At 32.0% G+C, this 144179-nt stretch overlaps 5 protein-coding genes and 1 long non-coding RNA gene across 16 annotated transcripts; 3 read left to right on the top strand and 3 right to left on the bottom strand.

The window, feature by feature from the left end:
* Positions 1-19300: 19300 nt before the first annotated feature.
* On the bottom strand, positions 19301-20381 carry LOC143062525 (beta,beta-carotene 15,15'-dioxygenase-like). The gene has a single exon (XM_076234191.1). The coding sequence runs from the start codon at positions 20379-20381 to the stop codon at positions 19521-19523; it is 861 nt and encodes a 286-aa protein (XP_076090306.1). The 3' UTR covers positions 19301-19520.
* Positions 20382-35750: 15369 nt separating this feature from the next.
* Positions 35751-45640, bottom strand: LOC143062362 (beta,beta-carotene 15,15'-dioxygenase-like). Its single transcript, XM_076234075.1, has 3 exons — positions 45556-45640; positions 39977-40098; positions 35751-37130 (listed from the first exon to the last, which is right to left on the bottom strand). Exon 3 carries the CDS (start codon positions 37101-37103, stop codon positions 35751-35753), a length of 1353 nt encoding a protein of 450 aa, XP_076090190.1. The 5' UTR covers positions 37104-37130; positions 39977-40098; positions 45556-45640.
* A 4195-nt stretch (positions 45641-49835) lies between these two features.
* LOC143064134 (arylsulfatase J-like) lies at positions 49836-73669 on the bottom strand. Of its 4 annotated transcripts, none has more exons than XM_076236755.1 (9): positions 73512-73669; positions 64636-64782; positions 64223-64382; positions 63268-63380; positions 59161-59277; positions 58240-58362; positions 56005-56137; positions 53932-54085; positions 49836-52923 (listed from the first exon to the last, which is right to left on the bottom strand). In XM_076236755.1, the coding sequence occupies exons 2-9, from the start codon at positions 64738-64740 to the stop codon at positions 52206-52208; spliced, it is 1623 nt and encodes a 540-aa protein (XP_076092870.1). In that variant the 5' UTR covers positions 64741-64782; positions 73512-73669; the 3' UTR covers positions 49836-52205. The 4 variants fall into 4 exon arrangements, with proteins under 4 accessions (XP_076092870.1, XP_076092867.1, XP_076092868.1 ...); XM_076236752.1 differs by lacking the exon at positions 63268-63380 and adding an exon at positions 62193-62305 and having other exon boundaries at positions 73512-73668; XM_076236753.1 differs by lacking the exon at positions 63268-63380 and adding an exon at positions 62193-62305 and having other exon boundaries at positions 73516-73668.
* On the top strand, positions 60796-61844 carry LOC143064135 (uncharacterized). The gene is made up of 3 exons (XR_012975188.1): positions 60796-60930; positions 61278-61390; positions 61764-61844. It is a non-coding gene; the product is annotated as an uncharacterized LOC143064135 (long non-coding RNA).
* Positions 73670-75487: 1818 nt separating the features above from the next.
* On the top strand, positions 75488-86981 carry LOC143064129 (uncharacterized). 5 transcript variants are annotated; one of them, XM_076236724.1, is made up of 7 exons: positions 75488-75561; positions 82056-82400; positions 83466-83756; positions 84382-84702; positions 85501-85632; positions 85897-85954; positions 86580-86981. In XM_076236724.1, the coding sequence occupies exons 2-7, from the start codon at positions 82211-82213 to the stop codon at positions 86764-86766; spliced, it is 1179 nt and encodes a 392-aa protein (XP_076092839.1). In that variant the 5' UTR covers positions 75488-75561; positions 82056-82210; the 3' UTR covers positions 86767-86981. The 5 variants fall into 5 exon arrangements, with proteins under 5 accessions (XP_076092839.1, XP_076092838.1, XP_076092837.1 ...); XM_076236723.1 differs by lacking the exon at positions 75488-75561 and adding an exon at positions 81765-81870 and having other exon boundaries at positions 84382-84600; XM_076236722.1 differs by lacking the exon at positions 75488-75561 and adding an exon at positions 81765-81870.
* A 3005-nt stretch (positions 86982-89986) lies between these two features.
* Positions 89987-107859, top strand: LOC143064128 (uncharacterized). 4 transcript variants are annotated; one of them, XM_076236720.1, is made up of 5 exons: positions 89987-90082; positions 98570-98917; positions 99262-99313; positions 102931-102984; positions 106640-107859. In XM_076236720.1, exons 2-5 carry the CDS (start codon positions 98843-98845, stop codon positions 107812-107814), a joined length of 1356 nt encoding a protein of 451 aa, XP_076092835.1. In that variant the 5' UTR covers positions 89987-90082; positions 98570-98842; the 3' UTR covers positions 107815-107859. The 4 variants fall into 4 exon arrangements, with proteins under 4 accessions (XP_076092835.1, XP_076092834.1, XP_076092833.1 ...); XM_076236719.1 differs by lacking the exon at positions 89987-90082 and adding an exon at positions 90107-90192; XM_076236718.1 differs by lacking the exon at positions 89987-90082 and adding an exon at positions 90107-90192 and having other exon boundaries at positions 99179-99313.
* Positions 107860-144179: the final 36320 nt, after the last annotated feature.

The following is a 144179-nucleotide window of genomic DNA, read 5'->3' as shown; positions in this document are numbered from 1 at the left end:
GACCCTACCATCTCCCTTCTTTAATTCAAAGAAAAGTCCCTACGGCAAAGCTTTAATTCGTGAAAAAAAATCTGTATGCCGAAATGCTTTGAACCTCACCAGATACATATACAATTGAATAGCACAAAGTTTACCTGATTAGATGATGCATGTGAGTCAATCCTGTCGAAGATGTAACAATAAATCAATATCTTCGATATAGGCAATGTTGACATGATATCGTATCGATATCGATTTTGCTTCAAACATCCATGACACAAACAAACATACCCGGATGTAAATATCAACAATTTTCATAAGACAAACTCAGATATGCCAGATGTCGACGATATCGACAAAGTCGAATCGATTTCGATTTGATATCGAAGCTTGGTTTGTACATCCATCACATAACCATATTTCGATATTGCATGAATGCTTGATATTTGAAGATCCATCAAAGTAGAATGAAATGTGTGCCAACGCACAGATATATCTGGTCAGACCATTCAGAAAGCAAACCACAGTGAGCATAACCTTCATGCAAATTGGGGTTGGGATCGCACACAAATCAGCTTACAGAGATATAACACCTCACGGAAGGAGAATAGATAAATCTGATAAAACCAACAGTTAGAAGAGAAATGTTAAGGCAGGAAAATATTAAGTAGCCAACTAATGCAAACAAAGTGATATGGAAAGCTTTCGATGATGATGTCATGGAAAACATCTTAGAAGCAAAATTAGCAGGAAAAGTTGAGAGCAGTGACGTCCATTATTTACTTCGTAGGAAAGGAGAGATTTTTGGTTGATTACATCTGGGAAAAGAGAAAGAACACGAAGTCAGAGTAACCGCAGACAGTATAAGAACATTGATCTGAGAGTGGACTTCAGAATGTTAAGGAATAGTTAAAGAGATGCTATGGAGTAGAAAAGGTTACCTCTACAACAGTAGGAAAGAAATCTGGGGAAAATTTAAAACACTAACAAGAGCAATAACACATATACTGGTAACATGAAATAATGGGGCAAATGAACGAGTTCAATTCACAGCACAACAATTTCTGTATATGAAGAGATTTTTTGGCGCCAGAGGATCTGGTTAATTGGAAAACTCAAAGGATGAAGTCGAAGAAAATAAAAAAAAAACACAAAATGATGAAAGGCGAGAGGAAGATCTGGAAGAATGTAAGAACCTGGCAACGCGAGAGGAACCAATATACTGTGAAAGTACTTTTATTCGTGGGGAACCAATTTTCGTGGTTTTCGTGGATGGCTTTATCCACGAATTTAAGTGTCAAACGAAATAAAACAGTCATTGTCTAAATCAAGACATGGAAAGATCCTCATATTAAGGTTTGACTACCCGGCGATTTGATCTAGAGAATATATCGAATATGCAAAATCTGAGACAACTGTAATAGTAGCCACAGGGCAAACGCACTATGAACTTCAACTGCAGGCAGGATTATATATACCCATTCAATCTTTAAAAACCTAAACTGTACAACTTTTGATCTTTTAATTTTCATAATAAAATAATTTTGATCCATGAAAGTTTGATTTCGGTAATGATACACTATGATAAAGTGTTCATCTATATCCTAATAATTCTCGTACGTATGGGAAATAATCATTTCATGCTGGGCTTGCTTTTTATAAGAATTAATTTTACAATTCAAAGTAATTTTATAGCATTTGTTTATGTAACTGTTCTCTTTAGGCGACATGTTTATGGCCTTATTCACACTTTTGATGGTCTTTAATCTGTTGATCACTCGATCTAGAGTTAATTAGGGTGATCACTACAATTTACACTGGTCAACAATTTAAAGGTTTACTTTGCAGTTTCATTTCATCCAGACAATTTATATCTTCGTTTCTAATGGCTTCCATTTTTCAATATCTTTATTTTATAAAACTAAAATCCACGAATTTAAGAACCCACGAGCATTTTAATTTTGCTCAAACCACGAAAATTGATACCCAAGAATTAAAGTACTTTCACAGTAACTACATGTGTATTTGCAATTGATGAGTCAGAACTGAAGTTTAACAAAGTGCAGGATGTTTTGAAGAAAACAAGAGCAGTACCAGGGCCATACAGTATATGTTCAAAGCTAACCAGACGATTCTAGAAGTTTTTGAGAGTAGTTTGGAGAAAAAGAAAGATGATAGATGCATGGTATAAAACAAATAGATGTTTTGTTCTGAAGGGAAAGAACTCCATGAAAGTTTAGCTGTTTTGAACCATATCTATACTGAACATCGAGGGTAAAATCCTACCAGTTTTAGCAAGGAACAACAAGGTTCCTGCTAAGTAATTAATAATGCATAGACCTATCGGTTCAGAAATAAAGCATGACAGAGGTATCCGGATGTATTGACCATACTAGTGTTTTGACTCAGATCTTAAGAGAATCATATGAGAAGAAAAGCGACTTTGGCTAGACCTTGATTATGCTTACGGATTCATACCTCACAAACTGGTAGATTTGACATTACAGAGGTACGTTGTGCCAACCACGTGCACAACAGGACAATGCTGCAGGAATACTTTGATCACATAGAGATGGTATTTACAGTGGGAGATTTCAACACAGCTTGGCCGAGACTATGAGAAGGAATATTAATGGGATGTGCATTGTCCTAGTATTGTTTGCAGCAGCTGTGAATCCTCATTATGAAGTCAGTTGAAAAACCAGGAAGAGGACCATTAATGTCATCAGATAGAAGACAACAACCAATAAGAGCATTTATAGAGGACATGACTATTAACTATTATAAATTAAGAAATGCATCTCCCTCTTGCAAAGCTCTGATTCCTTTCAAGGATATGGCTATACTTTTTGGACCTTTTGGAATATAGCTCTTCATCTTTTATATAAGCTTTGGAATTCAAATATTTTGGCCACGAGCATATCACTGAAGAGACATGTATTGTCGAAATGCGCATCTGGTGCAGGAGAATTGGTACCTTTCATGTTATTACTACCACTGGGTCGATGCCTCTGCTGGTGGACTGTAAGTCCCTGAGGGTATCACCAGCCCAATAGCTAGTACATAATACTGGCATGAAAATACGGATTTTTGTGTTATTAAAATTTGCTGTTACAAAATGTTAGAAATTATTATAAATTAAGGAATGTATGTCCCTCATGCATAGCTCTGATTCCTTTCACGGATTTGGCTATTCTTTTTGGACCTTTTTGATTATAGCTCTTCATCTTTTATATAAGCTTTGGATTTCAAATATTTTGGCCACAAACATGACTGAAAAGACATATATTGTCGAAATGCGCATCTGGTGCAGGAAAATTTGTACCGTTAATGCTATTACAGCAAACACAGAACTAGAGGGAAGATGGACCTTAGAGATGTTGGAAGGAATGATAAATTGGGCAACAATGAAATTCAAACCCAGTTAATTCAAGAAGTTTACTTGTGAAAAAAGGCAAAGTGAGAGATGAAACTTTCGAATTAGCAGGGGAATTTTACCAACAGTCGGAGATAAAATGCTTTTGGGAAAAGTTTGCCTCTACACCAGTAGACAGTAAAACATAAAAGAAATACTAATGCAGCTGGTATAGATAGATTGGCTGTCGAAGATAGACCAAAGTGGTCTGCCAGGAAGATACAACGCTTGGATGTATCAACATGGTGTCTTGCCAAGAACATTATGGCCGTTTTTTTATATGAGTTTTCCGTGTCCAAAGTTTAGGTTAAGAAAAACAAATATGACTTTGGTTCGGCGTCACAAGAAGTTTCAGCAGCATTGACAATATAGTGACTAAACAGCAATTACCACTCACTTAATTCGTGAACTGAAGAGTTTAAAGTTACAAAAACACGACAGGTCATGATGGTAAGTAACAGCAAAAATGGCAAAGTTAGAGGAGCCAAAGTGAAGATCAAGACAAGAAGAAAGTGAAAAGCAGAGAAAGCAGGAAGTTCGGCAAATAAAAGAATAGAACAGTAATAGCAATGCGGTAGTTATGAAGCAGCAAGGTGGCTGGTCTATTTGGGAGGAACTAGAAGCGAGGTTTTTGCCAGGAGCGATATTTGGAGTATGGAGGGATATCGTTTCAGCATCAATCTGAGATCAGTGTATGATGTAATGCCAAGTCTATCAAATATCTATGCATAGGGGTTGATAGCAGATCCAATGTGCACCTTATGAAAAGACAAACCAGCTTCTCTACAACATGTGTTGTTGTCATCTTGTCAAGTGGCAATGAAAAATTGTAGGAACACATGGAGACATGATAGTGCACTGAACACATTAACAGCGAGGTTGTACTTCGTCAGGAGGAGAAAGAAAAAGGTAAGAAAAAAACTTTTGAGAGCATGGCCAGCACACCTGAAGGCCATAGGATCCATGCAAGAGTAACAGACTGGAGGTTTACTATAGTCTTGCCGGAACTGACAGTCCCTTTAGAAGAAAGGATGTATGAGGTACACGAAAGGAAGATGGTAAAATATCAACAGCTTGTATCAGATTGCCAACAATAGGGATTGGCGACTTAGTGCTTTGCTATTGAAGTAGGGTGCAGGGTTTTTGAGGAACAGACAATATGGCAAGCTCACAGAACCTAATTAGTGGTAGGAGCAATAGGGGTTAGCTTATTTCAGAATTGTATAGACAAGCGGAAGTATCATCATAGTGAAGATAGGGTGAGAGAAACGAGATCTCGAAAAGTGGCAATTAAATTTATTAAGTGATTTGAAGACATTTAGTGGAAATAATGGACTTATGATAGAAGAGATTTTAAAATATGCTCTGGTGAAAGCATCAATCAGTGACAGTGCAAAAGTTACATCAGCTGACACATCAAGTGCAATGTAGGCCATCCAGTTTCAGAGTCAGACTGAGCCGGCGCACCTCTGGAGATTGCATGGTGTTGAATAGCACAGAAACAGCTGCGGATGGAGGCTGTACATGATAAAGGAAATGGATCAGCATTGTTACGATGTTTACAAGGTTAATCAATATATGATTCTTGAAGTGCATTTTGTTGATAGACATTATTATACTAGCTGAAAACTTACAGGAGATCGTGCTTTGCAAGATGCTTTCAATTCTAATCTAAGTATCATGAATCCAAAATAGTAAAAATGTTGCCCAAATATGTCAGACAGACATACACCTGTGATAAGGATCAACATCCAAACAACAAGTTGATTCCTTCTACACCTCTGCAATTATAAACAGCGCGACAAACTTCCGCAGATGTATGCTTGTGTTCTGCTTGTTTTTTTTGTTTTTTTTACATAACTTTTTAGCATCACCTTTGTGTTTATTTTTACTTTTTGAAACATTTTATATGTTTAATAAATGTCAAGATGTTTCCCGTTGTAGTAGATTTTGCTAATTAGGAATTTTCGAATGCTGATGTTGCGATATGAACAAGACAGAATCTACATTTGCATAAAATGTTTCTGACGTGAACATATTAAGGAAGTTCCCTTGTCATGTTTTTGAATTTTTTTCAGAATTTCGGAATCCTCTGGTTTTATCCATTTGAATGCCTTAACATATTTTGCCCATTGACCCCCATTTTTCTTTTTATAAATCTCTAACATGTATCATTGTAAGCCATCAGTAAAAGTAATATAAAATCGTTGTTATTTTTAACAGTTTATGAGAACTTAAACTTGTCAATGATAAAACTATGAAAGTCAAGGGAGAACATTTTTCCGCCAAAATTTTAATGGCTTATATCTCGAAACAAGCACATTGACCTATATTTGTTTTTGCTCTTTTGGTTCCTTTATCAGTCTCATATTAATATATACTAGTGTTATGAAAAGCTTGTTTTTTTAAAAGGAAAAAATACAATTCAACGTGGCCTGGTACTTGTACATCCTAAAAACAAAAACAAAAGACACTGAGTACAGATCTTATAATACTCTCAGTACTGACCGCTAGTTCAAAGCCACTAACAGCTAATAAAAAATCATGCATCTAAGACTTAATTATCAATCAGTACACACCCGACATCCAATTTATTTAGTATAAAGACGTCATAAACAGTCAGAGAAAAACATGCCCTTGTGCAATGCCAAGATAAGGGTATCGATAGATTGTCGATTCATGAAAGTGTATATGTATATATATTACATAATAGTAATATTTAGTTTTCTTTTAATTTACTGATAACAAAATGGATATAGATACCAATAAAAACAATATACAATGATATAATTACAGTGTTGATTTGGTAAACTTTCAGAACAAGTTTATTTGACGGATCGATAAGTTTACCAGGATCTCTTCTTAATTTCCGGACACGGTAAACAATATTTCCGTAAAAAAGGATGTGTTTTCCCGATAGAAATAAGTTTCTACAGGTACAGCAAAACTTCAAAACAAAATCCTTATATCTATGGAAGAAGTACGTATAGGTATTTTGTGGTAAAGAAATCCCTGGCTTAATTATTTTACCAGTAGAACATAAATGGAAAGTTTTAAAACATGTTTTGTTGTTGCCCCCTTCTACTTTATTTTTTTTCAAAAAAATAACAATTTATGTCACATGAATCTACAGTTCCATACTAGAAAAGAAAAACAAATTGTTATTATCAGCTTCATTAACAACATGTTTTTTTTCAGTAACAAGAATGCTTATAAAAATATACGGGTTTATTAGGCTTGCTTAGTGGAAAATAATAGTTAAAAGTAATATTGTGTATTAGTAAATACACATTCACAGAGGCGGATTTAGGGGGGCCAGGGGGACCGGGCCCCCCTTTTTGGGAAAAAAATTGGTTGCTTATATAGGGAATCACTGAAGCGTGACTGGAGCGCCCCCCCCCCCCCCCTTTAGGTCAGTCAGTGGGCCCCCACTTATGAAAATTTCTGGATCCGCCACTGATTCACTATCATATATAATCTGCCCTACAGGGTCAGTGTGAGCTTTTCACAAACATTGATGTTTGTCGTTTGTAATCCGTAGTCGTCCGCCGTCGACATTTGTTTACTTTTACAAAAGACTAAGTAGCTATATATATAGTTTCCTCAAAAATGAATCGCTCATTAAGATCAACTTAGTATTTATTGTCGTCAGTTGACTGTTTATATTGTGTTGATACATTTCTGTGTTATGTTAAATCATTTAAAGTGTTAACAGTGTTCCTATTATTTTATAAACTTTTCAACTAGAAATAATGTGTTGTGTGAAATTGCTTTCCTTACTTTCGGCATCCTGTCAAATAGTTCCTAAAATGACATTTTCTGTAGATTAAACTTATAGACAATGTATAGACTATTTAGACAATAGCCTTTCAAAACAAAAACGATTGAGAAAACTTACTTGTGTCGAAAAAGCAGATTTAATCCTCCTTTTTGTTAAATGACTAAGAACTATATTATGTATCAATGTAGGGTGCGCAACTTTGCTTTTCACCTTACTCCAATTTTGGTGCTCAAAAAAAAAGTTCCGTAACTTTACCCACCTGGGTATTTGGGTCCAGGCGACCTTAGGCAAGTGCCTATCGAGTGTACCTAGTGTGGACAAAAGCTTTGCCGTAGGGACTTTGCTATGAATTGAATAAGGGGGATGGTAGGGTCACCCGACCCCAACTTTGGACCTCCAAAAAAAAAGTTCCGTAACTTTACCCACCTGGGTATTTGGGTCCAGGCGACCTTAGGCAAGTGCCTATCGAGTGTACCTAGTGTGGACAAAAGCTTTGCCGTAGGGACTTTGCTATGAATTGAATAAGGGGGATGGTAGGGTCACCCGACCCCAACTTTGGACCTCAAAAAAAAAAGTTCCGTGTTTTTACCCACCTGGGTATTTGGGTCCAGGCGACCTTTTTTTTATGAATTAAAGAAGGGGGATGGTAGGGTCACCCTACCCCATCCGGATCTTTCCCGTACGGAAATGTTTACGGATTAAAGTTATTTTACATAGGTTTGATTCTAAATAAATTGTTGTGTAGATGAACCAAAATATTTATGTCAAATCGTTTTTATTCTATTTGTCGTAATTCGTGTATTCGTGTGTAACTCTTACACGTATCGCTCTTCTTATCGAAATGTAATAAATAAATTATAAGAGTGACTATTTACTTTTGAATAATTACGTGAACTAGCTATTTCTTTGGCGAAAAGTGAATATAATGGTTATCAGTTTTTCTTTTTAATCGTATAACTATATAAGCTTGAAGATCTTATTGTTTCGCTACAGTAGTATAGTGTAACCTGTTGTTATCAATTGTTATTATTATTATACAGAAAATAACCAATCCCTTATCAAAGAGAAAGGAGAAAGTTTTTTTTTAATTCCCGGCCTTAAAAAAAGTTATTAAATACACAAATAAATTATTAAACTTTTCTGTGTTTGAATGGAATTGCATTTCATCTTCCTATTGGAAATTATTTGTCATCAATTTTATTTATTTGTCATCATATATATAAGTACGTGTCGTGTTATTGCAAATCTTTGGTTTTTAGGCATGATCATGTGGGTGCGTTTTCTTATTGTTCGCTGGCTTATTGTTCGCTAGCTTGATTCATCTTATTGTTCGCTGGCTTATTGTTCGCTAGCTTGAGTCTGGTTATTTTCGGTATAGGTAAAAATAAGGCCGAGCATAGCGGGTCGATTGTTTTATGCTATTTCATGCCAAGTAATGGTATTTTCTTCAAAGTATGGGCGTATATATATCATATTCGTCTGAACCTGCGTAGCTATTATGAATATCTTTTTTATTTGTACTAGTTATTATAGTGTTCATTACTACGAAAACTTCTTGTTTTGGTTTATTCTGTAGCGATGTCATCTGTGCATTATATTAAGTATTGTTTGTTAAAGTGTAATGTTTCCTTCTCTGAACCTCGGTCAATTGGGTTTATAAAAAAAAAGGTAATTATTTATCATATTTTTTTAATTGTATATAGATAACAACAACAACACTTCTGAGATATTTACACATATACAACTTACAATATACAATAGAATGAATTCACGTGAATGAATCTCAGTTGTTTATACAGTAAAATGAAGAAGAAAAAATTAACAGCAAATTCGATTGTACGAGAAGCATTCCATGTGTATGTAAGTAAAGTTATTACATTTATATATACTGACAGCAATATTTAGATCAATAAAATAAATAATAGAACATTTGTTTCTGAAATACAATATGTGTTCCTCTTGAAAGAAGTTGCCATTAAACTGAAAGGCATGGTGGTAGGTAAAATGCCTACCATACAATATAATTTTTTTTGCCCCATAACACCCATTTATCTTTTCATATAAATAAAGGCAACAGTAGTATACCGCTGTTCAAACTCATAAATCCATGGACAAAAAACAAAATCGGGGTAACAAACTAAAACTGACGGAAACGCATAAATATAAGAGGAGAACAACGACACAACACTACAATGTAACTAACACACACAGAAACGGACCAAGCATCAGACAAAATCCCACGATAATAACAAATAAAACATCAAAACCAAATACATGAATTTGGGAAAGACAAGTACCGTGACACGTCTTATCGCAATGTCAATTTACACTCAAAAATAAGAGAAAACAAACGACGCAACGTTAAGTTGTAACACACACAGAAACGAACTATAATATAACAATGGCCATATTCCTGACTTGGTACAGGACATTTTTAAAGGAAAAAATGGTGGGTTGAACCTGGTTTTGTGGCATGCCAAACCTCGCACTTTAATGGCAATGTTAAATATAACATAGAAATGACAACATAATATTACAGGACTACAATACAAATAAATAGGAAAACGTATTAGACAAAGAAACACATGATTAATGAATAACAAAAAGCATCAGGTTTAAAATTTAATACGCCAAAAACGCGCCTCGTCCAAACAAGACTCACCAGTGACACCCAGATATAAAAGATCGAAAGCGAAAAAAGAGTACAAAGTTGTACAGCACCGAAGATCAAAAGTTGAAAAAGGTTGTGTCAAATACGGCTATAGTCGCCGTCACGTAAAATTGGCACCATGTTTTTTGTCATAATTTTCTTAAATATCGACCGCGTTTACTAAAGATCATGTTTTTCAATTAGCGGAATCAAATATCATTCCAAAAATCAACTACTGTCCTACCTTTTATTGTGTTTGCACTGTATAATCCTGACCTTCACATAATCCAAGATTATTTTGTATGGTGGAATCCGACATTGTTATTACCGGAAGTGTTGCCGTGGAGTTCCACGTGCTCTCCATTTTCTTGTGTCTCTCGGAGCTTTTCGTCATCTTTACTTAAAAAGCGCGGGAAAATGTATCATCAATGACAATGATATTACCAGAGAGTAACGAATGTTGTGGAATAAGGGACCCTCATAGAAACCAAGATGGCGGTTATACACTGTAAATAATCTTGAAAAATGTGATGGTCAGGATTATACAGTGCAAACACAATAAAAGGTAGGACAGTAGTGGATATTTGGACAGGATTTTACTTCCGCTAAACGAAAAACATCATCTTGAGTAAACGCGGCTGATATTTAATTTTTTTTTGACAAAAAACATGGTGCCAATTTTTCGTGACGGCGACTATAAGTTTGTATGCTTGGGATAAGAACATCCTAATTATTTAGAACAATTAATGCTATTGCAAACAGTAAATTTTATCAAATGAATATAACAGATATACATAATGAAACTGAAGTATTAACTCATTACATAAAACAAACACGAATACATAATGAATGACCAACACATAATAGACACACCCGACTCAGTCCAGGCCTCAACGCAGTAAATTATGAAAATGACATCACATACGACGGTGAAAAGGCATTAAAAATTACGTCACATACGATGGTGTAAAGGCATTAATAAGACTTAATAGCTCATACAATAAAACTGAGAATGGAAATGGGGAATGTGTCAAAGAGACAACAACCCGACCATAGAGAAGACAATAGCAGAAGGTGAACAAGAGGTCTTCAATGCAGCGACAAATTCCCGCAACCGGAGGCGTCCTTCAGCTGGCCCCTAAATAAATATATATACTAGATCATTTACCATACTTTAAGCAGATTCATGATTTTCTTTCTTTTGATTTGAGACACAAATAATACCAATGCAAATATAAGGTAAACGTTATTACATCTATATATATATTAACAGCAATATTTAGATCAATAGAATAAATAATAAAACATTAGTGTCTTAAACAATGGCTTGCTATATGGAATCGTTTTGAAAGAATCTGCCATGAAAACTGAAAGGCATGGTGGTAGGTAAAATGCCTTTACTGATAGTTTGCATACTTGTAGCATTAATGAGTACAAGATAACTTTCTTTCTTGATGCCATCAAATACATGTGTCATTAAAACACCGTCATCTTCTCTGGTACTATTAGGTGTAGGTTCAAACCATGCTTCAGAAGGATAATGGTTATCAATTACCCATGATAAATCGTTGTCTACTCTACATACATCTTTTTTTACTAATGCCCATTTATTAAAATGTTTGTTATCTGCTTTTATGACTAGTCCATAAGCGTAACAGTATTTAACGTGTCGAAAATTCTCATTGATGGCTGGCATATCTAAATTGTTCGCAAATGAATTATTTTGTGATGGTTTGAAAAATTCTGCAGAAACTGACGGTGTAATTATATCTATTGTAAAGCGTTTTATACCACTATAGATAGTGATGTTATTGCGCAATGTTACAGAACGAATATAGTTCAAATCCATGGAAAACATATTGGATGAATTTTGTGTACAAATGTCAACAATGATCTTGTTATTGTCTTTGTAAGCATTAATTTGATGGAAATAGGACACGAATTTATCATATTTCACAGTGGTCACCTTATTTGTTCTTAAATCAACAACGTAAATAAAGGTAGGATCGTTGTAACGATATTCCATTGCTTCTGCTATGTCACCATATTCAGCTACTTTCATTATATTTATTGAAACTGGCTGACCAATGAAAATAACATAGTTCTTTGTGACAGAAAATGAGTGCATGTATGTTTGTGCTTCAATATCCCACGTGACAATTTCCTCTCGATCTCCAACTGACGTTATTCGATACAAAGTCATGATACTTTTCATATAAGGAACTATGCTAACACTCATCTGATATGTAAAATATGTTTCTTTACCGAATTCTTTGATTGGGTGAGCTGATGAAAATCCGGGGATATAGACATGGGAACTTGATTTCATTGGTGGGGCAATAAGGTTCACTGTTTGTAATGTATCTTTCTCAATTTGATAAACGTTCCAAACATCATTCACGGACATGTATTCGTATTGTCCGGTCTTTGAATTACGTATCCTATATACATTTACGTTCAAGTTTTCCATGTTGTTTTTAAGCGATTCCATTTTTTCTATTTCATTATAAGGGGGAACTAGTTTACCAAACTGAAAATAAGGTGCAATTGTATTAGTTGCTAAGGATTGTTTATAGTATTCAGTCTGTAAAAATCTTGCAGACATTGAAACCGTCCCGTTGCCATGAAACGTAAAACTGTGAAGTTTCCCAAAACCATCAAATACGTTTGTGAATGACCTTTGTCCCATTTCATACCTAGCTCCGCCATTTCGAATCTGAAAAAGAATAATAAAATTCATAAGATACAAATTTAAAGGGGGTAAAATGTTAGATAACATATCAGTAGGTTGTGATGATAATCAGCACCATTTGTTTAAATGATTCCAATTTTTATAAAGATAATAAAGGGGAAGTAACCTCGAAGTATCACCGACCGTGCAAGGGCTTTATAGCCAGTCAAGGTCGTTAAAAACTTCCATTTGTTTGAAGTGTTATTAAAATTGAAAACGGTAACTATATTTATCAAATGTCTATGTGACCATCTTTTTACTTCTTGTAGGTTGCACTTTGTAAAACAGCTTTTCTCAAACCACGCCTCTTTTGGGGAGGTATGTACAATTCATAGATAATTAATTCTGTTTACGTATTGTTCCCATATGTGATCTGTACGTTTTATCTCGTAGAGACATTACTTGGTTATTTTACCAGTAAATGTGCGTTTTTGGTCAAATTGAAATCTGTGGGAATCCTACAGTCAATGAAGAGGTAGTAAAGAATTTAAGTGTTGGTCTATACTCTTCAAAGTTTGGGGAATAGAAACGTTGAAAATATGCCGCACAGCCCTATATTTTAACCTTTTAAAAAAATAGTAGTGCATATGAACTCTCTATTCTAGGATATATTTTTTTACAAATTTCATGGTAAAAGTGGTACAGTTTTAGCCGTAAAAGGAGTTCCTATGGGAAATTGTATTCAAGATATGTACAGAAATGCAACCAGTCATAGACTTCGCTGAAGACATTTCAAAAATAGATAAACTATTGAAATCCAAATAAACGGAAAAAGGGATAAAGAGCTGGTATTCCCTGGTTATAATGAATGCATATATCATATACATATGTAAATATAATGGGACAGCAACTCAAAAAAACAATAAACCGAAAAAAAATCCACAAATGGTCTCCAAAATTATCAAAATAGACAGGTGTCTCAGCCATTTCACAAAATCTAATCTAACAATTGCTATCCATTCAATTGAGGTGTTTAGGCTTTTAATTTTCCATTTATTTGCGGACTTTCTGTCGTGAATTTTCCTTGGAGTTGTTTTGGTTTTGTTTTCTTCATTTTAATAAATTGTACCACCCTCCAAAAGATATGAATAATTTAACAGAGACTATTAAAAGAATTTTACAACAACAATTCCCCAAATAACATTAAAAGACTTTAAACCATTGTTGTGAAATTTTTCTATTCAATAAGCGTGGATTCTTTTTAAGAATCCACTGTGCTTGAACAATGAGAGAGCCTTTGGCAAAACTCATTAAGGCTACAATAGCTCATTATCGAGTATTGTTGCCTGACGAGTATTTATCACTGAACCTTCGGGCCGATAAATCTGAAATAAGTTTAATTACAAAAATGAAAAGACACTGCATTTAACTTTTATTCACGTTAACATTAACATTTATATTAATGTCTAATTCCTGGTTTCCAATACAGATTTTTTTCGACACTTCCTGGTTTTTAGGCACACCACCGCGAATAATTCCACATGCGTCTCGTCGCATTGTCTCGCTAGTTCTTTTGTACTCCCTCACAGCATCACTCCGGTGTCCAGTTACCTCTGATATAATTTGTTCATCAACACCACATTCATACAAACGGATTGCAGCTGTTGCACGTAATGAATGGTTTGACCTTAATCCACCGATTCCTGCTTCTGTGCACATTTTCCCGACGGTTGCAGCTAGGGTGTTTATGCCAATTGGTTGTGCTGTGTACCAAATGTTTTCCTTTGGTTTAGATAAAGGCCTCAGATAAAAAAAAAACATTAGTTTTTGTCTGTTCTGGGCTGAAATGAAAAAGTTGAAGCTTTAATAAAAAAAAATCTAATTAGGCATTTATAACAATATCTATTTGTAATTTTGATTCTAAGGGAGTTAGGGAAACTGACAATCCTGCTCAATTAAGATTAAAAATCGAAAACACATGATACTTGCATAATTTTTAACGCCTCGAATAGGAAAAAAAATTCTATACCAAATCAATACAGAATTACTATAATCAATGTGAGCAATGGATTCCGTAAATACTATTTAATATATATAAATAGTTGTCCTTCAACAAGAACATTCATGAAATATTTGCCACTGGACGTTAAGCAACCAACAATCAATCAATCAACATTTAATTCTAAACTGAGTAAAACAAAATTAGCAACATATATTTTAACTTAAGAATAAATATATTAAAAATGTCCAAAATTGGAAAATAATTTGTAAACTTTGAACTAATGTAAGAGCACAACAGATCGTATATGTTCTCTTTAACGCCAATGTATTTATGTCTATACTTAGAAGTGTTTTATTGTAAATATAAACTCTACAAATTTGCTGCTAACCTTTTTTAATTACTGTGTATACTATATATAATTGAATAAAACAATTGTTCAAGTACATCTTTAGAGTACGCCCAGCTTAAGTGACTCAGCATGAAGTTATGGTGATTATAAACAATAATACATGTACGATAACATAACATGGACGAACATGTGAGTATTTTTTATTCTTAAAAGGTTATTAACAAAATTCTTAAAAACAGTCTAGGGTTTTGAAAAAAATATAAAAATTCCTGCAAGCTCACAATTGTACTTAGACACGGACCATTCATTTTTTCACGGGTACGAGTTTTTATAAATATAAATTATTTGATTTTGACTTTTAAGCAAACTCATAATTGTTTTGGATGAGCTTGTTTCCATTGTGATTGGTGAATTAATAGATAAAATTGAGTTGTAAAAGAATACGCCATTAAAAAAAGAACGTTTGCTCTCATTGTCGAAGAACATGGTATGTCCCTATAATTTTTATTTTTGTCCGAATGGTCATATGCATGCCCCTCACACGGAGTATCAAAGGAGTAGGTCCAGTAAGACCCCTTTTTGGCCCCAAAATATAGTAGTTTTACAAAATTGTTAAAATGTAAACTTTAAGTTATTTATTGAACAGTAAAATGCGTCTGCTTCACAAATATGTGCTGTTTTGACAATACAATGCACATATATCTGGTACTAGCACCATTAAGTCATGCTAAATTACTGAAATCTTCACAATTCTAGCATTTTAGTTAAATTTTAGACGGTTTCCGTGTAAAACGAAAGTGGCCGCATTCGTTTTCATCCTTAATATTGACATGTAAGTTGTATTTGATGATAATACATAACATATAATGGTTGAGGATGAACACGGATACTTTCATTTTAGACAAAAACCATCTGTAAAGTGACATTTTTCGGCATATTTGATAGATTTTTCATATTTGAGCTTGAATCGGATCGTTTTTAATGACTAAATTAGTTAAAATCTTTCACATAAAATGAAATAAACACTTAAGTGTTTAAAAAGTGTTCAAAATCTTTCGTCAGATGAACCTGAAATTTAAGGCCAAAATCGGTCCTTACCTGACCTACTCCTTTGACAAATTTATTGTACATATACATTTTTGTAATATTGTATAGCTTATTTTTCAACTAATTAAACCTTAAAAACATAAATTGATCATCACTTTCTTTTGCATTTATATCTTAATATTCTGTTTTGAACAAAACGATTTGTAACATATACTTCACATGTATTTCTATCAAATCTGACATTATTACAAAGCCAATCAAATTAAATTCAGTCGAACTTGAAAATAAATGTGCAATCAAATATATATATATACATGCAAGTCGTCAACTGGTCAAGTGGCTAGATGCACAAATCATTGACCAATTGAACAACATATCCTAGTTGGGTGGTTTTAAAACTTTTAGAAATATTAATGGAAATAAGGGATGATTAAAGGAAAATAAATGAAAACAGAACGACTAAATTAAATAAAAGGATGTTCGATATACTGTATATTTCGGTTGATTCTTAAAAACCTATAAGATGCTTTATGTTTATCTAGTTTCCTAATCAAAACAATTAAAATGAGAAAATAAATACCTCGCAGTTTCCTTTACCGTCAATGCTGAAACGTTTAATGTGATAAAAGAATTTAAGCGTCTTTGACCTACTTTATCTTTTTATTCGGATACTTGCGATTATCTTCTCCAAGTTCAATGGGAGCATTTGAATGATCTAGAATAGAACCCAGATGAAACCAAGAAGTTGGGTTGCTATAACCAAACAACCCTGATGTTGAACCAGTTACCATGGTTTCGAACCAAAGAACCCGGATAGAACCAAGGTCCAGAACCAAAAAACCCAGATGTAACCAAGGTTTAGAACCAGAGTGCCCGGATAGAACCTAACTCCATTCGGAATTCTCATGACTTTTTATACCTTCAACGTATTTTCCAAATCATTTATTTATTTAGTATATTTATATATGATTTATATATAATAATTCATTGTTTGGTTTATCCGGATAAAAGAGGGACGAAAGATACCAGTGGGACAGTCAAACTAACAAATCGAAAATAAGCTGACAACGCCATGGCTAAAAATGAAAAAAAAACAGACAAGCAATAGTACACATGACACAACATAGAAAACTAAGGAATAAACAACAAACCCACCAAAAACTAGGGGTGATCTCAGGTGCTCCGGAAGGGTAAGCAGATCCTGCTCCAAATGTGGCACCCGTCGTGTTGCTCATGTTATAACAAATCCGGTAAATAGTCTTATTCGGAAGATCACATTCATGACAGGGAAGGGGATTGTAGTTACGATGTAAGGAACATATCCGATATCATTTGTGAAACGGTTATTCCATAACGGTCAACCAACTTGTGATGGCGTCCGTAAAATGTACGAAAGGATGACTTCAACTTCACCATTTGAAACTCTTGGTTTAATAGCTTCCTTGTGAGCAGTAACCCTCTATCAAGAAAATCATGATAGGAAATGCAAACAAGAGAATATCGTATCAATTGGGAGATATATACCCCGTATGTAGGTGCTATAAAATGTACACTGAATATGTATTATTTTAAGCATTGTTTGTTAAACGAGTAATGTTTCCTTCTCTGAACCTCTGTCAATTGGCTTTAACTATATAAAAAAGGGTATCTATATATCATAATTATTTTATTGTTATAGATAACAACAATAACAACAACAACAATGCTACTGGGATATTTACACATATACAACTTACAATATACAATAGGATGAATTCACGTGAATGAATCTCAGTTGTTTGTACAGTAAAAAGGGGAAAAACGACAGTATATTCGATTCAACGAGAAGCATTAAATGTGTATGTAAGTAAAGTTATAACATCTATATATATTAACTGCAATATTGAGATCAACAAAATGAAAAAATAAAACATAAGTTTCTTAAACAACGGCTTGCTATAATATGTTATCGTCTTGAAAGAATCTGCCATGAAAACTAAAAGGCATGGTGGTAGGTAAAATGCCTTTACTCTTAGTTTGCATAGTTGTAGCATTAATGAGCACAAGATAACTTTCTTTTTTGATGCCATCAAATACATGTGCCATTAAAACTCCGTCATCTTCTCTGGTACTATTGGGTGTAGGTTCAAACCAAGCTTCAGAGGGATAATGATTATCGATTGCCCATGATAAATCGCCGTCTACTTTACATACATCTTTTTTTACTTATGCCCATTTATTAAAATGTTTGTTGTCTGCTTTTATCACTAGTCCATAAGCGTAACAGTATTTCACGTGTCGGAAATTCTCATTGATGGCTGGCATATCTAAATTGTTCGCAAATGAATTATTTTGTGATGGTTTCGAACCAAAGAACCCGGATAGAACCAAGGTCCAGAACCAAAAAAAACAGATGGAACCAAGGTTTAGAACCAGAGTGCCCGGATAGAACCTAATTCCATTCGGAATTCTCATGACTTTTTATACCTTCAACGTATTTTTCAAATCATTTATTTATTTAGTATATTTATATATGATTTATATATAATAATTCATTGTTTGGTTTATCTGTATAAAAGAGGGACGAAAGATACCAGAGGGACAGTCAAACTAACAAATCGAAAATAAGCTGACAACGCATACCTGTCAACTGATCCGTATTCTGCGGGTGTGACCCGAGATTTTCACAATTCTGAGGGATCACCCGGAACACCCGCCGGGTCATTGAAATAACCCGGGAATTCCGAAAATGACCCGATTTCACCCGTATTTCTTAGCCTTGAGATTGATTTCATAAGTAATATTCCTTTGAAATACCAGCAAATTCGTAATTCTTCCATGAACAGGAAGTTCATCTAGCTATGTAAACTGTCAAATTAAGTGACCCATTAAGTGCATGGCTTCACTTGACAGCTTTGGTGTCAAACACACTGTTAATAAACACCAATTACCTTAGCTTTAGGTCGTAAATAAATTGCACCATTGGTTTACAAACTGAACTAGAGTTACTTCCCCTTATTTGTCACCATTCAAAATTATTCCTTTTATTAACGTTTTATGGGTGAAAAAGATTCCAACTCGTGATGGCGTCCGTAAAATGTACGAAAGGATAATTTCAACTTCACCATTTGAAACTCTTGGTTTAATAGCTTCCTTGTGAGCAGTAACCCTCTATCAAGAAAATCATGATAGGAAATGCAAACACGGGAATGTCGTATCAATCGGGAGATATATACCCCGTATGTAGGTGCTATAAAATGTACACTGAATATGTATTATTTTAAGCATTGTTTGTTAAACGAGTAATGTTTCCTTCTCTGAACCTCTGTCAATTGGCTTTAACTATATAAAAAAGGGTATCTATATATCATAATTATTTTATTGTTATAGATAACAACAATAACAACAACAACAACGCTACTGGGATATTTACACATATACAACTTACAATATACAATAGGATGAATTCACGTGAATGAATCTCAGTTGTTTGTACAGTAAAAAGGGGAAAAACGACAGTATATTCGATTCAACGAGAAGCATTAAATGTGTATGTAAGTAAAGTTATAACATCTATATATATTAACTGCAATATTGAGATCAACAAAATGAAAAAATAAAACATAAGTTTCTTAAACAACGGCTTGCTATAATATGTTATCGTCTTGAAAGAATCTGCCATGAAAACTAAAAGGCATGGTGGTAGGTAAAATGCCTTTACTCATAGTTTGCATAGTTGTAGCATTAATGAGCACAAGATAACTTTCTTTCTTGATGCCATCAAATACATGTGTCATTAAAACTCCGTCGTCTTCTCTGGTACTATTGGGTGTAGGTTCAAACCAAGCTTCAGAGGGATAATGATTATCGATTGCCCATGATAAATCACCGTCTACTTTACATACATCTTTTTTTACTAATGCCCATTTATTAAAATGTTTGTTGTCTGCTTTTAACACTAGTCCATAAGCGTAACAGTATTTAACGTGTCGGAAATTCTCATTGATGGCTGGCATATCTAAATTGTTCGCAAATGAATTATTTTGTGATGGTTTGAAAAATTCTTCAGAAACTGACGGTGTAATTATATCTATTGTAAAGCGTTTTATACCACTATAGAGAGTGATATTATTGCGCAATGTTACAGAACGAATATAGTTCAAATCCATGGAAAACATATTTGATGAATTTTGTGTACAAATGTCAACAATGATCTTGTTATTGTCTTCGTAAGCATTAATTTGATGGAAATAGGACACAAATTTATCATATTTCACAGTGGTCACCTTATTTGTTCTTAAATCAACAACGTAAATAAAGGTAGGATCGTTGTAACGATATTCCATTGCTTCTGCTATGTCACCATATTCTGCTACTTTCATTATATTTATTGACACTGGCTGACCAATGAAAATAACATAGTTCTTTGTGACAGAAAATGAGTGCATGTATGTCTGTGCTTCAATATCCCACGTGACAATTTCCTCTCGATCTCCAACTGACGTCATTCGATACAAAGTCATGATACTTTTCATATAAGGAACTATGCTAACACTCATCTGATATGTAAAATATGTTTCTTTACCGAATTCTTTGATTGGGTGAGCTGATGAAAATCCGGGGATATAGACATGGGAACTTGATTTCATTGGTGGTGCAATAAGTTTCACTGTTTGTAATGTATCTTTCTCAATTTGGTAAACGTTCCAAACATCATTCACGGACATGTATTCGTATTGTCCGGTCTTTGAATTACGTATCCTATATACATTTACGTTCAAGTTTTCCATGTTGTTTTTAAGCGATTCCATTTTTTCTATTTCATTATAAGGGGGAACTAGTTTACCAAACTGAAAATAAGGTGCAATTGTATTAGTTGCTAAGGATTGTTTATAGTATTCAGTCTGTAAAAATCTTGCAGACATTGAAACCGTCCCGTTGCCATGAAACGTAAAACTGTGAAGTTTCCCAAAACCATCAAATACGTTTGTGAACGACCTTTGTCCCATTTCATACCTAGCTCCGCCATTTCGAATCTGAAAAAGAATAATAAAATTCATAACATACAAATTTAAAGGGAGCAAAATGTTAGATAACATATCAGTAGGTTGTGATGATAATCAGCACCATTTGTTTAAATGATTCCAATTTTTATTAAGATAATAAAGGGGAAGTAACCTCGAAGTATCACCGACCGTGCAAGGGCTTTATAGCCAGTCAAGGTCGTTAAAAACTTCCATTTGTTTGAAGTGTTATTAAAATTGAAAACGGTAACTATATTTATCAAATGTCTATGTGACCATCTTTTTACTTTTTGGAGGTTGCACTTTGTAAAACAGCTTTTCTCAAACCACGCCTCTTTTGGGGAGGTATGTACAATTCATAGATAATTAATTCTGTTTACGTATTGTTCCCATATGTGATCTGTACGTTTTATCTCGTAGAGACATTACTTGGTTATTTTACCAGTAAATGTGCGTTTTTGGTCAAATTGAAATCTGTGGGAATCCTACAGTCAATGAAGAGGTAGTAAAGAATTTAAGTGTTGGTCTATACTCCTCAAAGTTTGGGGAATAGAAACGTTGAAAATATGCCGCACAGCCCTATATTTTAACCTTTTAACAAAATAGTAGTGCATATGAACTCTCTATTCTAGGATATATTTTTTTACAAATTTCATGGTAAAAGTGGTACAGTTTTAGCCGTAAAAGGAGTTCCTATGGGAAATTGTATTCAAGATATGTACAGAAATGCAACCAGTCATAGACTTCGCTGAAGACATTTCAAAAATAGATAAACTATTGAAATCCAAATAAACGGAAAAAGGGATAAAGAGCAGGTATTCCCTGGTTATAATGAATGCATATATCATATACATATGTAAATATAATGGGACAGCAACTCAAAAAAACAATAAACCGAAAAAAATTCCACAAATGGTCTCCAAAATTATCAAAATAGACAGGTGTCTCAGCCATTTCACAAAATCTAATCTAACAATTGCTATCCATTCAATTGAGGTGTTTAGGCTTCTAATTTTCCATTTATTAACGGACTTTCTGTCGTGAATTTTCCTTGGAGTTGTTTTGTTTTTGTTTTCTTCATTTTAATAAATTGTACCACCCTCCAAAAGATATGAATAATTTAACAGAGACTATTAAAAAAATTTTACAACAACAAGTCCCCAAATAACATTAAGAGACTATAACAGAAGACACGACTGACGAGGCTTTGTGTGTTTTGTCTTTTTGCTAGTTGTGTCTTTGATTTGTGCCTATCTGACCAGTCAAGCCAACTTATATTATTATGTTGGTTTTTTTTTTTGGGGTCGTGTGGTTTTTTACATCTGTCTCAGATTAAGATTAGGGATAAACGTTAACACATATGTCATCTTCGCCATATTATATATATATAAACTGTAATTATGTGGTCGTCGTAAATTTTGTATATTTTTTTATTGTTCAATCAGGACGTTGGGTTTTCCTATTAATTGTTTCACATTTTGTCATGTTGGAGCCTTTCATACCGGACTATATGGTATAGACTTTGCGCATTGTTGAAGACAGTGAGGTGACCTATTATAGTTGATTCATTTAATCAACATCCTATAGGATTCGTTTTGATAGTAAGCAGGCTCATTAGAAATAATTATAAATCAACTTTCTTTTAATCAATACCGGGAGAAAACGTATCTAATGAAAACACTTTCGCATTACAAATTTGTTGACAGAACATCACGTTGTGTAAAGTTCAAATGTTACTCATATTAAACTCAAAAGTTGACAACTCACTAAAATTGAACGTTTCAAGAAAATGAGATAAATTTTAAGTGAAATTCCTTAATTCTTTAAACAGGACCATTTAAATACAAGCATTTATTTTAAGTAATAACTATGTTTGTCAGCTTATCGGCTACAAAAAGTAATTAGATATGCTCTAATAAAAATATTCAAGGCCTAATCAAGAATAAAATTGAAGACATGTTACCTAAAATTACTGCAATATTCGCCATAATAATAAAACATTGACTCCTTATGTAGAATATTACCATGGAAATTATGCCAATATCAGATATGTTCCACCAGACATACAAGTGCACCTTACAATTAATGTATAAACCCTAATAGATTTTGTCAGGTAAACGGATATGATTTAAAATTATCAAATGCTGTTACATAATGATGTTTTTTAAAATACTTTTCGTCCTTATAATACCTTGCATAAAGAAAGAAAACACATTGAGTTTAACGTTTCTTTATTTTCCATTAAACGAAAATGTATAGTCAATCATGATATAAACATCCGAATTGCTTAAGATAATGTAAAAAGTTCGTGTCCACTTAATAGTAAGTATTAAAAGGTCTATCACTTGGATGTATTAGGGGTAATATGATAAGATTCCTAAAAAAATTGTCTTGTTAAACAAACAATCAGTAGATTATGTGATTGTCTTAACTAAAATAAAAATGTGTTTCTATTTTCACCATTTTTCGATCTATAACAGGCCATATTTTCACAAACGAATGGCAGTTTCAAACAGAACATATTCTAATTGATCAATAACAGCATAAAGAAAACGTGCAAAACAAAGTCAGGTTCAACTTTGGAGAAAGCAATATAAGCGGATTTTTTTCTCAACAAATTTTTAAATGTTTGCCAAAGTTTTTTACAACCAAAAGTAAGACAAAAACATGTTCTTAATGACAAATACTACCCCACCCCCGGCCCCCTTTCCCCCATAGCAGTTCCATATGTTTATTTGCTCAAAAAACAAGCATAGACCCAAAAAAAATTTCACAAGTAAGTTTAGTCTTCTAAATGAACATATAGCATTAAGCATTTAGCATAAAAACATATTACCCTCTTATAGTATATTTACTTACCAATGTTCCTTTGAGCCATCTTGGAACAGGGTATGAAAATGTTATTGGTTTGTCGTTAAATTCGTGTACATTTGTATGGAAAAAGTCGACAAAGCCAGAAGGATCATCTTCTACCAATGTTGCCGCAGCACAGAAAGACAAAGACAAAATAAAAACAATTAAACATGCAGGAAACACCATTGTGTTGTATATTTGGTTGAATTATCTTAGGAGAACGGAGTTTATATACCATCGAAAGTGTTAAAGAGTTAACCACCGGATAAACCAAGGTCACTCAATATGGAGGTGATCACCCTTTTCAACTTAGTGACGTATATTTCATTATGTGATATATTCGGCTGAGTTAACGGAATTTCGTACCTAGTTTTAAACAGTTTTAAAGAAATGACCATTGGATGAACCAAGGTCGGTCAATACGGAGGTCATCACGATTTAACTGAGTGACATCATTATCATTGTTATGATAAATAGTCTATATCAGTATTTAGATATATCATGCCTACCTGCAGCAATGATTCTTACAAGATAAGAATATTCAAAAGTGTAGTTTTGTTTGAAACATGATGGCATCGTACCTATTTTCATTCCGTGTTTGTCTATAAGTATTTTTCAAACTATCTACTTTTGTATCCGGAGTGAAGAATAATTCGACATTTTACCTAACTAATTTGAATATGGTCCAATATTTTTCTTAATTATTTCTTTTAATAATATTATTTCAAATACAAGGTTGGTGTGCTCTGCTCTTCTCAGAAAATCGATGCTAATTACAAAAGAACCAGTTTTAAGTTTTTAAGTCTACACGATTATGTGTTTTGCCAGTCATTCTCTCTACATTTTTCAATTTGATTTTCTTATATTGTCTATTCCTTAAATTTATTTTGTGACATTTTGATGTTCAGATCTTCTCTGCCAATACCGACATGTTACGTTTGGGCGGATTTGTCCTACGTTTACGCGAGAGAAAAGAATCATGTTTGTACGACATTTACCTGTTAAAAATTCATTACATTTGCGCGGATTGATTAATCAAATGTTTACAATGAATAAATTCATGACCTTTTATAGACAAAAATGTAATTTCCGCAGTTAAACACATTTATTTGATTGATTGTTGGTTGTTTAACGTCAAGTGGCAAATTACCCTGCACATTTAAAGTATGACTGAAATTTTTTTAAATCTGTATATGAAGAAATATCATCAAAAATGTGGTCCACACTGAATAAGTGTGCAACACATTTTTTTTATATTATTTCGAATAGACAAACAAATATTACAGTCTTTCCTTATAGTTTAATTCTGAATTTGCTTTTAAGCCGGAGAAAATCATGAAAAAAACGTTGATGACGTTGGGCCAGGAGTCGGTTTCACAAAAAAATTACGACTAACATTTATTGTTTGTCATGAACAATTCAGTATATTTACGGTCAGTCTTAGTAGTAAGTTTTTTTTTGTGAAACCCAGTCCTCAATCTTTTCATCGCCGTTACCATGTTATCACTATCACTGGGGATTACATTTCGTTTTATCAAATTATCAAATATAAATCAATGAAATCAAATCTACGGCTGCCATGAATTATTTCTTATGATGTAACAAAATTTGGTATGATTGCATTATGTTCAAAACAATAAGTGAAAAACAAAAATGATAGACAACAACCAATGAGATAACTCATTTTCCAAAAATTACAACGTAAAATTCAAGTTATTCTCATGATTTAATCAAAGGTTGAAAACTCAGGTAAATTACAAGTGAATTCGAGCAAACGTAATATCATTTCTTTGCCTAAACGTAATGATTAAGAAACAATTCAAGGCAGTCGTAGATTTGTTTTCATTTAACAATTGGTTGGGCATTTATATTCGATTATTTTACCCTGAGCGTTAGCCAATCAAATTTCGAGAAATAACTCTAAATCAGGAAAATAATAATTGTGAGCATACTTAGATACAATACCATTTTTTTTTATTTATTGAATTGTATTATTTTTGCTGTTGTCTTTTATAAATACCCTCATCATAGATACCAGAATTGAAATTTTGTATTTGCGCCAGACGATCGTTTCGCCAAAGACCTATCAGTGACGCTCGAATAAAAAAAAGGTCTAAAAGGCCAAACAAGATACGAAGTGTAAGAGCATTGAGGACCATAATTCCCAAAAGAGTGCTAATTACTGAGCTGGTGATACCCTCGGGGAATAAAAACTCAACCAGTAGTAGCATCGACCATAAAGAGTAACGTGGGTTATATCTAACGATCTTTTTCATGGTTTTAATATACACATGTATGTGGTATGACCTTATTACAATTGGTGTTAATGTTATCTATGAGGTGATTATCATATGTATTAGCATTGGTCTGTTGTTGCGGGTCATACATTTGTAGTATGTCGACGTTTAAACATATTTTGATATTTGGTCCATCTATTTTTGTAATCATTATTTAACTTTTTATATACGTAGAAAATTGAATCTCTGTTGACCGAATTTTATTTACCAGTCCAAATCATCTTTTGACAAAGCAAGTATCCATGTACCTGTCTGACTATAACTATATTAGGATAAGGCCATGTGGTGTATTATAGTTGTTTTCATCCTCATATTTTAGTCTCCAAATTTGACATTGTTTTATTTGATAGTAAACTAAATGTAAAGCAACTTTGTGTTATTATATATATATCTGCAATTTACTGGGAAACTAAATCTCTGCTGACCCTATAATCTTTAAACAGTTCTTAGCCAAATCTCTTATTGTTAAAGAAGTATCACTGTCCATGAACTATCTACACGATTTGTTGAAGGCCGTACAATACACTACTCTTGTTTCTGTACATCCTAGTTCATTGCTCTCTGGTTGATAGTTATCTAATTGGCAACCATACCATTCCAATCAGTAAACGATCATATTAAACCTAATATAAAACAAGTGTTCGTCTACTCAATATTGTTAAATTATTAAGTCTTTAAAATGATAATTAATATAGTATCTGCATCATGTATTCAAGGTCTTATTCAGAGTTACTCTAACTACTGATGATATAAAGTTTTGCAGGTTACATATATGTAGCTGTAGCACAAGTGTAAAACTTACTTTCAAAAATTAATGAGACTCAAGTCATTATCTCCCTTTATCTGTTAAAACATATATAGGTAGCTGGTAGAGAGGAGGATGACAAAATGTTATAGTTATTATATATGTAAATTCAAGCGAATACTGCCTCACAACTAATTTTTGTGTCTTGCCTCCTACTAAAGTAAAAGGTTTTTAATGTAGATGCTAAGTTTTAGTTTGCTTGTTTATAAAGCATTTTAACGAGCATTTTTTGTAATCTTTTTGTGCTCTTTTGCTATTTACATCGCTGCATAATGGCTTTGTTTGTCGATATATGCTCATACGATTTTTATTGTGATTTTTCATATATGGTATTATATGCACTCTTGTATACATGCCTTTAATTATGTTATTGAATTTATGTTTTTTGTGTATATATGCAAATGCTTTATACAGTCGGGTGTAGGGCCACCTTACAGCTCATGTTACTTTTTGTTATGCATATCATATATAATGTGCCGATTCTAAATAAGATTAAATTACTTTCTTCGAATGATTTGATTCGAGTGCAACACAAACTGGCGCCTGCCATACTGAATATTAAGCCAGGAATTTCTTTAAAAATTTTGTTAATGCGACTGTTCAAAATGTATATGCTCACTCGTCATGATCACCTACGATCGACCCTGATTTTTGGTGGGGTTCCTGTTAGTCTTTGTTTCTATGTTGTGTTTGGTTTCTATGTTTGTGTTTGTTTTGTCATTTGGTGGGGTGTTTTTTTGTCTTTTTTCTTTTTTAATATAACATTTAAATATGTTTTCGACTTATGAGCTTGACTAATCCTTGGTTTTTATTACATCTCATTCGAGGACCAATATGGAAAGTACAGTTTTCGTGAAATTGAATTTTAGTTTAGTAGAAATATAATACGCCCTTGTACAAAAATGAACAATAATAATAAGATAATTAAAACAAGCAATATTTTAAATTGATATGTATATCTTCTTAATACATATATAGATTCTTATATTAGTAAAAGTGGATTGTCGGATTTATCCAATCCAGAAATATAAAACTACATAAGAAAATGCCTGTACCAAGTCTATGGAAAGCCAACGGGGTCAAAATTCTTAATTCGTAACTTGTCAATTCGTAACTTGTAACTGTGCAATTTCTAAATTGTTAATTCGTAAATTGTTAATTTGTAACTTGTTATTGTGAAATTCATAATGCTTAATTCGTAAATTGTCAATTTGTAACTTGCACCTTTGTAGTTTCAACATTCTTAATCGGTAAATTGTCAGTTTGTTACTTGTAACTGTGCAATTTCATCATAATGCTTCATTCGTAAATTGTCGATTTGTAACATGTATCTTTGTATCAAAATTCAACATTCTTCATTTGTTAATTGTCAATTTGTAACTTGTAGATTTCAAAATTCTTTATTGGTAAATTGTCTTTTTGTATATTGATGTTTTGTAACTTGTAACATGTGACTTGTCGATTCGTGAATTGTCGATGTGTGAAATGTCGAAGTGTTAAATGTCATCATCGTTGTATTATGCTAATGATCATTATGACGACAGATGGCGCTCGGGTTCTTCTTCGGTGTATAATCCTCCTGTAAGTCGGAGTACCTCCATGTGGAATATATACCTAAGTAATTTTAATCCATTGATTACAGCAAATGCGTCTAAAAAAAGCAAAACAAAAATTGCATGTTTACAGGATCCCAGTTTTATTTTTATTACTGACGTGGACTTTCGTTCGGAAACTATATAAAAAAAACATCCCGACTAGTTCAGTCCCTCAAAATAATTGATCTCTCCTAATTACGAGGTTAATGAAATAGTCGTTGGTCAGTGGAATATTACGACTGGATTATTCAGGTATATACAATAAGGAGATGTGGTAATAAACCGTATGATTGCCAATGAGACAACTATCCACCAACGCGAAGTACAATTAAAGTCCATGTAAGCAACTATAGGCAACCTACTGCCTACATCAATGACAAAACGGTATACCATATAGTCGGCTTTAAAAGGCTACATCATTACTGAAAACCCCAGGTACTAGTAATAAACGATTTCTATTAATCATAAAATGCAATTATCGGACCATTTTATTCTGACATGAAGGGCTGACATATATATTCTTTTCTGCTGTTGTCGGTTATATGGTCGGGTTGTTGTCTCTTTGACACATTTCCCATTTCCATTCTCAATTTTATGTATTAATATAAAGCCTACTGAATTTTCTGGACAAGAAGCTTAAAAATTGCCGCTACCAGATTTCCTACAATAAAAATGTACAACCAAAAAGACCAAAATATTCACGAGTCCCTCGATCTCAAAAGCTGCTTAATGCCCCGTACTCCCGATATGAACCCCATCTGGTGCCACACCTCCTTATAGCCCGGCAACCGTACTAAATCTAACATGTTGTCAATCGTTAATTAACTGAAATGATTCACGATGTTAATCAATATACCTATTTTTTTTTTAATTTGCATGTCAAATATAAAATAAAAAATCATTTGCAATGAATTCGTAACATCCTAATATCCTATTGACAAACCAGGTTGTATTCCGCCTGGCTCTTCTGTCGAACAGTCAGCCAGGATCCAAGGCTATCATTTTACTCTAAAAATGACCAAATACATACTCCTTTGGCCAAACCCCAAATAATGTGCAAATATTTTCGTGGAGAAATAAAATTAAAGAACCTTAGTGAGCGCGCTTACATGCCCCACGTCCCCACATTGTCACTGGAGGAATAAAATAACTGTAAAAAAAAAATATTGTATAAGAAAAAAAATGAATCATAATTTCCTGTTGATATGTACATCTACATAGCAGTGGCTGATCCCTAACTTTTCCTAAGGGGTGGGGGGGGGGGGGGGGCGCTCCAGTCATGCTTCAGTAATTCCCTATATAATCAACCAAATTTTTTCCACGAAAAGGCAATAAATTATGTGTACCACATTTCAAGAAACCCTTTTCAAACTACATAGAATTGTTACGAATTCCCTTAATTTTGGAAACAATTACTAAATGTTTCTTCTTTCAGTTTTGAAAAAAATAAAATGTAAAACTATCATTTCCTTTGCGAAAATTCAATTTAAATTCGATTTAAAAAGGGGGGTACCTATACAAAAAGGAATAAATATCGGCTACAAATATCTGTGAAAAAACATGATATGGGGACATACACTATCTACGCCCTGGATCCGCCACTGTTAAAATATTGTTTTATCATTAAAATTGTGTTTTAATAAATAATCTAATAAAATAACGGAAGAGAAGCATTTTTCAATTAGATGAAAATTCTGTAAAATATGATTAATTTGTATGATACATTGAAAAAAAATGAAAACAATTCTTACCGTCATTAGAATAATTATTTAATCCTTGTCGCTGGAATCCGACATTTTTGTTTACCTCAGTCTGATGACATTATGAAATTACCTGCGCCTACAATCATACACGGGCGCAAAACTAAAAACCAATCGGGGAAAATCCGACATTTTCTTTACTTTCTGCAAATTCAGGGGCACAGGCGCTTGGGTCTATGATACAGATTTTTTTTTTTTTTTTATTATTGAAATATTCAATTTTCTATATTTATAATACACATCTATCACTTCTGTGCATGTCTCACCTAGTTTCGAGTGATTTAAACAACCCAGAGAAAATACCCAATTTTTCTATCCATACTAAGAAACAGTTTGTACCACGATCCTTTTAGATCTGTATCTGTAGGAGAACGTTTTGGATACAAATACTGGCTTTAATACAACGGTAAAGAGAGCGCCGTCGATGTATTGACAATGCTCGAGAGAAGTTACATAACGGCTGTCAACGCTCGGTGTACGCACTACGCTTCTTCAATGTGGTCCTATTCGAATACTGTTTATACGAAAAATGAGTTAGAATATTGTTGTATTTTACTCGTTGAAATCTCAAAACACTTCGTGTAGTTTTTTATCTGCATGTTTGTTCACAACATTTCTTGACTGATAATTGTCAAATCGGGCCCTTGACAGCAATTTAGTGTTCTTTTTGGACGATTTTTTTTTTTTGAAATTGTCTGGTTCTATAGCACTGCGACCATCTCGTACAGAAATATTAGCTTCTGACTTGAACGTCCTTGTACTCTCCTGTTATAAATCTCACAGGTTGTCACTGTATTCTTTCAAGCTTATTGATGATTGAAGATGTGAACTGGTCCATTACTATTGACGATATGATATCTCATTATTGACCTGACCATTAAAATATATGCGGTTTTCTCGCATTCCGGTTGACAATATCTCAAATTTTAGGGCCTCGATTAGTTTTTCTGATTCCTTTAGATTTTATTACAAAATAGTGCATATTCAACACAGTTTTGATATATAGTATACATTAACTAAGTGGCTCATTTAAAATATTTTTTCATTCAGTTTGTTTTACAAAAAACTTATATGATATCATTAAACATTTTTTATAGATATAGGAAGATGTGGTATGAGCGCCAATGAGACAACTCTCCATCCAAATAACAATTTATAAAAGTAACCCATTATAGGTCAAGATACGGCCTTCAACACGGAGCCTTTGCTCACACCGATCAACAAGCTATAAAGGGCCCCAAAATTACTTGTGTAAAACCATTCAAACGGGAAAACCAACAGTCTAATCTATATAAAAAAAAACAAGAAACGAGAAACACGTATAAACTACATAAACAAACGATAACTACTGTACATCAGATTCCTGATTTATGTTCATTACTCAGGAGCCAAATAAATAAAGACTGTTCGTCCATTTGTTTCTTGTAGTAAAACATATCATTAGAATAAATTACATTCTTTTCTGAAATTTTAATATTGAGATTATAATATTAATGAATGATGGTTGTCAAACCAGTTCTGCCATTATACATTGAGTCCTAATGTGCGGGCCCAGGACAATATTAGTATTTTTCCAGCACCGTCTTATATTTCAAGTTTTTATGCCCCATCTACGATAGAAGAGGGGCATTATGTTTTCTGGTCTGTGCGTCCGTTCGTTCGTCCGTTTGTCCCGCTTCAGGTTAAAGTTTTTGGTCAAGGTAGTTTTTGATGAAGTTGAAGTCCAATCCACTTCAAACTTAGTATACATGTTCCCTATGATATGATCTTTTTAATTAGAGGGTTTACCCCAATTTCACGGTCCACTGAACATAGAAAATGATAGTGCGAGTGGGGCATTCGTGTACTGGGGACACATTCTTGTTAGTCTTGTTTTGACCCGGTTAAATATTAAGTAGAAATTTCTTGCCAAGTGACAGTAATATATTTACGAAGTTGATAAGGAAGCCCGTTCCAGCGACACATCTATATACCTTAATAAAGGAAGTGACACACCTCATTGCAGGTTTGGTGACCAGTACAGTAAACAAACATGTTTATACGAGGTTACCTCAATACAAAACCGAGTCCCTTTTATACATGCCATATAAAATAAACAATGTATTTATCTATTTGTTATCTTTCAAATGTATGTGCTGTACATAATTGATTTATACTCCTTTGGTATGCATTCCATATGGCGGTGCTCCTACTTACATGAGGCTTATACACCGAAGAAGAACCCGAGCGCCATCTGTCGTCATAATGATCGTTAGCATAATACAACGATGACATTTAACACTTCGACATTTCACACATCGACAATTCACGAATCGACAAGTCACATGTTACAAGTTACAAAACATCAATATACAAAAAGACAATTTACCAATAAAGAATTTTGAAATCTACAAGTTACAAATTGACAATTAACAAATGAAGAATGTTGAATTTTGATACAAAGATACATGTTACAAATCGACAATTTACGAATGAAGCATTATGATGAAATTGCACAGTTACAAGTAACAAACTGACAATTTACCGATTAAGAATGTTGAAACTACAAAGGTGCAAGTTACAAATTGACAATTTACGAATTAAGCATTATGAATTTCACAATAACAAGTTACAAATTAACAATTTACGAATTAACAATTTAGAAATTGCACAGTTACAAGTTACGAATTAAGAATTTTGACCCCGTTGGCTTTCCATACAAGTCAGGATTATGACGGTTGTTATCCATTCGTTTGATGTGTTTGAGCTATTGCCATTTGATTAGGGGCTTTCTTTTTTGAAATTTCCTCTGAGTTCAGTATTTTTGTGATTTTATTTTTTAACCATCAAGATTGGATACAATCAGGTAATCCACGACTGGCTATTATTTAAGAATCAGTTCTTCTCAAAATAAAAATTAAATAAGTTTTTCTTTTTCAAATTAACGAAAACTGCATTCGAGTGTATTCCAAATTATTGATTTCAACGTCTTACAAATGTGAACAGGTAAATTTCTGTAACACCTGTTTGCTCATTTCAAATGGTTCAGTGATCTTATAACGGATATGACCCTTTAACGCAGACAATCATCTTCTGACGTCATCAGAAACCGATAGTTGATTAAAAATTTTGATACAATGGGTCAAGTGAGGTTATTCGGTCAAAGAATTAGTGAAACAAATCACCTTGAATACATAAAGCTTGGCCTTATTAAGAAACATACAAGTTTGTGGTTATCTGGCTACCTTCTATCTCAACTCAATTCCAGATTAATCCCGTCTACTACCATACCAGGGAAGTTTTGCTAGTTTCGAATTGTACATGGGGACGTCATGTCTATATTTGATCGATTCAAATAACAGACTCTGGTATTTGCTACTTACATGCAAAGCAAGAGAAAAAGACGGATGAATCATATGTCCTTAATAGATCTATTCAAGGCTACATAAGAATGACTCAGGGGAGTAGCTCCCTAAACGCCAACACGCAGTTGCGTGCATATCTATTCGGCATGTCTAAAAAAAAAAAAGTAAAAAAATTATATAAATAAAATGTTTAAATGAAACGCATATATGTTCATGACGTTGTCTCTTTTATAATTGATGCAATGCCAGTAAATAACGGCATTTATAATAATAAAAATAATAAATGCAAATTAGCCACAAATATACATATTTTGAGTGGTATATGATTTTAAATGGTATATTTTAAAGATGTAAATTGTATTATCGGATTCTGTCCTGGCCTTTTATAGCATTTTTAATAGTATTAAACAAAGTTGTTTTCTTATATTATATTCTCTAATTTATGTCTAATCTTACGTACTTGTATGAAATGTCATGAAAGCTCTTTATAGGGCCCTTTAATTGGAAATAAACTATTCTTATTCTTATTCTTATTGTACTAGTCCAAAATTCTATATCCAAAGTTCAAAAAGATTGAAGCAATCACTTTTACAAATTTATCCAATACACATCCATACCCCTATTGACAAGTCAAGAGATGTTCCGAAAACTGTTAATATCACCTTTTTGCACTTCGCCTAATCACTCTTTCCATATCAAAATCAGTTAAAATACAACCTCCAAAAGTCTATTTGACCTCTCTTCTTTATTTCCACCCAAACAAACCTAAGAAATGAAGGAGGAAGGGAAAGAAAAATAATTAAGAAAAAATACACTCTAATTAAAAAAGTGAGGTCATTAATTGTGGTCTTGGGATTATGATGTGGAGTGGCCATTGTTATTGAATCTAACGCAATTTGATTGGATTAAGTTATTATTAGATTACTTTCAAACTGTTGATGCTTTTCATACTAGTATAAATTAGTAATAACATGATAGTATTTTGCAGGGAAAAAAGATTATTTTCTATTGATACGTTCTATTCCATTAAACACGCAATTTTTCGAAGAGAAATGCTGAAATACATTGTATACACGGCTACGCAAGGTAAACATATTGTTTATCTTCACACAAACAAAACATTTTTCAGTTTCATTGCAATAATTATAATTACAATAAATCCCAAATGTATATGGTCAGTAGATAAAGTCGATATATGTCCGATCTGCCTATTTTTGGACATCAAAAGGCAATAAGATCGTTTCAAGGTCAATTTTGTTTACCTCTCACAATCTTGGTAGGCACTATACTAGCAACCTTATTCGATACACACGAGACTGACCTGTCATATTATTTAGGATGTTTAGACGCAATCAATCGGAAAGTCACTCGATGGCAAACACACTGGTGTATAACACCTCATGATCAAATGTCAACTTCGCTGAGTAAGACACTCGCTGTGTTAGACAAATGCTGTATCCTGCTATAGACACTATTTTGACCATTATGTTGACAATGCCGGTAACAAGTGCTACCGCGGAGAGATTATTCAACGTACTGCGTCGAATATAAACAGATGTACGATCAACCATGAATTGCAATAGGCTATCATCGCTAAAATTAATGCATATTGTAATCAAGATCTCAGTTTGAATATTGACAAGGTAACGGAGAAGTCGTTTCTTATTCAGCTAAGACCCAAAGATCAGATTTTGGACAATTTTTTAATGCTTTACCCTATTCTGAATACTAGTAGTTATACATTTATGAATTGTCTATACGTCTATAAGTACATGTAGAACCTCTTTGAACCCTCTTTTGACCAAAAAGCGAGAACCAAATCATTTTCTGCATAAAATGGTACAAAAACAATATATTGTGTTAATTGATAAATTATTTTTCGTCCTGAATATTCTTAAAATCTATGCCACATGAACAAACAGTATTTAATCAATCAAATTCACTTTTTGGCGGATTGTTTTTTATGAAATAGTAAAATCGCACTTTGTACTAGGAAGGCAACATGTTGAAAGGTTGCAGAGTAATTATAACGTTCATATTTTCATTTCATTGAATAATCTAAAAGTAACAAAAGAAACAAAGTCAACCCTCACTTATAAAGAAACAAAATGTATTTAATATAATCAGATTTATTTAAACAGTAAAAACAATTATAAAATTAAAAAAAGACAATAGTTTCTTGAAAAATGGCATCCTGTTTTAAACGTCTGAAAAGAATCTCCCATGAAAACTGTAAGGCATGGTGGTAGGTAATATGCCTTTACTGATAGTTTGCATACTTGTAGCATTAATGAGTACAAGATAACTTTCTTTCTTGATGCCATCAAATACATGTGTCATTAAAACTCCGTCATCTTCTCTGGTACTATTAGGTGTAGGTACAAACCAAGCTTCAGATGGGTAATGGTTATCAACCAACCATGATAAATCGCTGTCTACTTTACATACATCTTTTTTTACTAATGCCCATTTATTAAAATGTTTGTTGTCTGCTTTTATGACTACTCCATAAGCGTAACAGTATTTAACGTGTCTGAAATTCTCGTTGATGGCTGGCATATCTAAATTGTTCGCAAATGAATTATTTTTTGATGGTTCGAAAGACTCTACAGAAACCGACGGTGTAACTATATCTATTGTGAAGCGTTTTATACCACTATAGAGAGTGATATTATTTCGCAATGATATAGAACGAATATAGTTCAAATCCATGGAAAACATATTGGATGAATTTTGTGTACAAATGTCAACAATAATCTTGTTATTGTCTTCGTAAGCATTAATATGATGGAAATAGGACACGAATTTATCATATTTCACAGTGGTCACCTTATTTGTTCTTAAATCAACAACGTAAATAAACGTAGGATCGTTGAAACGATATTCCATTGCTTCTGCTATGTCACCATATTCAGCTACTTTCATTGTATTTATTGAAACTGGCTGACCAATGAAAATAACATAGTTTTTTGTGACAGAAAATGAGTGCATGTATGTTTGTGCTTCAATATCCCATGTTACAATTGCCTCTCGGTGGCCAACAGACGTCATTCGATACAAAGTCATGATACTTTTAATGTAAGGAACTATGCTAACACTCATTAAGTACGTCAGGTAAGTTTCTTTACCGAATTCTTTGATTGGGTGTGCGGATGAAAAGCCGGGGATATAGATATGGGACTTTACATTCATTGGTGGTTTAATAAGTTGTACTGTTTTTAATGTATCTTCCTCAATTTGGTAAACGTTCCAAATATCATTCATGGACATGTATTCATATTGTCCAGTTTTTGAATCACGTATTCTATATACATTTACGTTCAAGTTTTCCATTTGGTTTTTCAGCGATTCCATTTTTTCTATTTCGTTATACGGGGGAACTAGCTTACCGAACTGAAAATATGGTGCAATTGTATGAGAAGCTAGAGACTTTTTGTAGTATTCAGTCTGTAGAAATCTTGCAGACATCGATACCGTCCCGTTGCCATAAAACGTAAAACTGTGAAGTTTCCCAAAACCATCAAATGCATTAGTGAATGAGCGTTGTCCCATTTCATACCTGGCACCACCATTTCGAATCTAAAAAAGAAAAAGAATATTCAAATATACCAACTGAAACAGAGCAAAACGTTGGCTAAAATATCAATGAAGCGAGATTATTCAACAACATTTGTTTTAGGATGGATTTCTGTAAATAATCCAATAGGAACTCAAACTGTATCAATTTTACTATGAAATTTGGAGGGAAAAAAATATCCTAGAATGCAAAACTCATTTGTACTACGATTTGTTTTAAAAGGACATACTATAGGGCTGTGCGGCATATTTACAACATTTATGTGCCTCGAACTTCGAGGATTTTTAACTTGTACTAAAATGTTGGGCTCCCTCTGAAATCACGGCTGCCGTTACATTTTTTTTCATTTATACTGGTAACATTCCCAAGTTATGTCTCTGCGAGATAAAACAGAGATAATATATCTAGGAATCAATACGAAAACAAAACAATTTATCTATGAATATAATATATCTCTCCAAAAGAGGCGTAGTTTTAAAAAAAAAACCAGCTGTACTTACAAAGTGCAACTCCAATCTCTATCCTATACAAGTTACAAAAGGAGAGATATTTTGACGAGTCATAATAAATGAATGGAATAATCGGTATTATACTGTATGAATTGAAAGTTTATGAGATCATCATTTTAATAGTTTAATAATGTTCGTTTGAGTCATTTCTGTTAGATAAAGGGAGTTTGGTATTTTTGTTATTTTACTTTTATAACCTGGTTTAATAGCTAGCTAAATAAAAGCAACAGTAGTTTACGGCTGTTCAAAGTCATAAATCGATTCAGAGAAAACGATTCCGGGTTATAAACTAAAACTAAGGGAAACACATCAACTATAAGAGGAGAACAACGAAACAACACTGAAGTGCAACAAAAAACAAACGACAATACAACATACATAGTTATTATAACATGGAAAACACAAATAAAACGAAACCTCTCACTTTTATGAAAATCTCACCTTCTTCCATTATTTTGACAACGTTGTGTGAACAAAACCAACAGACATTATAGGTTAAAATGTCAAAAATAGGTGTACAGCAGTCAACATTGTATTATACCACTTGGAAAACAAACGGATATGTTAACAAAAAACACAAAAAGGCATTTAGAAAAAGCACATTTGCAACAATGAAAGACAAGAATACAAATATTTACCGTTGCAAAATAACAAAATGACGGGATGTATAAGTACCGAGCCACATCAAATGAATATTAATTTAAAACAAATTTACTTATATTTTCTCATTATATTGACCCGTTGAAGAACACATACTATTATTAACTTGGTTCCTATGTATTCATATGTACATTTTATACAGTCTTTATTTTGAGGAGACCAGAGTTATGGACAAGGTGTCAGAATTGAACATATACGCAATCTTCAATTTACTGTATACATCAGGGTATGAATTTTCAAACCTAACAAAAACCACAACAGGGTATGTTTCAATGACAAACTCTATTTTTGTTTTAATTTTAAAGGAAAATTATTGTTTCTTTCAAGACAGAAAAAAACCAGACGACTTCCTACATCACCCGCCCCACCCCCAAAACCCACCAACCCACCAAAATTGGCTCTATGAATCTGCCATGTACAGAGATTTTCGGTATGTTAAGGATAATAAAAAAATAACTTAATCGAATTGGTTAAGATTATATAAAATTACTACTTCAAATTCGTATTTGGATCTCTCAGTGGGGTATAGTTGTAGGGAGAATATGATATATTCTTAAAAGTCATGTCGTGTATAACAAACGAACAGAAGTTAAAGATTTTGTTAAAATAAAACTATGTGTTTCTATTTCCACAGTTTCCGATCTTTAACTGGCAATATTTATACTTAAGAAATACAGCTTTAACAGAACATTTTCTAATTAGTTTATAATCAATAAAAGCACAATGAGAACGTGCAGACAACGGGACGTTCTGTGTTGAAGAAAAAAGTAAAATCACAAAAATATTGTTCTCCGGGGAAAATTCAAAACGGATAGTATCTAATCAGTTGGCAGAATCAAAAGCTCAAACACATCAAACGAATGGACAACAATTGTCTTAATCCGGGCTTAGTACAGTCATTTTCTAAGGAGAAAATGGTGGATTAAACCTGGTTTTATAGCTAGTTAAATCTCGCACTTTTATGACAGTCGAATGAAATTCCATTCTATGGAAAACGATGTGTGAAGAAAACAAACGGACATAATAGGTAAAGATGTCAAAAATAGGGGGACAGCAGTCAGCATTGTGTTATTATCGTAATCACTATAAAAACAAACAAATATGTAAACAAACATATACTATGGCAAAACAACAAGATGTATAAGTACAGAGCCACGTCACATTTAACAAAGAAACACAGAAGTAATATAGAGATAAAGCATATTAGAACAAAATAGGCAAAAATGTAATCAAAAATTATCATAGAACAAAAACACAATGACGGGATGCATACGTACAGAGCCACGTCAAATGAATAAGACCAAAAACAGACTAAACAGTAAATGTAATACTAATACAGACAAAAATAAGAATTATATAATTAAGATGATAAACAACGTCAGTACCCACAATCTATACTTCAAATCATCTCGTTTGTTATAGATTCTGGTACTAAACTAACAATCTAAGGATTTTGTAATCAAACTTCCAAACGTTCAACAAAGTTTGTTGCTGCCTGTATATGGAAATACAAAGAAAAACAAAGAAAATTCTGAATGTCGCAACCATATCAATTAAAATATGTTCAATTGAGAAAAAAGACAAAAAGATCAGAAACAGATTTCACAAGTAAGTTCAGTCTTTCCCAAAATGAACACATAGCATTAGGCATCTTACTCTCTTATATCATATTTACTTACCAATGTTCCTTTGAGCCATCTGGGAACAGGATATGAAAATGTTATTGGTTTGTCATTAAATTCGTTTAAGTTTGTTCGGAAAAAGTCGGCAAAGCCAGACGGATCATCTTCTATTAATGTTGCTGCAACGCAGAAAGACAAAGAGAAAATAAAAACAATTAAATATGACGTACACCTCATTTTGTTGCAAATTTGACTGAATTAATTTGGGATAACGGAGTTTATATACCATCGTCAATTATTGACCATTAAATGACCCAAGGTCAATATAAAGATTACAATTAACACGCTTTAAACTGACTGACCAAATTATTATTGCCATGATGAATTATTTATTTAGTGTATATCAGAATTTAATAACAGCCTGTCTTCTTACAACATATAAAATATTAAAAGTTTAGAAGTGGGTTCAGTTTTATTGGTCTGATACAGTAATACATCGTAATGATTTTCATTCCGCTTTTGTTAATTATAGTCTTGGGTACTTTTCTTTTTATTTCTTTAATGATGCGATCTTTTGGTACAGATAGGTTTTTTTCTTCCATCATCTAGTTAGCAAAAGGATTTGTATTATTCAGATATACTTTTTTTTTACTTTTATACACAATTAAGTGTTATCCCAGCGTTTCCCTCTCGTTTTACAAATTCTTTTTCATAGATTAATTTGGTTGTGACATTTAAAATTTATTCTAAAATTGTCCAGACTGAGACTCAGTGCTATTTATTGTCTGCCATTTCCTGGGAACGACTGAGTTTTGAAATCAGCGAAATAACACAGTTATTATCCATTCGTTTGATGTGTTTGAGCTTTTGATTGTGTGCCATTTGATAGCTATATGGGACCTTCTGTTTTGAATTTTCCTCGGAGTTCAGTATTTTTGTGATTTTACTTTTTTCAAACAATTTACATTTCAAAAATATGAATATATACAATGTATGAATATTAAAAACAATCTGTTTCAATTCAGAAAAAGACGAGCGGAAGTGTTCTGGTTAGATCGCCAAAGATACAACTGTCTAACAGAATTCCATGAAGTGGATGTTAGCAATCATAGGCCAACGATGAGAAATACTCGTTCCTTAAAGTCAGCTATAAAAGGCTCTGATATGGAGAGGGGGGGGGTATGTTTGTCGTTTGTAACTGTAAAACATATTTGTTTATCGTTCAAAATTTTTGCAATCCAATCAGATCGTTTGTTTTCTCGCTTCAATTGTTTTAAATTTTTCATATCGGGGCCTTTTGTAGCTAACTATGCAGTATGGTTATTTTTTACTGTATCGAAACTCTATAGCGGCAATTTGAAGACGAGTTGCAATAATTTGATGTTGATGTTGGAGCTTAGTTAGGTATATGTTTCCAGTCTTTTCCAGACACAGAGTGATTACCATATTGTATTACCAGGTATGTGGTTGATGTTGATGTTAAATCTTAGTTAGGTATATTTTACATTCTTTTCCAGACACGGAGTGATTACCATATTGTATTACCAGGTATGTGGTTGATGTTGGATCTTAGTTAGGTATATGTTTCCATTCTTTTCCAGACTCGGAGTGATTACCATATTGTAATACCAGGTATGTGGTTGATGTTGGATCTTAGTTAGGTATATGTTTCCATTCTTTTCCAGACTCGGAGTGATTACCATATTGTATTACCAGGTATGTGGTTGATGTTGATGTTGGATCTTAGTTAGGTATATGTTTCCATTCTTTTCCAGACTCGGAGTGATTACCATATTGTATTACCAGGTATGTGGTTGATGTTGATGTTGGATCTTTGTTAGGTATATGTTTCCATTTTTTTCAAGACTCGGAGTGATTACCATATTGTATTACCAGGTATGTGGTTGATGTTGATGTTGGATCTTAGTTAGGTATATGTTTCCATTCTTTTCCAGACTCGGAGTGATTTAATTTACCATATTGTATTACCAGGTATGTGGTTGATGTTGATGTTGGATCTTAGTTAGGTATATGTTTCCATTCTTTTCCAGACTCGGAGTGATTACCATATTGTATTACCAGGTATGTGGTTGATGTTGGGTCTTAGTTAGGTATATGTTTCCATTCTTTTCCAGACTCGGAGTGATTACCATATTGTATTACCAGGTATGTGGTTGATGTTGGATCTTAGTTAGGTATATGTTTCCATTCTTTTCCAGACTCGGAGTGATTACCATATTGTATTACCAGGTATGTGGTTGATGATCAAAACCGTGCGCACATTTTTAATAAATTACATACAAAATTATGCCAGGTGTCAAAAGGTAATATTGACAGTTTTCGGAACACCTGTTGTCTAATCCATATCCCTAAGGATGTGTATAGGCTTTTTTTAATTGGGTCAGTGCCATTTTTCTAAATTTTGGATATATACTAGGACTTTTTCCAAACATTGCACATACCAAAAACTTGCAGAAACCGTTCATGGTCTGTTGTTATGTGACAAAACGTTACAAAGAACACATAGGGAGGACATTGATTGTGGTATATGGCCTAAATGTCGACGTCAGTTATACATAGGATAATATTTGTAAGTAGGTCAATGTACAGTACCAATAAGTAAATCTGCGACTGCTGACTGGTTAGCTAAATTTGATGCTGATTTTTTTTCTTTATTATAAACTAGGAACTAGATATTTTGGCATATTTTTTTTAATTTTATTGTAAAAATTAATGATTTAAAGTCAACATGCTGTGTTTAATCTTGCAAAAATCAACGAAAAGAACTGTTAGCTTTAAGTTGTAAATTAAACAAAAGTGTAAACAGCTTCGTTAGATTTTACCGTGTTAGGGTTGAATATTTTTTTTCCATTTATTACTTGAAGTTTTCGGGATTTTTCCTTCGTCTAGTATAACAAGTTCGTTTCACATTGTAATTTCCAGATTATGCAAACGATTCATGATGCAGGACAATTAAGTTGTTTGTATTTTCAAAATACATACCTTAACATTTTGTAAAGTCATATCAGACTGATATAAAATAGGAACAACGCAATAAAAGTACTTTCAGAATTTGATAACACATGGTGTAAAAGACTATCATATTTTCGCGATAGCAGTTTGTTTTTCAACAAATCACAAAAGATCGTTTAAGTAGTAGAACTGTCGTATTTAATCGCATAAACAAGTGTTTATTGATGGAAATACTTTGGTCAAATCCATGATCCACTAAGCACTGTTATTGTAATTCATATTTTTGTGTAGTGTTGATACGATCAGTTTACGTACTTAGTCATAAGGTGTCGTTTGCTAATCTTTTTTTTCAGTGTTAGTATTAAACCAAAATTACAAGATATTTTAAAAAAAAACTTTATTTCCAATTGAAAAAACTAACTATTTTAAAATATCTTGTTTAACAAAAATGTTATGAACCATTATCTTTTCCTGGTGGTTGCAAGTTTTGAAAATTTCAAGCCAAAACAATGTTGGAATTTGCAAATATGAGTGTAGTATGATGAAAACTGTCAAAACTGCCATACAATTTGTCAGATTGATCTAAGATTTCGTATGCTGGTTCGATACATGATAAGCTTATTGTCTGCAAAATAAATTTCCCTTGAATCATTAGGACTTTTTTTTATATTTTTATAAAACTGTTGGATGTTTTATTTGTACTGTTCAGTGGAGATTATGAGAATTTAAGCAAAAAGGTAATATTGACCATTTTCAGAACACTAACTGACTAATCCATATCAGAAGGAATGTGCATTGCCTTATTTTTTTTATTTTTTTATTTTTTTTTTTTTTGGGACTTGTTCCCCACATTGCACACATCGCAGATTTGTAAAAAAAACGCTGATGGGATTTTTGTAGTGTGACAAAACGTTACATAAACATAAAAGGGGAAATAAGTTGTGGTGTATGGCATAGATTTCGACGTAAGTTATATTTATGATAATATTTGTATAATAACGGTCAATGTACAGCAAATGATCTATGTCACAGATTTTAATAACATTGTACAAACAACTGTCAACTATTGAACTTTAGATGAAATTGAAAACAGTTTGATTTCCTTTAAATAGAAAGAGCAATATGTAAACCCGAGACCTTTGAAAGGTCAGCAATAGATTGCTGCTGATTTCTTTATCTTTATATATATATATATAAATAATTTACTAAAATAAAGTATGAATTAGGAACTAGATATTTGAGGAACTTAAAAATATATCTTTTGGGTTAAAAATCATCAAACTGTGTAGATTCTTGCGCAAGTTAAGGAAAAGCACTTTTGGATTTAAGTCGTAAATACAAAAAGTGTATTCAGCTACCGTTAGATTTTACCGTTTAAGAGTTGAATATTTTATTTCATTTATTACTTGGGAATTTTTCTCGTTTTTTGTTGTTTTTTTTTTTTTGGCTTAGTATATACAGTCCTAATTCTTTAGTAATTTCCAGCTTCTGCAAACGGAATCTCGTAAGAGATCAATGCCTATGTAAAACTGAACTGGTTTTAATGGTACCTTACTTGAAAATTCATATGTTCAAAAAGTTTGAATATGTGTGCATGATACACAAATATTTCACATTGTGTAAAAGACTATATTATTTTCGCAAGTAGTTTTTAATCAAATCAAAATAGGTCGTTAAGTCAGAAAATTAACCAAATTGGTAGAACGTTTATTAAAGGAAATATTTTGTCAAATCAGTGAGCCTTTTAATGCTAGTATTGCAAGTCATATTTTTGTGTATTAATAATATAATTAATTCATGTAGCTAGTCTTCAGACATTTATATCATATCAGCTTATTTCCTGTAATTATTCGTGGTATTTTATTACAGAAAGAAGATATATAAAAAGGTTTATTCCACAATTTTCTACATAAGGAAATGCCTTTTCCATTTATTTGATGAGAATTCAGTTTTTAGATGTTGCCATTTGAAATCTACCTGAAGTTCGGTATTTTTGTTATTTTACTTTTTAAGGGCAGCTATTTTCGTTATCAAACATAATTCCCTCTAATTACAGTGGATGTTTTCGAACTTATGTTTTTCCCCATTTTTTTTAGTTTTGTTGGGTGAAAGTCAAAGAAAGGAGTTGATATAATCTTTTGGTTTTGGTAAGGAGTTATTATGCCAGGTGCAAAAGGCAATATTTACAATTTTCGAAACCCCTGTCTGTACATTTCACATCATATTTTTATCAATAACCGATTTTGGTTTTGAAATAACTTTTAATCATTTTAGTAATAACAAAGCTCTGCTTTCGCGAGCAAATTGTCATTTCATATTGGCACAAAAAATCTGTCATTTGCATCAACAAACCGTAAAAAGTTTGTGTCAACAATTTAGGAAAATACAGGTAAATAGTGTAAAAATAGATTTATTCAAAAAAATATTTAGACATTAACTTTTAACTTAAAAAAAAACAATTTGTGTTTGCTTATCACCGCATCATAAATATCTGCTTTTATTTCGGTTTAGTATGCTTACATTTTCTGCATTTTCGGTATGCGTTCCATTGTTGAAAAACAGAAAGAAAAGTGAAATCTTTGTTAAACTATCCATAGATTGAAATTAGAAAAAAAGGGCAATGGAAGGCTTGTGTTGTATTTGGCAACAAAAATGAAATTTACCTTGTATGTCTTTGTATACAATCTTTTGTGGTCTTTAAGTAATGTCACCAGGTACTTGTCGAAACCTGTCAAAATCCAGAAAACTCGTCAGTTATTATATTTTATTATATCTTAATGTGTGTTGTTAAATTGAAGGTTTTGGTGGTGATCTTTGATAGTCGTTGTATAATTAATTACAAAATTGTCTTTGATATTATTTTTTTGCTACTATGTGTCGTGTGGTTGCTGTCTCATTGGTGTATATCCTACATCTCCTCTTACTCATGTGTTGATGTATTTTATTCCATTACTTTTTATTTAGATATAAGAAGATGTGGTATGAGTGCCAATGAGAAAACTCTTCATCCAAGTCACTTTGTAAAAGAAAAACCATTTTAGGTCAAAGTACGGCCTTCAACACGGAGTCTTAGCTCACACTGAACAGAAAGCTATATAGGGCCCAAAAAATGACTAGTGTCAAATCATTCAAATTGGACAACTAACGGTCTTGTAATATATAAATCGAGAAACGAGAAACACTTATGAACCACAGCAACAAACAATAACCACTGAACATCAGGTTCCTGACATAAAACAGGTGTAGACAAACTGCAGTGGGTTTAAACGTTTTAATAGCTATCAACATTCAACCTTACCCGATGGACTAGGATGAAAAAATTTTGACCGGCATTTTTTTTTTTAGCTGTAATCTCTGTCCTGCCTTTTTATTTTTCACTCTGTTCGGTCCTGCATTTTTTTTTTTTTTAGTTTATCCTGACTTTTTTTTTACTTAAATTGTCGTCCTGACTTTTTTTTTTGCAGGTGTCTCATCCTGCCTTTTTTTTTTTTACTCAAAACTCCTGTCCTGCCTATTTTTTTCAAATTTCTTCCTAGCAAATAAATTTGATCTATGAAACAATGTAAATACAAAATCAATGAAACAAGGGGTGAATAAATAAGGGCAACAGTAGTAACCCGCTTTGAGATGTGAGGCCCCTCATGGGGGGTCCTAGTAATCACATAATCACCATTTTTTTGCCAATATAATCACATAATCATTAAATATTTGCTCATCTTTAGTAATCAAATAATCATAAACTAAAAATACAGTCCTAGGTAATCAAATAATCATGAAATATTTGGCTTAATAATCAAATAATCATTAAAAAAACGGCCAAGTAATCACATAATCAAAACCCCATGAGGGCCCTCAGATGTTTAATAATTTCAGAAAGACAACCATAACCTTGAACAAATAAACTTGCAGCCAAATAGAATAATATACAAAGGTAAAAAAAAATAATTTTGTTGTAAGGTAAATAGTATAATTGGAGAACGGAAATGCTTGTATATTTTACAGGGAATTTGTAAAATCAGGGATTTTGTAAAATCACTGGACTAATCAGTGATGTTGTATCTTACAACCTTCGCGTCTGTTATCTTTAATACAAATACGTCTATACGTAAATATGTCTAGGTCAGTTGTATTAATGGACATATTTGTGTATTTAAAGTCAATGTACAGTAAATGTGCTTCGTCTCATATTTTGATAAAATCGTGAATACCAGATCACTCAATTTTTGTTTTAGTATTTGAACTTTAACAAAAGACAGAAACACGTTGCTTTCTTAATAACAATTAAAAAATCATAACGTGGACTGAAAAACGCTGACCATGCAGTAGACGAGAGTGTTTCTGTTTTTATATATTTTTTTTTTTTTTTTTTTTTTTATATTTGATGGGGGTGCTTTTGATATAAACAAAAAACACTAAGGTTCTAATGATGTATGAGCACCTCTATTGAAAATATTTGATTGTAACGATTGATGGTTTAACTTCGTCAAACTGTACATTCAAGCACAAGTCAACGAAAAGCACTGTCGGAGTTCAGTTATTTATAAAAGTGTCTACAGCTACCGTTTGATTTAACCCTCAATGGGTTGATTATTTTTAAATTAATTTATTACTTGGGGGAGTTTTCTTCTTTTTTCTACGCCTAAAGTAGTCTTAATCCTATAGCAATTTCCAGCTTCTACAAACTAAAAGTCCAAAGAAGCATACATGCAAATCAAATTGAATCTATAAAATATAACTGAATATTAACACTCAATGATTTGATTTATAGCTTGTATCTATCTTTCATACCTTCATTTTATGTATCCTGTGTGTATGCCTTCCATATATTGGTCCATCAGTGTTGGTCTTATTCTTATTATTAAAGCTCTCTGTGCCAACCATACGATACTATTCATCAAATATCAAACATTTCGGAATGGCTGCCGTTTAGCTGTAATTTGAGGACGTGTTGACATCCGCTATTGCTTGCAGAATTTGATCTTTGATAGTCTCTTTTACATGTTAACAGAACTTTTCGAGACACGAGGTAATTCTTCTGTTGCATCAGCAGTAATCTATGGTTTAGGATCATACCAGTCTATGTAGTGTGTTGACGCTAAGTGGCAATGCCTTACACTTGTTTCTGTACACCCTTGTTTTTAGTGGATGTTTGTCTCATTGGCAATCGTACATCTGTTTATTTTTATATCAGAATACGATATCGGTGGATAGTTGTCTAATTGGCAATCATACCACATCTCTTTATTTTTATATCAGAATACGTTATTGGTGAATTGTCTCATTGGCGGAACAAGAGACAGACAGTCCGGCGGACAAAGAAAATAATGATCGCATAACATCACATTGACTTTCAGTCAAGGTGAGATGAAAATGGAGTTTTCAATACAAGATACATTAAAACAATTATCACAGTGTAGGACTTTTCTTACCGGCTGGTTACGTAATTTAAGTTTTTTCACAGAAAATTTAACAAACTTTTAAATTTTTGAAATACTAAGACGTTACGCGCGATGTTCGTACCTCATTGGAAATTCGGTGTAGTTGGCAAGATGCAAGTCCAAAATATATAATTGTGTGATATCATATTCATTGCTATTGTACGTATTTTAAAAAATAACGATTTTTAAAATAAAAACGAAAAAAATAATTGTTGAAACTATGTTTTATGCCGCATGTGACAAGCTTCATTTTCAAAAAACGGCGATTTTTAGGTTGTCCCGCGTAACATATTTCATTTATTGTAACCACTTAACTATGATTTTCGTCAAAACTATTTAATATTTTGAAAAACGTTTTTTTCCATTATGAAACAGAATGGTTCATTCAGTCTTTGATGCATTTTTTATGACGTTATGAAGACGTCATAGAAAAAAAACGCGTTCCATACTACAAAGGCAAATTTGTCCCGCGGAAAAAAAAATTGGGATTCCAGATTTGAGAGTCAAAAAATATTTATCTAATGAAAAAAGTTTAGTATTTGTATTTACTAAATCAATGTTAATTTGCTTAATTTTATGAATTTAAAGACAAATATCCTGAAAAATGATATATGGTAATTTGTGAGCGATTTTTCAAAGGCTTACAAGTTTGTCGCACCGCCATTTTTTGACGTAAAAACGAACAACTCAAATTTACGTCAAATGTTTGCTTATCACTGCTCTTATAATGGTAGAATTTTATGATTTTTTAAAATGTTATTTTTCTTAAATTTTCAAAAAACTAATATACATCAATTTTCGATAAGTAGTTAAAAAGCACCGTCGATTTTGCGGAGTCTTACAAGAATGTCGCACTTGCTTAAAAACAACGTTTCAGTCGAATTTTCGGTTTGAACGTTACGAAATATTCGCGACGTTGTGTTACGCTTACATGTACGAACATCGCGCGTAACGCCTAAGGCTTTTCTACCTCAGGAATAGATTACCGTAGCTGTATTTGGTAAAAGTTTTTAGAATTTAGGTCCTCAATGCTTTTCAATTTCGTACTTTATTTCACCTTTTAAACTTTTTGGATTCGAGCGTCACTGGTGAGTCTTTTGTACACAAAACTCGCGTCCAGCTTTAATACAAAATTCAATCCTTGTATCTATGATGAGTTTATTTACAACCACTGGGTCGATGTAACTGCTGGTGTAGTTTTAATCCCCCGAGGGTATCACCAGCTCAGTAGTCAGCAAGTGCTGACATGAATTGTCATTGATATGGTCATATTTATAAATAAACTGTTTACAAAATTTTTAATTTTTTGAAATACTAAGGCTTTTCTATCTCAGGAAAAGATTACCCTAGCTGTATTTGGCAAAACTTTTAAGAATTTATGTCCTCAATGCTCTTCAACTTCGTACTTTATTTGGCCTTTTTAACTTTTTGGATTAGAGCGTCACTTATAAGTCTTTTGTAGATGAAACACGTGTCTGGCGTAAATACAAAATTTAATCCTGGTATCTATTATGAGTCTATTTATTAACTGTGCATTCTATGATAGAGTACAATACTGTTTATTAGGTTTTTCAGTTCAATACTATGTATTAAGTCTTTCCACTTTTCCATGGAAGAGCCTTTTTTTCTTTCATTAGATATGTTTTCTTACACTGTTTGGTTGTTTCACAAGATATATAAAAAAGAAGATGTGGTATGATTGCCAATGAGACAACTTTCCACAAAAGATCAAAATGATACAGACATTAACAACTGTAGGTCACCGTACGGCCTTCAACAATGAGCAAAGCCCATACCGCATAGTCAGCTATAAAAGGCCAGATAAGACAATGTAAAACAATTCAAACGAGAAAACTAACGGCCTTATTTATGTAAAAAAATGAACAAAAAACAAATATGTAACACATAAACAAACGACAACCACTGAATTACAGGCTCCTGACTTGGGACAGGCACATACTTAAATAATGTGGCGGGGTTAAACATATTAGCGGGATCCAAACCCTCCCCCTAACCTGGGACAGTGTTATAACAGTACAACATAAGAACGAACTATAAAAATGTTTAGATATTGAGTATATGATATGTCTAACAGTATATACGCTTTTATAAAGGAAACTGCTTAACCAAACACTTTCCTTTGAAATAGTTATCTCCTCAAACACTGGGTTTCTTGTGTTCACTTCACCTTTGCAACCATAAAAGATTATCACAAAATTATTTCCTCAAATTGATCATTAAATCCTAAAGATGTGGAGATCAACTTTGACCAAAGAGATCTGAAGATTCTATATGAGAGTAATTTCTCTTTCTGTATTCAACATATGTGATATTTAATGGTAACTCATAAATGCCGTGATAGAGAAAAAAAGAGGTTAAACAAAAAGGTTAAAAAATTGGTGAATATGAACCCCACCCCCCACCTGTATGGTGTTATAACTCATTTTTTATAAAGAGTAAACACCTAGATTATTCCGATTTGAGTACCTTGCTTCATGACTTTGAATATGAGATCAAGGTCACAGTTGAATATGATGGTTTAAAATTTGGAAACTTAATTTTTATACATGATAAAGATATCATGTTTTTAGCATAACCTTGAAAGATATATGACCTTGAAAGTTCAACTGTAGGTGACCTTTTGTAAAACCAAAGTAGCCATTTGATGCACTTATAACACTTTAAAGTACATAGAACCACCCATCAGTGTTAAGTTACCTATCATATCAAACTGGAAGTGTCATTTTTCAAACCGAAAGTAGGAACTTATCTCCCTTATTTCAAACAAAGTATACAGAAAAAATATAATTTTTAAATCAGTGACAAAATAGCTATTATCTTGACAGTTAAAATGAAGTTTTAAACTGAAATTTATTATTTTTCTATCAAAATATGTACAGTTGAGGTGGAGAGACCTTCAACTATATAGTTGGGTTTTTTTACGGCTACAGTGTTATTTAAGAATTGAATGATTTTAATGTGTTTTTTTTGTGGGGGTTTTAAAAGTGTTTATAAAAGTACAATTTGTATGAAGAGCAAAAGCACTTCATTCTATATAGTTTGCAGGGTCAACGCTTTTACAACCCTATCAAATGAACCTCATCATAGGGATTTTGATTATGTGATTACTTGACTGTTTTTATAGTGATAACTTGTTTCTATCAAACCAAATATTTCATGATTATTTGATAATCTATGACTGTATTTTTGCTTATTTGATTACCTTGTTTAAATAAATAATTAACGATTATGTGATTATATTTTGACAAAACATTTTTGATTTCACAGTCCACTCCGACTCCACTGAACATAGAAAATAATAGTGTGAGTAAGGGCATCCGTGTACTATGGACAGATTCTTGTATTTGTTCTGTTAAATATTTCATAGACTTGACATATTGCAAAGACATCTTGTTAATATAGACTATATGCTGCTCTCTAGATGTTTTTTTTGCTGTTCAATTTGTTAAATCACCTTAGTTTGCTGTCTCTTGTGATGAATCACCACATGTTTTATGCATGCTTAGTAACTTTATTTAAATGGATATTTGAAAATAAACACCAAAAAAGTAAGCATATTATATATTTATGACATATCAAGGGGAAACAATTAGTGATTAAATTTTGGATATATAGTTTGTAAAAAAAGTACTATATAAAATACATATTAATGAAACATCACAATGGGTGTGTCAGAACAGATGTAACAAAGAATTGGCCAATTTTTAAAGTATAGTAAACAGTGTTGAAAGCAAATAGCTCCAACCACATTCATAAAGTGACAAAATATAACATTTATGACAATGGCAGATACCAGATGAAGATAACATATTGCATATATACATAGTAGTTACTAAGGCTTATAAAATCATCAATTATTTCATCCATGGAACCCAAGCTCCATTATTATTCCTGGGGTTCCCTGCAGGGTCCTGGTGTGTGTTAAGTGGAGGCACCATAGTAGAATTATAATGAGAAATGATATCCATCATTTTTTTTACAACAACAGGATGCTGATCTGCAATATTATGAAATTCACAAGGATCAGAGGGAATGTGATATAAACATGGTTTCCTTTCTGGATCACAGTTCGTGCTGGCATTTGCTGGTACAGGACCACAGTCAATCTTTAATGGAGAAAACATGGAAAATTCCTTTGAATTCTGATTAGACACTGAAAAATATTTTATAACTTCATCAATATTATGCGAATCCATTTTATCATAATGATAAGTTTCACTATCCGTATCCACCTGCCACGGTGGATACCAGCCACCCCAAGTCTTACTTATTTTTCCGTATAAAAGTTTATAGTCTCCCTCTCTTAGTGCCCCTTTAGGTCCATAAGGGTCAATATTATGCAACATTCCTGTTCTTATACTTTTTGCATTGTTCGATAACATATCCCAAAGGTCATATCCATCCAGATCTTTCATTTGTTTAGGGTCACCACCAGCAGCTCTATATAATGTTGGTAACCAATCACAAACGTGAATCATCTGTTCTGCAGTATATCCTTGTTTCTGTAAGATTGGTGAATGCACAAACCCTGTTCCTCTAACTCCACCTTCCCACAATGTGGCCTTCACTCCCCTGAAGTTAAAAAAAATACTGAATTTAATGAAGAAGATCCAAATAGGTCTAGGGTTCACTATAAACTCTGTTCCAAGCATTTTAAGATGTATAAAGTTTTGCATTTTAGGAACTCCATAGATATATGTAGACATCAAATATTGACAAACTAAATTGAATGTGCAGGAGAATTATTATATTATTCAGCTTAAAATTATATAGTCGTTTGTATATCTTTTTAATATAAATATAAGAATCTACTTATTTCTCTCTTAATTTAAGATCATCTTAAATCAAAAGAATTTCTGGCACAGAACAAGCAGACAGACAGACAGACAGACAGACAGACATCTGCAATTCACACTTTTATTTACCTTTTTATATATATTTTGAACTATCAAACATACTGAAACTTTACCTTTTCCAGAATTCTTTCCTCAGTGATTACTGTTCTTACCCACAAAGGATTTATTCTTTCATAAAACTAAGGAGCTGATTCACTTTTTCAAGGGAATTCATTGTTTCAAACTAATCATATGATTAACATGTTTAGACCATTGCAGGAGAAAGAGTGTTGTTTGAAAAAAAAGTTGGCTTTCATATAAAAAAAACTCTACCATAAAACATAATCTTGAATAATGTTGTGCCTGATAGTAAAGTGTCTGGTTTTCTACAGGAATGATGACAGGCCATTAGTTTTCTCAGATAAAATTGTCATGTGCGGTGCCTTCTATATAGCTTGCTATGAGGTATGGATTTTGCTCATTAAAAGCCATACTGTGACCTATAGTTGCTAACTTCTACATCATTAGATTATTGTGAGTAGGATCTCTGGTGAAGAGTTGTCTTAAAAGCAATCATACACAGTCCTCAATATGTTTATAATAAATATAAACAAATGCTTCTTACACAATTGACCTATCATTGAGACACATAATATCACAAATAACACCTAAAGACATATTTGTTTTTTCTTTTTTAAAATGGGAAATCATTTCGGGTAAATGAAAATAAATTTATCTGACCAACCTGAGTGGAAAATTATTTGCTGCATTTCCATCAAATCCATTGGCTGGTCCTCCATTATCTGTTGTAAACAGGATTACAGAATTGTCATAGAGACCTTGTGACTTCAGAGCATCGACAACAGTCCCTACAGCATCATCCAAGGCAGATACCATTCCTATAGATTATATGAGTCATTTACAAGATAGATAATTATTAGCAATTAGTAAATTTTCCCTTTGATGGCCTGTGATGTTACTTACCTAATAATTTTTTTTATCATGGATAGGACTTGGTACTAAAATATTTAAGGCAATGATGCCACACAACAGTGTATCAACTTCATATATTTATTTCAATTCACTTCAATTTATAAATAAAATGCATGATTTTATTCATACAACTTGAACCAAACAACTATCCAAATGTTTTCTACATGTAAAAAATAGTTTTAAATTTTATCTTATAATCTAAAACAAAAAATATATTGTTAAAGACCAGAATGCCAATAAAAAGAGTAATTTCATTCTATTTTTTTTATAATGGCACCATCAGTTTGAATCTTGCTGATGAAGTCTGTATCAAAAACAAAAATGCATTTAATTCAGATATGTCAACCAATAGTTTGCTTTATAACATCCAACACTTGAATCTTTATATAAGTTGGTGAAATTAAAATAGTTCTCTGAATTTTTTAAGAAACTGAAATAGTTCAACTGCAGACCACAATGAGGACCCAAAATTCTAATGCAATTATTTTGTATCAATGGTTCTGATTGAATGACAGTTAGCGTAAAATTTTCTATCTCCTTGTCTGTAACTAAGGAAGCCGACATTTTGAATTACTGAATGTATTGACATGAAATTTCTACAATAATAAGCCGAAAAACTCACATGTTGCACCTAAAAATCTTATTTTATCAAATTTTATTACATTCTGAAGCAGCACAGAAGCCAGAACATTGGCGGATCCAGAGAGGGGGTTCTGGGGGTTGGAACCCCCCTTTTTTTTGGCCGATCAACGCATTTGAATGGGGACATATAGTTGGAACCCACCTTTTTTGAAATGGCTGGATCCGCCCCTGCAGAAAACGCCCAGTGTTTATGTTTGAAGCCGGAAGCATACCTATGACGTCACCTAGTGTAGGGACCAAAGAAGATCACATCTTTTCACGGAATTTTCTTTAATGAAGATTTTACACTGAAATAATGATTGAAATTTAATTATTAACTTGTTTGCATTAGAATATAGATAACTGTATTGTATTTGAAGCTTTGCAGACGTCCATCGGTAGTTTTACTGTCGCAATTACCCGTTTACCTGTCTCCGCTACGCGTCGCCAGGTAAACTAAATTTGCGACAGTAAAACTACCAATTGATGTCCTTAAAGCTTCAAATACAATACAGTTATCTCTTAAATGGACTGATTTGCAAAAAAGAAATATTCACATTACCACTTGGTCAACATTGAAGCAGGGTACAGGAGACATTATTTGTAAAAGTAAAACGGAAAACCTGTTAGTAATCAGATGGCTGATTTCAGATTAAATCCCTTTAAAATGTAATATGTACTAGAAAACCCGCAATATTGCAGATTCATGACTAAATAAAGTACCTATGCCTTATTTTAAGCATAGATTTTTAGTATTCTTATTGTCATCTAATAAAATTGTACTGATTATATTATAAGGTGCATAGTTTTCTCTGCTATCAAAATTTCAAGTAAATATAGATGTTTAGTGTCTTCCTTGATCATGCTGTATGCCTATAGGGACATTACTGTAAATCAAAAGGAGGTGGTGATGCAGTATGCAAGGAGAAAATAGTGCTACCAGAATTTCTTGCAGAATAACTTCATAAGACATACTGTATTTTACACATGCCTACCCCCACCCCCTTTTAAATCATAAAGGTTCATGATCTGCCCTAAAGATCTTTTTCTGCAATTTTGATATTCTTGAATAAGTTTTCAATTTTGCAAACTCAGGGGCCAAATTATTGCTCTTATCATACATCCTCCTTTGTTAATTTGTTTTATCAACAGTTCATGCAACATTGAATTTTTTAACACTCAGAAGTGTGAATTCCTATCATACCTGCATATGTCCTCCGTTTTGTGTTCTTGATATGAGGAAACCTTTTGATGTATTTCTGTGGAGCCTGTAATGGGTTTCCATCTGGAAGGTTACCGCTGTGCACTGCTTGGTAAGGTAAATACAAGAACAGCGGCTAGAAAAAATATTCAATTCTGTTATTCTTAGTTTATATGCTTTATGCTTGGTATCATAATTTATATATTTATTTGATCTGACAGTCTTGCATTTTTGTGCCTGTCCCAAGTCAGGAGCCTCTGGCCTTTGTTAGTCTTGTATTATTTTAATTTTAGTTTCTTGTGTACAATTTGGAAATTAGTATGGCGTTCATTATCACTGAACTAGTATATATTTGTTTAGGGGCCAGTTGAAGGACGCCTCCGGGTGCGGGAATTTCTCGCTACATTGAAGACCTGTTGGTGACCTTCTGATGTTGTTTTTTCTATGGTCGGGTTGTTGTCTCTTTGGCACATTCCCCATTTCCATTCTCAATTTTATTGCAATAAAATTATGATTTCATTGCTCTTCAATTTCATATTCAATTTGGCCTTTAAACTGTTGTGCTTCAAGCACCACAGAAACATGCTTCAGCAATAAACAAATTAAAAGCCTTGTATTTTTGATGAGGTTTAAAAATATTTTAATAAATATCAACATTACAAAAAGTTTTTATAATTAATATACATCTGTTTTTTAATCAAATATTTAAACTAATGATAACTCACACTGATTAAAATGCATTTAGGGACAAATTGTGTCTGTGCTTACATAATTTTACTTTTAATTAAAAAATACAATGTACATGTAATTGTGTATAAAATAACATGCATCTGATATGACAAAAGGGTGCAAGTGTAGTTGAGGAGTTAACCAGGAAAACAAAGCAGTGTTCTCCCCAGGATTTTTGGATAGCGCTGTGGTAAGCCCATAATTTTCGACAATTCTCAGTAACTATGTCGCTGCGCACAGTTTGTTTGTAATTGATTTGTGATGTGTTTTTCTTATGTCATGCTCATGTTTTCTCTTGTAATGATGTCCTCATCATGCTAATGGAAGTTACCCCTTTTTGTTAATGTTATTAAAATAAAATTGAGAATGGAAATGGGGAATGTGTCAAAGAGACAGCAACCTGACCATAGTTATTATCTGGATATAGAAGAAGAGTCTTTTTTTCTCTATTGTAAATTCATATAATCCTCATATTATCTGTGTATAAAACCCAAGGATAAGTCTTTTTTCCATAATGGGTCTATACCAGACTGCCTATGTGAAGATTTCTAAGCACTAACACCAAGAGGGGATGTTGCAGAACATGTAGGACTAACAATAAAGACATGAAAGACTAAAGTCATTGTCAGCTTCTGTGTTTGGTTTTGTCACCCATTATAGCAGCATTATTGACCTTACGATGTTTGACAGGAATTGACATTTTTTAGCATAATGATTTCTCATTTTATAATATTCAAATGGCTTCATCAAAGCTGGACATCGAGAAAGTGAATTTCTCAAGTCGTATCAGCTTGGGGTTTCATGTTTTTCTAATCATATCCTCTCAACTGTTTTCAAATGGTAAAATTGCTGACTAAACAATTATAAGTTCGAATAGGTGATAATTATTACTTAATGCTTTACTCATTTTCGGGGTTCGTATAGATAGAAAACCCGGCAAATAATTTGTAACAAACCCCTGTGTTTAATCGTTTTTAAAATCATCGTTTGTTCAAAGTTTGTAAAACAAGTTTGTGAGTGTCGTCGGGAAATGCGGTCAATTTATTTCATCTCATTTCATTCATATATGCCTTTACATATTCTTTTAATTAAAAAAATAGATGTCAATGTTGAAATCTTTGTTTATTTTGATGTTTCAAGTCACCATTTTGTAAAATTTATTAGACTGGTCCCACGGAGTTACTTAATACTACGATAATAATTCATTCAGAAATAGTAAACCAGTCGATCACGTGATCCGAAGTGAAAAATAAGCGGGAAATTTGAAAAAATTACAAAAAAAAATATAGCGACGCGCTTGCCTTGGATAGCGCTGCCGTCAGTGCAATAAAACAGCGGGAAATTGGGATAGCGCTGAAAATTGCAGCACTAAAACGGCCTGGGGAGAACACTGCAAGGCATATATGAATTAATTGGGAAATAAGTCATCTTGCTTGCTATTTCACGTGTAATAAATAGTTTTATTGGTGTATCAACAAATATTTATTCAATTGATCTTAAATACAGTACCTCAGATGGATTATGATTGTTGATTATGTTGACAGCTTCTTTTGTAAATATATCTGTTGAGTATTGTCCTATTGATGTATAATCTATTGTATCATTCCTCCAGAAATCATATCCAAAATAGTCCTACAAATAAAATCAGAGTTCAACTTAACATTAGTAAAATCAGAATTGATTACGTAGTGTAAATATATGCTTTAAATTTTGTATGTTTAAACAACTGAGAAACATTTTCAACTTATTCGACTTCATGATTTCATACATTGCATTGGAGTGTGTACTTGACATTTTTTGTCATCAGTAATGGAATTGATAAAATAAAGCTAACCAGGTGTGAAAATTTAAATTTCTATGGGATTATAAACCACTTACAGAAACAAAAAGACAAAACTTATGGGGGGTTATTACAAGTTATACTATGTGTGCTTTAATGCAAATATGGTTTAAAATATCTGCTGGGAAGAGCAGATGTATCAGATAAACATTTTAAATCTTTCCTGCCTTCAAGAAAATTAGAATACATGAGCAGCATATATTAACTACTGTTCTGTAATGTTATATGGATAGGAGCAAGAAGACGTTAAATGATTGAATATAAGAAAACAGATTAAAGATTAATTACTCATAAAAATTAAACACCCGCCAAAAAAAGAAAAGATATAAAAAAAATGGTCAAAATGCTACCTCACTGGTCAATATGCAGTGTTTAGGATGTTGTTTATGTATCATAACAGTATGGTCTATCCCTTTCAACAAAATTTCAGAATTCATTAGATTCTAAAATAGTGAAATAAGATAACACTACATCATGAGCAAATACTGTTATAAACATAAGAGCTACACACCTGAAAGACCTGTAATGAGATGAAGTGTAACACTACTTCCTTCCATGTCATTTTATTGAGGATTGTACGATTTACTTACAGGCGTTGCTTCTGAGCTGTGATCATAGTAGTCACCACATCCAAGGTAATATCCATAATGAGATTCAAATCCTCTATATAACGGAGTATATTCCTTACGGAAAAATCCTAAATGCCACTTTAAAAGTAAAATATATAGTATTAATACACACAAAATGGAGGTTTTGTGAGTAAGAAATGATAGTGTTTGTTTTGATGCATAAATAATGTATACCTAGTATATGTATATTTTTCTATGTTTTTTTCGAAATGAACTTTTTTAAGTCAAAATCAATAAAACTTGCAAGCTTGGAAAGTATTATATACTGTGGAGTCATTAATTTTCATATTGAGGAAAATAGTGTTTTGAACATTTGATAAGAGGTATGTATATTTAAACCAATAAATTAAAAACAAAATGATATCCCACAAATAATCTAATGAATCCACAGCATGTATAGCATATAACGCTTTCAGTAACTTAAGGGCATACGATACAGTTTTGATCCTGTATTTACAGTTTGATGAAAATTTCCATATAGGCTAGTTTTTGCCTGCTTAAATCAAATATGTAATAAAAAATATACCTTCATGTGCTACTTTTTGAGTTAAATGAGGTCGAAATTTTGTATATTTGCTCAAAATTCAGATTTGTGGCCGTATTTTCCCTTTCGAAAGAAAACCATAACTTTTTTGTTTTAAAAGATAAACACAAATTGTTTTTTGTTAGATAATTTGTAATTTTTGTTTTTTATAAGTATCCTAAAAAATTATGCATTTTTTTATTCAGAAATAACTCATATTTATCAAATGGTCATGAAATAAGAAAAAATCGTATTTTTTTTCTCTATATTTATCAAAATTAAAAAAATTCCTCTATTTACAGTTTTATACAATTTGGTCCACATAATCTCCCTACAAAATGAAACAAAATGTCGTTTTAAAAAATAGGGGTCCATGCACTTGTTTTCAAATTAAATCAGTTTGAATGATAAAAAATAGTCGAAAAATGCATCTTTTCCCGATATGTCATAGTTTGACGTCGCGAAAATAACATTTTACGTTAGCAACGTCATTACCTCCCCTGTAACTGTATCGTATGCCCTTACACAAGACTTTAAAGAATTATTTCTTTCTCTTTGGTTTCAAATATGTTGGAAAATGAAAATTTACATATATTTGACTAAAAAAAATTAGTGAAATGTAATTCATAAAGATACATAGATACATTAAAGAAGCAGTAATAATGTATAAAGATAACTTTAAGCAAACATCTTCCTATATCTATCTAAGCTGAATAAAAGAATTTGTTAAGTTTTTATTCTGAAGATATATAAAACTTTGAATTGAATTGAATATATTTATTATCTATTCACTAGCTAGAATTGGTTATTTTTTCTAAACTGATTGTAAACAGTATCATAATATGCAGTTGTGGCAGAGTCATATTTGATTGATATATTAAAATATGATATTGTTGATTATTAATTTTATTGCAGTGTTTGATAGTTTAGTTACTCATTGTTTCTATTTCTAGCACTATTGTTCTAGTATCATTCTCTTTTCCCTTTGGTGAACCTCTTTTCTGTCATATCATTTTGGAGGGAAAATTCTAACCTTTTGATTGGTCAATTTTCAGGCCATAGGCCTTACTATAGTTTTCATTGTTTCTGGTAGATTTAGACTGTAGACATATTGGAATGCAGTAAAAATTACCTGCTTGATATATTCAACTCTGACATTCATAATATTTATATTATACTTCTTGGATTTTCAATATTCTTATATTCAGGTCAGTTGATTAACCTTATTTCTAATTAACAAACTAATAGTATGTCATTTTAATACTTTGTGAAAGGATTGATTGTATGTATTGAATGGAGGAATATTTGGAGTATGAAAGAGTAAAAGATTAAATCATTTTATAAAAACACAGAGTCATATTAAACATTTTAATATAAAACATTCTAGTACTTTAAATATTATAAAGTTACAATAAAAGTAAAAGACAGATAACTTTGGTATTTGAATAATACGGAATTCTGAAACTACATATTTTAGATGTAGTTGTGTATTTTATTTAATTGGTGAAATAGTCCTGTCACTGGACTTATGAATGTTATATTTTTATTTATTCAGGATATGGATTAATACCTTGACAAATTGTCATATGAGTAGTGCTCAGATTTTATATACACGTACAGCACTGTGATGCTTCCAGATATTACACAGACCTATGTACCATATACATGGTAAGCATTGTGTTCTATGTTGTCTATTTGTAATGTCTGTGTTGTCTATGTTTTATTTAAGTAATTGTCTGTTTATGTGAAGTGTAGTTTATGTGATATATTTATGTTGGTCAGAATTTGTATACTTTGTATACAAATCTATTTAAAAATGGACAACTCATTAAGAGATTTGAGATGTATTATTATGAGATACATATTAATTATATTGTATTGGAAAGTTAACTAAAGAGTTAGATTTGTGTGTTTAAAGTACTTATTGTAGTATATAGATATTTAAGGAATAAGTATGAATTGTAGTTATTCCCCTTTGCCCATATGTTACATGTACTGTCTTGTCATGTGAATATTTATTATTTGTTATTATATGTTGTAGGGTCTAAATATTGTGTAATAAAGAAAAGAACCCTAGAACATCGTTAATGTTGTATTTGCCCAGAAAATACCCCGTTACACAGTATTTGCATTTTGTATAAATAAAAACAAAGGGGTTTCTCCTTCCTATTATTACCTGAACTTGCAAGACCCTCATAGGTAGACAAGGTCATTAAAAATAAAAGGGTTGTCCTATATGAATAATATAACAGACAGAGGTTTATCATAATTTACCTGCTTGTTCTTATTTCTTAACAAGAGCACATACCCAATAAATTAATATATACATGTATATCATATCTATTTTCAATTTCATATCATTTATTCTGACAAATTTTACTTAAAGTGCCATCACCTGTCTACAGATTGTTCTAAAAACAGTTCTACTTGAATGCTATAGAGGAAAAGTAGATTACAATAAAGGTACTACCTTGCCCACCATATGGGTCCTATAACCAAGTTGTTTTAACCATTGAGGCATAATGGTCAAGTTAAGAGGAAGACCATAAGGCTGTGAACCTACAATAACACCAGACTGAAGCCCTATAGAAATAAAATTATACATGGGGTTAGAGGTTAGAAGTATCAAAATATATAGTTCTAAGCAAAGCAAGTTCAAGCCTTAGTTTTAACACAAGAAACATTCTGTTAAGTACATAATTGCTACCTCCCCAACAACATAAATCATCAATGATGTTGATATTCATACAAACTCAATTTACCATAGTTGTATTTTCATAATTCAATACATGTAAATTCTCAAATATTTCTAAACACTGATTAAGGTGGTATATAAGACTACAGAGAGATAACTCTGTAAAATTCAGCTGAACATTTAATCAAGTTCTACGGTTAAGGAAATATTTAAGATTTCCAATGATCAAAATTAGTTTTTTGTCAAATTGCTATAGATACCATGAAATTTTACCAAGAAAAAGTGTGGTTCAAGTATTTTGAAATTTTTATATTTTTGTCAAAGGATCATAGTAAGTGTTTGTGTCAAATTTTATGAGAATTAAAAGAGGAAAATTTATTTTAGTCATGGTGTTTGGTACCACATTAATATGTTTCCCTCATCAAGAATATAATAGTTCTTTCACAATTGTTGCAAAGGTAGTAATTATTTGACAAGAATGTTGATTTGACAGGTTGAAAGTTCATGCTTTAGGGGTCATCCATAATTGTCAACCATTTTCCAAAGTGTACAAAACATACACTTTTTCAGACCCCTCACCCTCCCTCAAAAAGTATATACAACCATTTTCAGATTTCAAGACAATAATTAATCATTCTTAATAAAAAGAAGATCTAGTCTATTAGTGTTTAGTTTAATACAGAAATTGGCATTGAAAAGAAACTGCAACATATCTGACTGTTTTATTTGATGAAGAACAAAAAAAGCATACAAAAAAATGTTGATTTTTTAACCCCCTCTCCCCAAGTGTACGTTTTGTACACTTTAGAAAATGGTTGACAATTATGGATGACCCCTAATAAATGGCTACCTTTCCAACCATATGTGTCCTATATCCTAGTTTTTGTAACCACTCCGGCATGATAGAAACATTTAATGGTAAACCATAAGGTTCTGACCCCAAAATAACACTGTGTTGCAATCCTAAACACAAATAGAAAAGGCACCATCTTTATCATTCATAAATATTTAGCTACTCCACATACAAATCAAAGTGAAATTTTAATTAAAGCTTTCATATAAGAATGAGACCAGAAAAATTCAATTAAAGGCACAAGACTTCTTATTGCAATAACTGTAAAACACAAATACTATGTACAGCTTTTATCAACAGTTTATCAAATATTTATATCAACTTTCTGTTGCTTTACTGTATGAAATTATAAAGGGAGGACAAGGTACTTGGGTAAACTAGTTTTACTTGCTAATGTGATTGAACCAAGTCAAGAATTTCAACAGTGGCTCTGTTTTCTATTGAAAAATAAAGAGATATAAGGATATAAAATGACTTATACATATAAGTATGTGACCTATCTGGCTTACATTATAACATTTTCACATCACCTTCTATTTAAAACATTTATTTATTCAGAAGTTTTTTTCTTGTAATGGGAGATAATCCAATTAAAAATAATATGTCTTAGGCCACAACAAATGCAGTATGAGTCTTACTAAAGGTTATGTTAAATATATGTATCAAATATTTGGCTTCTCAAAATGTCTCTAGTAAAATTTGACAGTTGTTGCTCTTTAACTTTGACTGAATTTGTTTATGTATTCCTTTATTCTTCACTGTTGTCAGGGTTCTGTGATTTTGCATTTACCGGTACATGCTTTTAAACCATAGTTTTATATTTTAGATGTTTTTATATTGTAATGATGAAGTTAGGGCTTTAAAGGATTTACTCTTAACAACTCTGGGTTTAACTGCCTGCATATGACACACAGCAGGATTGTGATTATTCAGTATATCTCTATACATGTACCTGTATGGATGGGGTGTCTGCCTGACATTAAAGCCCCTCTGGTTGGAGTACATATAGGAGATACATAATAGTTCTTTAACAAGACACCTTTATATGCCAGTTCATCAAGGTGTGGTGTAGATATCTGATCTGAACCATGGAAACTGACATCATTCCATCCCTGTGAAGAAATTTAAATGTAAATTTTCATGAATTTCTTGGGTATAGGGCAACAACGAATTTTAATGTTCAACAAATTACAAATTTTCTAAATGAATAATGCAGACTTTACAAAAACAACAAAATTAAATATCCACAAAAATACTAGTTTTTCTTAATCCACAAAATTTGGAACCCACGAAAAATATATAAATCCACATTAGATTCAACGAACAGCATTTGGTCTCATGTATACTTTCTAACGACAACATTACCAAATCATCTGCTACAATGACAACAATATTAGGTCGTGAAGCAGCTTCTACTAAAAACACCAGAAATGTAAACAGGACAGTATGAATCACAGTTGTTTCAGTCATAATGTTGGAATTATCTTCTGCTATTTACAGTACATACATTATCTGAAATTAGACGGAAAATACTGTTTGATTGGTTCATTTAATACCAGTATCAACTCTAATACTAGTTTGATTGGTTCATTTAATACCAGTATCAACTCTCATACTACTCCTCCCAAGTGGCCAAAAAGGCTTTAAGTGTTAGAAGTAGATACTGTAAATTCAGAAATTATTGCGATGTTTTTATTAATGCGACAATGCAACAGGGTTATAATTGCAATAATTTAAACTTGCATTTTGAAATTTTGTATATGAATGAAACAGGATTATTTGCAATACCACAAAAATTAAAAACAAATTTTAGTCTTAAATGACAAAATTGCAATAATAAATGCATGCTATAATTTCTGAATTTACAATAGTAAACATCAGATCATCTATATTGTCATGTGACTGCAACCAATCACAACTCTCACGTGCACACAGTCATTTGCATAAAAAGAATCTCAATGTGATGGTTTAATTTAAGGTTCTTCCAAATGAGTAATATATGGTATGGTGTATAAATATGTTTAGAGCCTTATTAGTGTGAATTGATTCAAAACAAAACCAAAAAATATTGATCAAGATTTTTTTACTTTCAAAAATCACAATTATTATAGGTAAATTTCATAAATTGTGAATAACTTAATCCAAACATGATAAACCACATATTATATTATAAGTTCATTTTAAAAAAAATATGTAAATGACATTAAATATACCAGGTATGTTAGGTTGACTTTATCTTTGAAAATCTTTTTTTTAAGAAAATGCAATATGCCTATGCAGCCTACTAGTATTTAATTTTTATATTTAAATATTTAAAACTTACTCTTTACTTCGTTATACAATGCTTCTAATGTTGTTGAAATATGAACTATAAGTTTCTTTGTTTGTTTACATTAAGTGAATGACATGATGTTTCTTTCAAGAAAAAATCTATACCCATCACATGAACATAACTGTACAGACCATTAAAATCACATGATTAACGATCATGTGACAGATGCTATAGGATCACAATAATCAATAATTATTTTATCACTTCTTACTATATAAATGATACATATATCATATGTCAGGGACTCAGGATTTCTTTTTTTCTCTGTAGTTTACCATGTTTACAATAAACTAAATATATTCAGGTCAGAATACAAAAATAACTGATACAAACTGAGACATTATTCATTCCCTTTACCTTATCTGTGTTGCACATTTTTCATTCTCTTAATACTTTATCTGTGTTGCACACTATTCATTCCCTTTACTTTATCTGTGTTGCACATTATTCATTCCCTTTACTTTATCTGTGTTGCACATTATTCATTCCCTTTACTTTATCTGTGTTGCACATTATTCATTCCCTTTACTTTATCTGTGTTGCACATTATTCATTCCCTTAACTTTATCTGTGTTGCACATTATTCATTCCCTTAACTTTATCTGTGTTGCACATTTTTCATTCTCTTAATACTTTATCTGTGTTGCACAATATTCATTCCCTTTACTTTATCTGTGTTGCACATTATTAATTCCCTTTACTTTATCTGTGTTGCACATTATTCATTCCCTTTACTTTATCTGTGTTGCACAATATTCATTCCCTTTACTTTATCTTTGTTGCACATTATTCATTCCCTTTACTTTATCTGTGTTGCACATTATTATCTGTGTTGCACATTATTCATTCCCTTTACTTTATCTGTGTTGCACAATATTCATTCCCTTTACTTTATCTTTGTTGCACATTATTCATTCCCTTTACTTTATCTGTGTTGCACATTATTAATTCCCTTTACTTTATCTGTGTTGCACATTATTCATTCCCTTTACTTTATCTGTGTTGCACAATATTCATTCCCTTTACTTTATCTGTGTTGCACATTATTCATTCCCTTCACTTTATCTGTGTTGCACATTATTCATTCCCTTTACTTTATCTGTGTTGCACAATATTCATTCCCTTTACTTTATCTTTGTTGCACATTATTCATTCCCTTTACTTTATCTGTGTTGCACATTATTCATTCCCTTTACTTTATCTGTGTTGTACATTATTAATTCCCTTTACTTTATCTGTGTTGCACATTATTCATTCCCTTAACTTTATGTGTGTTGCACATTATTCATTCCCTTTACTTTATCTGTGTTGCACATTATTCATTCCCTTTACTTTATCTGTGTTGCACATTATTCATTTCCTTTACTTTGTCTGTGTTGCACATTATTCATTCCCTTTACTTTACCTGTGTTGCACATTATTAATTTCCACATTATTTCCTATGTTGTATACATGTTAATAAGGCCTAAATTAAAATATTGTTTGTTTCCCCAATCCCGACTCTGCCAAGCAAGGTGTGGGTAGGTAGGTAGGGAAATAATTTTATTTTTCCAAAAAGCTTGACATTATCGGAGGATCCAGCAAGCCTGAAAATCTAAAATGAATAAAATAATATTTCACTTAGTTTTGACAATAAAATTTTATGAGTAGCACCAATTTTGCAGGGTCGGTCGGGATTGGGGAAACAAACAATATTTTATTTTAGGCCTAACATATGTCCAGTCATCAATTAAACATATATATAATGTCATTATTCTGGCATATTATACACCTAAAAAATGTATGCATGTACTCAGTCCTGACCAATATGTGATTATATCTACATACATGTACATGAATTGGTTAAACGCTACCATATTATACAATACAGACAGTAGGCTATTGGTCAAAAACACCAACTTCAATTTAAAGAATACAACAAAACATCATGTAAAATTTAAAGCATCAATTTTTGTGTAACTTTCACTTTGTAAACTACATTGTAAGTTTATGTGACAATATCATTGATGGTATCAATAGACTTCTTCAGGTTAATATCAGCTGTAGTACATGTATTTCTCAGATAGGTTCTATAGTATATATATAAGTCTGTCATATGTCCATTGTCCTTGACCCTTTAATTCATTACAGAGAGTAAATATATTTCAAAATTAACTGTATTTTGTCAGTCTTAGGCCTTAATAAATAATAGGTTTGTTTGCCCAAACGCTACCTACCCAGAAAAAAAGCTGCCTACTCAAATTCTTTTATTGTCCTTATTTGAAGAAGTTTTTTTTATAATCAAACAGGCATGAAGACTAATAAACAGCTGATACTTCAATTTCTTTTTTTTGAAAAAAAAAAAAAGAAATTTCCTACCTATCTACCCACTGTCTCAACCTTTGGGTAGTGTTTGGGCAAACCAAAATATTTTTAAGTGTGGCCTTATCAAAGATATCAGAAATAGAAACTCATCAATTGGCCAAATGAATATTTGTTTGCTAGAACCATCTTTTGTTATATATTTTCACTGACACCATTGACAGTTTTTGTTGACCATCAAAACAAATGCAGCTCACTTTTTCTTCACAAGGTTGTTCATGTCACACTTTGTGAAAATATAAGACTGAAACCCAAAAACTTGTAAACAGTATCAGAAAATGAAAATAAGAAAATACATTCATGTGTTGTTTATTTCCCTAAATAAATCATGCTAACACAAATACATTAATTATTCATTTGACTATGATTCATTATAATGAACTGGTCTTTTTAACTGTTTGTATACCAGTATATTTTATATAAATACATGTATATTGTATGTGGACTTAATAATGTTGGAAGGACATTGTCAAGTTACTTATTACTTGAATAATAATAAATATCAACATTTACAGGTAGTACTGTAATAAAAATTAATGTCCCTCATAAGGGAGACAACTGAAAAAAAGGTCTCTAATTACAGGGTCAATTACGGGAATTGACAAATGGACTATTATTATGTTTAAATAATCTCCCCTTAATTTTCTCAAAAATTTACTTGTATAAGTGAATTTTTATTACAATCCGACAAACATTCTCAAGTTTTGAGTTGTAAAAACATGTCTTTAATAATTTTCCTAGCTTAGCTCAAATTCTTTTAATAGTGTTCAATGTTTCATCTCATTAATTCAACAAAGAAACTGATTGCACAAAGATCTTCAGTAATTGCACAAGGCCTTCAAAAATTGCTCCTTGGGGGCCTAATGTAAATGAGCAGTGTTCTGAAGATAACTGCAGACAAATTGGATGTTCATTGTCCATGAAATTACACTCAAATGATTAGTAAAGACATCTGCAAAGGACAGACAATTTAAAATTCAATTAGAGCTAAGAAATCCTAAGAATTTAAGAAAAGAAGAAAGGATGACTTTTTTACTTCTACGTGTATAGGGGGAAAAAATCTGAATGTCTAAGGGATATAACATATACATGTACATGTACTGTATCTTAATATATTTACCTATTTTGAAAGACATGTATAGTATCAAATTCATAAAAATACAAATTGTTTAGTCTCTAGGAGATCTTGTAAGATTTCCGTTGCTATTTTTGTTAAATAGGTGCAATTTGGGGCCGGGTCCGTTCGCACCCACTCATGTTCGCCCCCTGTCACTTTCGCACCCTACATTTTTGTACATGTTCGCACCCAAAGTCTGTTCGCAGCCAATTTTAATTGGTTTTGTGTTTAATACTATAGCTTTGTAATCAAGTTTTGGGAAGTGTATTCTTATATTTGTTGTCATTGTCTCCAAATAAAGTGAGACGACATTTTTTTTTGTGTTGAATAAATCTTAATCATGTTTTGGATAGAGTATTGTTAAAAAACATAATCCTTTCTAAATAAAGTCAACGTTTTATTTTTTGTTGAATAACTCTTAATCCTGTGTTGGTTAGTGTATTGCTATAACTTTGTTTCATTGACTTGTTTCAAAATAAAGTGAGATTCTAACTACGTTTTTTTTTTGTGTGTTGAATAAATTTTATCATGTTTTGGTTATAATAGAGTATTGCTATATTTTATTGTTTCAGATCAAAAGGACCAACCTGTTAAAAACAATTACCTTTTGTGCTTTTCATTTAAAATCTTGAATGTTTTACTTACACCAAAGCAATTTATAACAACAATCATGATTTTCCAATTATTCAACTGGAATTTGAATTAAAATTGGGCGTGAACGTGTAGAGTGCGAACGGACCTTGGGTACAAACATGCGAGGTGCGAACGTGTAGGGTGCGAAAGTGTATTGGGCGCGAACGAACTTGATACCCAATTTGGGTACCATTACGCTATGTCTTCTATAAAATATTTAAAAGAAACAAATAACAAAATCTAACGGATGAAATAGACCATGGATACCTGAACTGATTACTATTAAATTATAAATGTATTTGAATTTTATTATAAATACTGTATATATACACTGTGAATCCGGAAAAAAAATATGAATCCAGAGATGTTTTTCTTTATATTGATTTTGAAATTCAACTTTAACATACAAATGATGCTCATGAAAATCTTAAAATTGATGAAGAGACACATAACTCAAATTATTTTATTGTTTTATTGTAAAATATCACTGTTTTTCTTAGTGTTTGGTGCTTTTTGTGGTGTTTGGCAGTGTTCGGTGGTGAAAAAACCCAACAGGTAGAACCTCGCATTTCCCCCGTTTCTAAGCCTCATACAAAAATATTTCATATTTCAAGACACTATAGAGTGGGGTGCTCATTTTCGCCGGGGACACAATTTCGCCGTTTAAAGATTTTGAGGTGTAAAAACTTCAAAGGATGGCTGAAATGGAAGTAATGTACACGTAAATTATATTTTTATAACAAATATAATATTTTTTTAAACTAAGACAAAATTGCGGCTCCTACCGAAAATGACCGAAAAACGGACAACGATTTTCGGACAATTTCCTGAATAAAAAACACGATTTCAAAGAAGTATTTCTAAGTAAATATTTGACTGAATGCCCTAATTTTGAATTCTTTATACCGTTGAAATGTCTGCTATTCATCTATAATGCAATTGATTTGATAAAAATTGTTAAAAGCTGCGGTTATTTGGTTTTAAATAGATGTGTAAAAACGGCGAATATGTGTCCCCCATTGACAAAGCATCCGGAAATTTCAAACACCCTTTAATCTAACTTTTCAGATGATTTTCTTAAAACAAACCGGTTTTCAAGCTTAAGTATATTTTGCATTTGAAGTTATCTTTATACAGAAATATCAGTATACTTCAAAAACATTTAGACCTGAATATAAACTGTAGAAAACATGGAAAGATGTGGTATCCGGTCGTTCCGGCCCCAAACCGATCCAGCCCCAAGTCAATCCGGCCCCAAGTCGATCCGGCCCAAGTCGATCCGTCCCACGTCGATCCTGCCCCAAGTCGATCCGGCCCCATTATAAAATATGAATAAACTATATTGATTTTGGAGGAATTTTGTCATGGCGATTTTTATTATATTTAGTTCACACACAGAATAGCTAAACAAATATTTACAGTCCAATGGAACCTATAAAATTTAACTCATCATAATGACTTGTTTAATCAAATCATTAGTGAGGCCCCTCATGGGGGGGGGGGGGGGTCCTAGTAATCACATAATCACCATTTTTTTGCCAATATAATCACATAATCATTAAATATTTGCTTATCTTTAGTAATCAAATAATCATAAACTAAAAATACAGTCCTAGGTAATCAAATAATCATGAAATATTTGGCTTAATAATCAAATAATCATTAAAAAAACGGCCAAGTAATCACATAATCAAAAACCCCATGAGGGCCCTCATTAGTCTATTGGTTTGTTTATTCAACAATTGTCTGATGATTGTGAACTAAGGTAATGTCACTCGTTATCACTTAATTCAATCAAATCCTGATTAATTAAAGTCACGTAATCAACAAGGACGTTGCGCACGATATTGGTGTCACTTTGGAAATATGGGTTAGAAGGCGGGTTATTCAAATCCAAGCTCTTATCCTATACAATAAATATCCATGTTATGCATATCATTCGAAAGGAAATAAACCACAGAAATCAATAACATAGATGATTTTGTGCTTTGTCTATTTTTTAATGAAAAACTTTGCTCATTTCGATGCCTATAACGTCATTTCAACGGTGTCCCGCTGTTACAATTTTGTTTTATGTGAGTCTTTAAAATCCCAGTGCGGATTCATTAGTAAGTAGAATTGCTAAAAATTTTGCAATTGTTTTGTATACATTTAACCTAAAATGAAGTAACAGACGTTTTTGATTTTAAGAGAAGGAAGGTCGTCAAAAGAGTTTAAATAAAAAAGAGAAAAAATGTCCCAATTAGATGCTTAACCCGTAATTTTTTTTCCTGTCTTCACTTTCATAAGATATTATGGACGAAAATGGATTTTAATAATATCAGAAAAATTATACATGTCCCGAAGAAGCTATCTGAAGTCATCATTAAGTAACTGCAGTCTTATTTTAACATGATGCACATTTTGTAAAGTTTTTTCTGTTAGAGATTTTTGAAATAATGATATAGTAAACATTTTCCATAAAATCGGGATTGATGTTAAGATTGTGGACTTACTTATACGTAAAAATAAATCATATGAATTGTAATGTAATTATAAGTCACTGTTTAAGAAAAATTAAATAAAACCAAATTCTTGGAATTTTATATTAACGTTATAGTATAATAGTCTCAGGATTAAAGTGTTGATAAAATAAGATTATGAAAAGAAAAATAGCTTGCGATATACTACCTACATCTTTCACATAATCAAAGACATATCAAGAAGCATTTGAACATTTATTGAGGGAGCGAAATTACCAAATTACAACAAACATATGCAAACGTGTAATTGGGAAAAAGAGACAGAAACAAGAACGAAATATTTACAATTTCACTAGCAAAGATAGGAGACGTCTTCTGGCAGTAGTGAGCAGGGGACAACAGTTATATACATGTTATGATTGACATTTCATTACATTTGTACAAATGGCTAATGGAAGAGGTCTTAAATGATAAATGAAAAATAACATGACTTGGATGGAGAGTTCTCTCATTTACACTCATACCACATCTTCTTATATCTATTCACCTGTAATTTACCTGTAAAAAAAAATCGGCGCAAATGAAAAAAATAATCGGCGCAAATGAAAGAAAAAATCGGCGCAAATGAAATGCAGATCGGCGCAAATGCAAAACGCCGTTATAGTTGTCGAGGTCTAACATGTTGGTCACATATCACACAAGGAAAAGCCATTGTGATATTAAATATCAAACGCATTTTGTCCTCTCTTTTACAGAAAGGATTCGGCAAATCAAACAACATTTCTCAATTTGAGAAATTTTAAGAACTTAAAAGAAAAATAAAGTGTTGATGTATCAGCTTGGGAATCGGCTTGTACACAAGATGAAAGACTTGTCAGGACCCCAGTCAATAGAGAGAAAGTGATAATTTAATACTGCTCAGCTGATTAATGTTGATGTCTGAATTCTTTTATATACGTTTTAATATAATTATACCCAATAATCTTGAAAACTTGTAATAAAAACATAATCAATCTAGTTCTTTTATACTCATCTAAAGAAAATATTTTTCAAAGGCCTTTTTTTTATTTTTTTTTTATCGTACACCTTTCATATTATAATAAAAATCATACACATTTATGAATTACAATTAATATATATCTTTATTTTTGTTCCTTATAAAAATATTTTTATTTGGGCCGGATCGACTTAACATTTGGGCCGGATCGACGTGGGGCCGGATCGACGTGGGACGGATCGACTTGGGCCGGATCGACGTGGGGCCGGATCGACCCGAAAGCGAAAGATGTGGCGAAAATGAGCACCCCACTCTACGTATATTGTCTAAATATAATACCTAATAAATAAACATATTCATCTAAAAAAAATCAAAATCTCCCTTTTTAGTGCAAATACTGTTTTCTCAGGTGATTGACGTTCTCTAAATACAACAACTTTTGTTTTTGTAGCTTCATTTCAAGTTGACAATTTCAGTGACAATTTATAAAGGGGAACGGAGCGAACGTATAAGGTGGGATTACACTAAAGACCTGAAAGTGGACCTGAACACACCTAAAAAGACCTGAAAGCATACAACTAATAAAAATTATTCAAATTGCAATAACTTTTTTATAATTGGATGAAATTTCTTCAAGTTGGAATTTTATTAATTGTAAATATCCATATTTCTTTAAAATTTAAATGTTTTAAAGTAAAAACAAATTTGTAAGCCAAAAGTTGGACCTGAACGGAGAAATGAAAGACCTGAAGGGACCTGAAAATCTATGGTCGGACTAATTCTAACTTCAATTACTTTTTTAGTATTCAGTGGATATCTTTCAACTTTTGATTTTATGAAACAAAAAGTTCAATATAATGATAATATAAAAAAAAATAATGAAAAATTTCAGGTCCACTTCCAGGTCTTCAGTGTAACCCTATAAGGTGTCAATATCCATATCTGTATAAGTCCTCCATCAAAGGAGCACTTAAAATATATAATAACATATCAGAAGTTATATTATGATAGCCATTCTATATATAGTTTGTTACGAAAATGTATAATCCACCTTTTCTACATCTGATTTGCCTGTACTAAGTCAGGAATAATATATGACAGTTGTTATCTATTCGTTTGTCTTTGGTGTGTTTCAGCTTTTGATTTTGCAATTTGCTTAGGCAGCAACCATTTGATTTTCTGGGGGGGGGGGGGGGGGGCTATGGTTTTTTTTTCTGGACAAATTTTTTTTTTCGCCTATGGCGAAAAATAATCTATTTTTTTCGCGACAAGTCGAAAACAATTTTTTTTCTTTCAATTTTAGCATTACATATAGTGGCAGCTGAGGGTGAAACAAACAATTTTTTTTTCTCAGAATCAAAAACAAATTATTTTTTTCTCCAAAAACTGGAAACAAACTTTTTTTTCCAAAAAAAACCATAGCCCCCCCAGAAAATCAAATGGTTGCTGCCTTATTAGAGATTTCCGTTTAGAACTTTCATCGAAACTCGGTACTTTTGTTATCATAGTTTACTTTTTAATAAAGGATGGGTAGTAGCTGCAAGCTCTTGAATATCGAATGAGTTTAGATGTAGGCCGGCTAAGTTGGAATATTGCTTCAAAGGTAAGGGGAAATTGAAAAGTCTAAAAAGTGGCGGATCAAGTCTTTAATTTCTAGTTTTGGTGATATATTAATGGAATAAAATCAGAAAAGTTTGGATTGTTCTTGGAATCAGGTCTAATCTCCAATGGATTTAACTAAGTTAAACCCTCAATGAATTGGAACCCTTCACACTGTGGAGTTTGGGGTAATGAACAATCCGATAAATTAGCAAAGCATGGCGCTGAACAACAACAGGAAGAAAACCCAGTGTACTTCACAGAGATGAATACTAGCATCAAATCTCTGTCAACACCTCTCAACAACAAGACAGTAACCACCAGCTACCAAGATATGAACACCCACCATCTTCAGACTGATGACAGGATATAACAGACTTAACCAACATCTATTCAAAGTCATGAAGGTTGTTTAATCTCCAAAGTGTTTTTGTTGGGAAGCAGAGCAGGATATTGCATACATCTTACAGTCATGCAAGATTCATCAGCACTGAGAAATAAGATATGGCACTCAGAAATACCACTCAAAGAGAAGCTATATGGGTCAATGAATGCCCTACAGAAGACCACCAGATTTGTTAAGGCCTAGACGACTGGTATTCAATGTAAAGGCGAACGATAAGAAGAAGACGAATTCATCGCATACGGGACTTTGCTAATTAGTAAATTACTGAACCCTCAGGAATCCATAGGTGGTCCCTACGTGACGTAGTTAACCCAATCACAAGGTCATAATTTATCAGAGGTGCGATAACCAAAGTTGTTTGGCAAAAACCCAGTTTTCATTATGGTAATCCCTTGTATTAAACGAATTACTGTTACACTTCAAAATAATCATAAATTTCCTTGTGGAACATTGTTTTCCATTTATTTGTGTCAAATATGAGAAGTTCCGGTAATAATGATATGACCGGCGCCATTATAAACGATGATACAACTGTGAAGTATATATATATACTGTAACATATTATAATAGTCTTTACTAGCACAATTACGCGTAAGGAAGGTTTACTGATTCAAACCGAATTGTTTATACTCCAAAAATCCATGAATGTTAAAAAAAATATCGCTTAATAAACAATAGCAAGAACACCCACCACAGAAAAACGCATAAATGAATAATATAATAGTACATTACAACATGTAAACCGCAGAATAACAACGAACATCTTCAATTCACAACAGCACATGACACCACAAACAATGACGGATTTTTGTGACGTGTATATTATCCCGAAATTCATACAATTACATGGAACGAAATCCAAAAATTAACACATACTTTCACAACACTAAACCAGACAACTATCATGACTATGATGGTCTTGAAAGGCCACCCCAAACTAATGCTGTGACGACGTCATAACCATTTGGAACAACACACTGTAAAGACGTATGTGAAATGACCTAAATACAGAACTCAAACCACAAACGATAAGGCATAACCCAAAATATAACCAAACCCACAAAAGAAACATCATCACTAAAAATAAGAAAGCTAGATGTATAAATACAGAGACACGTCGTATAATAATGCAAATTCATATTTGGGTATAGGTCACGCTCGGTACTTAGTAGATATACGACATGGATGTTAAACCACTGGCAAAAATGTCGTGTAGTTATTTCAGACACAGACACATCGTATAGATCAAACAATTCGTGATGGTGTCTATAAAATTTACGGAGTGAATGTCATTTTATCTTTCCTCTACATATCTCTGTTGGAGCAGTCTCTTCGTAAGGAGCACACTCCTATATATGAAGTCAGTTTAGTGTGAAAGAGGGACGAAAGATACCAAAGGGACAGTCAAACTCATAAATCTAAAACAAACTGACAACGCCATGGCTAAAAATGAAAAAGACAACAAACAACAGCATACATGACACAACATAGAAAACTTAAGAATAAACAACACGAACCCCACGCATGCACGAGCATAACGTATCACTGTGTTATAATCTTTATTACTATACATTGATATGATTGCCAATGAGACAACTATCCACAAAAGACCAAAATAACACAGACATTAACAACTATAGGTCACCGTACGGCCTTCAACAATGAGCAAAGCCCATACCGCATAGTGAGCTATAAAAGGCCCCGATAAGACAATGTAAAATAATTCAAACGAGAAAACTAACGGCTTTACTTATGTAAAAAAAAAATGAACGAAAAACAAATATGTAACACATAAACAAACGACAACCACTGAATTACAGGCTTCTGACTTGGGACAGGCACATACATAAATAATGTGGCGGGGTTAAACATGTTAGCGGGATCCCAACCCTCCCCTAATCTGGGACAGTGGTATAACAGTACAACATAATGTGCTTTGTCTCTATGCCATTTTGTGTTTCTTTGATACATATGGCGTAGCTCTGTACTTACCAATTTACATCCCGTCATTGTGTTATTGTGCTATTGTAAATGTTTGTATTCTTGTCTTTCATTTTTAATGTGCTTTGTCTATATGCCTTTTTCTTTGTTACATATTTGTTTGTTTTTATAGTGATTAAGATTATAACACAATCTTGACTGCTGTATCCCTATTTTTGACATTTTTACCTATAATAACTCTTTGATTTGTTCACACATCGTTGTCAATTATTATATAATATATTTTGATGTTCATGTCATACAAGTGAAAGGTTAAGCTAGCTATAAAATCAGGTAAATTCACCATTTTTTACATACGAAAATGCATGTACCAAGTCAGAAATATGACAGTTGTTATCCACCCGTTTGGTGTGTTTGAGCTTTTGAAAATCACATTGGATTATAGGGACTGTCCGTTATGAATTTACCTCGGAGTTTAAGTATTTTTGTGATTTTGCTTTTTATTGATAACTTAAATTATATATATAAGTTTAATTTGAATACTGTTTCAATAATGAAAAAGCTTCTTTCCAAGTTTAATATAAAAGTTTCATCAAGGTTTAACTAAATTTAACGTGCACAGTCACCGAGCTTTCTAGTTGAAATAATTTTAGCAGTTTTCCATATTATATATATATATATATATATATTATCATATATGTAATGCGTTCAATTTTCCTAATAGTTATTAGAGTTGTTAAAGCGAAAAGATGTGTCATACAGCCACGATCCTTCCTGAAACCGTTTTGCTCGTCATCAAGAATTTTGTTGTCTTCTAACCAAGATGACAATCGTACATTTAGAATGTCAGCATATATTTTACAAGGAATTGACATAAGAGTTATTACTCTATATCCCAGAGGATCACAGTTGTCTTTATCTGGTTTTAAAATCGGATTGATTAAGATTTGGTTCCAAGTTTCTGGTACAACTCCGTTATCGAATGCAAATTTTACGATCTTGAATATCATATCAACACAGGAATTGTTGCAGAGAAATTCTGCGCATATCTGGTCTAACCCGGTGGGCGTGTTCAACTTTGCAAGATAAACAGATTTTTCCACGTCCTCATATGAAATATCAGAGTTTAGTGTGTTCGAGTTATTCTCAATATTGTTCACTAGGTTACGGTCTACTTGTTGTTGAATAAATGTTAGAAATCCCTCATCATATTCCCCGTCGCTAGTGTTAAACAAATGTTAATATTCATTTTTCCAGGTTTCATAAACAATATTTATATCCTTGCTGATGTTGCCATTTGGTAGACGTACTTTCATTGGTATTTTGTCATGTCTATCTTAGTTTTCCTCTTTTTCGACAATAATCCCTCGTATTACTTTTTTTCGATAGGTCAAACAGTTCTTTTTGTTGACGCAATTGATAATTACGCTTTTCCTTTCGCAGAAGTTTATCAAAATCATTTCTTGCTGTTACGAAATGTTCTCTAAGACGTTTTTTCTTCGGTCCACATATCTTACACTTTAGTCAAAGAGAGACGAAAGATACCAAAGGGACAGTCAAACTCATAGATCTAAACAAACTGACAACGCCATGGCTAAAAATGAAAAGGACAAACAAACAACAGCACACACGACACAACATAAAAAACAAAAGAACAAACAACACGAACCCCACCAAAAAACTAGGGGTGATCTCAGGTGCTCTGCTCCGGAAGGGTAAGCAAACTTTCTCTTGTTCACATGCGTTCTCCCAATGTTCTTGAAGGTTTTCGTTCCAGTATGTTTTATATTTTGACTTTCTACTAGTTATTTTATGCTGGTCGTCATGTGCACTCTTGTGTCCTATTTTTGAGATAACTTCACTATTAATCAATTGAAATAAATTACTATATGCTTCGTCAACGTCTCGTCCAACTGCAAGTTCATTTTCTATTTCGTTTATAGTTTGTTCAATTTTTTCTCGAGCATTGTCATCATTTAAGAAATCATTCGGAATTTGGTAAGATTTTGTTTTATTTGGAATTCGTTTTAAATTTGTCGGGAATTTTAACACGGTGTTATGAGGTACAGATGCTTCCCTTTTTATTAATAGATGGTAGCACTGAATGATCTGGTATTTGGATGCACTCTTGAAGATCTAAGAAATCAGTTATATCAGACATGGTTTTCACATTGAAGTCTATGCATGAGTTTAAATTTTCGTGAGTTGTGAATATATAGTCGTCAGCTACCGATTTACCACGTTTTGAGATGCATGTAAAGTTTTGTTTTCCTTTTCTTCCGTTTATCATACAAATATTACAATCGACTAGAAATTCAATGAGTAAATCTCCATTTGCATTTGATCCTTGGTCAATTGTCTCTCGATTTGGTAGTTCGTCTATCCCTTCTATAAAGTCAGATGTATCCGAGCATCTAGAATTAAAATCTCCGACTACTAGTATATATAATTTGCCTAAATTCTGATACATGTACACTTGTCTAGTAAGATCGGAATAGAATTGTTCGGGGTCATTTGTACGTGTTGAGCCTTTAGGTGGTAAGTAACACACACATATACAAAAAGTTTTTATGCTCATTGGGAAGTTTAACAGAGAGTATGTCTTCTATGCTTTCATCTAAAATACTTCTATCTTGTACTGTTGTTCAATAATATTTTTAACGAATACTCCAACTCCTCCTGATCCACGTTTTGCTTTTTTATGATTTATCTTCCGGTTGTTTCCATAAAAATGATAGCTGTCTATATTAATTTTATTTTAACAATCATAAATGTTTCACATACACCAATGATGTCGCAGCTCAAATGTTCTAAAACTGTTTTTCGAAAATTATAATTATCACTTTCAACATGATGCGACCAACCGCCTACGTTCCAAACACCAAGCAATAATTCCTATCTTCCATCATTTTGTGACTGATTTCGCTGAAAATTTCGCACTAGCTTTCCTTGTGAGACTTTAAATTCGTTAAGTTTTCCAATCTCCTTTAAAATGGTGCGCATGTTGGAATTTGCCACTCTGGTTTCATATGGGATATCACTTTCAATATATACTTTTCTATACTTTTGTTTCCTCTCTACTTTTTCGACTATGATGTTTTTGAGTTTCATTCCATTTTGACCATTGATATAACATTGTTTTTCAGACAATTGTTTGTTGGTGTTTCATTTTTATCTACTGGGAACATTTTAACAATAATATTTTTCCTTTTTCATAATCTTCTGTGTTTGTTTGTTTCGGATTCTTCACAACCGATGCATATGACTTTTCAGCGCTGTTTAGACTATTCTTCATATTATCTATTTCTGATTTTATTTCTTGCCTTACATTGCTGAATTCATTTTCTATCTTTGTATCAACAGCAATCATCAGTTTTTGTGATCTCTTTTGTTCTAATCTGTATTCTAGATCGGTCATTTGTTTTGATAATGTAGAAACAGCGGACTTAAATTCCAATGAAAGACTTATTACTAGAGATTTCAGATCCAAATCATTGAGGTTATCACAGTCCGCAACATATGCATTATTAAATTGTTCTTGAGTGTTTTTCGTCTTTTTGTTTTCATGTTCGGTTGTATTTAATTCTGAATCGGAGGCTGATAAGTTTCTTTTCCTACTTTGTTTATTCTTAGTCATTTTATGTGTTTGTTCCTTATGTACAATTGCTTCTTCAGTTATATCAATTTTATCTAAATAAATGTTGTTATCCCGGATTTTATTACCAGGCATCTTGTTGACTTGATCACCGGGCGTATCAACAGAAATAAATTTGTTTGCACTACTCAACTGTTTATTCGCAAAATTACACAGTGAACTGTTTATATCGATTAAGTGAGAATTAGGATGTTATAATGTCAATTGTTTCATTAATATTCACTTACAATTGTAGATATTTTCAAATTATTGTCTTCTCTCAGTTTACGTGCTACTTCTTGACATTAGGTGCGTTCGATTATTAAAAAGAAGATATGGTATAATTGCCAATGAGACAACTCTCTTCAAGAGAACAAATGACACAAAAATTAACTATAGGTCAAGGTAGCATGTTTTATGTTTCAATCAGCTAACTTGTGCGTTTGAAGAAGGGTTACAACGTTGCTTTGTACGTTTTTATTTTTTTCTATTTATTATTATTATTTTTCCAGTACACCTTTAATGATGGAACATATTTTACAATTGTGTGCTCATTAAACCTTAATAAACTGAAAATTCGTATTGTTAAAAATCGGCAAACCAGTGATAAACCAATTTGATACAAAATCATGTTTGCGTCTGTCAATTCTTTTAATTTCAACTTCTTTTTAAAAACGAAATAAAGCACCGATGATATAACCATGAGCGATATAGTTATACTTTACCAGTATGTATGATTTGTTGTTTGTTTTTAATCTATAAAAGTGCATTGATATGAACTTACAACTTTCTGAAAATGTATGCTGTTGTTAAATTGACAACGCAGTAATGACAATCCTCTTCCTGTTAAACTATTTTCGCAATGCTATTTGTTCCTGTGTTTTCTCTTTTGATATTAAAAAAAGAAGAATCGTAAAAAATAGAATCAAAACAATGCACTCAAACGTTGACAGGAAGAAAATACTTGAACGATGTTTATATATAATTTAAATGTTATAGATGGGTAAATACAGTTTTTTACCATCATTCATAAACATAAAATACCAACAGTATCATAATGGTGTTCATGGAAATCTATTGTGTTCTGATGTCTCTGTCAATTTTTCTTTGCATTGATGGTAATAACTTGTTGAATATAATAATAAAGAAAAGCAATATGCATTAAATATTTTGTATATGTACTTATTTAAAGTACAAGAATGTATATTTGTGCTTTTCTTTCATATTAAAAAAATCAGTTGTAAATCAAATTACTATGATTTATTGTTTACAATATAATATCTCACATTTCTTCTGTTTATAGGTTCACCAGTGTCAGTAATATTGTTTGCACCACAACACACACCGGAAGGTCAACCATTTCAGCTGAATTGTTCGTCAAACATTGCCCCAGTTGGGCAGTCTGCTGAATTTTTGATAAATGGGGAAACACTCACTTATGTCAGACGTCACAAAACTATGTGTTTTAACACTGCTTTAGGAACCAAATGTCGCAATGGGATGTGTCGGTGTTCCTTAGATGGTCGATCTTTCGCTATATATCACAAACTCAGCATTGTTAAAACTGCTAACGATAGTTTTACATGCAAAATGACTTTTCCAAATGAGATGGTAGTTGTTTCAAACGCTGTCAGTGTTTCAATAAGAGGTATGTAATAATTCTTTTAATAGGAAATATTTACAAAGAGCTTCCGTCATGAAGCTTTCATGGCGACAAAATGAAGTTCAAAGAGTTTTATGCACCATTTATTGACATTATGTTTTCTGGTATGTGCGTGCGTCCGTCCGTTTGTCCGTCCGTTCGTTCGTTCGTCCGTTCCGCTTCAGGTTAAAGTTTTTAGTTTAAGTTTTTGGTCAAGGTAGTTTTTGGTGAAGTTGAAGACCAATAAATTTTTAACTTATTACACATGTTCCTTATGATATGATCCTTCTTATTTTAATGCCAAATTAGAGATTTTACCCCATTTTCACAGTCCACTGAACATATTAAATGATAGTGCGGATGGAGCATCCGTGTACTTAGAACACATTGTTGTTTTAATGTGTTATTATTTGTTTTTCTGACAGTCATGCAGTTCAAATAAGATTGTTTCCTCTTCGATATCGTCGATACTATCTTTATATACAATATGTATCAGAAATGATCCTTTAAAGTAAAACATATATGATCTAAAATCAACATGAAATAAGGGGTATGTTGAAGGTTTCAAACTAAAAAGACTAATCAAAGATACCAGGCTAATAATTTGTATACACCAGACGCGCTTTTTATCTACAAAAGACGCACCATTGACACTCAAATAAGAGAAAGAAAAAGGCAAAGAAAAATGCAAAGACAAAGAGCAATGATGACAAACAATTTCGAAAGGTTTTTCCAAATTCAGCCAAGGTTATCTATTTCTAGTTTAGAAAATCCATAGTATTTTGAACAGTTCAAAGTTTTATCAACAGTTAATTTATAGATATCCTAATATCCTGTATAATTCCTGTCAACAGGAAGTACTGCCTTCTGCACTGGTGATAACCTCGAGAAGGAAACAAGCAGTGAAATTGACACATTGGTTGTAAAAAACAACATAAACGATACCAGGTTTATATTTTTGTACGCTAGACGCGCACTATCCTCGTTATATTTTTCATTGTAACATTTCTTTAATATTCAATGGGTAAATATTTACTGTTTATTCAATAACTCCACCTTTATCTTATGCAGATTTTCCAACGTTGATTATGAATAGCAGTTTCTGTTGTAAAGGCTCAGAAAGTGTTACATTAGTTTGCTCTCTTGAAGGAACACATTCAGGATTTGAATTCATAGGTTGGAAACACTCTTTTAATGGTACTTTCATCCGCCATTTGAAAGGAATCAAAGAGGGAAGATTCTTTTTTCTTCTGTTGAATATGTGCAGTTACCAAGATGCTGGTGAATATGTTTGCTCTGTATGGTATAAAGTACTAAAGGAAACCGTTACGGTACATACCAGTACGACATTAACGATTTTAGGTAATATAGCTTTAGCTTGTTCAATTTTATTTGACTATTAAACGTCTTATTATCAATTTATGACATATTATTTTATCCATTTTTTATACTAATCTGAATATCTTTCCATTAAATATCCCCAATCTTGTACTTAATGTATATGCATAAAACTAAGGATATAATTATGCTACTATATCAATACTTCAAACAATGTAAGATAGTATTGTAGGATGAATATTTATAGATGACGTTATATGTACAATTGTAGGAAATTTAATTCTAAGAGACATACATTTGAAAGCAGTGAATAATTTAAGATTTCTATTACAAGTATAGCTGTTAGTTCCGATTTAAAAGTATAAAAAGACAGAAACTGTCGATGAAGACAACAGAGAAAGAACCAGCAGGCAACTACAAAAATGTCAAAGAAGTTTACATTATCGAGTGTTTTCAATATAAAAATAAAATACAATACCATTATAAAAGATAGACAATTGTGGAACAGCAGCACAATAGACCTACTCATGCAAAATATTCTATCTCTGGTTATTTTAGTCTGTTATTGAAACCCAAAAAGAACATGTCATAAAGTTTGTATCGTAGAAGTTCTTAAATATTCTTTATTGTAGTATCAATATTTTTTCAGATAAAGCAGTTATAACAGAAAAATCAGCACTTCGACAAGCGTCAAATCTTGATAATGTTGTGTTTTCAGTGCTGTTTTATTCATCGTCAACAATTCAATCCGTTGAGTGGTTTCTGGAAAACATCACAATGTCTTTCCCATCAAACGATCACAATATAAGCCAGATGTCTGTTTACATAAACATGTTTGGAAAAACAGTTGAAATGAATGGATTTAAAAGTGAGATGGTGACTAAAAATGTTAACAACCTCCAAAACAAATATGCTATTTGCATAACAAACACATATGGAAAAACGTACGGCGAAATATCGTACAATGAAAGTATGTTGAAGTTCATTATTTTTCTTGCTGGTAAAATATATTCTACAGGCTAAACCGAGTACGGTAGTTTCTTAACATGCATTAATTTTCAACTGTTAGCGAACCATGATTTTAAATTAATGTTTTAAAGTCGATGGACGCAATGAGTTGTTATGAAAAGTGTCAATAAAGAATTGAATTCTCACAATTAAAGATAGATTGTTTAGATTAATTGTTTCAATAAATCATCAAAGGAAAATATAAAACTTGGTAAAACAGTTACATCAAATCGTATCTTGAAGTTTTACATTGCCTTGTAGATTTTAAAGTGTCAATTAAAGAAACAGCAATTAAATGATGTTAGAATTTATAAATCGATTAACAAAAAAAAAATGTTTATTAACAAAAACTAAGGAAGTTGCATGAACGATAGCACCAAAATAAACTGTGTTATGAGCGTTAGATGTTTCAATTGAAGGTCATTAAGACAAACAAGATAGATTCCTAAATATTAGATACAGCTGTTTTGAATGAGTTCTTCTGTTTTCTGTTGGGTTTATTTTACAATCATTTGGCAATTGATAATTAATGTTTAGTTAAAAGTAATTGAACTGGTCAATCGTTTGTTCAAAAGGATAATTTCTTATAGATTATTTCATTATAATTTATATCAAATAATCAAAGCTAATAGTTGATAATGTAAAACTGCGTATTTTTGTATCACATTAAAATGGTATGTACCTGAATCTGCACGCTAAGCCATCATAAAAAAACATCTTACTTGAACTTATTTTGTGTGATTATATTTTTTTCTTACAGAAATCTTCGACAAGGATAGTAGCTTGAATGTCTTTTGGATAATGTTAGGAGTTGTTATTGTTGTACTTGTATCGGGACTGATAACAGTGACGGCTATTCTATTTATAAAAAGGAATAAACAAACTGAAAGGTGTAGGTGTCGTTTTAGAAAACGTATAATATATCAGATTATTGCATATCATATAACATGTTAAAAAACTGAAATGTTTGTATCCTATATTTTGATTATACATTTGTTTTGTAAATTGTATTAAATTAGGGAAATATTAAGGTTATGACACTGACAAAAACATTTGGTGCATGACACACTTGTACTTGTTTTAGAAATAAACAAAAATAATCAAGGTACATGCATACATGTAATGTGAATAATGTTTTTTGTTTATCTATTTGTAGTAATTTATAGAATAGTAAGTTCTAATGGAAACACTGTCATATCAGGAAACGAGAATCAGTAAGTTTGAAAAGGAAACATTTTAACATATTTATATTTTAAATTGTTCGTAAAATATTGTTTAAAGATAAGCAACTGAACATTTTACTTGGTATTTTTTCATTGGTTGTAGTTGCAAACATACCCATGGTAAGTAAAAGACAGAGACTTATTGATTGCAACAAAATAAGAACCAATATACCATAAATACGAAATTACTTATTTCGAAAACAGAGTCAAGGTTATTATAACAATAATAAATCGTCTTCAAATAAGTTAAATATTTTATTAGTTTTGTTTTTTGTTTTTTTATTTTCCTGTAGGTTTTGTTTACTCATATTTATGAAATCTTTTTAAAAAAAGAAATTGTGTTGTCAGTTTGAATATTTTGGTTCCTGATTCAAAGACCTGTTTACGATTCATCTTTGTCTTTTAACTTTGTCAATGTCGTTCTGGTTTGATTTATTAGAATTTATTGACAGAAACTCAAAATTATTGCATTGTTTAATCTTACATCGACTTACGTTCAAGTCCATTACGTCAAAATTTACCTGATTTTAACCAGTCCCTTATGTGAACATTATCTTCAATGTATTTATTCTAATCTCAAGCCCGAAAAATTTACGTGACCTGTTTATTGTTTTAGGTACATTGAACCAAATGCCGAACATGATGTCCACCCTTATGAAACTGGTAACCGACCATACAGTGAGCTTGTACCTTACCAGACAACGAGAGTATATGAGACATCTCACGGGTACCTGGAAATACAGGCTGGTATGGATATGGATACTTCAAGACCAAGTAGTGATAATTATGAAAAAGTGGAATAAAGTCGTTTAATGTTGACGATCGTTGTTGTCCACAACTTTGTTTTTTAAAATTCTGTTATACATGTAGTGTAAGATAAGAAATACAGGCTTACTTGGGAATTTCAATCAAATGAAACACGTAGGTGCAAAAGTTAATGCAAGCAAGTTGAAATGTTAATATTCATAATGTGCACTAAGAGTATTGTCACTTTGTACAATAAAACTAACAGAATCACTTTGAATTTTTTTCAATCGAAATATCATTCTAAAAGAGGGACGAAATGTACCAGAGGGACATTCAAACTCATAGATTGAAAATAAAATGACAACGCCATGGCTAAAAATAAAAACACAAACAGACAAATAATAGTACAAACCCAGTAATAAGTCTTACTCGGTGTATTGCATACGGGGTGAAATAGGACCGGGTTGTGGTAACGACAATTGGTACACATTCATCGTCATCTGTAAATAAAGGCAAGAGTAGTATATTGCTGTTCAAACAGATATTTCATATATCGACCAACTCGTGATGACGTCCGTAACATTTACGAACAGGCGATTTCAACTTCACAACTTCTAACTCTTTGTTTAATAGCTACCCTGTTATCAGCAACCCTCTATCAAGCTCATAATGATAGGGAATTCAAGCACTGGAGTATTATATTGACAAAAAAAGCAGGCATTGTTAGGATGTTGCAACATAGAAATAGAACGTTTTTAATTGGAAAGCTGAACTCATCTCTTTCGTCGTAAAGTTTTGTTTTCAACCTACCCTCATTGTCAATTTCCAGATCTAATTCAAGATGTTAGGCAAACTCAACTGTATCTATTGTATTCTTTATTAAAAGTTCAATGGAATTGATGAGTTCAACATAGTCACAAAGTTTTAAATATTTAGTGAAAGGAAATTATCTGTTTTGCGGAAAATGAATTTCAATTATACTGCTTTCTTCTTTTCAATTCTTCCAACCAGTGCTCTACGGAACAGAAAAAAAGAGGATACCAGTAATAGAAATAAGACCATAAAATTATTGTTAATTCTTGAAAGATATTAGGACAAATTGAGTAGGTGAAATATATATTAAAAAAAATTCGATTTTCTATTGCATTATTAGATTACTACGGTAAATGTCGCTGATAGCGAGTGTCAAACTGAAACTTAGAAAGAATTCTTTTGAAAAAAAAGTTCAATTTTAGACTGATCCTTTTAAGAACATGTATATACTTAAAAAGAACAGTCCAAAATTGAATACATAAGTGCCATTACTAGTACTTTTAAAAGTGTACTTGTAATTGGTTTTAATTTAAAAGTGTTCGGTTTTGATTGTTATCATATTGCAATAGTTTCGTGTAAAAAAATGACTTTACATCTACATATGATTATGTATCACAGTGTAGATACTATTCTGTACGCTATCCGGAAGTCGCCATTTTCGAAGCGAGAACTTTTTGGATAACATTTTAAAAATGATGGATATACTGAATTAAACGGTAAGTTGATCATCTGTACATTGCTTAATAAATAATTCAGCTGACATCGATATTCTCAAATGGTTTAAAATTAAATTCAGCACATTCATTATTCGTATATTTGCCTTAATCAAGAGATTTTCAAGTGCATCACTAAGGAAAATAAGTCGGTGAACCTTAAAACAAATTTGTTACCCTGTTAGTGAACAAATTAACGTAAAAACCAGACTTAATTAACTAAATGAAGTATATTTCAAGCGGTGGTAAAAGTTTCAACCAGATCTTTGAAGACAGAAATAAGAAAATTACACTTGTTTGAATTTCACACTGTACGATCAGTCTCGCTTGTATATTTTGAAACTGATCAGTCTTTATTTCACTGTATTCTAGTGGTGATTTCAAAGTTATTTACGATATATTAGAAGGTGGCATTTTTCTAAATAACACAAATATATTTTAATAAATTCACATCCTGAAAACTTATGAAACATGTTTTAGCTTGATAGGGTGTACTCGACTTACTACATTAAGTATAAGGATGTTTAAATGTTGCTAAAATAAGAGGAAGGTTTGATGTATATATAAGTTTCAGAAATGTTCTCCGTTATACTTAAAATTGTACTAACACACAGATTTAATTGTTATATTAAAATGCATGTATTTACACACATTCGAGGCTGTTCTGTAGCCTAAAAGTGATCGCAGTTCCTCCACTTTGTTTTGGGTGTAAAGCTGTCTCTTTGACACTCAATTGAACACCACGTTGTAAAGCGGGGGTTTATAGTGATAATGAAGTCCGTCTTTCCATTCGTCCGTTTGACCGGTACAATATGTTTCGGCGGTTTTGTAAGCGCATCTCCTCATAAACCACTTAATATACATTTGGGGTTCCAGCCATTTTAAAATGGAGAGGGGTCCAATCCAGGAGAAAAGGGGCTTCCAAATATATGTTCCCATACACATAAATCGAAAGTTAAAAAAAGTTTCAAACCGTCGGATCCCCTTTTTTGGATCCGTCACTGATATAACTATTTATTAATCTTTCTCGGATTCCTTATCATAAATGATAAATGTGCACCGTTTATTTCTTATTTTAGTAAAAAAATCTTTTATGGGGTTTCTTTATACATGTATAAGATACGGACTTTATAAAAAATACAATTATTTTGCCGTCTACAAAAATCATCAGAAATATATTTGTATTGTCTGATGAAAGAAATTACACGTTATAGTTCCTTGGACAGTTCATAATATCACATAGACACGTATTTACCTTCAAATTGCCGTTGTTTTTATTCTTCAAAATCACGACTGGTCATACAGTCAAAAAATCTTAAATTGCTTCTAGAATACAGTCAGTTCTAGACTGATCGTACAGTAATTTTTTTTGGGGATCCTCAAGAAAAACATATTTTTTTATGGGAAATACGAATATTCTACTTAAATACCAAAAGAATATTGAAACAGTATATTTTTAACTGTAAACTGATGCAAATATTTGCAATAAAAGATTATTTGCTTTGTACTACGAGAGCAAATTTGTCCATCGATTTCACTTTTTTCTATCAATTTGGTGTGATGCACAATGAATATTTTATATTCTAATGCATGTTTTTGTTACAGTTACTCATACCTATGATGCTATACATACCTTGAAGATGTCCCAAGCACTTTATAGATATAGGAGTAAACAAATGATGAGAAAAGTCACAGTAGGCAAAACCACCCTGTTAGCCAGTTGGAAATCATCGCTTCGAAAATCGCGACTTCCGGATAGCGTACAGAATAGTATCTAAACTGTGTGTATCTGTTTAAAATATGGGTGATGTCAAGTGTATTATAAAATCAATATTCAGGTGATTGGGTATGTTTACAATTTAAATTACGTCTTATGAATGTTTGCCAAGGTCGTATAACATATCAACATGGAGTTGAAATTAACATTCTTATTGTTGTTTATACCAATGATTTTAGGTAAGATTAATTGAAATTAAAATCGTGTGGTTTTAAGTATGTCTAAGTCTATACGTTGACTTGTTGTTCGCCTACTGCAAACATGTGATATGCCACTGATGATTTTGTTTACATCACGCTCCTGTGATTACATCTAATTGAGGGTAGATAGAAATTTCTTCTTTATTGGTTAAATCAATCTTTTACATCACATGCTGTGTTTGATTGTCAGTTGAAGTTACATAACCCTTAGTATTGAAATTTTAAAAATGCATATATCGACCCCAAATATATACGATATATCTACAAAATATATTTGCCATCCGTATCCCATTATGTATGGCATCGTGTATTGCATAAAAAAAATAACAAATAATAAATGTCATGCCTGCGAAGCGCTTCTCTGGATAAACAATCCTTGATTAAATCAACGAAGAAATACATCACCACTAACGAAAACTTTATTATAAATTATGTGCTATTTAACCATGTGGCTTATGGACTTTGACGCAATGCAGGCGAAATAGCCATACCGTCATATAAACATGGGATTAAATTCCGCTTTAAGAATGACATAACAGATCTACATGGAAGAGGCTGAAGTATAAAAGCACACAATGATCTCTTTCCTATATGGCACTGATTTTATTAGTGTTAGTAGTGCTAGAACACACCCGCAAACTCACGGGAATATACAGCTTGTGAACTATTGTAGGATGATTTTATGTCAAAGATATTATGTATGGAGAATTTCATAAAGGTATGGAAAGCTCTCTCCCTTTTTCCAAAGTCCGATATTTGTTTCCTTTCTGTTAAATTCAATTATTTCGTGTTTCTGGCCTCAGACCACAATTATTCTTCTCCTTTGCTACAATGCTTTTTTTGGTAAAAGTCAAATCAAATTAAAAATTTGCACCGTTTCAAACATGAAATAAATGTAACTGCTTATATATAGACCATTATTAGTCTAATAAAATATGCTTCTAGGACAATGCATCAGTGCTTTTTCTTTTGGGAGCCTTATTAACATGCCAATGGTAGGATATGAATCTTGTATAAATGACCCAGACCGACTAAGGCTCATTTGAGGGGTTGTCGGAGGGGTCCTGATTCCGAAATCCCGGGCTTAAAACCCTGATATCCCGAGATGCAGAATTTAGAGAAACTTCATATCCCGAAATCCAGAAATCGGAAAATATATTTCCGGATCACGTAAGGATCAATTCACAAATCAGGAGCTTAAAAACACCCGATCCCGACGCCCCCAAAAATGACCTGTCTTCCTCTGATCTCTACCTTACTTTCATTTTTGCCAAATCACTATTTTCCCTTTCAACAATAAATTTGTATGCCCCATTTATGGGCATTATGTTTTCTAGACTGTGCATCCGTGCGTTCGTTCGTTCGGTCGTCCGTCCGTCTGTCCCGCTTCAGGTTAAAAGTTTTGGTCGAGGTAGCTTTAGATGAAGTTGAGCATGTTTTACTTATTTATGCAAGTGGTATGACCCCTTAAATAGTAAACATTTCAAAGAAAACAGTAGACAGAATCAGGGACTTTCTATACTAACATAGAAAGTCCCTGACAGAATACAGAGAGTCTCTATGAATTAAAGTAGTATAATCGTAGTTTACATGTAGATAAACGCGAAAAATAATTGTGCTCTCTAAGGAGGTATAATAGTTGTGATTCTTGCGATCTAAACACCATGATATGGAGAACGCTCTGAATGGCTTATTTATTTTTCATTTTTGTTATCTATCATACGATTGGTTGTACTTATGTCATAAGTTTTACTTATTTTAATATATATGCAACTGGTATGACCCCTTAAATAGTAAACATTTCAAAGAAAACAGTAGACAGAATCAGGGACTTTCTATACTAACATAGAAAGTCCCTGACAGAATACAGAGAGTCTCTATAAATTAAAGTAGTAAATCGTAGTTTATATGTAGATAAACGCGAAAAATAATTGTCCTCTCTAAGGAGGTATAATAGTTGTGATTCTTGCGATCTAAACACCATGATATGGAGAACGCTCTGAATGGCTTATTTATTTTTCATTTTTGTTATCTATCATACGATTGGTTGTACTTATGTCATATGTTTTACTTATTTTAAGATATATGCAACTGGTATGACCCCTTTAATAGTACAAATTTCAAAGAAAACAGTAGACAGAATACAGAGAGTCTCTTAGACTACATATTTAAGTAGTATAATCGTAGTTTACATGTAGATAAACGCGAAAAATAATTGTCCTCTTAAGGAGGTATAATAGTTGTGGGCCTTGCGATCTAAACACCATGATATGGAGAACGCTCTGATTGGCTTATTTATTTTTCATTGTTGTTATCTATCATACGATTGGTTGTATTTGTACATGTTTCAAACCGGAAGTCTTAAATATGACTAAAAGTCAGTCTGATGACGGAATCATATCCGGAATCCTTCTTTGTCGTTGTTCTCCCAAAATAACTCAATCTGAATAATCGTAAGAATGGATGACAAATGCGAGTATGCATGTTACCTATAGGACACAGAGGCATGATGATTGATTTATTGTGGAAGGAAGGGAAGCGACACACAAAATGAGGTCTTCTCGTTTAATAGTATAGATATTTATCTTGCTAGAATATTTTAACCGAAGCCTAAGTGGGTCATCGTCATCAAACATGTGAAAAACAATTGGAACGAAAAACTAACAGCCGGAATTATTAATGTATGAATATGGATAAAACATCTCCAAGTTGATGCGATATTCGAGGGTTGAGTTTAATATCATGCTGTCATTGACAACGGGTCGCTGCTTACGAGGCATCTTTTGAACAAAACACCCTCTTGAAAATATTTCAAATGTTTTTTTGACGCCAACATGCTTATGCTTTTGATGTCCAATATGAAATATGTGTGTCATGGTTGACCCCAAGGGTATTTTCATTGGTCGAAGATCGTTTTCTTGAATGAATGTAAAATAAATACGAGCGTTTTAAAGTTTTCTCCTGGTTTTAGGCAAGGTTCATAATGTTGCTAAATCAGTACGATTCTGACGTATATTGTTTAATGACCATGTTGTTGTATGTTTGTCTTGAACGTCTGATATTCCATTGTCCTGTTTGTATCCTCTTTTCAGTACTACAAGAAGCTTCTGATTAAATCTAATCAGAAAAGTGATATGAACGCAGTAAATAAATACATTGGATATTATTTTTTAAGGCATTGTCTTTTATCAATTATATGAACATACCGTATTTAAATAACCCTATCATATTCAAAGTATTTGAAAAACAGGAACCGGCGACTATTCTACTGTCTGTCGATACATGTATTTTTGGCATTGCACAAGTCATGTCTTCTTTGACTGTCCATGACTTTGAAATACTGGAATGTGTTTTAGTTGATTTCAGTCTCTGATGCATGATTTTTTAATATCAATTGTTTTGGCTTTTAACTAGCTGTCAGTAACTGCAAGTACTCTCAAATTGTACTTTCTTGTTAATTTGACCTGTTGAACCAATTCATAAGGAAAACTTAGTTTGATAACAAACGCAGGACAATTCTTATTTCAATGCAACACGTGATAAATTACATTTACAATTACTCATTTAATGCTTACTTAAGGTAGCACAATACAAAGTTTTTTTACTTCCAATCTCCAACCTTTAAAATGCTGTTACCTTCTTATGACTGCATATAAATTAATAAAAGAGGTATATACGGATAAATAAAAAAGATTAATCTTTTAAATGAATGTAATAAAATTGATAAAGGAAATGGGGAATGTGTCAAAGCGACAACAACCCGACCATAGAGCATACAACAGCCGCCAATGGGTCTTCAATGTAGCGAGAAACTCCCGCACCCGTAAGCGTCCTTCAGCTGGCACCTTAAAAAATATGTATACTAGTACAGTGATAATGGACGTCATACTAAACTCTGAATTATACACAAGAAACTAAAATTAAAAATCATACTAGACTAACAAAGGCCAGAGGCTCCTGAATTGGGACAGGCGCAAAATTGCGGCGGGGTTAAACATGTTTATGAGATCTCAACCCTCCCCCTGTACCTCTAGCCAATGTAAAAAAGTAAACACATAACAATATGCACATTAAAATTCAGTTCAAGAGTAGTCCGAGTCCGATGCCAGAAGATGTAACAAAAGAAAATTAATTAAATGGCCATAATACATAAATAACAACAGACTACTTGCATTTATCTGACATGCCAGCTCCAGACCTCAATTAAACTGATTGAAAGATTATGTCTTCATCATATGAATATCAGGCACAATCCCTCCCGTTAGGGGCTTAGTATCATACTATCATAAAATCTATGAGAAAAACATAACCCGATTCAAAGACCCTATAAGTGAATCAATATTAAAGCCAAAATATGCAATCTTTAATGACCTGACAACAGTATCGTAACTATATCCCTTCTTAATAAGTCTGTTTAAAGGTTTTGTAAGCTTTTGAGGTGAATACTGACATTTTTTTGCTTTGTAAAGAATATTACCATAAAAGATTGGATGTCATACCCAACTATATCAGTCCTATTCAGGACCCATAACTCTGTCGATAGATATTATAGGCTATACAATATTGTTGAAATCAGAGCAATCGTAGAGCAATCGTATTATAGGTCTCTGTTGAAATGTAAACAATAAAATATTTTTTACAAATGTTAAACTTTATATCGATTCATTGAATGCCTGGATTTAGCTTAAAACATTGAATTAAAACAAAAATTTATTCATATGCAATGAAATCTCGTTGAATTTCCTATAAAATAAAAAAATCCATTTGAATTAAAATTTGAATCATAATATTTCTTTAAAATAATTATGGAAAAATAAAAATATTTGAAAATCTTTTATACAAAAAAATATTTTCTTAAAGACATTTTCATAATATTCATATTTTCTTAAAGTTTATTATGATAGGTACTTCTTCTGATTTGAAACGGGAAATTAAGAGAAAGTTTATTTGTATATTTATGAAAACTTTTGTATATCGGAAAATTTAAACTCTGGTAATATATGTACACACAGGATGTTTAATGTCACCTGGTTGCTTTTGGTTTGCACGTCTACCTGACACTATATTGTTATGTAACATTACAACCCACGTCAGAGTTCACCTGTTCTGTAAAGGGATGAAATTTTAAAGGTATAGAATATTTATCTATATTAATTTTCGGGCATTGTTTTTTTTTTTTTTTTTTTCTCATGGGATGAAAACATTTTGTTCTAAAAGGGATGTATAAATACATTTCTAAGGAAAGATAAAATATACAGAAAAACACCTTTAAAAAAAGAAGAGAAAAAATTGATTTTAATTTTATTGTAAACTTTTTTCTGGTAACATATCTGTCAAATAAATGTTCCCGTGTCACACTTAAAATATTTTTTTTTATCAAGAAATTTTGAAATCAATCATCGAAATATCACCAAAGAAAAGAACAGAAACATCAGAGATTCTGCATGAAAATATTAATATAATCTAGGAAAGTCTTACTATACAAATCCTTGATTTGATGCAACATTTCCATATTATGGGATATTCATCATCCGCCATTTTTTAAATCGATATTTGACCGACTTTGACATGAAATTAAACTGTTTTAAGTAGTATTTTTCGCCAGATATATGTTTTAATATACTTAATCGATTTGCAAAGTTTGTTTTTAATGTACGGGATTTCTTTATTTGTTGTACAAGTAGACATGGGTATCAGTAATTTAGCATGGAGGCAACGGAGAAATGACGAGAAAAGTGCATGTTTTTACAAGTCTAAAATGACCGACTTTAATCAAAAATTAAACTGTTAGGACCAACATTGTTTGATAAAAATATGTTTGAATATCAAGGATTGATTTGCAAAACTTAGAAAACTGGTCAGGTTTATGAGAAAATTAAACTTTATTGAAGCATCTATGCATTTTATATGGGGAAATATAATACAAAATGGCGGCCAGAATACGTCACAAAAGTCACGTGATGTCTAACTTAGTTGGATATGGAAATACCTGAACGTATAAGATGTCTGCATGTTGAGTTATATTTACGAATTATTTCCTTATACCGATGATAAAATTTAATAAATGTTTTTACTAGTTTGTGATATCGAAAACCCTGGTGCAATAATTTTTTAAATAATACATAAATTTCTCTCGCTAAAATCTAATACATCGTTATATACACGAGCGAATCGTGCAAGTTGGGATATATAAACACCATAAGATCTATATAACGTCACTATATAAAAATAGATAATTAACCATAGGAAATGAAAAATCATCTCTTTTATCATAATTTTTTGCATTAAGCTTCCCGTTAATAATATAGATATCAAGATCGAGGAAAGGGCAGTGGTCATTGTTAGTATTAGCTTTATTTAAAGTAAGTTCAACAGAATAAATTTCTCTTGTCATTATTTAATCAATTATTATGCAATTAATGACAAAATCTTGATGAGTTCACTTGAATGAATTTAGCTCTGACATCTCGATAACTACACAAGAAATTTTAAAGTTATCTTAATCAACACAGCAGGAGCTACAAAATGGTGTCTCAAATAATTGCTATCATATTCCATTCTCTCATAAATCTGTAATTAGTGTAACATCCTTACCACAAAAAAGTAGAGATTGTTTGATTAGGTGTAAAATTTGATCTATACATTCTATCCAAAATCTAAGACACTCTTTTGTAGATAATGGCTCTAGCAACAACATATTATAAAATTAACCCTCTCAGGGTATCAATGAAGAAGCTAATTTCAATTGGAAGTGGAAATTTCTTGTAAAATTTTGTAAACACAATTGAAACTATAATTGATTACATAATGGATTGTATAATACTAACATTACATTAATTTAAACGAGTAAACTGTTACCTATCCATGAATACCACTTTTATAAATTTTCAAGCATTATAAAGAAAGTTACAGCATTTTCAAACTGGGGAATTGGAGGTATAAAATCTTTGTATTGAGCTACCATAAATGAATTCATCAAAAATTGTATACACCAGACGTTTGTTCCATCTACAAAAGACTCGCCAATGACGATCGATTCCAAAAAGTGAAAAAGGTCAAATAGCGAACGTAGTTGAAGAGCTTTAGGACCAAAAATGCCATAAGTTATTGCCATATACAGTTGAGGTTACTAGTAATCTATTCATAGGGTTTTAAAATCTTAGTATTTCGAAAGAACAATTCCGTGTTTTAAAACAGATAATTTATGATTAAAAGAAAAAATAGAAGTGTTTACAGCCTTATAATTTTGTACACCAGTCGTGCGTTTCGGCCAAATAAAACTGCTCCTCTGATAATTGTTCTGTTTATGGCAAGTCTCTTTAAAAAAACACAAATCGCATAAACTGAAAAATGCTGAAAATTAAAAAGTCTACATATATTACAAACAGGATAATCTCAACTTTTCAATTATGACAACTTCCTATCTTCATATATGACAAACGGGTTGATTTCAACTTTTCAATTTTGTCAGCTTCTCATCTTTAATTTTGACAATCGGAAGATTTCAAAGTTTCATTTTATTTATATATGACAAACTCCAAATATGTCATCTACCTATTGTCAGCAGTAATATACCCTCTGATCCATCGTATGGCGTTAATATCTTTATCATCACATAGGTTAGTTTTGTATATGTTCATACTATACAGACTTTATTTACATGATGAGATCCTGTAACTATTCAAATCGAGTTATAAGGAAAATCGATTGAAATTGACACTACTTAAGTCTTACGATCACAATCACAACTTGGTTGACCGATACAAATTATTTGTGTCTCAACTCTCTTAGCGACATTGGTATATACTTCTTCGGAGTCTATCTGTGTCAAAAATGACCAACAAAAATGAACAAACTAAGAAGCAGGCCGTCTAGTTTCAGAAGTTCCAGTTGAAAAAGAGATGAAAGAACTCACTCATATGTGAGTTATTAAGTAACATGTTCTCATCAGTTATTCTGAAGAAGCTTTGCAAGATGCTTTTTCTTTCTGTTTTTAAAAGAACGTTAACGTAACACAATAACAAGCCCAAGTCAGTCAGTATGGATGCACAATTAGTGCCCGTTGGTAAACCGAATTTCTGTTGAAATGGTAATCCCCTAAAAATCTACAAATATGTAATCGATCGAAAAGTTCAGCATTGTTATAACATCATCTTTGGTGTAAAAATTATTGAAATCGGTGTTATTCTGAAATTTTCCTAAATAATCTCCTTAATTTTTAGCACAGTCAGAGAAGATTGTTCACCTTCTTGTCTAAAGATGACAATTGGAAGATCAAGAGGAACGACTACTGCTTCATAAAATTTCATTTTTATTGATGTAAAACTTGTACAAACATTATGTTTCTATTATTTAGGTTTTACCTTTAGCAAGATACATGTGTGCCTGAAAGGAGCATGTATTAACAACACGTTAGTTATTTCATGCTATGTTTCGGAGCTAAAATTTGATGTTGAAATAACGAATCCATCAAACAAATTGATAGCAAAATGTTTCGGACCAGTCAGGACAGAACTCAAGGGGATTTGCACAAACAAGAGAACGTCTCAAGATTTATCCACCAATATAACGACGTTAACTGTCGATAAAACAGAGCAAAATAACATCACTGGTACATGGAAATGCAGTCATGGCACGAATCATGATTTCGATTTACTTGACGTCCACGATAATTGCGATGTCACTACATATACTAAATCAGCAGGTATGTAGGGTTCGCCATGTGTTTGACACTATGTGATATCTTAAATGCTGTATTGACCCCTTATGTGATACGTCTTACGTTATTCAGGTGTTCTAATCCTGAAAATAGATGCTCTTTGAATGATTTTTTTAGATTGATAATTGATAATTGACATTTTCATTTTTTTATATAACAAAAGAAAACAATTGGCAATTAGATGAGAAAGTACAAAAATAAATACAAATTATAAACATAATTAAAAAAATCTTAAATATTTTGTAGATACAAGTTGTATCAAATCTATAGGCATTGCAGTTTCGTCAACAACTATTGTATCTTTAATTGTTACTGTCATCACTTTTAAGATTTGTCAGAAACTGAAAGAGCACACTAATATGAGAGGAAACCGGAGAAGAGGTAAGGGAGAATGTAAACAAAATGTATTTATTGTGTTTACCATGTATATGACTTTTATTATAAAGAACGTCTATACGAACTATTATATTCAAATATTCTCATTTAGTCTGAGATGCATGATTTTTAATTAGTCGTTAGAGGCTTTGAACTAGTGGCTGTTAATTGCGAGTACTAGATCTGTACCTAGTGTCTTTTTGTTTTTAGGATGTACAAGTATCCGTCCACGTCCACTTGCATTTTTGTCCATCTGATGAGTTAAGCCTTTTTCAACTTTTTAAAGTTCGTTCTTATGCTGTACTGTTATACCCCTGTCCCCGGTTAGGGGCGGGTTGGGATCCCGCTAACATGTTCAACCCCGCCTCATTCTGTATGTATGTGCTTGTCCCCAGTCAGGAGCCTGTAATCAGTGGTTGTCGTTTGTTTATGTGACATATACTCGTTTTTTTTCAAATTTTGTAATCAAGGTAGGCCGTTAGTTTTCTCCTTTGAATTGTTTTATATTGTCGGAGCCTTGTATAGCTAACTATGCGGTATGGGCTTTGCACAATGTTAAAGGTCGTACGGTGACCTAAAGTTGTTAATGTCTGTGTTATTTTGGTCTCTTTTGGAGAGTTGACTCATTGACAATAATACCACATCTTTTTTATATTCATCGTATATTAAAAGGTTAATAGCAAATATCAGCTTGCGAAAAAAGACAAAATTAAGATGTCATAGGTACTTTCAAATCTCATAGCTCGAAAACAAAAATGACAATAAAATGAAAAAAAACACAAAAAAAAAAACAAAAGACAAAACAACAGTACACAAAACACAACACTGAAAACTAAAGACTGAGCACACCAATCCCATCAAAGACCGAGAAGATCTCATGTGCTACATAACGGCGAGCAGACCATTGAAAATCAAAACATTAAAATCAAGACTAGTGTTAAAGGGGCAATGGTTATGAGTCATAACAACGTTTGATTTTGTTTTGTTAAAAAAGTAATGAAAGTGAAATGGTGGAATAATTATTCGCTTTTAGTAGCCAGTTGGGTTCAGTTTTGTCACAATAAGACAAATCAATGATGAATATTTCACTTGCGTGTGAATAATTTGACATCATTTAATCCGCATACATTTGACCTTCAATCTAACCCCTTAGCTAGAGATGGATTACGCATGAATGAGGTTTTTGCAGTTATTAAAAGAAAAAGAATGTCAAAATTGAAAGATAAACAAAGGTAAACTATTTGACTGACTGACGTGATCTGCCACAATTCATTCTTATATAAGTAAAAACTATGATTTACATACATATTTTAACTTTTAATTTGAAATTGTATAATATTACCATATACCGTGATCTGCCACAATTCATTCTTATATAAGTAAAAACTATGATTTACATACATATTTTAACTTTTAATTTGAAATTGTATAATATTACCATCAGCAGTCTTCGGCCGTAAAGTGGAAAAGGATTAATATAAGTTGCAAAACTTGTTTCCCAATCCACTATAAATAAATATGTTTAAATTAAATTATGGTGACCTATAGTTGTTAATTTCTGTGTCATTTTCGTCTTTTGTGGATAGTTGTCTCATTGGCAATCATACCACATCTTCTTTTTTATATATTCGGTGGTCATCTCGCTAGTTAATTAAATTGCGTCTAGACACACAAAATGCCGATAAATTTAATCGTTCATATGCCTTGCAAATTTTTTAGTTTATACTTTTATTATTCAGATATACGTTTTATTCAAATAAAAATAATAAAAAGGTTTAACTCACCATTTTATTCTTAACATGTCATGTTCCAAGTCAGGAATACGGCAGTTGTTATCAAAAAGTCCGTTTCTATGTATGTTGTCGTTTGTTTTAGTTGCACTTTGTTGTTTCTGTTGTTTTGTTGTTTCACTGTTATAGTTATGTATTTGCCTCGGTTTTAGTTTGTAACCTGGTTTTCTCGCAATCGATTTATGATTTTTGAACAGGAGTATACTACTGTTGCCTTTATTTAGTAAGTTATAAATCAAATAGGGAATTTATTTCAAATCGGTGAGCATGAATTTGGCAGCTAACGCTCCTTTATAGTACTTACTTTTATCAAGAGGTGACATTTCATTACTGATAAATTACAAGTGATTATATTTTCAACCATGTGTAGACAAGTGACAAATTTTATTGAACAAGATTAAGGATTACTACGGAAGCGTATTAGCGCAACACATTTTTTTTAAATTTTTCTTCCTATGTTTGCGTTATAACGCAAGCATTTGTTTTATCTTATTTCGTATTTAAGATTCAAAGGAACAGTAGTTATTAATGGAGGAGGCTGTACAAATTAAAATTTATCACCTTTGTAGTCATTGCAAAGTAAAATGCTTGAAGAAATAGTCATTGACTAATAATGAGCAGAATAACATAAGAAGATGTTGTATGAGTGCCAATAAGAAAACTCTCCATCTAAGTCACTATTCGTAAAAGTAAACCATCATAGGCCGAAGTATGGTCTTCAACACAGAGCATTGGCTCACACTGAACAACAAACTATAAAGGCCCCCCAAAACGATATCAATGTTGAAAATCGAGTAAATTGAGGTTATACCGAACGAAAAAATCAACCCTGCTAATATAGCTATAACTTAATATAGATATACTTCCAAAGTAAGCTCTCGTTTGAGAACTGTGCAAAGTAGGTAAGATTCAAACAAGCTACCCTGTGGCAATAAACGTATAGAATGAAGATGTTTTATTAATAAAATTATGTTCTCTCTTTTCAAATTGCTACACAAGCATCTTAAAAATACTTCATCATATTGAAATGAAAATTCAATGACTTTCTATCAAAGAATCTTGATCATACTCTGAGATTTAAAAAAAAAATGTTTCCTTATTAATACTTCATTTTAAAGCAGAAAGATCATTTTGTCTATTTAACTTGGAGGTTTCGCAATTGTATGACATTATTTTTGATCTTTCAATTTGAATATGATTAATACTAAACTATATCTATTTTCTTGTTAAATTATATACTTTTCTGATGCACACATCAGTCTTAATTTATGTATAATAGCACTTCAAGTATTCCATTATTCCTATGCATATTTATTATAATGATTTGGCCTTGTATGTATGTTTCTTTTTTATCTACTAGTAAATCACATCCGAAATTAATGACAGACGGACATTTATACAAAACTTAATGAACAATTGAAATCAAGATATTTGCGTTATGTCGCAAAGGTTTGCGTTAAACGCAAAAATAGGCGGGGAGGGGGGGGGGGGGGTGGCGCTAATACGCTTCCGTAGATTACTCTAATTTGAATGGGCTCATTCTTTTAATGGCTTGATCTTTTGTTGTAGTTGTGTTTCGTTTATTTTTAGAACGGTATATTTTGTTGCACAGACATTGATTCAGATGGTAAGCTGTGCAGCATGTAATCTTTTTTTGTCATATTAAATCCAACTGCCCGTTTACGGAGAGAACTCACATAAGAACGGGTTAAACAAGTCGTCATGGGTCAAAGATTAAATCATCGAAAAAAAAACACAAAAAACTAATGGAAAGAACAACACAACATGTACAGTTAATAGAAGACTTATTATTGCTTTTTAAATATTTTTCAGATGTTATTAAAAAGAGGTCTCAAAGAAATGATGATGGAAAACCCTTACTCCCAGGTCTGTAAGTTTAAATGTAGTAGACCGATTCATTTTAAACAAGAGACCAAAATATTGAAATGAAATATTATTCTGTTTCAAATTATCTCTAAGCATGTAAATTATATGCTTTAATTTCTAAACTAATTATGAAAACATTCGTTCTAAATTCCAGATCATTCTTATGTAAAATAAGATGTAAATACATGGGATATGGTAAAATATAAACAAATGCCTCATTAGACATTCAAATACATTCAAATACAGTTCCGACATTTTCCAGATAAACCATGACTGAAATGATAATATTTAAACTTTTAACAACCTTAATGCTAATAAAAATGATACCTATTAGAAGCATACTATAAAAATATTTAAAACTGAATTAACGTAATAATGAAAAATAACTTTTTGTATGGCCCGCAACGAATTCCGTAAGTTCCGCAATTCCGTCATTCCGTCATTCCGCAACAAACCATTATACTGAGTCTTTTTCTAAACGCCTTCAGATATTGTCCTGATTTTTGGTATGTGAGTTAAACATTATGAGTTACAGATCAAGTTTTAATTTCGTTCCGCTCCGCTAATTTTTCCCGAAATTACAGGCTTTGGACTTCGATAAATTGTTGAAAATGACAGTTATACGGACTATTTTTCTAAATGCTTTCATATATTGGGCTGATTTTTGGTATGTGAGAAACTAATGAGTTACAGATCAAGTATAAGTTTCGTTTCGCTCGGTTAATTTTTGCTGTAATTTCGGGCTCTGGACTTTGATAAATTGTTGAAAATCACAGTAATATACAGACTTTTTTCTAAACTCTTTTAGATATTTGGATGATTTTTGGAATGCGAGTTAGCCAAGATGAGTTACAGATCAAGTTTATGTTTTGTTCCGCTCGGCTAATTTTTGCCGAAATTACGGGCTATGGACTTTGATAAATTGTTGAAAATCACAGTTATACGGACTTTTTTTCTAAACGCTTTCAGATATTGGGCTGATTTTTGGTATGTGAGTTACTAATGATGAGTTAAAGATCAAGTTTAAGTTTCGTTTCGCTCGGTTAATTTTTGCTGTAATTTCGGGCTTTGGACTTTGATAAATTGTTGAAAATCACAGTTATACAGATCTTTTTTTTAAATGCTTTCAGATATTGGGCTGATTTTTAGGTATGTGAGCTAACCATGATGAGTTACAAATCAAGTTAAAGTTTCGTTCCGCCCCGCTATTTTTTGCCAAAATTAAGGGTTTGCAACTTTGAAAATAGTTGAAAATCACAGTTATATGGACATTTTTCTATACGCCTCCAGATTTTGAGCTGATTTTTGATATGTGACACTACCATCATATTTGTGTCCACATGTGTTATTGAAATTGCAGATTTTTCAACTTTTTGAGACTGGGTCATTCGTGTCGCTTTGACACATCTAGTTTTAAATTTTAACATTGAGATATAAATTAAAGAAGAGTAAATTGTGTGATTTAATGCGACACTAACCCAACAACAAAAACATAACTATCAGATATTATTATTATATGACATGCCTATAGTTCTTAAGTTATTTTTTATTTTACATTTTACTATAATCTACTTTTAAAAGTCGTCTACCCTTTTTGTTAGTATTTCTATTACTACAAACTGAGAGAATATTGTCTTTATTTCAGTTTGGATTTGTATAATATCGATCTAAAATACATATTATCAAATAAAAGGGTATTTCACTAATTTGGTAAGCAAAAAGTAGAATAACAAAAATATCGCACTCCAAGGAAAGTTCAAAATTGAAATTCATTTATCAGAATCAAAATCTCAAACACATCAAATTAATGAAAAACAAGTTTCATATTCCTGACTTGAAACACTCATTTTCCTATGCAGAAAACGGTTGATTAAACCTGGTTTTGTGCAAGAATAACGGTAACAACATCTAAAAAGTAAATGTTGTCCTGAATTTAATAATTTATAATATATCGTCAATTTAATAATTTATAATATATTGTCATCCCGTTAATTCTTTCGTTTGTCAAATAAATATTTGCGTGACAGTTTTGTTGTAATTTCCTGCACAGAATGGCTAATGTATTTAACCAGAACACCAACAGTGATGCGTTGTAACGAGTGAGTCCTTTTTACGAGCTGTCATACAGCTACTGTTTCCCAATACTTTGAATAACGCGTAATGGTATGTGTAGCACTACACGTTGTCGCATGCATCCTTACTTCAATAGCCTTTTAAGAACGTGTGTATACAAAAGTTTCTCTGGACTTGAATTATTGAATTATTTTATTTTATTATGATGTCGCATAATTAATGAAAATGTGACGGTCGTCTTTCCAATCTTGTCTTAACTTTCACTTATTATTAGTCGAATATAACGCATTGTATTTGTTTTCAAACATTCATAAGCCAGAGAGAAATTAAAACAAAATACAGGCGTCCATTCTTAAATAGAAACAAAAGTCTATAGAGTGGTTTTACAGTTTGCAAAGTTATGAAAGTTATTTTAGTTCGATGATTTCCGCGCCAAGTATTAAAATGTATACCAAAAGGTTGAAGATACGATTTGTGTTTTTTTTAGAATTAGCCATAGTCATCTCCTGTTTTTTTAGAATTAGCCATAGTCATCTCCTGTTCATGTAAACGATCATTATGCATGCTTTTTGTAAAAAAAAATTATATACAGCCCTTTTTCCTGCATTTTGTGATACAGAATATTATGTTCATATCCGTAGATATTGATATTTTAACACCATGAAGTACCCCAGTACACCATGAGGCGTAGCCGAAGGGTGTACAGGGTACTGAAGGGTGTTAAAATATCCATATCTACGGATATGAACGTAGATAACGAATTTATCCCCGGTCTTAGTCCGAATCGGGCGAGTTTTATGGAAATTCGGGTACAAACTGTAACGCGAAAACAACGTTTTTTTCATTATCGAAAAAAGTTTTATTGAAATTTGGAAATTTTACATATTTTTTACGGGGTGTAGGGTACTACCTTTGACTATATATTTGACTACCTGTAGGGTTCTACCTTTGGTAGAACCCTACAGGTAGTCAAATATAAGTCGTTTTTAATACGGAGACAGAGAAACTGGATAGAGTCAAATTTGGCGCTCAATGTTGTGAGCGTTACGCCATAGATGGTGTGACGTCAACGTGGGTCATTTGCATAGCTAGGTCAGTAGTCCCATTCCTTGAATATGTTGCAGTCAAGTGATGCATTTAATGAAATAAATGTAAGTAATCGGCATAATAGGACAAAATCGTTAATGAATCAAATATTTAATTACAAACATTATGGATAATCTACAGAATTCAATGTTTCACAAGGAGCAATCATGGAACTAAGGAAAACTTGCGTGCAGTTCCCCGGGATAATGGTTAGCAACGTCCGGGGATATGGGTTAGCAACACCCAGGGGCTATGGGTTTTGTAACGACGTGCGTTAACCAATCAAAATCCTGGATATATACTAAGCCGGGGATAATAATTTTTATTATGCCTCTTATATAATCTTAGCTATTATCAAGCCTGAATTATAATCTTCACAATCCTTCTTCGCCTCTGAAATCACGGCGAGGGACAAATATTTGTCAACATAAAAATCTAATTTTAACACTGTTGGGTTTTATTTTCAGTCTTATTAATATATCTTTGTACAATTTAGATTTGAATGATGAAACCCTGACCCAGAATAATTGTTGCTGTAAAACATGTGATCAAATGACTGCCTTTTCATTTTGTTTTGAGTGTAAAGATGTTTATTGCGAATCCTGTTGCGATCACCATGTCAAGGAAGCACCGTCTCATACCATTTTTCAAGTAAAACATATCGAAACAGACAGCCAAAGTGTTAAGTGTATGACATGCAGTACTGGTAATCCTATTAAAGTTTGTTTTCAGTGCAAAAGACTACTGTGTACACAATGTTTATGTGACCATGTACATAAATCTTTATTGATAGATAATGAAACTATAAATAAAAAAGATTGCGAACACTGCATTGTTAAAATAGATGGGGATATAGGGCGGAGTTTTACAATACCGATACCAGTAGACAAGTTACATGTTCCAACAAGGATTTGTGGTTTTGTCATCCTAGATGAAGATAGAATAGTTATAGCTGATTACAGTAATAGAGTTTTAAGAGTATTGTCAGTGGTAAAAACCGGAAAGACCTTTGCACCGATCATATTGGCTGGTGAACCAAGAGGAATAGCTAGAATGTTTGATAGTAGGTTTGCTGTCACATTTCCACACGATCGGAAAATTCAAATTTTCGATGTCAAATCTGGAGACCCCTCGAGTTCAATGAAAGACAAACTTGATATGCATTCTTATGGAAAACCTTTCAGTATCACTTATAATCAAGACACATTTGCAGTAGAAATAGATGAACGCGAAGATGGCTACATACTAATCATAACGATAGACGGTGTCTGCCTTCATAAAATACACGAAGCTAAACAATATGCCTATTTTACAGGACATACTATTAGACTTGCGTTGGACAAAGCAAACCAGCGTTTATTCATTTCTGCAATGAGTAAAAGGGCAGTCACGTGTATAGATTTTAAGGGAGAGAGAAAATGGTCTGAACAGTTTACAAGTCCGAGAGGTTTATTCTTTCTTCCAGATCTTGACAAATTGATACTTGCAAGTAAACGGCGGAATGCTATTTATCAACTAAACACTCTCAATGGAAACGGTAGGATCTTAGCTTCATGTGGTGACATCATATCACCTCGATATATTGCTTATGATAAGAGAACGAAACTTCTGTGTGTACAAACATATGGTGATGATGATGAAGATAGGATTGTTGTGATGAAATATAAGTAAACAATGTGTTTGCAATGGATAGAATTTTAAGATATGATCACAATGTATTTTTGTTAACGTTGCATTTCTTGTCGATGTTCGGTGGATTTCTCGGGGTTATGCGGCTTTCTATAAAACAATATAAACAGGCTGTCATGAAATAGCCAAAAGTGCTTACTGTGGAATTAATCATTGTTCACGTTATTGTCACCAATCATACATTGTTGGTAGATTGGCTTTTTCTAAATTTAGTTCTATTTTGACATTGTCTTACATAAGGAGATGTTGTCATTAACGATACCATCATAAAGAAATATCCGACACGACATGATGTTTGGTATACAGTTCTAAAATACTAATGTTTTGGATATTTTACTGCAAAATGTAGTTTTTATACGACCGCAAATTTTTTTGGGGGATCGTATGGTCCGAGTACACAGTTATTTCGTAGTGCATTTCTTTTAGACAATAAATGGAAATAAAAAAAGTCCCACCTGCGCTTTCTCCATAATATGTTTACAGTGTGTTGTACTACTTTTGGGACAAATTATATCAAAATTATAGAAAACTTCATCAACTCTAACTCAAAATATGGACAATATTATTTGAAGGGGGTCTTGAAATCTTTTGACAGCTTCCGAAATGCTAATTTTTGACCTTTTTCAACTGGACCAAATCATTACTTTACATTATAATTCATGAATCAAATTTTTTTACAGTGTAGTTTTATCCCCCTTCTTGCTACTTGAGGCATAAAACATAAATAAATAAATTTGGAAGGCGTATAAAAAAATGACAAGTAACACACTGTCCACACTAGGGACTATATTCGTGAACAACGAAAATCAAGGTACGATAACTGTGTACTGGGACCGTATAATGGTATTATATCGTCTGCGTCGTCGTCCAAAGACACATTTGGTATTTGGTTTCCGGAAAATAACTTTAGTTTAAGTGAATGGATCTCTGTGATTTCTTCAAGACGGTTCAATACGACAAAAGGAAGGCTGCGATTGATTTTGGGGATGACGGTCCCAACTATTCAGGAAATAGGGCCAAAAAGGGGTCAAAAGCAAGCATTTTTCTCATTTCAGGATAATAACTTGTGTATAAGTACTTTGATTGCTCTGAAATCATACCAAAATGTTTAATACCAAAGGTTGAATGGTTGTGACTAATTCAGGGTTATGGGGCCAACAGTTATGAATTAAGGACCAAAAAGCGGTCAAAACAAGCATTTTTGTAGTTTCTGAACAATTACTTGTGTGTTAGTGTATGAATCTCTCGCACATTGTACCACAAGGTTCCATATCATAAAGGGAAGTCTGGGATTGAATTTTGGGGTAATTGCCCCAAACATGCATGAATAAGGGCCAAAAAGAAGCATTTTTCTAGGTACCAGACAATATCTGGTGTGTAAGTAAATGGATCTCTTTCAAATTGTACTACAAGGTTCCATACTACGAAGGCTTGAATTAAGTATGGGGTAATTGCTTCAAAGAGGGATTCAAAAAGTTGGGAGGGATTTTTTTCCAATTTTTTTAAGGGGTTTATATTTTTTTTTCAAAACTTTTCAAAGAAGAAAGAAGAAACCTTCAATTGCACAGTATTGCGTAATAGATTTGTAAGATCTTTGACCAGAAACCTATATTATGTCAAAAATTTGATCACATTCAAAATTCAGACAACATCAAGGTCGAATATTGTGTCAAAATTTGCCCCAACTGTTCAGGGTTCGACCTCTGCGGTCCTATCAGGCTGCGCTCAGCGAAGCAATTTATTAATATCAGGAGATATGATGTATTCGTTATTGCGATAGTATACGTATAAAGATTTACACAATGAATAACACTGGTGGTACTGCCTTTAAAAGTGTTGCTTATTAAGTTATTATTGAAGGCCCTGTACAGTGTTTACATTCTCGTCCTCTAGATCTGGTAGCTAGTTGTATCATTGGCAATTATACCAGATCTCCGTATTTTATATCGTTTGAAATTTAGAGTTTTGAGTAAAAGAAGATCTTGCTGTATGGTATATTTCTAATTCACAATTATAATTTGTAAGGAGTCTATAGATCCCAAAAGTATTATCAACTCATCAGTCAGAACATCGGTATTTTCATGATTTATTACCTAAGTTCTCCTTGATAGAAATAGAAATCATATTAGATAAGTTAAAGTACCAGCTCCTTATTTTTTTAGTTTTATAGTTTCTGCTAAAGGTAAATTATTAATTTAATCAAAGAGTTTCAGACGCACCAAACTTAATTAGGAAAAGGACGAAAGATACCAGAGGGACAGTCAAACATAAAATAATAAGTATTCTTTTCATCTTCATTTCTGTGATTTTACGCTATTATTAAGATTTCATTTAAATTGATAGTTCTAGATGTTAATTCATTTGACATATTCAAGTTAACATATGGCATATTCGATAGGATATTTTGTATTGTATCATTCAAAACACTAGTTTAACAATTTTTTTACGATACGGTAATTTGTATAACAATACTTGATATGGTGTTATCGAAATAAGAACATGTTGTATGAGTGCCAGTGAAACAATTCTCCATCAAAGTCATAATTTAATAATGTAAACAATTATATGGCAAAGTCTTGGCTAACACCAAACAGGAAGCTATTAAGCGCCCCAAAATGATATCAATTGTTTTAATCGATACGGTATTTGTATTGTTAATGTTTTATTTGTTTTCTATTGTAAAGTGATGCTCGAGATCAATTCAAAGAAAGAGAACCGATGTTTTCAGTTATTACTTGTTATAGAATTGAATTTTTTGAGGAATATTTTGTTAGTAACCTTGTCGATAGTATGGAAGTACGGCTTTTTTTTTTTTAGATAAGCTTACTAGTAGGCTTTTTTTTTTTAGATAAGCTTATTCCCGTCACCTGTTCGTGTGCCTTTCGTTAGTCTCAATCTTTGTAAATGTGTGTGTTTTTTTTTTTATCTCACATCATATTGGGTTTTATCATTTCAGGGAATAAGGTGTTGATGGAATATCTTTAGTAGACTTTTTTTTTAATTCAGTTTACTCCTTCACCATAACCTTTAAGATCGAGAGCGTGACATTTATATTCTGTGGAAACCTGTCTATGGTTTTTTGTTGTTGTCAAAATCATGTTTACGTAATATTCCTTTAATGTATAGACCAATCCCTCCTAATACAATTGTTTGTTTATTAGTGTGCTTGACTGCAAGGAGATTAATTGAGGCAAGATGAACTTTCCGATGTTCACACCAAATTAACCGATTTAGCTGGTACAAATCAAGGTAACAGAAAAAAGGGAATCGAAGCAACAAAAAATAAAGCAAGGCCTGGTGCGTTGACATGTTAAGCATCTTCTGCTATATGCTTGCATCAACTACCATCCTTACAAATTATCATTCAGTCAAAAGGACAAAATCGATAAGACAATTATACGGGTATGTTCAGATCTAAGACCCCACAATAATATGTATTGATCGTCATATTTCTAAGAATACATAATTATTCTTTTCAAGTTCTTTAATCTGTATATTTAAAATACGTAATATATTTGAAGTTGGACATTCTTGAACGGCAAGTCATATGACTTTCATTTTCCTATTGCAATTCTACAATGTAAACTTTTTTTTCGTCATGCCTGTGGACATTGATCTGACTTTCCGTACATTAGTGTATTCTTATATCGCTCGGATAAAATTTATGTACACGAGGAGGTGCAGAACGCATAATCACAAATCTGTTTACCTTTCTCATTGCAGTATCAAAATTTTCTGGATCAGTGTCAAAATTAGTAATTTAAAAGCATGTAGAACATATTGTGTCCTACTTTAAGAGAACATTTAGCGTTTATCTAATAGTATGTCTTATTTATGATTTTGAATGATGCTTACCAATTATATGTGACACAATAATAAAATATGTTTTTATTTTATTTTATTTTAGTTACTTCATGAAATTAATCAATGTATACATTATATATATTTTGAGATCGATCATATATCACTGTCATTTAATATTTATATCATTATTCAAAACTTTTGTTTCCATCCCCTTAACTCTTGACAATATAGGTTGAATTTCCTATATTCAAGGTAATATTTTGAATGTCTTTTGTGAAAGAGGGAATTAAAATCTTAAATTTATCTAATTAATTAAGTTGGTTGTTATAGATCCGATTGCCTATAAACATTTAACGATTGGCAATAATTAGTGATTACAGGACATGTTAAATTAAAAACCTAAATACTAGTACATTAATATTTATGACTGCAGATCAGTTGAGATTTTATAATGATACTGGTAAATAATGAATTACTCGTCGATTCAAGAAAACGACGAAAAGTTCTTTGAAATTTACAAGGAAGATTATGACAGGAGTTGTTAATAAAATACGTAAGAGAGTGTATAATGCTTTATAATATATAGTGTTATATTCCTATCATAATTATCATCGTATCAGCGAGTGATCGAGCTCGGCATCCCACCCCTAAAAAAAATTGGTAACGATTTGACTAATCAACCGAGCTTAACTAAATCCAAAAATCCGAGTTCAATTCACAACTGGTACATGTTTTAAGGTAAAATTATATTTACTCTTAAAATTGAAAAGATTTTTCTTTGATAAGTTTGTATGACATGACATTTTCTACTCATTTACTAATATTGAACTAAGATATGCAACGTATATTCCAAGATATTATTGTTTAAGCATGACTCCACATAAGAATCGTGCAATATGAAGAAAAGGTGATTTATCAATATGCTTGCTATTTGGTTATGTGACACAATTTACCAAGTGAAACTCGCCAAACATTTTAGTTGTAATACTGATGTTTGTCCATTAAATCAAATTGCAACTGTCCACACATTTCAAACAACTAGAATTTCTTTTAAACAATTTCCTTATAAACTAGTATATAAATACCGTTATAAGACAACTGAGCCCTTAAAAAAACCGCTACAAGGTCTGCAACCTAACTATAACGAAATATTCAGAAAAAAATTAGATAGTTTTTCTGTATAATTTAATGATGGGATTATTTAAAGAATATTTCTACGAAATATCGTTTAAGAAATACTAGTTTTAATAATAGTATCTTGCTCGTTTTCATTCTGTACATGAGATTATAAATATAACAAAAATGAAATCTGCGGGTGGAAAAACGAGATTATAAATATAACAAAAATGAAATCTGCGGGTGGAAAAACATTATCGGGTAATAATCGTAGATCGGCCAGTTAAAACGTTCCATCCGAGGTAACAGTTATATTTCAGTCTGGGGAAAATGGTATATGTATAAGCTGAATTTGAGTTTAGCTGATTTTTCCTAATTATTACTAGTCGTACGGTCTCCACTCATTTTCTTCTATCTTTTGTTCTCTTGATTTCTTGTGCTTACTTCTAACCTGTTTAATATATATAGTCTTTTCAATTCACAATATTTTGCCAGATTAAAGGATAATTGAGTGTTCACTTTTTTACCGCCCCATTCTGATTCAGCAATGAGCATTACGATGGTAGTCATTTTTTTTGTTTTTGTAAATTTAAAAATTATTTAGAAACTAAGGTTTCAACTCCTTCTGCACTGGTGGTAAGCGGATGGTCGTAACTTTAAGGATGGTCGTAACTTAAAGTTACGACCATCCGAAGATGGGAGACAACTCTAGGGTTAAATTTTTCTTTTCCGATTTTCGTGCAGGAAAAAAAATGTTTCAGCCAAACCGCTTGTCTCATACATACTAATCGTCAGTGCGTTGATATTGAAACAAAATTTGATACATAAAAACATTCCAATTTTTGTAAAACGATCATTCAATAACTCGAGCATGATGGTCGTAACTAAAAAACCAAAAATGTTCAGGATGGTCGTAACTTAAAATTGTGATGGTCGTAACTCTTTATTAAATAGGACAGAACAAGACAAGTCAAGAGTTTTAAACGTGTCTTTTATTATATGAATATATTATAATATGATATATCTGTGAAGTTGATTTCACCAAATGATAAAAACTAAAAGGGGTGAAGAGAGGGGTACATGTAAAGTGCGAAAGGGAAGAAAATAGGAACGAATCGAAAAAAAAACCAATACAACATGAAATGACCAGTCACTATTACTTAAAATTTAATGTATACAATTAACCAAGATGCAACTAGTTATAAACGGTCAAGTTTAATAACAATATAAATTTCTCAAAAGTGGACAATTTATTTTAAAACAAAAAACACAGCTCTGGTTATGATCATTCTTAGTTACGACTTAAGAAAAGGCGTTTTAACAAATTTGACATCACATGAAATAACAGCATTTTTTTTTTGCATATATTGAAAATATAAACTTTTTAAAAACTAGTATGTGCCTACTAGGTGGAATTTAAATGAAAAATCTACAATCTAAAATTGATACTTTAAGTCGAAAGAACATAAGTAAGGAATCAAAATAATGTTATTGGGGTCGTTATCAAGACTAGACCATATCCGCGAATTCGCAGGTCCGTAATCGAATTAAAGAACATACGTCTTATTCTCAGCCTGGATTTTGAGAAGTCAAATAAATTGTCATTTGGTATATAGTCAAGCTGATTATCAGGTGCAATGTCGAAGTTCAGGTATAAATATTACACGTGGTTTTAGAAAATTATGATTACGCCTATTGGTACCATGCTATCCGCTATTCCTTTTTTGTCTTTCTTATGGAAAATACACTGAACCCTGGACCACAGGTTTTTTATTCCCAATTCATAAAGGGAACGATGCATCCGATCTTAATAACTATCGAGGAATTACAATTACTGATTCATTGGGGAAGCTTTGGTAATAAGATATTTGATACACGTCTTTGTAAATTCTTAGATTCTTAGATAAATATCAAATCATTGATGATAGCCAAATTGGGTTTACCAAAAAAAAAAAAAAAAAAAAAAAAAAAAAAAAAAACACGACCATCTGACCATATGTTCATTTTTAAAAACCATTATTGATAAGTATTGTAATACAAAAGAAGGTAGAGTGTTTGCCTGCTTTGTTAATTTCCAGAAGGCTCTTGATATTGTCTATATATATCTATTTAGAAACTATTTGCGGACGGGGTATCAACAAATGCGTCTAACAACATATGCAATGAATATATACAGACAAGTAAAAATATTCATAAAACATTTTCAGACTTAAAATTGGTACATAGTAAAATAAGAAATCATCTTTACATAGGAAAAAATAAACAGTATGTACAGCATAAAAATATGAACTAAACTAAAAGTAACGTAAAAAAATAACATTTAAATGATATTACTCTTAAATTCAAAGCGTGTAGCATTGTAAAATATATACCTGCATATGTATGTAATATTTGGCGCAGTACATTTAGTTCTACCTTGTAATATTATCCTGGCTACAAGCCTGTCTACAAACTATTAATATTTGATCTTACTCTTAAATTCAACGCGTGTAGCATTGTAAAATATATATCATTCATACTTTCTAGGTTATCACAATGTTCATTGCGACAACATGGATTAAGTTTTTATTCCGAACCAATACTTAGAACAAATATCAATGATATACCGCAAGATCGTCATGCAATCGATAAAAAATAAAGACAACACGTTAAAAACACCAGGCATTTGTGGATTTTCATTAATCATGAACGACCAAAAGCCGAATATTTGAAAGCCAATGGTTTATAAAAACTGCAATATATATATATAGCTGACTAAAAATCAAAGATGATTGTTCAAAATTGTATGTTCAATAATTTCATCTGCCGACATGATTGCAGGTAATAAAAAGTGGTAAATAAAATAAATTACAAAGCAAATATGAGTGAATACACGTGTATTCAACAATTTTATGCCTTAACGTACAGAAAAAAATATATTGATACTCAACCCTAACATACTTTTTGGCTTAATGCGAGTTGATTACTTTTCATTGTTTCTCCTAAATAATGGTCGTTTGGAATATGTCAAAAATGTATGTTTGATAATTCTTTAACTTAATTTCTGCATACCATTATCAGAGTAACAAATGAAATAATATTGTTTGTAGTAAACTTTATATAGCAACTGAGTTTATTAACATGGTTATGTGCACGGTACTTTTAAAATAATTTGATGAACGTTCGTCTAAATACTTGAGTTACGGTCATCTTTCAAAGTTACGGCCATCCTGTGTCGGTTACGACCATCATTCAAAATACTATAGTTAACATTACGACCATCACAATTTAAAGTTACGACCATCATGCTCGAATTTTTGAATGAATATTTTACGAAAATTGGAATGATTTTATGTGTCAAATTTTGGTTTCAATAACAACGCACTCACGATATGTGTATATGAGACAAGCGGTTTGACTCAAATGAACCTTTTACTCCACGAAAATCGGAAAAGTAAAACTTATCCCTAGAGTTGTCTCTTTTAGTTACGACCATCCGCTTACTATCAGTGCTCAGGCAAGTTTGCTTTAGATGAATTTGGATGTTTATTTTGGGTATTTATGACATATAGCTCTTCAACGGTTTCGGTACTTCATATATCTTCGGATTTCAAATGTTTGGCTTTGAGCGTTCCTGATAAAGGTAAATGCAGAAAAGTGCTTCGGATGCAAGACATAATTAAACGTGTTGTTTTTAATTTTTTACTTCACATATTCGATTATCATCAACGGAAATTATATTTATACACCTGGAAAAAAATATTGCAACACTTCCATGGAAAACAATGTAAATGACATTATTGAAGAAGGTGTATAATTTGGGTTTTACCAAATATTTTTATCCGTTTATGGTTTAAATTTGAATTTGTATTATTAACTTACATTCAAAATGTTCTGAAAAGAGTTTAATGCATAACAATCTGCACTTGTTGCAGAACTAATGTTTGGGAAAGTATTCAGCAGAATCCAAATTAAACTCATTCTACAATCATGTAATTTTACATTGTTTTCAATGGAAGTATTGCAATACTTCTTTCCAGTTGTATATTAAAAAATACTCTATTAATATTTCAACCGACAGAGGTTTGAAATCGAACATTTATATTCATGTAACAAGATATTTATGCAATATTCCCTAAATCATATCAATTCAACGTTGAAACAATCATGTCTAAATGCAATATGAAAAACATTTTGAAAAATATTCGGTTAAACAATCAACCTCGACAAAGAATCTTTATTCATTAAAATTTTATGACGATAGCAATGAGCTCGAAATATAAAAAATATATTATTATCCTGGTGCATTGTATTATGTAGTTTAGTATTACGTATGCATTCGATAAAAACAAATAAATTATAGGTTTTAGGTATTTTTTGTCATAAAATGTGTTACAGGTGGTTCATCAAGTGTTATTGTTATTGGCAAATGTGAAACTTAGTTATTCTTCACGTGATTATTAGAATACGAGATGTGTAATTAATATGACATATATGTTTGTATTTATAGTCTGAACAGTATTTAATGGCACTATTATAATAACTATTCAACAAATTTATCAGCACTTAACAGGAATGTGAATGATTCTTATATCTGTGTTACAGAATTTAAAAAAAAAACAGATTTTAGATCGCATAAGAATTGCCATATAACAAGATCTTTTAACGTAACGATGATGTCAGAAAATACCACAGCAGCAAACAAACAGAATATTTCGACGGTTAACTCGAATTCTTCTTCGTTTTTATTGTTCAATTATTTTGTCACCGAAAATCCTTGGATAGTGCACACTGGTGCTGGAGTTACTTATCTTGTTATTTTACTGAACAGTTTTGTTATTTATGTTTTAATGAAAAAGGAAAACAAAACTGTATCTACTCTGCCGCTAGTGTCTCTAGCAATATCAGATACATTTACTGCAATATGTCACTTTCTTCCAAAACATTACGGATTCCTGTTCGATCAATTAGAAAGACAGGACATTTTCTACTCTGATGGCGTTTCATACGTAAGGACTAAATATCCATTCTGTATTTTTTATGTATGGACGTTTATAACTTATAGCGTATCATTTCACAGTATTTCAATTGCAGTAACCGCTTTTTTGTCCATCCAAAAAGCAATCGTACTACTATTTCCAATCAAGAGCAAATTATTTTTCACAAAGAATTTGATCATGATGATCTTAGTTACTATTTGGGTTATCATTGTATGTTTATTCATACCCATTGGATTAGTATATGACTTTTCCGAAGACCAGGGAATGTGTGCTTTCACTAATAACAAAATTGCAAGTGAATATTTCGGACAGGTCTTTCCCATAGCCGCATCAGCATTAAATCTCTCATCACTGTGTGCAATGGTTTTTTCAACAATATACATTTCAGTTAAACTTACCTGTCTGAGAAATTCACCTAAAGCAGAGGCTACTCCTTTTACTAATACCATACTTCAACGAGCAGCATTGGTTGTTGTTTTAGTCACACTAACGTTTATACTTTTTGACTCGATGTATATCGTTTGTAGTTTTCATCTGGCTATGACGCAGTTTCAAGATTATTCACTGTGTGCTCACAAATACTGGCAGTACCACGGCTTAATAAATGTGTTAGGTTATTCTACAAACTACTTCATATACTTAGCTGTCAGTCAAAATATCCGTAAACAGATGCTTAAGGTCATGAAAGCTGCAGTTTGTTTATAGTTCGTTTGATTATTTTACTTTATCGTGTCCACCATTTTCTACATTTGAAAATGCCAGTTCTAAGTAATGAATATGACAGTTGTTGTTTAATGTCTGATTTTGCCATTTGAAAAGGAATTTTCGGTTATGAATTTTCCTAGGAGTTCAGTATTTTTGTGATGTTACTTTTCGATGTACTGCATATAGAATACTTGCATTTGTATATAGATCAAGTTTTATAACTGTAATGTTACCAGATCACCATTACTCTACCTACTATTGAGAAGACCTTACAATTTAATGTGTCAAGTTACAATGTAAAACACAAATTAACAAAATATTGACTGGAATACTTTAACATTTGACATTTGATAAGTTTAAACATTTGATGTAGTTCTGATTGCCGAAACTCTCTATCGTAACTTACTTACCACAAGTATTTTTGCAGTAACACAATATGTATTATTTTCACAGTCATTCTAGTCATTTATTCATTATGAATAATATTTTTAAGAGTCCAATATTTCAGTAGAATTTAACCACTCTCCGTATTTTTTAATAAGTGCTTTAAAAGTGATCATTTGAAGTGGTAATTACGATAATTTCAAATTTCGTCATCAAAATATAACCATGTTACTACTAGCGTAGCACTATTTGTCCAGCGTACTATTTTTATTCCGCATATTCTTCACGGGATTTCATTATTATAATAAATAAAACAATTATCATATTCGTCTTTGGTCCCTCCATGATTGAGAGTCGGATGGTTTGCATTATTCTAATTCTAATGACAAACTAGAACTATGAATTATCGTAACACTTCATTCGTCTGTGAAAATTGATATAGCTGACAGAGAAATCTAAATAAGATCAGTTAGCTCTTTAGTAATCGGATTTTTTTTAACCCTGTCTAATCTTTGTTTGCAACTGGTATCTATCTGTATCTAAAATCTGCCGTTCCAAGCCATAGCAATACAAAATGGTAATATTTGCCATATGGAAATTAAGACTTTTGTTCTCTTAAAAATGTCAGAAGATGCATATTCAGAAGTCATAGGCAGGGAGGAAAAACAAACAATCGGTAAACGCAACAAAAAATATTTGTTAGGATGTAATGAGTCTGTATGTGGTAAAGGTTTCTATTGCTTGAATGATTTCTTAAGAAACCACTTTAAATAGAGTATCAACATTACTTATATATGTAAATAGATAATTTACAAACACAACTGCGGTTTTACTCCGTTCAGAAAAGATGGGCGAAAGATTCTACAGTGACATCTTGATTTCAAATAATATAAATTATGCCTTATAATTCGGTTGAGCTATGGTTTAATAATTATTATGTATTTGTACATTTTATATGTTTGTTATTCAGCTTAAAACTTATAACATATATTGAAAAAGATGATGAAACTGTAAAAAAAAACCTAATTGTGATTTCTTGTCATTAATATTTAGATATTAGACAGATACATGAAATGATAGTTTGATAAAAAAAAGTATTACAAAAATACCGAACTCTCAAGTAAATTAAAAAAGGACCATGAAACAAACAACATAAAACGTCATCCAGCAACGGAACGAATGAAAAACAATTGTCATACTCCTGTCTTGGTACCGTAAAAGAAAGCTTATGAAAACATTTTGATAAAAGTAAAATATCTTTTGTGTAAAGCCGTAGCCCGTATCTATTTTTAACAAAGCTAAGTGCAGTAAAGAGTGGTATATGTTATATGTTCGTGACGTCGTAGTGAAACCACAGTGACATCTTGATTTCAAATAATATAAATTATGCCTTATAATTCGGTTGTTCTATGGATTCATAATTATTTTGTATTTGTACATTTTATATGTTTGTTATTCAGCTTAAAACTTTAACATATATGCAAAAAAGCCTAATTGTGAAATTTTGTCATTAATATTTAGATATTAGACAGGTACATACAATGATAGTTTGATAACAAAAATTATTACAAAAATACCGAACTCTTAAGTAAATTAAAAACGGATCATGAAACGTCATCCAGCAACGGAACGAATGAAAAAAACAATTGCCATACTCCTGTCTTAGTACCGTAAAAGAAAGCTTATGAAAACATTTTGATAAAAGTAAAATATCCTTTACCGTGTAAGGCCGTGGCCCATATCTATTTTTAACAAAGCTAAGTGCAGTAAAGAGTGGTATATGTTATATGTTCGTGACGTCGTAGTGAAACCACTACTTTCAACACTATAATATACAGATTATTGCATTATATTTATAGAAAAATAGAACTAATTTAAGAATGGAAGGTTTGAGAAATATTACCTTTTTTTCATTAATCAAGGGCAATGTAATGGCTCTAAGCATTGCTTCTCCCCAAAGCTTTTTTCTTGTTTTATTACATAATTGCATTAACGTATTGTGATATTGTGCTTTCCCATTATATGTGTATAAATGTATTTAAAAAAATATATTTCTGAACTTCTTTCTTGTGTTTACGTACTTATTGATATATAATTGCTGTTGAATTATTCATTCTTTTTAATTCAACTTAATAACGCTGCTCCCCAATGGTATCACCAGCCCAGTAGTCAGCACTTCGGTGTTGGACATGAATATCAATTATGTGATCATTTTTATAAATTTCCTGATACAAAACTTTGAATTTTTCGAAAAACTAAGGATTTTCTTATCCAAGGAATAGATTACCTTAGCCGTATATGGCACAACTTTTTTGGAATTTTGGATCCTTTATGCTCTTCATCTTTGTGTTGTTCGGCTTTATAACTATTTTGATATGAGCGTCACTGATGAGTCTTATGTAGACGAAACGCGCGTCTGGCGTACTAAATTATAATCCTGGTACTTTTGATAACTCTTACATGTTTAAGCATGGCTGTATTGTTTCCTGAATTGTACACAACAATTAAATATTTGTCTGCAGAAACGTAAATTATTTAAGAAATAATTCCTTCATGTCATGCTCTATGCTCATTTTAACATGGGTAGGCGTTATATTTGTCGATATTTTACACTGAGCGTTACGTGAAATAGTATACTGACGATTTTCTATGTCTGTTTGATTTGATTTCATTGATTAAAGATATGAAATTTGTCGTTTGAAAGACATAAAATTACATTTTAATTGATTGTCTAAAGTAATTTCACATTAAACATTCATCAACACTTAAGTATAGATGCATCAAATCTAATAATTAGAATACATTGCTATTTTGTTTACATGTTTATCTATAACTTTGCATCGAAGGATTGTCTTAATAGCTCATCAAAGATACAAGTCTAAACGTTTGAACACTGTTTGCCGTTGTCTTTGTTTAAACCTCTCACTTGTATGACAGTCGTATAACATTCCATTATATTGACAACAATATGTGACCAACAAAAACAGACATGATAGGTAAAATAAAACCAATGTCAATAGAGAAAAACAAAAAGGCATATTAACAAAGCACATTAGCAAAATCAAAAGGCAGAATTACATAGCACAATAAAACAATGACGGGATGTAGCATTACTGAGCCACGCCAAAAACAGACTAAAACGTAAAAGAAATAATTTACAGAGACAAATAAAAGATTTTATTAATTAACTGGAGCTTATTTGACTAAATACGAGTAAAACTGCCAAATCGATAATTTTGTCCTATAAGGCCAATACGGATTTTTCCGTATTGGCCCGGGTTTAGCAAGCCCAATATTAGCATATTCGATTAGCTCTAGACTAATCGGTTGAAATCCAGATAACTCTAGAGAACTACGGCATCGAAAGTCACGATAAACACAGACTGAAAGTAAACAGTTGTTTTGAAGACGCAGTTGTCATTTCTTTATCTTAAACATGCTGAAAATGTCAGTATGGCATACATTTCAGGCGAAAGACGGTCACATTAATTTAAAAGGTATTTTGAAAGCAGACGATAGAACTGTTTCAGGTTTGGGGAACGAGTAGATTATCACAAAGTTCATTTCTAGACGACCTCATAATTTCACGATTGTACACATCGATTTTAAATTAGTTTCTGCATAACACATGCAATGGCAGTACCTTTCCAATTACTATTTATGTGTTGCGTCTAAATTTAAGTTGTAACACTTTATAGTGACTGAAAAGGGTAGAAAAATTCATCAGATGAGAAAATGCTGAAGACACCTGGAAACAGCACCAGATCATTATGTATTGCATCTAATAAAAAGAAACAAACTGACAGTATTTGGATAGTTCCACTTCAAGGTAAAAATATTTATCTCTTTTGAAATGAAATTTAAAAAATATTGTAACACTGTAGTTAATTAATAGGATGGGGTGTCAATTCACAGATAGGAAAAAACTTAGAATTGACACTCATAATTTTTAAACACCCTCTTTCCCTTCCTTCCTAATAAATAAGGCTTATTATTAATTAACTGGAGCTTATTTGACTAAATACTAGTGTTAATTAATAAAGGTATCATTGCGTAACAATTTTCATATTGGCTTAGTTATAGGTCCTCGGGCAGCCATATTGGCCTTCGGCTTCGCCTCAGGCCAATATGGTACCCTCGGACCTATAACTAAGCCAATATGAAAATTGTTACGCAATAATACCATAATATATAAATACGTTATTAATATGAAAAACAACTAGAGTACCTCAAAGCGTCCTCATTTTGTCGACTTTTTTGTCTGTTAGTAATTTTGATAGTTGACTTCCTGTTAAACAGATATTGTTATGAAAAAAAAATTAGTTTACGAAAGAGAACGCGTTGAAAGTAAAAACAACAACATAAATTATCGCACTATTATCTCACTTATTAGTCAAATGTTATATAATCCTGATTTTTTGTTTATAAAAGATCACAATCGGTAACCGTTGGTGCCAAAATCAGAACAAAAATTTGAAGTCTAAGTGTTTGATCAACAACTACTGTATACACTAGTGTTTGTTGTTCTTCATTATGGATTAATAACGTACACAGAGAAATTAGTTTAGTATATAAGCATGCTTTGTTTGTTAATTTTGTTTTTACGCCATCACGAGTTGGTTGACCGCTATGGAATATATCTTTCACAGATGAATTCAGATGTGTTCCAATTGTAACCAAAATAATCCCGTCCCCTTTTCCACGAATGTGACTACTAAATTAGAATTATCTCAGCTTTTGTATTTACACGAGTAACACAACGGTGCTTCTTTTAGAGGAGAATTTGATTACTCTTATGGAGAACATGAGACCACCCATGGTTTTAGATACGGGTCATATTGCTCAGTCTTTAGTTTTCATTTTTGTGTTGTGTGTACTATTGTTCGTGTTTTGGTGTTTTGGGTTTTGTTTCTTTTGTTTTTTTGTTGTTGTGTTTTTTGTTGTTGTTTTTTGGTTGTTTTTTTTTGGGGGGGGGGTCTTTTTGCTATGACATTGTAATTTATTTTCGATTAATGAGTTTGAATATCCAAAATTGTATCTGTCGCCTCTCTTTTCCTTAACAATATCATAACTAGAAACCGGTTTCATATAACTTAAGTTATTTTCGTAGGTCTGCATACTTTCGTTTAAACAAATCGATAATGATCATATATTAATGTGAATATTTTAATTGTAAATTGTGGTTTAAAGTCACTGGATCATTCTTCGTCACTTTTTGTCGAGCCTGTCGCTTTTGTCGCAAAATTAAGACATAGCGATCTTACATTTAGGATATAACTGTATTGTATTTTAAGCTCCGACGGCATCAGTTGGGGATTTGATGGTCGCAATTTAAGTTTACTGGCGACGCGTTAGCGGAGACAGTAAACGGGTATTTGCGACCATCAAATCCCAATTGATGCCGTCGGAGCTTTGAAAGCAATATTGTTATCTCTATTCTAATGAAACTGACAGAAAACAACGTTAAAACATGTATTTAAAATCTGTCATATGCCGTCTGCGCTTGTGCGTACGTCCCATAGCATCAATTCTCAATTGATGCCATGTAACAACGTGACGTTATCCAATCAAAATGAACGTTACAAACGTTGTTGCATTAGAATTTGTCGTTAGCGTCGTCGTCAGCGGCGGAGTCGTCCATAAATATTCACTCTGTGGATAAAGTTTTTGAATTTTAATAAAATTCTTAAACTATCCTGGATTTGTACCAAACTTGGAAAGAAGATTGTATATGATCCTAAGATAGTTTCCAGAAGTACATTTTGTATAAAAAGCTTAGTAAACAAATTTGAAAGATTTTGTTAAAAGGTAAGATTTCGTTGTCATTCAATAAGTTTTCAAACTGATTTTATAATATAGTTCTATAAAAATCGTTGGTTTTTTAATACATATTTAAAAGACAAGATGCTATCATTTAAAAACAGAAAATAATTATCGTTCTTAATATTTTGATCACAGCACAGAACAATCTAATATTATAGTGGTCATGCAACTTCTCTGTACACAAAAAAGTACTTAAGTATGTGTAATGAAACTGGTTTGCCGAGGAGCTGTAAATATACTCAAAGAGAAAAAAAATAATGTCACTTAAATCTATATGATGTCAAACACTAATTTTGATCATTGGGAAGTTTAGTATTTCCTTAAAAATAGAATGTGATTAAAACGTTCGGCTGCTTTTACAAAGTTATCTCCCTGTAGTGCTATGTACCACCTTAACATAGCTAAAAATAAAAAGTGTTTCAAACATTTAAAGCTCCTACTGCCACTTCCCTATCTGTTTTTGTCAATTTATTTATCATAACAATATATATCTCCATCTCAATATATTTACTTCTATCACAAGTAGTAGTTTTCAGTTAGGAGTCTTTCACAATCAACAATTTTAATGTTAGAGAGACAAAAAAAACAGTTAAGTTCACAATTTATGTGTGTAGCATTTATAAATTCAATTAAATTAATATAATAAAGGAAACTAAATAATGATGATTAAAAGTCAGGAGCTATGTTCATGAAAGTATCGGAAGATATGTCTTATTATACTTCTTATGTCTTGATTTACGATGTTCTTGACACTTTGATAAGACGTCATTGGATGACAAAATAAAACTACCAAAGATCGTCCTAAGACAGTATTTTGTATATGAAAACATATATAGATAGAGAAAATTATTAAATCAATACATTATATCTTAAACTATATATGTAATAGAGTTGCACATCATTTCTTTTCTGACATGAAATAATTTTACATGAACAAAAATACGATACAACTGTTAATATAATTCTTACTCGATTTATCCTTTTCTTGGCCTGTTGATTATTTTTATTTAATCAATGTGTGTATTTTTTTTTATCTCAGTTGTTCATTGGTCAAAGTTCCATAATGACGCTAATTCTCTGGAATTCCTATCTTTGACATCATGAAAAAAGGCGACTATGCCTGATGACGTCATATAGAAAGAACACATCTTTTTGCAGGTCGTCCGAAAAGAAGGATTTAGATTGTCTGCATATCGTCTAAAAATCATTATAGAAACAGCTTTGCGTTTTAAATTTGAACAATTAACTGTCTCGAGTGGTTAAATATCGTATTACACTCAATGCAGTGGTAGAATCTATATGTATATCTTCATCACACAAGTTCTGATTCCTTGTTCGGATTTGTTTATCCTTTAGTTCCTATTTGGTTTGATTTGCTTTTCAGCATTTGTAATAATTTTTGTAAAAATGTATTGGCCTTGATCATCCATGAAGAGACATTAAAATTAAGCAAAAGTTACAAATAATTGTCAAAATGCGGATTTGGAATAGTTACATTGATACTGTCAATATTATTCAGAAGTGAAAATAACAAAACATATTTTGATTCAGAAAATAAGTGAAGATATAAAACGCCATAATTTATTTGTATATGAAATTTACCTGTTATTCAATTGCATGTTTTTACTACATGCAAACACGTGTTCATTGATTCAAAATGAATGCAAAAAAGTTCTCAATCAAGCTTTAATTTTTCCGTCAGCTTAATTCAACAAACATAATTATATATGTATATGTATGCATTGTTTTTCATTTTGAAGTTTTATTTAGACATATGTCAACCGAACTACCTACAGATCATCTTAAGATACATACTAAGCTACCCTAAGACATGGTATGATTGATAATTAGAAAATTTTTCTTCAGAGACCAATAATGACATAAAAGTTAACCTGAGAACTAAAACATACCTAGTCCTAGGACAGCTTTGTTTGCAAGGTGCCCAATTTTAATGCATCGTTTGAAAATAAAATTTCTCATTCCTATAATCATAAATTTTAATTATCTCTTTTCATAATACACATTAAGCGTTTGAGCGTTTTACGGTGGTTTGTCTGTTTGGCTTCTTTATCAATGTACAATTCAGTAAATACTTGTCATTGGGGTAGCACAGTTCTAAGTATTTAATGATTGCCATAGAATCAAGATCAAAGGATGCATTCGATTAGATAATGTCTTTGTTTTAATTCTATGGGTTCTATTTTGAATTTCATGATTACATTCAGATATGCAGGACGAGCTTCTTTTGTATACTTCGATTTAATGTTTATACTCTTTCTTCTATATTCTGTGAATGTATATTGGTATTTGCAATATTCAAACATAGAAAAGGATCTATTGTTTTACAAATAAAAGTAGCTTTATTGTAAATGGGGCAAATCCTTTCAACTCTTCAAGCATGTTATTCTCTGTCATTTTCAAAACAGACATGTTAAATAAGTGTTTTTAGTCTTCAGATATTGATAAATATTTTATTCTCTGTAGATATAAATAAAAAAAATCTTCCATTACCTCATTGATCGTTTATCAAATAACAGACAATAAACATCATTTGAACTAGTTTTTCATTAATTGAAATAGTTCTAGAGTTACATGTTAATGACACCATGTTAGTCTCAAACATGTATAGGAAACACTGTTTTCAAAAAAAATGGTTAAGCAGTAACGTGGATTGTCACAAATTCTCATAAATATGATAAGGTTTTTGATAAAAAGCGTAAGTATACATATATTTGCCCTCTAAAGCGGCTTTCATTTATAGAAAAAAAAAGGCTTCAAAAGTATAATAGAATCATAAATTTATCAAGATTTTATCGCAAACATGGGACGTTATTGTGGGGATTTCAACAGGCCATTTTTTTCAAATGAAGCTTTTGTGGTTAATTACTCATAAAGCATCCGAAGCTATAACTTTTAGAAGTTTTTGCTCCTCAACACCCTTCAACATCGTACTTTATTTAAAATTGAATGCTTCTTTTTGTAACTTTATTGGAGTGTAAATGCGTTGACGAAGTACATTTTTTATGAAGCGCGGAAGCGCTTCATTCTAAAAATGTACGCACGGTCAACACTTTTACAACCCTATGAAGTTTCAAAAAGAAGCATTCAATACTTATAATTACATTTTTTAGCTATGATCATGAAAACACGAATTTCATATTTTTTTATTTAATTCACCTGTGCACTTTATTGTGGGACCACCTGTTATCATGAATGAAAAGTTTTATTGAGTAATGTAATTGCTTAAGGAATAACATGTGATGTGCAGTTAGCCAATCAGAATAAAGTATTATAATGAAACATACATCTAATGTAATTCTTTAGCCTTGAACACTTTTTTTTTATTTGAGCGTCACTGATGAGTCTTTTTTAGACACGCGAATCTGACGCAAATACAAAATTCCAATCCTGGTTTCTATGATTAGTTTGTTATGAAAGATTCAGTCATCATAACTTAAATTGATGACCGTCAACTCACAAAATATATTTTATATTAAGAGCCAGGTCGTCAAGACGTTTTACTAAACATCTTTCCAAATTTTCAAACTGCAGTAAAAGATGGCTTTCCGATATATTTTGATGAAGTGTATTCAACAAGATGTGACAATCAGATATGGATTTTTTGAAATTGTAACGATCTACTCAGAATTTTATCAATTTCGACACCGATTGGCGACATCAAATGTGTTCCAACACAATAGATGGAGTTTTGAAAGAAAAAAAGCGACTGAAATCAAAAATCACAATAGGTTTAAGTTCACCATTATGTATTAGTAGACTGATATGATACATGTGTATCTGTTTCTCACCACGATTTCGATATATTTTGCAGTCTTAAATCTAAAAATACAAGAATAGTCGTTTACTGATATGTAATTTTACCGATTGTTTTGTTATTAAAAAAAACGGACGAGGCAAGCCTCATGTTTACTCACTAAATATTATTGTCGTAATTAAAACTTTTTGACCCAACTAATCTTGAATATACATAGTTTTTTCTCGTCAAAACTTACACATCAAATCAAAGTCCTTTATTCTTTATTTTATCCTGAAACTTGGAGTATGAGTGAAAATTGTCAAGTCTCCTGATCGAAAAATCTAAATATTTACAAGGAAACTAAAAATGATGGGCTGAACTTAAATTTAATAAAGCATCTCATTAAGAAAAACACTCGATATGAATATCTCGGCAATATAATGGTGGATACACAAACGTCAAGTTATTTTCAATACGAAGCGGTGGTTTTATGCCGATTTGTGCAAGTGGTTATCTCCCCTTAATGTCACCAGTCAAAAATAAAAACCCAGCAAAATGCATAAAAATTAAAAAAGGAGTTTACTTTACAAAAATTAGAAAGAAAATAAACAAAACTTGATCTACAACTTTGTTATAATAATATAAAGGAGAGATACTTTCCTATTTTTCAGAGAAGGACTAAATGTAAACATTAAAACAAAATATTAGTAAAAAAAACCAATTCAGAAATGTGGATAATGGCACCTAGATCTACATGTAAACCTAAAAACCTAGCTGTATGTTCTATATTGATATAAATTAGATCTGGCTGATGAAAATCCACAAGTTTTAACAAAAGTTCATTCATATCTTTAATAAAATCAGTATTTTAGAGTACTTTGAAACAGGTACAATGAAAAGAAGCTTAACTTCACTGTTTTGAACTAAAAAACGCAGCTGAAACCAGATACAAATTGACATGGCTGGTGGTCACTAAAATTGATGTATAAAAGTAAAAAATGATGACTTAAAAAAGTGTAGAAATTTGAAATAGGTTTCCCGTTTTCATTTAAGATTATAACCGTTCTTTTCTGTATTTGGATACGCAAACGTCAAGTTAGGAGAAATCGGTTTTTCTGGCGAACAAAAAAGATGACTATTTTTTTTAGAACGGACAGGATAAAGGAATAGCAATAACAAGCTATTTTTTGTAATGTTTGTATGTTGTAAAGAAATTATATTGCTCACAAACCTACAAATTTTAAAATATAATTATAATAAAAGCATGACAAGTTGAAGAAAATAATTAAAACGTCAATCTTTTAGTCGATTGATTTGGCGGACTTTTTGACGTTACGAACGACAGTAGCGCCACCTTATTAATTACCCCTGCTATTGTTGCTGATAAAGCTTGACGACAACGGACGTTTCCAAGGACTTGCTTTCCAACTGATATTGTATGGGCTGTTCCGATCGTACTCCCACGTCATATGCTTTTATGAATGAGCTGCCCGACGTCATAGAACGTTGACGTCAGAATATAAACATTTTACGGAAAAACACACGCTTGTGAAACCGAAAATCATCACAACAAGGAAATGTAAAAATGTGTTATATTAGCCATTTTTGTAAACATAACACATTTAAGTAAAATTATCATTTAAATTCATCCAAACCTATTTAAATATGTTATTTTAAATAGTTTAAGTATGTCACTTATTCAGTTTGCTCCGTTCTTTTACGTCAATTAGTCTATTTATGGGCACGGCATTATAAATGCATTCACCGAGAGCGCTTCGATCCAAAACAATTGCCGTATTTGTCCTATTAGAATCGAAATAATTCATTGGGGCTTGAATATATCGTGATTTTTCCACGGGTTGTCCCTTTATGCCGATATCGCTAAGGGTCAAATATTTTGTCATAAAGGGCCAACCGGTGGTAAAATCACGATATATTCAAGCCTCCATGAATTATTTCTTAATTCTAACATGACGCCTTCAAACGTTTCGAGTAGACACCCGTGGTAAAATATGAATATATTACCTGGGCTGTTCCGATCGTACTCCCTTGTCATGTGTTTTTATGAATGACCTTCCCGACGTCATAGAACGATGACGTAAGAATTTAAGCATTTTACGGGAAAATACACGCTTCTGAAACCGAAAATCATCACAACAAGGAAACGTAAACAAACAATGATAAAATGTGGTATAAGCCAATTTTTTTAAAACATAGAAGACATATAAGTAAATTATCATTTAAATTCATCCAAAACGAACTTAATACTGTAACGCCGTAGGGCTATGTTTAGTTCTTGTGTACCTTTAACCGTGAAATAAAATAATTCGTATTATAATTGACTGTTTATAGTTTTACCGGTCAAAGTTACACCACTATACAAGAAAGGACTACTATCCAGACAAGACTCTAAATACAAGAAGAACTTTTAATATAGCCACAACATTATGTTATCTATAAGGGATCATTGAGAATCTGGCTTTTGGTGAATATAAATGAGAAAGCTGGATATACAATATGTAATTTATTAATTACGTATATGAAATATTTATGATCTGTTATAAATAAAACTGTCTTATTATAGTCAATATATTTCTGGGTAGCTGCCTGATCCTCTTGCACAATGTTTTTTTTTCTACGGAAAAATATTGGGAACCTTTATATAGATACGGGAACAAAGGATAGTCTTCTTTCTGACGGTTGTTATGACGCAGTAAATATTCTATATTATCATCAGTTATAATGATACACCTGCTTTTAATACACTATACGAAAAAGGGAGAGTATCCTAGATTTCAGTTCTTCTGTATGCTGGAACTGGCTGGTCATTACAAGTATTCTATATAACTTGTTTGTTGTTTTTATCCGAAAGTTAACTCTATACAATTTATAAAGTATCAAGCCCGATACGTTATTTTATGTGTACGATAATTAATTATAATCGTATTGCCTGTTTGTCAAACAACACTCTCAATATAAATAACTTATAGCAGGTTTTGTAATTACACTACTAAGTTTATGTTTATAATGTTGCCTTAATTCAGACAAGTAATTAAATTCATTTATTTTCAGGAACTTTCTATAAGAAATAAATATACATATATTTTTCCTTAAATATTTGCTTTAGCTGAATCTATATTTAAATTCTACTTTTGTACTTCTGAACCTTAATTGTTATGTATGAACACCGTTCACAATTTATTACGTATCTAAGGTCCAAGTAAAGGACACCCTCTTTGTATTATTAAATTAATTTCTGAAGAGAGAAATATTCCGTTTCTAGAAACCTTTCCTTGTTTCTCTTTTAGACGAATGATTAAAACTGCTCTTGCCTTCCGCCTAGCAGTTCTCGTTATTTTTAGCTTCGTTTCCGCCTTGAGCCTTGAAGCCAGACTGCCCAACAGTCTGTGCAGGATGTTTTATAATAATAATTACGTGCTCTATCCTCGTGCTTCTCACGAGGTCCCCTATGGTTACCTCAACAACCAATCAGCCGATCAAAAACTGATTTCTACGAGAAACGTCATATTTCCGTTTCCTACCTGAACAGACTTTTGTAAATATGTCTTTATTCCGTTTTTACGTCGTCGTAAAATTTGTATAATTATATTCTAGACATGGAGAGGAATTTAAGCATATCTCGTTTATTATGTTACGAGTTTTCTAAGTGATCAGCTGCATGAAACAGCTACGAATATTGTGCCGTCTAGATTTCGATTGGAACAACGTCAGTTTGTTATCAACTCTAGACCGCATATTTGTATATTCAGCTGTCACCTTCTATTAAAATTGTTATGAAGTTATTCTTAGGATAATGTGGGTTCCATGGACTATTTATTTAAGCTGGTAAGACTCGTGTAAGCTGAGAACGACGATTATTGCATCCAGATTATCTACTTTGTTCTAGACAGTGTTTGTTTACGTTACATTCCAAAGAATGACAATGACATAGATCTGTTTAAATTACAATACACATCTCTAAACGTTTATAACGTTTAAAACAAAACCGATGTTACTATGAATTTCTACAACTACAACAATGTATAATATATAATAGAAAACATATTGTTTATCAACTTTGAGCATTACGACTCTTCGTGTAACGAAAATAAATATTAAAACAGCCTCGCTGTTCAAGTTTGTTTTTGTCTTTTTCTAAACAGGATAGTTTTTGTAAGACCTCTTCAGGCTCCTGTGCGTACAATAATGTTTTTCATATAGATATTCGGCATAAGGTACATGTGTCATGACCGTGACAATACGTTATTGTAAATAGTTTAAGTTAAGACAATGAGCCCATAGACGATAACTTTACACACATGCCTGTACGAAGAGACACTACCTCATTTACATTAGAACAGTCACCATTGGTGGATCTATGATCGGCACCCCCTTATTCACGCGGTTATAATCTTTACAAGAAAAAAAACATGGTGTTGCCTTATTTCTCAGCAAAACAATGAAAAGTATCTTAGCGCTAGTTCCTTTTTTTTCGTGGAGAAAGGGTACATTTTCGTGAGAAATTATAACCACTTGCTTCTATAAAACAAACAGTTTCAAGGGAGAAAAAGTAACTCTCAATGGAAACTTATAAAACCTATTTCTATGCAGGTATGCAGCAGACTTTATTGCTAGCAAAGACAGAATTCAACGATTCTCGCGCCTGCATGACTGGTTCAAAGTTGAGGTTTTAACATTGAGAGATCTGAAAGCGTTTTTAGCGATTATTCTCAATATGGGTATCACAAAGACATAGGTTATACCAGAATATTGGAATACAAAGTTTGCTAGCCAATCAACAAAATGGTTTAGAGATGTGTTTTCAAGGAACCGGTTCCAATAGATTTTGAAGTTTTTTCATACAACTAAAAATGATATGATTCCTAACCATGATGATCCACAGTATTCTCCGACCGGAAAATGTCAATGCTTTGTTGATTTGTTTAAAGCCAAATCTAAACAATAGTATACACCAAATCAATCCGTAAGCATAGACAAAAGTTTGATAGGAACACGGGTCAGGTCAATAATGATTCAATATATACACTCAAAGGTAACGAAATTCGGTGTTAAATTATTGGTGCTTGCTGAATCAATAACGGGATATATCTTAATGCATATAAAGGAAAGTGTTATGACCCAACCTTGCCGAATATGTTACAGGGAAGTTACGTAGTAAATTCACTTTTAGACTCGTGCAATTTTTTAATAAATACTACCACGTTGTCACAGACAGCTTTTTCACGTCAATTGATTTAGCAAAAGAACTACTGCGGAAAGGGACATTTATGACTGGAACTTTACGTAAAAATCAAGCCATGCAAAGCTCTATAAAAACCGACAATAGATGAAAACGAAGCAAAGTGTTAAAGACAAGAACAGTTATTGCTATTTGCGTATAAGGAGGCTAGACGTAGGAAATCTGTCCGTCTGTTAACCCCTGCATGTAGAGCCGAACTTAATAATAACGGGGATACCAAAATGATTGAACATTACAACACAAAAATGTGAGGAGTACATCTAGCTGGTCAGCTTGTCAGCGCATATGTCGATGATGGAAAACTATGAAAGTATGTAAAAAAAATTGTATTCAATCTACGACAAAGAATGGTAACAAATGCATATATACTTTATAAACAAAATAGTGATGCACCACGTGTCTCGAGGTTAACATTCCCAAAGTATAATTGAGGATCTCGCACAAGAGTTTCTTTTATCACGTCAGCAGCAAAGACTCCCTAATCGTGAACTAAATATTGCGCGCATACGACTCCGTAAAATCCCCGACGGAAAAGAAAAAGATTGTAGCGTTTGTTCAGACAAAAACGGGTGGGATGGGAGATAGAGAACGAGAACTGTTTGTGTTAGATGTGGAAATGGACTTCAATAAAAATGAAAAGATACGCATGTATGTGTGGACGAATAATGAATATATTCAAAATTGTGAAATCTATTTATTTATTCGCCATGTATATGTTAATGACTTAACCGGCCTCACTCCCTCCCCCACCCACACACAATTTCTAAAAGAAAATCCAAAACAAAAACAGAATCTGTCTGTACTATGTGCGAAAGAAAAAAATCCAAACACCAAATTTATTGCATAACTGTACAAAACATTTGAGTCGTGAATAATCTCATGCAGGTAAAAGAAACAAATGGACTATCGATAGACAAAAAATACCAAACAAGGGAACAGATTTAACACACATTCATGGTCATTCAACATCGTACCTTCAAAACAAACGAGAAAAACGGACACAAAAAACTGGGGCGACCTCAGGTGCTTCGGAAGTGTAAGCAGGTCCTGCTTCTTGCATAGACATCAGGCGTGTTTCTAAAGAAAAGGAAATTGAATGAAAATGAGGAATGTGTCAAAAAGACAAAACCTATTCAGCGGGACCACTCACAAGTGTTCATTGAACAGTGAGAACAGTGAGGTAATTTTCGCGACAAACAAAAAAAAATCTGAACCAAAAATTAGCCATACGCTATTTTTGAAATGCAACGGCAAGTGCGCTTTTAGATGACGGGAGATCGACGTCACAATTCTGTATTGATGATCGCGTTGGTAACGTCGCTAATAAAACATCAGCCTAAAATCGACCCTCTGGCACTGAACATAGTTTATGTACAGATCCAGTTGGAAAGCAAGTCATTGGAAACGTCCGTTGTCGCCAAGCTCTTTCAGCAACAATAGCAGGGGGAATTAATTAGGTGGCGCTACAGTCGTCCGTAAAGTCAAAAGGTCCGCCAAATCAATCGGCTAAAAGATTGACGTTTAAAGTATTTTCTTCAACTTGTCATGCTTTTATTATAATCCAGTTTTTAAATTTGTAGTTTTGTTACCAATATAATTTCTTTACAACATACAAATATTACACAAATTAGCTTGTTATTGCTATCCTTTATCCTGTCCATTCTAAAAAAAAAAACAAATAACCATCTTTTTTGTTCGCCAAAAAAAATCGATTTTTCCTAACTTGACGTTTGCGTATCCAAATACAGAAAAGAACGGTTATAATCTTAAATGAAACCGGGAAACCTATTTCAAATTTCTACACTATTTTGAAGCCATAATTTTTTACTATTATACATCAATTTTAGTGACTACCATCTATGTCAATTTGTATCTGGTTTTAGCTGCGTTTCTACTTCAAAACAGTGAAGTTTAGCTTCTTTTCATTGTACTTGTTTCAAAGTACTCTAAAATACTGATTTTATTAAAGATATGAATGAAATTTTGATTAAAAGTTGTGGTTTTTGACAAATCCATACGATACCTGTATTTTAAAGTAACTAAAACCCCTTTTGTTCCCCTACACAAATTGGCGGTCTTTTTTCAACATCTACGTCATATAACATTTATAACAAAATATGTGTCAGGGTCATGTACATAGAAAAAAAATACACATTGGAAAAGTGAAACAACAAACAAAGATCTGCTTTATTGCGTTTGAAACTATACGTCTGTGGAAATTCTGACAAATCTGACAAATTATTGATAGCCTATGGATGGACAAAAGCACAAAAAATAGCAATAGAAAATGCATTGCAAAGAAAATATCTGGAAGAAAAAAATAAATCAAGGTCAGTTAATTATATTCATATTTTATAAGTTAAAATCTTGCTTATATTATTATCTCTTTACTAAGTAACCTACAATAATAAGAGCAAAAACTAGCTTATCAAGCCAAACAAGTTTCTGTCAATATTGGGTTTTCTATCCATACCCGTACGAAAAATCACAGGGTAGCTAACGGAAATTTTCAATGTGTTCGCTTCAACCAATATTTTATTACTTTCACTTGCCCCTCTCACGAATAAACATACACCAGTCTGTCGGCAATTGATTTATCTTTACACTAAAACAACTTTCCCGTACCTTGAGAATACCCCTCAAACAGTATAACACACTTCAGATGAGAATTATTGACCTTTTTCCAGACCATTGAATTTGTAAGTACTTAACTTCCGGTTAACTTAGGAAGTAAATATAACTGTGTAATCCCATTGGTCACATTTTTCTAGTTTCTGGTAACTAGTATAAATAAACAGGTAACCAGATAAATTTGACCAATCAGATTGCACTGTTATATTTACTTCCTAAGTTAACCGGAAGTTAAGTACATGTGCCTGTGTGTGTTCTTACAAAATTGAATTTATTCAAATGGCATATTCTTGTCAGATCATATAAGATTTGTCCCATCAATTTTATTTCATTTCTGAGATAAATATCAAATTATTCAGGTAAAATATATATACAATACTTTGTTTATAAATATGTAAAGCAGCAACCTGAAGAAAGAGTACCCTGAGAAATAAGACAAAGGGCTACTGTGCAAGCTTATCTAATAGTTTAATTTCACAACAATAATGATTCTGAAATTCAAAATTGTGTCACTTTCACTCAGAATTTAAAGCATAATTTTTTTACAGAATTTTTGTCAATATTTTTGGTATGAAACTTATCCCTTTTCTGTAGGATATTTTCAAGGCAGTATTTTACTGTTTAACTAAGAAACATAGGCTTGAGTTTAAAGCCTCTCTTACTTTGAAGAAAGTTATTCTGACTCTTGGTCCCACTTTATAGAATATAAAATATAAATGATGAGTACTATTTATTATTTCAATTTTCAGAAAGATTGCCCAAATTGTATAAAATATGTATTATTGCATTAAATATTATCAGAAGTGTTAAATCTACTAGGAATGATCCCATATACAAATATAAAAATTACAAAGTATATTTCATCAGCCAGATCTAATTTATATCAATATAGCTAGGTTTTTAGTTTTACATGTAGGTGCCATTATCCACATCTCTGAATTGTTTTATTTTTACTTATATTTTGTCTTTTAATTTTTACATTTAGTCCTTCTCTGAAAAAATAGGGAAGTATTTCTTCTTTATAATATTATAACATAGTTGTTAATCGAGTTTCGTTGATTTTCTTTCTTTTTTTTTTTGTAAAATAAACTCCTTTTTATGCATTTTGCTGGGTTTTTAATTTTTACTTGTGATATTAAGGGGAGATAACTCCTTGCATAAATCGGCATAAAAACCACCGCTTTGCATTTATAATAACTTGACGTTTGCGTATCCAACATTCTGTTGCCGAGATATTCACATCGAGTGTTTGTCTTAATGAGATGCTTTATTTTAAATTTAAATTCAGCTCATCATTTTTAGTTTCCTCGTAATATTTAGATTTTTCAGGAGACTTGACAATTTTCACCCAAACTCCAAATTGGAAGATAAAATAAAGAAAAAAGGAGTTTGATTTGAGATGTAAGTTTTGACAAGAAAAAACTATGTATATTCAAGATTAGTTGGGTCAATAAGTTTTTATTACGACAATAGTATTTAGTGAGTAAATTGAGGTTTGTTTCGTCCCTTTTTTTACTGAATTTTCACGGTCACGTGACTCTATGGTTGCTGATAGACTTGGGGTCAAACCGTGACCTGCTTTCCAATTGGATCGGCCCAAAATCGGTCCTCTGGCATAAAATGGGTGAAACATGTCACTTATTAAGTTAGCTCCGTTCTTTTACGCCAAATAGATAGTGCGTTTATTTATGGGAACGGCAAATATTTGCCTCCACCTAGAGCTCTTCGATCCAAAAGAAATGCCGTATTTGTCCTATTAGAATCGAAATAATTGTTTGGTTTCCTCGAGTTCGATTTCTAATGACGATGATGGATGCAAAGCCGAAGAAGCTTGTCCAGTGGATGCACCCAATATCACTTCACTTGGATATCATAAGATTCTCTCATTTTTTGTTTGTTACTTTGATTTGTCTGCTTAATCGATACATGTAATTTGATAATCGGTAAAATACCATTGCCCATTTAAACAATTGCAAACAGTTATATCATTTAAAAGCGGGAAATGAGCCATTTAAAACAAATTGTATTGACACTCCATACTCAGAATAAAGCAGTGTAACTAAACACTCTATTGAAACGAGTTATACAGTGTGCATTAATTTTTATTTATTTTTAGAATAGAGATTAATGATACTAACGGGTTGAGTCAACAAGAAACTGACATCATCATTGCAAAAATAAAACATGACAATCTGAAAATTCCAAATAACAGTCTACAAAAAAACAGTACAGAAAACTCAAGAAATTAAGCGTGCGTCTTTTGATATAAGATAAACTACCATTTTCGATTACTATATATATCAGTTTTGCTCCTGTATATATATTGTCGGTTTTGTCCTTTCGCCATAGTCCCATGTCGTCTTAGGGTATCCCTTTGATTTGGAATAGGTTTTTGAATGTTATTAAAAGCCACACCTGGTCGTGGTGAGACATTTACATGTGCATGTGTCTGAGTTTCTGTGTCTACTAATTTATTCTTCTTGGCATCTTCCGCTTCCTTGATACTTTCTAATTCATTTTTCATCTGTGCATTTTCATTCTTTTGACTTTCTACCTCGTCCCTTAATCTTTTAATATCTGAATCCATTAAAGCTTGAAAGTCTGTTAAACTTTGAATTTCCAGGGCTTGCCTTTTCTGTTGTAAATCTTGTGAAGCTAATATTTCATCTTTATGATTGTCTTTGTCCCTAAGTTCATTAATTGCAGCCTTCATCTGGTCGACTTCCTCAGGATTTATTGCCTTACAACCTTCTAATGATTTCTTCAGTTCAACATTTTCGCGGTGAGTTTTTTGTTGTTTTTCGTACGTTTTATTGGATTTATCTCTAACTGCTTTTTGTAAACACTTAAGACGTTCAACCTCGTCTTTCAGAAGTCTATTTTCCTCTAAAAGCTTGCGGGAACTTTCCATTAGCGAACTATTCTCTTCTTTCAAAATTTTATTTTCTTTTTTTAGATTTAAAGTTTCCTTTGTTTCTTTTGTGGCAAGGTTTCCGTCAGTATTGATAACCTGTTATAAAAACACATTCTGGTTAAGCATGTTAATGTTGATCATTGGTAAATATTTTCTCAGATTGAATTTTTTCTACTTTGCCAGAATGTTGATTTTTTCAAATACGCTTTAAAATAATATAAGAACAAATTGTGTCACCGACCTTGTTTTCTTGTTACACATAACTTGAAAATTTCTCTACCATTTTTGTATAAAAATTTTACTCCGAGTTTTAGTTTGATCAAAACTTATCTCAAACTAAGTTAAACATCACGTAATTTTTAGTGACGTCATCTTGTGTCATTTTGTCCCACGCAAAATGCAAAAGTGCTTTAATGAATTTCAAATTTCTCCTTAATCAGACTCGTTTTCTAATAGTCCAGTCAATTTGTGAAGCGGTTCCTCAGATTTTGGTAAAAACATAAAATTTGGCAGAGTGTTAGTTGAGGTCATAACTAACATTTATAGCCTTGATATTTGAACTTAAATCTAACAAAGAACGCTGGTTCTGACAGTTTTATTTTGGATAAAGTTACGTCCGTTGTGAGACCTTTAGTTGGCAACCCCATATCTACTTGTACATATACCTGTCGGAACATTCTCCGCAAGTTAGTTTAAATCAGGCCAAAAGTACGTTCCAAATCGATTTGAAATAAAGAATAAATAGTTGTATACCGTTGTTCAATAGTCATATATCGATATAACTGAACACATCCGGGTCCCAAACCATAACTGAGGGAAGCACATCAACTTTAAAAGGAAAAACGGATAAAGAGATTGTTTCGGGATTTTTCATGCATTAATTATGCTGTTTCTGTTATTTTCTTCAATGTTAATTTTATATGCTTTATTTCAAAATCAAATTATTTCATGTGTGAAGTGAAAAAAAAAGATTTGAAATTTGTTAGAAAAAAGTTAATTCACAAAAATACTAAATTCAGAGGAAAATCGATTCGGAAAGTCCATAGTCACATGGCAAAATCAAATGACAAAACACATCAAAAACGAATGGACAAGAACTGTCATATTCCTGAATTGGTACAGGCATTTTCAAATGTAGGAAATGGTGGATTAAACCTGGTTTTATAGCGCAAATTCTCTCATTTTGTTCAAGGTCTCATCAAATTCAGTTATATTTACAATGGTGCGTGAACTTAACAGACTTAATAAATAAAATAGTCAAAATAAGAAAAGTATTCTTCACTTTTTCTTTTTAAGGTTTTCCAAATTTTTTTCAGTTTAATCAATCGTTATTTTAAAAAATACATTATATTCTTTAAAGTAAAAAAAAAAAAATGTTTTCGTCTCGAGAGAAAAGTGTATCCCTAACAGTGATTTTGATTTTTTTAACGTGAGAAATTTGTACAAATATTAAAAAAAAATGTATTTACAAATTTTAATACATACGTCCATGTTACTTTGCTCTTGAAACTCCAATATGTCATCTGAAAAAAGTCCTTATAAATTAATCATATATTTTTGAAAAACGCTGTATACATATCTGCAATTTACAGTTTTCTTGAGTAACAGCAAACGTCATTACGTACATAATTCCAATGTTTTATCTGATTTGGCTTACAGAATGAAGATATCAGTACTATGATTTATAAAGCCGTCTCTTTGGTAGAAATTTGACACAGATAACAAATTTCACTAGATAATCATTCCACGGGACCATCGTTTACCCGTAAATGCCTGGATTTTGCTAAACACATTGATTTAAAAACCAATAGCTGACAAAATTCATATGAAATGAATCTCGTTTAATATTCTATGAAATAGAAATTCTGTTAAATAAAAAATATGAATTTAGAGTATTTCATCAAAACGATTATCTGTGAAACATTAATATTTGGTATTTTTCTGAGCAAACTTAACTTATCGATGAAATTTTCATAATATTCATTTTTTTAAGTTCTTTATAATACATGTTTCTTTTGTAGAATAAATGGGAAAGAGAAAATGTTCCTGAGCATAAAAACTGGAAATACATGTGAACACAGGAACTAAATGTCAGATAAAATGTATAAAATTTTCATGTAACATATTAATCTTAATTCTGGTGCATCTGTTCGTATATTGGTCAAGGGACATTAACTTTAAAAGATACAAATAACATATTTTTTGTTGGACATATTTCATTGCTCTCGAGACTAAATCGGGGTTTTTTTTATCGATATGAACATATATTTTTTTTTCTTAAAAAGAAAAAGAAGGTAAAAAGTATGTTTGTGTAAACTATTTTTGAACTTCACACTTAAAATATTTATTTTTTTTAAGAAATTTTAAAATTCAATATATTAAAGTATCAACAAAGAATATAACAGAAACAGCATAAATTCTGCATGAAAAATACACGATAATTCAAAACACATGCGACACTTCACTTTTTGAAATTGTTGAAGAATTCAAATTTCCCTCGATTTAATCTGTAAACTATTTCGCCAGATATATATGTTGTCATAGTCTTAATTAAGTTGCAAAGTATAACTGTTTTGGCGGAATTTGCGAATTTCATGTACATGTAGACATGGGTCGCTAGATTTACCATTGAGTCAAGGTGGCTTGCGCCTTTTAGGCAATTTGAATAATTTATAGCCTAACGGCTATTTGATGTAATTTGAGTGATTAAAAAAAAATAACATGAATAAAAAGTAAAATTAACAAAAAAATGATATTTAGAATAAATAAATGATTTGATGATTTACTGAATAAGAATAAAAGATAGAATGTTTCCTTTGTATCAAAGTGTTAAATTTTTATCGTATATTAGCTTTCCTGGACTTCTTTTCTAAAAAGTGTATGTTGAATCCTTACTGTTCATATATCGGTGTTTATTCTATGCAATTACAATAAACTTTGCGACAACATTGTAAATTAGTTATGCCTTATTAAAACGATCTAAACTAAAAGCGGACAATTGTGTTATGTTTTTGGCACAACACTTTAATTAATAAAACTTTATGCTGTTTAATCGTTTAAACACATGGATTGATGCCAACTTTTTATATCAAAAATACATTTGTAATAATTTTGTATTACGTGTGCATCGATTATGTCCTATTTGACGACTAAATAGAAGATATGCGTAACGGTATATGTGTTCATTCTTGACTGCGAAGACACATAAGAATGTCTTGTAGAAGGGGGTAATTCTCAAGCTGTTCCATTGCGAAAAGTAAAATCAAAGTAATCGGTTAAATAACTACTATGTGCAGAGGATATTTGTTAATGACTGGTTCTTTAACCGAATGACAATATTTAAAAAATTCAAAAACAAAAGTATAACAATTAAAAGCTTATTGTTCGAGGTCTTTCAACCATAAGAAAAGAAAATTTAAATGAGAAATAGTAGGTCAGGTTTATAGAATATTTGCTTATCCCAAAATGATTATGAAAATACAATGATTATAAAATAAAACAATGAAGGAAATAAAGCTACTTCCGGTAAAACCTGATTAGATGTAAAATAATAACTTAGTTTTAACCCATCGCCAAAATGTATTGTTTCTTTATACTTTTCACCGGACATAAAGGAGATACATGTCTACCTGTGGTTAACAAAACTTAACTTCCAGTTTCTTATGATAGTTTACCATCATAGATGATATCGTATATGTTTCTTATGATATCGTATATGTTCCTTATGTCGTAACTACAATCTCCTTCCCTTTTCAAGAATGTGACCTACCGAATTAGACTATTTACCGTTATTTATTGTAATAAAATGAGAAACACGACGAGTGCCAAATGTGGGGCAGGATCTACTTACCCTTCCAGAGCACATGAGATCACCCCCAGTTTTTGTGAGGTTTCGTGTTGCTTGGTCTTTAGATTTCTATGTCGTGTCTTGTGTACTATTATTTGTCAGTTTGTCTTTTTCTTTTTTAGTCATGGGGTTGTGTATTTATTTTCGATCTATGAGTTTGACTGTCCCTCTGGTATCTTTCGCCCCTCTTTACTAAACAGTGATTCCAAAAATATATAGTTTGAGGTACTATAACCGTGATTAGATTAGTAGAATATACGGTACTCTCATTTCAAACAAGGTCTCATCCTTTTTCAGGGTCACATTTCCTTTACCTAATACAAAAGACCCTACGATTTTATAATGTACCAAAATAAAGTTATAGCACAGATCAAAATCTTGAACGTCAAATTCAAGTTAACATTGACCTCAATATCAAGGCTATATAGAAATTACATCCAATCAAAAGGCCCTGGGTTTGTATTCTATATAATTAATGAGTTATATCACAATACAATTAGTTTTTAACATTAGTTGAGAGAAAAACTCCCATGACCCTTTCAATAATACTATTTAAATGATAATAACAATTTAGTACAAATATTTGTCGACATTTTATACAGTTTCGTAGGAGAAGCAAAGTTAAGCAAAATACCAAAATCTAAACATTACCTAGAATTTATACCTTGATCACAAGTGGTGGGCAAAGGATCACACATAAAATAATATACTTCTCTATTACTTATGGTTAATAGGTTACAATTACTGTTCGATTATGTCAAACACATAATAGTATGGTATCTTTTCATTGCATCAGTTAATTGTTCAGATTTATTTGGTTCGTATTGCTAAGCTTTCAGTTTACTATGGTGTACATTATTGTTAAAAAATGAGAATGGAGATAGGAAATGTGTCAAAGAGACAACAACCCAACCAAAGAGTAAAAACAGCCGAAGTACAACCAATGGGTCTTCAATAGAGTAAAATAAATCCCAAAGACAGACTTCAGTTGACCCCTAAAGAACAATGTGTACTAGTTATGTAAAAAAAAAAGACGTCATATTACACTTCATTGAAAAGTCCGAATCCGATGTCAGAATCTATACTACTAAAGGAAGAGACCAATTTCATTGAGTCACAACTCCTCT

The sequence above is a fragment of the Mytilus galloprovincialis genome, chromosome 2 (assembly GCF_965363235.1).
Source record: "Mytilus galloprovincialis chromosome 2, xbMytGall1.hap1.1, whole genome shotgun sequence".
NCBI lineage: Eukaryota > Metazoa > Mollusca > Bivalvia > Mytilida > Mytilidae > Mytilus > Mytilus galloprovincialis.
The sequence above is the reverse complement of the archived record's forward strand: the minus strand, read 5'-3'. Positions and strand labels throughout refer to the sequence as shown.

Excerpts from the sequence above, each read along its gene's own strand:
- LOC143062525 (XM_076234191.1), bottom strand. The coding sequence starts at position 20,381 with ATGACGTCAGTTGGAGATCGAGAGGAAATTGTCACGTGGGATATTGAA.
- LOC143062362 (XM_076234075.1), bottom strand. The coding sequence starts at position 37,103 with ATGGGACAACGCTCATTCACTAATGCATTTGATGGTTTTGGGAAACTT.
- LOC143064128 (XM_076236718.1), top strand. The coding sequence starts at position 90,144 with ATGGAGTTGAAATTAACATTCTTATTGTTGTTTATACCAATGATTTTA. Across the intron at positions 90,193-98,569 it reads GTTTATACCAATGATTTTAG|GTTTTACCTTTAGCAAGATA; the intron begins GTAAGATTAATT and ends TCTATTATTTAG. Across the intron at positions 102,985-106,639 it reads TGGAAAACCCTTACTCCCAG|ATTTGAATGATGAAACCCTG; the intron begins GTCTGTAAGTTT and ends TGTACAATTTAG.
- LOC143064129 (XM_076236722.1), top strand. The coding sequence starts at position 81,810 with ATGGTGTTCATGGAAATCTATTGTGTTCTGATGTCTCTGTCAATTTTT. Across the intron at positions 81,871-82,055 it reads AATTTTTCTTTGCATTGATG|GTTCACCAGTGTCAGTAATA; the intron begins GTAATAACTTGT and ends TTCTGTTTATAG. Across the intron at positions 84,703-85,500 it reads CGAAATATCGTACAATGAAA|AAATCTTCGACAAGGATAGT; the intron begins GTATGTTGAAGT and ends TTTTTCTTACAG.
- LOC143064134 (XM_076236755.1), bottom strand. The coding sequence starts at position 64,740 with ATGACTGAAACAACTGTGATTCATACTGTCCTGTTTACATTTCTGGTG. Across the intron at positions 59,278-63,267 it reads GGACACATATGGTTGGAAAG|TGGCATTTAGGATTTTTCCG; the intron begins GTAGCCATTTAT and ends TTACTTTTAAAG. Across the intron at positions 54,086-56,004 it reads AAAACGGAGGACATATGCAG|GAATGGTATCTGCCTTGGAT; the intron begins GTATGATAGGAA and ends TATAATCTATAG.